Genomic DNA, 144,179 nt, shown 5'->3' on the forward strand with positions numbered 1-144,179 from the left:
TCTAGAAGGGAAGACGGTGCTTGCTGAAGTTTCTGAGCGACTTGGGTGCCTAGACACTTAGAAAACAATGTACACATCCTTTCCTCAAAGCGGGGTGAAATAAAACCGATGGATGCCGTCAGAGAGGCAAAGGAGAAAATGATTCCTTTTGCACTGGAGAGAGCAAGCCAGGTGTGAATAGCAGTGAACTACAACCAAAGAGCAAAGGAGTGACTTGGAATGTACTAGAAGGACACGTGAGGAAATCAGGGGATCGGCAAGAATCCCTAAACAAACGGAGATCAGAGGTTGTGGACTTAAAGGAAACAAGGATGGGAGGTTGAGGGGCCCATGGGGGCAGCCGCAGGACCAAGGAAAAGAGAAAACAGGGAAGCCACAGAGAAGGGTCCACATCAAAGTCTGGGAAAAGAGAGGCAAGCAGTTTACCAAGCAGCGTTTTTATTCAGGTTAGTTAGATGCTAAGCTGTCATTTGTCTTTGGAGGCTTTTCAAACAGAAGGTGAATTAGGTCCACCTGCGTACAAGGGAAGCTTTTCAAATGCACAGCTATGTTTCTGTTCAGATGAGTCAATATGGCGAGAAAGACCTTCTTTTTAATTTAGCCTCTGTATTATGAAAAACAATCAGTACAAACTTGCAAAATACATACTGCATAAAAATAAATAATTAAAAAATAAAGTGAAAACAAATTTAGGAAGACATCTGATATCAACCTGTGGCCTGCATACACACACAACACAAAAAACACACACACACAGACACTAACATATACACACAAATACACATACAAGGATACACAAACACACACAGCACACACATACACAAACACGCACTACGGGGAAAAAAAAACCTGTACATTTCAAACTTATTAAAATTGTGGGAAAATGCTATATATATTTTGCCACAACTTTTAAAGAGTTGAGCATTTTATTATTTTTTGTTTGAATATTAGCAGGACAGTAAAGAGAGCATTACAAAATGTTTATTTTTAAAGGAAAATCCTTTTACTGGAAGAATGAGGTGTCTAGAGTTTTATGCCCTTGGTCTTTTTACAGAGTAATTTATTTTGTCTGGAGACTTTCTGGCACCCCTTGGAATACGCACAGACACCTAGGCATCGCTGATGAAGGGCCCAGAGCCCAATAGAAGACCCAGGGGACTGAGAAAAACGTGTGTATATTTGAGAGTCAGAGCTGTGTGGAGAAGCGAGGCAGTTTAACTTGGGTCTGAGTTAGCAAGTCTGGGACCACTAACATTTTATGTTTACGGTGCATCTCCATGCTTTGTGTAGAAGAAGGAGGGTAGCTTTGGGGGCGGGGTGGGGGTGGGGAGTCAGGAGTTGGCTTGGCCACATAAGAACTGTCTGATTTCAGGAAAATGTCTTACCTTCTCTGAGCTGCTTGCCACCCTGTAATCCATGGATAGTATCTACCCACTTCTATCATGAATGCCTCCTTTTTATTACACACTTGTGATGGGCCGGGCACTCAGAACACACGTGATGCCTTAAGCATCACTGAGTCTCCACAAGTGTCCTGGGAGTTGGCCATGATCCCTGTCACACAAGGGAGGAAATCAAGGTCGATGCCATTGGTGTCTGCTCTGGTTTTCTTTCTGTTGTAATAATTTTTTTTAATTAATTACTTAAAAAAAAACTGACAAGACATGATTTCCCTCCTGCTGATCAGGCCCTGTGTCCAATTACATATTTAATGGTTACTACCGAGAGTGCCATGATTGTACCCGTAGGCATGGCTTCCATGCTACTTGTTATGGTTTACAGGCATCACAACTGGGTAGAACTACTAATAACTTCCATCCCTTGGGGTCTTTCATGGCATCCTCTGGGACTATGTCTTTAGGGAGAAGACATACTATCTTCAGCAGTAGGGACTTACCTTCAATTTTTGGGAGGTAACCAAGGGCAACAGCGATTTCCTATAATGTTTGGGGAGCCACATGAACTCCCCTGCCCAACAGCTGGAAAAGAAGTTTCTCATGCTTGGTACTGGGGGTTTTGTTAGATAGGCTATGACTCTTAGGGTGAGCGTTATTACCTCAAGTCGTGTAACTTCACATACACACACATTTGTATTTCCTTTTTTGCTGTAATGATGGGATTTATTTTATTTTTTTTTAAACAATCTTGTTTTATATACCAACCCCAGTTCCCTCTCCCTCCAGTCCTCTGACCCTGCCACCCTTCAGGGAGGGTGAGGCCTCCCGTGGGGGAATCATCAAAGTCTGTCACATCATTTGGGGCAGAGAAAAGGCCCTCCACCCTGTATCTATGCTGAGCAAGGCATCCCTCCATAGGGAGTAGGCTCCAAAAAGCCAGTTAATGCACCAGGGATAATTTTAGGTGAGTAATGTATCTTTTTATTTTTCATATATCTTTTTCAAGCATCTGCGTTTATTCCTCCTCCTTCTTTCCTCTTCTTTATGTCCTCAACTCTGCTTTCCCTATTATAGACCTCAACTTCCCCCTCATATCACCTGGGCTTTGATATAAGAAAATTTTGAATTAATGTTCCTATTTTTTCTACCTTTAGGTTTGTGACCTTAGGTATGTAAACGGAGCTGTAAGGTGTTGTTATAAAGAGTCAATGAAAAAAAAAATACTGACAAGAAGCCACTTATGAGAGAAGGGGTTGACGTTTAGCTACAGTCCACCATTGTGGGGAAGTCACGGTGCAGAGGCGCTGGAGGAGGCTGTTCGCGTCACCTCCAGTCAGGAGCAGAGAAAAACCAGGACTTGTTTATACACAATACACAACTAACTTTCTTCACTCTTTACAGTTCAGGAACCAGCCCAGGAGACAGTGCCTTTCACACTGAGGGTGGGTCTTCCCGCCACATTGATTCAGTTAAGACCATCCCTGGTAGACGCGCCCACAGGCCGATTGCTCCCTGGGATACTCTTGCCAGGGACAAAGCATCGCAGTTGCATAGCAACTTCCTCCTTGCTCACTTGAGAGGACACCGATTTGGCCACCTTTGGCTACCTGGCGTTATTCCGAGGCTGTCTCAAGGTGGCCACTGGGAGAGGCCAGCTTCTCGTCCTGGATTTTCTCCCTTGTGACCTGCCTGGCTGTTGGAGAATTAGGTGGACACAATGCAGGTGAACAGGGGGGTTATTTGCAAAGCAAGAGGTCGCAGCGCTGTCTCTGGATCTTTCCATGAGCAGTGTGGCAGACAGGTAGGTGAGTCTGACGTCCATCTGACGTGAAACTGAGGCCCAGGGTCTCATGCACTATGACTCTGTCCACTACAGACCCCGACAGAATGGGTCTCCTGTCCTCCAAGTGCACTCGCCAGCTTTCTCTGCCCTTTGGAGCATGACCCCATTCACACCCTCTTTCTCCCTGGCCTATGTTTGGGCTCAACCCATAGAAGACCTAGGCAGAAAAGGAGAGGAAGGGTACTCAGGCCCCATACGCCTCTTCAAATGGGATATAGTTTAGCAGTGGTAACCCTCCTCTACCCAAGCTAGTCTTACATCCAACTACTTCAACTGGAACAAGCTAACAAAAACCCACTGGACTTGCATAAGTTATAAGAAAGACAGGAAGAGATGCTCTCGGTTTAGTAAAACACTTTACAAGCATTTCTGCCCCAGGCCCTGGTTCAAGGCTCCAGCTTTCCCCCGGGAGTGCTGGAGGCTCACGCTGACCTTGCCCTACAGTAGCTACTTACAACTTCTGGTTGTTGTAGGGACCAGGATGCTTCTCGTCCCCTGCCCACATCTCAGTAAATCACCTCTTCCCTTCCCTACATCCTTCTCTTGAATGCTTGGAGGTACCATTTCCTTCCTGCTAAAACCCAGATCTGCCTGGAGGTCCTAGCAACTCAAAAGAGGACAGAAAGTCAAATATTTATGGAGCAGATGCCATTTTCAGGGCCATGTGCTAAGCCGTTTCCACTCCTACCCCACCCCACCCCACCCCCCACCCCCCACCCCTCACCCCTCACCCTCCACCACCACCGCCCCCACCACCCCCCCACCCGCACTGATGTGACACAGGCATTCTCACAAAAGAAAAACAGCTTGAGGCTGAGAAGTGAAATGCACACTCAGCCCCAGGTCACATGGATTTGATAGTCCCCCTCCCTCTCCCTCCCCACAAAGGCCACACTGTTTGTGGCCCCATTGGCCTTTAGCACAAATAACCACAGGGACCAGAGCCCTTCAACCTTGCCCTGGACGTATCAGAAAAAGAGACACCCCACACACACTTCCAGGGTGAGGGTGTAGCATCTCGTGGCTTTCTGTGAATGGAAACAGCCTTTCCCTTCTGGAGAAGAGGCGGGTCTCACATGAATGTGTGATGCACGGCCTCGAGCCAAGAATAAGAGCAGGAAATGGGAGCCAAAGTGAGACAAACAGAGGCCGTTCAGTTTTGCAAAGCGTCAGAGGGCAGCCTTTGGGGAGGCCCAGAGGCTGTAGCGAAAGGGGGAGGCAGCCTTGGCAGAGAGCAGACCGAGAGCTGGCAGAGCCATTAAAGGGTGGGGCATAAGGGTAGGAAACCACGGGATCATTCGAAACCCAAGAGCAGGCACTTGGTTAAAAGAAAAATAATAATAACAGTGCGTGTACACATAGACCGGTATTTCTGCTTACTCGCTGAAACTGTCTGACGCGACTTAGAATGAGAAACACATGGAGTCAGGGGCAGACCCACTGGGTTTAGCAGATTGAGACACGTCCCTGTGGACATTTGGAAGGAGGGTTACTTAGGAGACAGAGTTCAGAACTCTAAATGGAGACAAGAGGATGAATGAGCCCAGCAGGCTTTCCCCCAATATTGGACAATTACTAATAAAGGCAAAAGTTCTAGTTGGATCATGAGACCCACTGGGATAGTGCCAACCTACAACTCAAATGCTATAAATTCTTCACAATTCCCAGCCACTTAACACCCACATATTCCCACCACTTTGCACGTATGCTTTATTCTCCCAGCTACTCTGCAAGTTACTATCATTATCCCCATCAGACAGATTTGGAAATTGAGGCATATAGCGTTTACTGTAACTTACCCGTGGTCACATAAATCACTGAGGAGGAAAGTCAGCCCCAGGTTACCCTTTTCCCTTCCACGAGAAACCCCAAGGTGCAGGCTTCCAACGTGGTTCGATCTTTTTAAGTTGCAGGAAAGAAAGCAGGGCCTGGGACAGAAGAGGTGGCCTTGGGCTTTGACTGGGTCCAGTGGTGCCTGGGAGGGGAAACCTTGATGGCCTCTGAGTTTACCTCTCCTACTCCAGTTCCTACCAGCACCTCGAATCTTCTAAGCCGTGGAATCCCAGACAGAAGGGATTTTTCCCCAAGGCCAACAGCACATATGCTGACCATCCCTATATTCGTTTGTTCATTCAACATTTACCAAACCCTTATTTGCTCCCAAGGACTGAAGACTACAAAAATGTTTCCCAATCATCGCCAAAAGGTGCTTGGTTTGTTTCCCTTAGGTGTTTTTCATTTCAGTACATTTCCACTTAATTCCCTGCATCGGGCCCTCCCTCAGACATCCCCACAAAGCTTCAGCTCAGCTAATAATCACGCCCCCTGCTCTCTTTAAAGCGTTTATGGTGCTGTAACCGCCCAGCCCTTTTCCCAGTGTGACCCTGGCAGCTACGAAGGCCTCTCTTTAGCAAATATGAACAGAGAAGATTCTTTTTGGTCTGTTCTCTGAGCCTAAGAAGGAGTGCTTTGTAGAAAGCTCTAGAGGGAAAAGGACAAGGGAAACATGGACTTGACTGGTTTTCGAAGAAATCTAAACACCTGGGAGGAGCCAGTGACATGTGATTTTCAAATGCAGAAACATTTCAACCAGAAGGGTGGCTGAACATAGGAAACATCACTTCCCATGATCCTGCGTGTCTGCTGGGTGGTTCATGCCCCTCCAGCGGGGCCTAGGTTGCCCAGGATACCATATGTGCATGTCTAAGGACTAACCTGGGATACGTGGGGCATCGCTCCTCTGAGGGTCTAACCTGGGCTTCTCCACACCATGAGAGGGGTCTCACTAGCAAGAGAGGGCAAGCAGGAGCACAAACCCGCACACCTTTAGAGACTGCACAGCAGTGGCCCCTGCCCCTTTAGCAGGGTCAAATAACGCAGGCCGAGCTCCTCACCTTCATTGCCGGGTCTGCAAAACAACGCCCGCCCGGCTTGCTTGGCTCTCAGCTGTGTGGATGCGTGCCAACTAATACCTTCAAACTTCAGCCCTCTCCAGAAGCTCCTGTGTCCTCTCTCAGGGACACTTCCTCCTCCCGGGGACACCATGTAATGGTAATTGACTGTCTTGGTCTGTTCTGGCTCCTGTAATAAAGTGTTATAATAAAGTTCACAGTTCTGGGGAGAGTCTAGAAGTTCAAGGTCTGCTGAAGGCCCTCCCTCCTTCGGGTCAAAATAGCTTATTTTCTCTCTCTCTCTCTCTCTCTCTCTCTCTCTCTCTCTCTCTCTCTCTGTGTGTGTGTGTGTGTGTGTGTGTGTGTGTGTGTGTGTGTGTGTATGTGTGTGTGTGAGTGTTGTTGGCGTTGATCTTATTTGTTTGGGGGGAATTTTTAACATATAATTGTGTGTGTTGTACACATGTTCCAGTGTATGTGGGCACAGATGGGAGAGTGGATGTACACGCATATAAGTGGCAGCCAGCGGTTGATGTTCCAGACTCTTCCTCAGTTATTCTCTGCCTTGTACGTGGAAGCAGGACCTCTCACTTGAAAACAAAGCCCACCAGACTACCCAGCGTGTTCTGGAGAGGCCCCATATCCAGCCTCCAGGGATGAAAAGTAGACCACCACACCTACCTGGCAGGTAAGTTCTGGAGATCAAAATCCCAGTCCCCAGGTTTGCATGGCAAGTACCTACCCACTGAGCCATCTCTCCAGCCCCTGCTTGTTTGTTTTATTCTGAGGCAGGGTCTCCAAATGTTAGCCCTATTGACCCTCCTGCCTCCGTTCCTAAGTAGCTGTGATCACAGGTCTGAACTATCCCGCCTGACTCATCTTCTCTAGTTTAGCCCGCCCCCCCCCCAAAAAAATAGGAAAGAACAAATTTTGTTAGGTCTCCTCTATAACCTCATTCACAAGGACACACCCTCTGGGCATGCTGATCTTCTGAAGACCCCAGCTCCAAATGCCATCATACCTGAGGTTATGATTTTGACATATGAGTGAGGGTAGGCTACAATGGGCAAACATTTCAGCCAGTGGCCATGTCTGAGGAGCAGCAGATGGCGACCGAGGTTGAAGGTGTCAGCGCACCAAGAAGAAACTCTGATGGGTCAATCTTGGATAGGCAAGACCCCAAGACCACAGATCCTACAACGTCTTTTGCTTCTGCTGTGCCTTTATGTGTTGCTGTTGCTATCTTTCTCTGGTATGTGGCATGGTGTGGATGGGTGTGGGGAGACCCCCACTGCTTATAATGTAGTGTGTTTACCTCATGGAAACATCCCATTCCACATTTTTACCTGTGGATTATTATGAAGATGATTCCTTCCTTGGCTGAGGTGTCTGATTGATGATGATGATGATGATGATGATGATAGCTTAAATAGAGTTTGGTGATTACAAATACAAAACAAGGAAGTGTCACACATGGGTTTCTATTGAGGAGCCACATAGACTGGCTTAGGTTAACGATTAGGAAAGCAATTGAATCCCAGTAGCGCAGCTAGTTTAAATTCCTTTAATCTTAATGTTGGGAGATGTGTTCACAGGTTTTGGAGTGCGTTCATGGCTAAATCAAAGCTTTGAAAATAATGTAAGGTTAGACTAGATGTTTTTGTCAAATAGCTTTGAGGTGAAAAACCAAGAAGAAGCTTTAAAGTTTAGAAATTCACACAATTGAACGTGGAACTCTCCAAGGTCGGGGAACTACTTTTCTTGCTAGGATTGGTTGATGACCAAAGGTGATGATTAATTCCTTATACCCATTTCTGCCCTCAATCTCCTGGTATAAAAGAAACTACTGATGAGTGGGTATGTACCCTAAAGATTTAAAGTAGAGCTGACTGATTCCTTTTCATACATAAAAGTTAGGTTTGTGATTCCTTTACGATTCCTTGTAAGATTGCCTTTCAAGGTAAGTAATAAAGTAATTGGTCCTTTCTTTGTAACTGCAAAATGCAGCCTGCCAGGAAAGAACTAAAAATACCTTGCTTACCCACACAGTTAACCTGTAACAAGTTGCTTGCTTATGAATGTATGTAGGATACATTCTTGGGATAATTTGCTTTTCACATGTAATACATAAAATGTTTATTCGTGTAAGGGATGGAAAACACGCTGTTTCTTACCGTTTGCTTTGTATTCATTGTAATCATTCACTTGAAAAACAACATGTAACCACACTGTAATCCCTATATTGCCTGCAAAACTTTGTTGCAGTATATAAAGCTGTAGGGGGGAAAGAACACAGAGAACAGCAGAGAAGAACAGAGAATAAAGAAAAGAATCATCAGCTAGGGAAGTCTAGTAAGTGCTGATGCTGTGGATTCCCCTTTGAGCCCTGTGCTGCTTGGAGGCTGGGCCCCCCAAACAGTGATACAGTCCTTATCTGTAGATGAATATAAAGACCAGGTCCCTTACCAAACTCAGGGCGACTCCTCCCAGCTCCAGAGCCCCCCCCCCCAGAAATCCCCGAGGCTTTTATGAAAGCAGTCTGATTGCTCTCTGTTGTGTTGCAGTTCTGACACTGCCCTGCAGATGGCCATCTTGAGCACACCCGGAGGAACCCATTCACTCTAATTTCTCCCATGCCCCTTGGGTGGTGGACAGTGCACGAGTACTTTGAGAAAGTGAAGACTAAGATGGAACCTAGAGCTGCTGCCCAACAGTTAAATCAACGAGTAGACCACCACCCCCCCCCCCCGTCAGCACATGGAGTCAATGTAACCCCTGGCCCAAGATGGAGATGAGACAGGTTAAGCTTCTGCCAGCGGTAACTTGAGATATAGGCAAAAGGAAAGGCAGTAAGGGAGGCAACCTATCACAGCAACTGGAAAATACGAAGTGGGGAGTGGTCTCTCTAACGAGGGCAGCAGGACCGAATGCTAAACAGCTGTCCACCTGACCATCACCTCCTACAGTGAGCTCTGACACTTGGATGCTGCAGTGGAAGTGTGTGGCTATGGCTCCTCCCACCTCCCCCATAGACACCGGTGCTCATTTAGACTCAGGAGAGGGAGAACGCCATACATTTTGGAGATTGACACTGGGTCCAAATTGACATAAACACTGGAAGACCCCAAATCATTTCATGATTCCTCTCCCTCATGGAAGGTGTCAATCACAGTAGGTCTTCAGTGTCCCAAGAGCTACCCAGTAGGCATCTACTCTATCTCTGAATTACACACACACACACACACACTTTCCTCACAGCCAGCAGAGCTTCTGCGTCTCTGAATGGGCAAGTCTATGTGGAGAACAGGCGTACACAGAGAGCCATGTCCTCCACACTGCCTGGTTGATCGGCCCTGGAGAGTGTCCTCAATTGTAAGGTCAAGTTAAGGTATCCCAATTACAAGAGCAAGGGCTTTGGCCTGGCAAGACGGCTCAGCCTGGCAGCGTTGATGCTGATCTGACGTGAGTTCGATGCCCTGAACCCACATGCGTGAAAAGAGAGCACAAACTCCTGAAAGCTGTCCTCCGACCTCCACAAGTGTGCGCGCACGTGCACACACACAACACGTGAATAAAGTTTTAAATAGACTTTGAACAAAAAAATAAGGGTGCCCACCCCAATGATGCACCACAGATCTGTTGCCAGAGTAAGTCATCTCAAAATGGTACCCAAGGGTTCTGAATCTTTATAAGAAAAAAAAAAAACAAAAAACAAACTATTACAGCAAAGCAGTTGCTACAGTTTGGTTGGGCCACAAGAATATCTCAGAGCATTGCCTTGTGATCCATCACCTTCACTGCTCATGATGAGCAGGAAAGCCTCCAACCGGAGCTATTTCTAGTTGCCAGGGCACCCTGAGCCTGCTGAAGTCCACTTTAAGGGACAGTGTGACCTAAATGATTTAGGTCTCACACATCCATCCACACATTCTAAATCCTGACATTCTAAATCCTTTTGCAGCGCCACACAAAAAGAGTGAATTAAAACAACAGATGTACAGACACCGGGGACAGCAAGATGGCTCAGTGGGTAAAGGTGCTTGAGGTAAAATGCTTGAGCTCAGTCCCCAGGATCCACACGGTAGGAGAGAGTAGATTCCATCAAGTTGCCCTCTGACGTTAACACATGACCCATGGCGTGCGTGCCCCTTGCCCATACATTGTAAATGAAGTGTCATTTAAAACTTAAAACAACAGCCAGGGATGATTCCACACCTTTGATTCCAGCACTTGGGAGGTAGAGGTTTGCCGATCTCTGAGTTTGAGACCAATCTGAAGTGAGTTCTAGGACAGCCAAGGCTCTTACACAGACAAACTTCAGCTCATAAAACCAAAACTAAATAAATAAAAATGAAACAACAGACGTGTGTTATTTTACGGTCCAGAGGCTAAAAATCCCGAATCAAGTCATTACAGGGCTGCTCACTCTGAAAGAGGAAGGCTCCTCTTTGCTCCCTTTGGCCCCCACAATTCCAGGCTTCCCTTAGCCTGTGTGACCTCATTCCAGTCCCGGCCTGTAGCCCTGCACAGCATCTTTTGTGTATCTGTGTTCTTTTCCTGCAAGAATACAGGTCTTTGGATCAGATGCAGCTGCCCTTGTCAATCATAACCTCATTTCCCCTGGTTACATCTGCAAAGTCCTAGTTTCCAAATTAAGGCACACTGTGAGGTTCTGTGGACATGAGAATCAGAAGCTGGTCACCTCACTAAGAAAAAGGTGGCTCTTGCCCAACTATGTGGCCTGGAACTCACCATTTTCCTGTTTCCACCTCCGGGACGCTAGACTATAGACATGCACTCTTACAACAGGCTGCAGGCTGCAGGATGGGGACTATGGTATGCATTCCTTCAACAGGCTCCAGGGGACAGCTGTGGCCAAACTTCAGATGTTCAATTGCATCTTCCATGGCTCTCAAGAGCAAAGCAACAAGAACAACCCAAATCAAACCCAGGATGAGTCCGTCCAAGGCACTTCTGGAAGCTCCTGTTCACCGGTGTTGTAACACAGGACTGACTTCACGGCGACCTTGGTTCTGAACACACGAAGTCTTATCTTCCTCTCTCACTCCCCCCCCCCCACATGATGCTACCCACCATATCATTATACAGCCCTGGGGCCTTCCCCAGAGCTCATCAGTCTTCGGCCTTCCAAAGGTGAACTTGATAAACCAACCTCTTTCTGTAAAAAGTGCACAGCCTCAGGTATTTTGTTATAACGACAGAAAATGGACTAACACAGAAACACGCTCTCCTTCCGTAATTTAGACATTAGTGTCCAGTGAAAACAAAGACAGGAAAGCTAAATAAATTGCCCAGAGTTCAAAGCTAGTGACTAGGAAAGCCTGTTAAAGGGAAACGCCCATCAAAACAGAGAGAAAGCAAGCTGCTATTACATATTCTGTCCACCAGAGGGCAGAGGATGCACGCATTAGAAAAGCATGGTTGAAGCCCACTGATTGTTTTGTTCGTTTGTTGAAAGTTTTGCCTACCTTGTTAGTTCAAGCCTGTAATCACAACACTTGAGAGGTGGATGCAAAAATAAGGTTATCCTCCACTACACAGGTCAAGGCCAGTCTGGGCTGCATGAGATCTGGCTTTAAATAGAGAGAGAGAGAGAGAGAGAGAGGGAGGGAGGGAGGGAGGGAGGGAGGGAGGGAGGGAGAGAGAGAGAGAGAGAGAGAGAGAGAGAGAAGAGAGAGAGAGAGAGAGAGCTCAAAGTTTTATTATAGATTTTATGACAATTATTAAAGAAGTTGGTTCAGCCATTTCCTCTATTACTACATAGAGTAGACACTTGCTGGGCATATCCCATCTAACCACATCTGTACGAGTCTGAAGAGCTGTCCAGAGTTTGAGTGCAGCCAACAACATCCAATAGCAGCTTCCCTAGGTGAGACCTGCCTGGGCTGACCCCGCTGAGTGCAGAAATGCCATTCACTAAGGAACGAGAGACAAGAAACCAGCCTCCATCCTGCCTAATTCTTGGCAGGATAACTACATTGAGGTCCAGTACAAGACAGAGCTGGTATGGTCTGCAGCATCGGAGAGGGAAAGATAGGGAGGGCTCAGAAAACCCTCGGGATAAAAAAGTTGAGCTGAGCTTGCAGAGCCAGAGTGAGCACTCTCTGGGGATCACCATGCAGTTGGTGATGGTGTGCAGGGCTGGCAAGGACCGGTCCTGCCAGGAGATAACCATGCCACCCAGGTCCTAAGAGATGCAGAGGGGTTCAGCAGATGCTGGACAAAAAGCAGCCCATGTTCCAAGAAGTCCTGTAGTATAGGACCCTACAGTGTTGACTTCTCTGTGTCTTTTGTAAGAAGGGAAGGGAGGGAGACAGCCTGTCTCTGCACAATGTCACTACAAGCCTGAGAACAAGGATTTCAACTATAAGCCCATGGGAGACACTTGAGATTCCAACCTATAAACCCTGGGGGCCTGGCCTGGTCATTAGGAGTGGATCTTAGGGGTCATACAGCTTCTGGCTCAGCCCCCCCAACTGTCCCACTGCAACGTGAAGAGTCTTTGTTGCTGTTCTCTCCTCCTTCCCCAGTATGAAGTGAAATCCCCCCAAAACCATGAGCCAAGATTAATCTTTTCAACTCAGATGGCTAGTTTTTGCTTTATTTATTTTTATTTTATTTTATTTTTGCTTCATTTTTATTTTATACGCATTGGAGTTTTGCCATGGGTGTCGGATCCCCTATAACTGGAGTTACAGAGAGTTGTGAACCCATGTGGGGGCTGGGAATTGAACCTGGGACCTCTGGAAGAACAATCAGTGGCTCTTCACCACTGAGCCATCTCTCCAGCCCCTGGGGTGGTTAGCTTTTAACTGTCAACTCGACACAGCCTAGAATACCACCCATGGAAGTCTTAATTGAAGAACTGTCCAAATCAGGTTGGGGTGGCAGGCATGTCCACGGGGTGGGGGGGGTTGTCTTGTTAACTGGTGTGTGACACCCACCCCACTGTGGGAGCCCCACCCCTGCACGGGGCCCTCTGGACGGAGGAGAAAGCAATCAAGCATTCACTTATCCCTGTCTGTCCCTGTCGGTGGGTCGGCGACCAGGCTCCTGGCTCAGTTCTCTGCCACGATGGGGCCGTAACCCTGAAGGAAACGTGCAAGCCCCTCCCCCCCTCAGTTGCCTTCTCAGGGCATCCTATCACAGAAACAGGTTACACAGGAGCGCCTCCCTTCTGTCAGTCACAGTGACCCAAGACTAACCGATATGTAAGTGAGGAAGCTCTTGCCTGTGGACCCCCGATTCGTCACAGTGATGGGGGCAAGGCAGCAGGCAACCTCATGACTCAATAGTGGGGATACCATCACACTGGCAGCCACAAGGCAGGGCAGCCGCGGGATCTGAACGTGAATGAGCCCTGCCAGAAGGCTCGGTGGCCACTTACAGCCCTTTTATGACCATCTTTTGAGTAGCTTTGCTCATGTTTTCAGGTCCTTTACTTGAGGGTTCTTTGTAGAGCAGGCTAGCCCTGTGGTTATCACAAATGTTGCCAAGAGTTCTCAGATGTAGAGTAGCCCTGTGGTTATTGCAAGCATTGCCTTATTTCCCAGCCATTTCCTTTTCAAATGTTTCCGGGTTTCAAACATACATTTTCATTTTTCATATCCTCAAGCCTAGGTTTTACCTTACGGAGCGGCCTCAGGCTCCATTCATACAAAACTGTTTCCCAGTCTCAGGTCAGGGGACTATTTACTAGTATTTCCTCGGCTTTATGGTTTCATCATTTATATTATGTTCAAATTCATTCAAATCTACTTCTAGGGTTTTGGGGGAAACTTGACATTTCTGAACCCTGTTCCCTGCATCATTAAAAATCAAAATCAAAACCAGAGGGCAAAGACATGGCCCAGCAGTCAAAAATGCTTGCTCCTCTCCAAAGGACACACGTTTGGTTCCCAGCACCTAAGCTGGGCAGCTCACAACCATCCGTAACTCCAGTTCCAGAGGATTTGATACTGTCTTCTGGCCTCTGTAGGCACCCACACTACACACACATTCACACACACACACACACTACACACACTCACGTGCACACACACGCACTCACACACACACACAACTTTAACTTTGAATGGAAACTTCCCTTGCACAAACTTGATATGCATATGATCTCTTGGGCTTTCTCTTCCATTCCTCCAGTTCTGCAGGCCCCAATGGCGACTGTGGCCTGCTGAGGCTTTGACACCGTGGTATATTCTCCTCCTCCTTTACTTCCCCTTCCTCAGCTTCCATGTTCTGTGATTGATGTGTGCTAGGAAGGCAGTCATCTGTTGTTGAACACGCCCTCCCTCCATCACCTCCTCTGGATGATGTGGGAAATTAGAAGGATTAAACGTCTTTGCAACTGAGTGAGCACGTGAGTCTCCTTGCTTGAAAGGCGTAAGGAGTCCTTCTCCATCCAACAGCCTCCTGATCAGAAATGCTCTGCCACACATCTCCACTTTATTCTTACCAATAATCTTGAAAGCAAATGGAGCATATTGTTTGAAAAGGTGTAAACTCTTACATTTCGGGCTTTTTAAGGCTTTACCAGTGTATTGTCCCCCCTCTTTTGCTGTGATAAAATACTGGTGAAAAGTGAGCTGGGAAGGAAAGGGTTTACTCTATCATACATTTCCAAGTGATGGCCCACCATTTGGGGGATGCTGATGCAGAGACCATAGACAAGTGATGTTTTTTTGCTGGCCTGCTCTCTGGGCCTTGCTTAGCCTGCTTTCTTAGGTAACTCAGGACCTCCTGCCCAGGAATGGCCCTACCCAGAGTGGACTACCCTCCTATGCCAATCGTTAATAAAAAAAAAAACGGCCCACAGTCATGCCCACGGGCCAGTCTGATAGAAGCAATCCCTCAATCAGGGTTCCCTCTTCCCCAAGGAGTCTGGCTTGTGTCTAGTTGATCAAAACTAAGCATCCCAGACAGTCTCCTGATTCTCTTCTTTTTTAATCTCCACATCAATAGTTTATCTTCCAGATTCTTACTGTACTTTATAAAGAGACGTTAATCAATTTCCTGAAGACACAGGAGGTGGGTGGCTGTGCTATTAACATGTAAGATTTTGGAGGCTCTAAATTTAGCTGATCCTTGTGGAAGGAAAATGTTACAATTTGTCATAATATGGAAGATATTGTTCACTTGTACCAGAATTTGGTGAAGTTTTAACTTTTGAATGACATTTTTATTTTATTTTGTGGCATTGCCCACTATTGAGAGTCAACCTAAGTGAGGTGGGTTAGGGGAGTATAGAGAATGTCAGAATCTAGCATGAAAAAACTCGCAATGGTCAGAGCCACACAAAACTAGGTAAGCATCACACTATTAGGCCACAACCGGACGAGCAAGATAAATACCCATACATTCTTATTTATATGAATTAATAAGCATTCTAGAGAATTCCTGGTACCCATACATTCTTATTTATATGAATTAATAAACATGCTAGAGAATTCCTCGTAGTACCTATTGAAGGAATGAGGAGAAAATAATGGATCAATGGATCTTGAAACACCCAGTAATTATGCAACAGGCCCCAGGGATAGGTCTTGGGTGTGGCTCAGTGTACACACAAGACCCTGCGTTCAGTTCCCTGGACCCCCCAGGAGACAAGAGCCAATGATGGTACTCATCAGCTACAGAAACTTTAAGAAGAAATGGTCTCCTGCAGTTTCCAGGTGGCTCTCCAGAAATATTCAATTACCAGGATTTGTTTTTCCTATAGCAGAGTTTTCTCTATCCAAAGCAATAGAGTATACACTACACAATCCATCAAATTTTACCCATGGCTGATACGACCAGGTGAATTCATCTGCTTGCACAGAAAGCAGTACAAAAGTACAGCAGTCAGCTACCCCGAAGTCCCCCTTTCCTATCAGAGGCGGGGCAGAGTGTGGCTGGGCCCCCCACAGGAAGTGAGTCCACAATAGCCTGGCCGTGCCCTGCCAGTATGCTGTCATTCACTCCATCAATCATTCCTTCAGTATCAGTGACTTTTCCAGTGACTGCAAACAGGGAAGCTGAAGAGTGATAGGTGCTTGACAAACCAAACGCCACCAAGCTTTTAATAAATGCACTCTTGAACATCGTCTGGACTCATGAGCCACTTATAATAGTGGTTCACAACCTGCGGGTCACGACCTTCTGGGGTCAAGCGAACCTCTCACAAGGGTTAGCTAGAACTTTGGAAAATATTATTTACATTATGATTCATAATGCTAACAAAATCACAGTTATGAAGTTGCAGTGAAAGTAATTTTATGATTGCCGGTCACACCACGAGGGGCTGTATTAAGGGGTCGCAGCATCAGGAAGGTTGAGAACCCTTGGCGTAGAGGGATCAGAGGAAGGAAACCAGGGATTATGGTGGAGAGAGCTGACATCCCCTTTCAAGGTCAGTGCCACCGCAATGAGCTGGGATCTTGAGATCTTAGGATGTGATGAGAGGCCATTCCGCTCAGTGGGGGGGGTCTCCCTCAAGATCTATGACCCCCACTCCAATATAAGAGCACAAAAGGGTTCGCATTAAGGGTGTATTCCAAAATCCCTGTACCGTAGGTTTCAAGGGGGGGGGTCATGGTCATGAAAAACAAGGAAAAGCTAAAGGAAATGTCACCAGGAAGAGGAAACAGAGTAGATCAATTTAATTGGGATGCAGTGTGATATGTGATTAGAACAATAACAGGAAGGCATAGGGAAGCTATGGAACTCAGTTAGAATTGAGCTGTATCCCTAGCCCTTCCTTATATCCTTCTATTAGTCTAAGGCTATTTGTAAATTAAGTTTTCCAAAGTCAATGTATTTGTTGGTTTTTAATTAAAAAAAAAATTTGAGACAGGGCCTCATGTAGTTCATTTTGGTGTCAAACTCGTTGTGTAGGCAGCTGGCCTTGAAACTCAGACTCTCCTGTCTCAGGCTTCTCAAGGCTATTAGTATTAATTACATAAACACTGGTGTCCCCGAGTGCCATGGTGAGCTTGTCGACATTCAGAGGAGTATATGCCTCATAAGTTCTTAGTCATTTTTACTTTTTTTTTTTGTTTTGTTTTGCAATTTGATGGTTCTACAATTATCATATCAACCAAATATAGAAGACAGAGCCTTTCTCTTAGGGAAAATTTTCCACTTCTCATAGTTACCTATTTAACCAGTGCTATCTGTACACATCGATACACTGTATTTACATATGGTAATACCAAATGTGGCTTCTTTGAAAGCATTCTCTTGAAAACAATTAAGAAATCCAGGTAAGGGGGATAAAAATATTTAATTGTTGAAGTACATTGATAAACTGAGTTACTTACACTGCACTCATAGTAGGTACACATGTTGTTAGCAAAATAAGTAGGTACACAGGTTGTTAGCAAAATAAGAACTTTCCACATACCCCACTAAGCATCACCCGTGAGTCCTAAGAGGCAGTACGGAATGAACTTTACGAGATGCTCTGATCACACACAAGGAGAATGGACAACTGGGCAGCTGGAGAACATCTGTAGCCGTGTAAGCCTCTGACTAAAGAAAACAGGAATTAATCCCCACGTGTGGATAGCATGCAAATTTAACCAGTTCATTTCCAAATACTGCAATGCTCTCAACCGCGGGAATCCTCTTACATTTAAATAAAAATTTTAAGCCAAGTAGTAAGAAAGGGAGACAATTGTAAGACTCCATTTACCAACTTCACAGCTTAAAAAAACAAACAACAACAACACACACAAAGTAGAAACATCAAGGGACAAGGGGCAATAAATTACTTCAGGTAATTCCTTTCCATGGTCCTAATGTCACGTTATAAATACAGTAAGGATCGCGTTATATAAAAACTATCAAGAGTATCAGTGTGAAAAGACATGATCTCTGTGAACTGTGCTGAATGGCCAGGATGGAAACGGCGTATGAGGCCTGGAAGCCCAGGCTGGGTAGCAACGCCTTTATGGGGACACAGAGTGGCCCCCGGTGAGCAGAGTCTCACCCATTTCCTTCTGTGACACAACATTCAGTATGTACCCATGGCTTTAACTACACAGTTAGGATTTGGGAGCGCAGGGGACAACCTTTCAGAATGTGTTTGAAGATACAATGTCCCTGGAGCCAAATTCCTTCCAAATTCATGTGCAAGCTGTGATGGGGGGGGGGGAGAGAAAAAGGAGAAAGAAAGAATTAGCACACTCAAAAATCCCAGAAAAAAAAGTACATGTCTCAAGCCTGCCAATTGGTCACTGGATTTGCTTTTAAGTAGAGCTCCTGTTCAATAGCCAATCAACAGCTACTTAAGGTCTACGATTTATTTAAAGAGACAAAACTGGATGCTAAGAATCTTATAAAGATACAACTAATGATTAAAATACAGAATAAGCATAGTCAAACCAGGCTGAGTACTGTGCGTATCAGCACCACATTCATAGGACAGGTCACTCAGTTAACTCTCTTCCCAGCAGAAAGGCTCCAGCCACTCGAAGCCTGCGGGGCTCCCCAAGGGACACTGATGGAGCCGGTCCACACTGGCTCCTCAGAGCTGTCACACAAGCTCCTTTCGGGTGGAAGGTCCCTCCCAAAGAGCCACAGCTATGTGGCTGTGGTTCCCAATCTAGGATCAGCTGCATAAGAAACCACACATCCTTATCATCGAATAAGTAATATCAAGATGCCCAAGTCAGTCCTTGATTTGGGCCAAAAAAAAAAAAAAAAAAAAATAGCCAAATGAGCTCACGGAGTGAGTTCCATTCAAAGAGACAGTGGTGCCGGCCAAAAACAGTGTAGCTTGCCCTTTGTATCAAAAGCCACCCAGAGAACAATCCTCCCATCCATATTCTGCCCGGTGAGTGACCTGAAAAGTCACAGATGTAGCTGTGTCACAGGCAAGGGGAAGGACGGACACACGGCCACTTGGGAAAACGGACAGCCAAGCCCTTCAGTGGAGAAATCCTTTCAGGCAAAGGGAAAGGGAACCCAGGATCAAACTGACCACTTAGAGATGCCCTCAATGGATGGAGGAAACAGCAGAGGATCAAAGAGCTCTCTGGGGTCCCTGAGCGAGCATCCAGGGAGTATCTCAGCCAGGTCTAAAGCCCCATGGGCGGGCAGTCAGCGTTGACTGCTAAACTGTCACTGTGGGAATTTTTTACCCTCGCACAAAGGCAAACAACTAGCAAATCTCACTCCCCGGCGAGAAAGCTGAGGCCCAGCATAGCTCACCTGGGGTCTGTGCGCAGCAGAGGTGACCAGGTTCCTGGGATCGATCTACGGGACACCTCTTCTGCTCAGTTCCTAGGGTTCTGAAGCTCCCCTCCCCCTCTTCAGAAGTGGAATGACAGTGCAGTGCCGGCTGGCTGAACAGGCAGCAGATCCTGGCAACAACCCTCTGTCTAAGCAAAAGACCCATCCTATGGATTACAAGACTGAGGCCACAAGGAAAAGTAACCCGTTCAGGCAGCAGGTGAAAGAGGCTGACTTCCAGCGGAGAGTGGGCTCTCCTGGGAAACTGCACTCCTGAAGGTGAGGCTACAGAAGAGGCCGAGTATGTAACTGGAGGCTTCTCCTACCACCCAGTCCTGCAGCCACTTTTAGAGTAACCACTCAGAGGCTTAATGTTAATTATAAAGTGTTTGGCCTATTAGCTCAGGCTTATTATTAACTACCTTTTACAACTTAAATTAATCCATTTCCACTAGTCTGTGTATCACCACATGGCCATGGCTGAGTGGTGATGCTCTGGCATCTTATCCTCTGGCAGCTGCAAGGAGTCCGTCTCCCTGACTCTGTCTCCTCTCTCCCTGCATCTCTGCTTAGATTTCCCGCCTGGCTCTATTCTGCCTGGCTATTGGCCAAATCAGCTTCTTTATTAACCAATGGTAAAACATGTTCACAGCACACAGAGAGACATTCCACATCATGAGTGTGTTTGCCGAGAACAGAACGGTGCAGAGTGGAAAGCCCAACACAGAATGCACCATGGGAATGGGCGAATAGAAATTCTCCTGCCCACATACCTGCTTTTGTGCTGACCATGACAGCTGCCCATCTCAACTGGTGATGGACACATCTCCTCTTGGCCTCTACTGCTACACACTGAAACTGATTCCTAGCCAGAGTAGTTCTGACCCAGCTCTCCCAGCTGTCACTCAACTCCTAAACCCGCCCAAGTTCTGGTTTGACCATGCAGCTTGTCCTCACTAAACAATGGACACTGCCGTTGTGAAAGAATGGAGTGAACCCATGGCAGCTGAGAGGAGAGTGGACCTGAGCTTCAGTCCCCTCACAGTGAAGTCACGGGCGGCACCATGAGCTCTTAGACACACGCAGACACCGGCACCTCTCCATCATTGAGACCAAGCACACAACGCAATTCAGGAAAACACAGTACCTCTTGAGTATCCAGACATGGCGTTATCTTCCTCTAACCTTAGAGAGAAAATTGGTAACAGTGTTTAGATTTTGTCATTATAATTTCCCACAAAGCTACAAACAATAGCCACACACCCCCCCACACACACACACACACTCATCAAAGTCATGAAGCAGGGCTTGCAAGATGGCTCAGAGAGTAAAGGTGCCTGCTGTCTGACAGCCTGAGCTTCACCTCTAGAACCCACAGGCAGAGAGAGAGCTGACTCTTGTAAATTGTCCTTTGGATCTCCAAATGCAATCACATGCCAGCACACACATGCACATGCCAGCGCACACACACATGCACACACCAGTACACACACAGAGAGAGAGAGAGAGAGTAAATTTAAATGTGACTAATCATAAAACAAACAGCAACATAAAACAAATAATTACAGAATGTTTAAAAACAACGTGATCCAGCTCTGTGATCACCACACCTCATCACCTTCATGCTATGGAACTACAGCCCTGCTCACAAACACATCATCAACTTGTTTAAACTGGCTTTCTGTTTCACACTGATCAGCAGAGAAACTAACAAGAAATTAAGAGTATCCATGGAGTATATACATAAATAGAAGCCCAGTTTGTAACCTCTAAGCAAATGGGCTTTTATAGCAGTTGCTTTTAAGATGTGGGAGGCAATTTTGGGGAATAGTGACAATGAGTAAATGATTCACTTATGGCTCACTGTCACTGTGGGGCAGGTAGGTTAAGTTAGGTAGATGGGAAATAGAAATTGAATAGTTTTTTGAAACCAGGGAGATAGCTCAGTAGGTAAGTGCCTGCTAAAGAAGCATGGTGATAGGAGTTCAAGTCCCCAAACCCACATTCTACCAAGAACCTAACATGGTGCCACACACCTGTAGCCCAGTGCTGAAGAGGCAGAGAGAGGTGGGTCTCAGGGGCTTGCTGGCCGCCAGATCAAAAGACTTGACAAGTTCCAAGTCAGTGACGACCCTGGCCTCAAAACAGAGGACAGCTCCCAAGAAGACTGCCAGAGTTTCTCCTCTGACCTTCACATGCATGTGAACCTAAACACCCATGAATTCATGCACAAATACTCCTGCACACACACATACATACATAGACATACATATACACACAGACACACCCATGAATGCATGCACAAATACCCCTACACACACACCCATACATACATAGACACATCCATACACCATAAACACACACCCATACATACACACGCAAATACATACATAAACACATACCCATATATTTACAGACATCCATACATCATAAACACACACCCATATATACACACGCAAATACATACATAAACACATACCCATATATACACAGACACATCCATACATCATAAGCACACATCCATACATACACACGCAAACACACATAAGCACATGCCCATATACACACAGACATCCATACACCATAAACACACACCCATACATACACACGCAAATACATATGTAAACACATACCTATATACACAGACATCCATACATCATAACACATACCCATATATACACAGACACATCCATACATCATAAGCACACACCCATACATACACACAAACACATGCACTTGCTTTTGAGGAAATGCGCCCCACATGACCCTTGCTTACTTTTCCGCACTGTCTTTGCCTGGCTAGACACCATATTGGCAGCTTCAGAGGGCAGGCCAACATACACTCCTCCATAGTTTCTTTAAGAAAAGAAATTAGATCAATTTAAAGGATGCTAGAGGGGGTGGGCATCAAAAAATAAAGCATGAACCACTCCAAATAATATAATTATGAAGATAACTCATAACTTTTAAAAATTCTTGCTTTTCTGTGTTAAAAGGAGGCTTTGGGAAAAATAGCTCCAACATATCAGTAACATTTTTAAATATTTAAATATTTTCTCGTAATAAGTAGTATAGGGATGGGTGGAGTAATACGTGAGAGCTGTCAGTCATGATTTATGACATACTCAGAGATCCCTGTGGCATCAGGCAATGTGGATATTCAAAATCACTTCCTCACAGGGAAAAGGGCATGTTTAGAGCCCAGGAATGAACAGCAGAGCAGAGTGGACCTCAGGAAATGTGAGGGCAGGATGTGCAGAGGTGAGGAGGGGAAGTCAATCGGCTTGGGGACGGGAAAGGATATCACGGAGCCACAGTCCCAGGACAGAGCACAAGCTTGCTGGGTCACAGCCGAGAATCTGCCTTTTCAGATCACGTCCCCACAAATATCCCACCTCATGGAACCTCTGTCATCATACTGTGCTATCGCGGGTTACATCCATGTACTATGACCAAAATCACTCACGTGACACCAGCCGCGACAGCACACATACCTCCTCTTGTCATCGTCGGTTATCGAGTCTTCTGTCCTAAAAGTCCAGAAACACCTGGCGTGAGCCGTCGAGTTGCACACCAGACACTTTCATTTCCAATTACAGAGGGAACGATGCCCGTAGTTCACATTTACTATAGCACAGTACTCTGCCTGGCTCTGACCGCATACTAAAGAGTGGGCAGCTTTCTACATATCAAAATAGACAAATTCAGCACATGCTAAGAAGTTCAACTGCCAACCCAAAATAAAGGACAGGGGGCAGCTGAGACTGGAAAGGTTACATGTCAGAAAGCTGCCACCCACTCCCCAGGTGAGCCACAGGGACAAGTTGCCTGGACCTCACTATAAAGGAAGGGGGTCTAGCAGGTGACCCCTCAAGTCCCTTCCTGCCCTCACGGTGATGGAGCCCCTTGTACCATTTGAGAGGCTCATCTGTGGTAGTGGAAGAGTTCTCTAAAGGGAAAGAGGTAATGCCAACATGATTTCCCTTTGTTCAGGATGAGTCATTTATATACATTCTACTACAAAGAGGGAAACATTCTAAAGAAACGTTTTAGGGGTCTCTCTAAAATGAACAAAGTCAGTGCTGGACACACAGCTCAGTGGTTCAAGCTCTTGTGGGGCAACCAGTAGGACCCACACTTGACCTCAGATGCCAGACATGATGACACATGCTTGTAATCCCAGCAGATAGAGGGCAGAGGCAGGCCAGCCCCTGGGGGTGGGGGGGTGCTGGCCGACCAGTATCACCATATTGGTAAGCCAAAGACCAATGACAGACTGTGCCAGGAAAAAAAATAGACACCTGTAAAACAACACCAGAGTCTGACCTCTGGTCTGCACGTGGATGCATGCACACACGTGCACATGCACACAGCCTGATCACACAGTACAATAGATGACATCTCAGGGGATTTCACACCCGATCTCGGTATTACTTTTACTCAAAAACAAAACAAAACAAAACCATCTCCTATAAAACAACACCTGAAGTTGACTTGGCCATATGGATGTTTTTAACAGACTCCCTCCTTGTTCAAGAGGAGTGCACATTCCACCAAAATTTCTCTGCCCCTCCTTAAGTGGAAGCCATCCCTGAGGCCCTGGCTAGCACCCACGGGTTACTTTCCTTAGAGAAATACAATACTCAAATAACAACCTCGGGTCATCTGGAAGAGGCCTCCGCCAGAACACACAGCAGATCCCCCAACTTCCTCCCTCACTGAGCCTTCTGAGTCTAGAGGAGACCTCACCACAGTGACTCTGAGAGCGCTCCGACCACAGCTGTGCACGCAAGCACCTGCTCTCCTTTCAAGTGGATCTGACAGTTAGCTGATGAACGCTGCCCATGAGCACAGTGACACAGAGATCGAGTGTGAAATGCACCCTGAGATGTCAGTTACAGAACTGAGGCCAGTATTTACATTCCGCACAGCCATCAGTTTCCCTGGCCCTTGCTGGAGACAAATCCTTCCATAACCAAGGAGTATCAGAGTCATGCTGTATTACAAATGGTGTTGTGCATATTGCTGTGGCTTAATAGGGTAATATTTACTACCTTGACTAAAGTGGGTTCGTAAATGTAAGTGTAGCGCAGACAATGGGCAGATAGTGGTGAGAAGTTCAGTCGCTATGAGTAGCACCATTTGCTATGGTCCTGAGCGGCTCACACCGCTATGAAGCCATGGTTTATAGAGCTCTATGTAACCGGTAGTTTGGACATGCATTATGTCTCACAGATTCAGCCACAGAGCTTCTTTTCATATTCCATTTCCAGCTGTGTGTTCTAACTTCTTCTTTTTTTGCCTAACTCTGGCTCAAATCTTCACTTTCCCACATGAAAATAAACAGTCATTTTTCCACAAGATTTATTGTATGTATGTATATATGTATTGTGTACGTGTGTGGGCGTGTGCGTGGGCATGTGCACATGAGTATACATTACAAGACGGGAGCTGCCCACTGTGAGTGTGCTCTACAAGAGCAGCCCACATTCTTAACTGTTGGGCCATCTTTCCAGCCCATATTTTATTTCATCCCCTCCTCCCAGTTAATGCCCCATCTCCCCTCTACCTCTCCCCCCCCATCCACTCCTCCACTTTAGATACAGGCAGGCCTCCCATATATCAACCAGCCAAGGTGCATCACGTTGCAGTGGGTCTAGGCACCTCCTCTTCTATTAAGGCAATCCAGTAAGATCCAGCCCATAGTTTAAATCCATCTCTTATCAATTATCTAAACCCCAGTCTGTGTCCTCAGCATAAACAACCTTTACACACACAGCTAGCAGGAAATGATAACACAGTCATCACATTTATTGAGTAATTAGAGCTTCAGAAGCAAATTTTCTAAGAACACATTATGTATAATGAGTTATAATGTCTGGTGTCAGGCAGGGAAAGGGGACTCTGTATAAAGTGCCTGCTGTGTGACCGTGAGGGCTGGCGTTGGGATCATCAGCATTCACGTAAAAAGCCAGGCAGGCATGCCACAATCCCAGGACTTCTCAGAAACAGGCACACCCCAGGGCAGCCTGGCCAGCTGGACGAGGCAGAAGCAGTGAGCCCTGTCTCCATAAAACTAAGAGCTGTCAGGGATTGTACCTGACGTCATCTACATTCATAAATACACACACATACAGGTGAGCACACATACACCTGTACACACGCACATTCAGGTGAGCACACATACACTTACACACACACACACAGGTGTGCACATGTACACCTGTACACACACACAGGTGTGCACATGTACACCTGTACACACACACAGATGTGCACACATACACCTGTACACACACATACAGGTGAGCACACATACACCTGTACACACGCACATTCAGGTGAGCACACATACACTTACACACACACACACAGGTGTGCACATGTACACCTGTATACACACACACACACAGATGTGCACACATACACCCGTGCACACACACAGGTGTGTGCACATACACCTGTACACACACACAGGTATGAATACACACACCTGTATACATGCACACACACACACAGAGGTGTGCACACATACACCTGTACAAACACACAGGTGTGCACACATACACCTGTACACACATGCACACACACGCATGCACATGCACACACAATGCACACACACAGACATGCACACACACACACCAGCACACACACAGGTGTGCATACATATACCTGTACACACACATACAATGTCCAGTCTTCTAAACTTCAGCATGCTGTAAAGCCTGGTAAACATGCCCATATATGAAATTGCCACCTCATCCATTTTCCACAAACAATTACTCTTAATTCTGGGACTGGAGCCCTGGGCTTTAAAAATGGCCTCATCAGTCAACAGAACGTTTGTCTATCTAGAGTGCCTAGGCCCGGGGTTTGACCGCCAGAACCACATAAACTGGGTGTGCTAGCACACATCTGAATCCTGGCACTCAGGAGAAAGGAGGACCTGGAGTTTAAGGTCATCCTCGGCTATATGGAAAGTCCGAGATAGACACCTTGTCTCCAAATCTAAGACGAAACACGTCACTGTGAACCAGACCCTCATGGGTTTCAGGTAAGGATGAGATACATCAGCGTTTTACCCCACAAGAGACCTGAGAGTTTCCATCACAGAAATCCATGTGGAGAACCCTGGAGATGAAACAGGTTCAGGTGGACCCTATGCCCCACAGCCTTTCATTTGAGGAGAAAGAGAAAATCTCAACATGAGATCCGGTAAGAGATCGCTGTGCTGGCTTCTCAGAGGTGAAGCTGCCTCCACACCCAGCTCAGGAAAGCACTGGACATCAGCCTCCCCTTCACCAGGAGGCTGACTCTGCTTGGGTCTGAAGACTGAGAGCAAGGGTCACGCCTTTGCTATTGAGGTGACTCAAATCAGGAGTCTGGTCCATCGATGCAGGTTTTAGAAATAGAGAGAATTTCTGAAAATAAATGTATCTTGAGAGGAGACACCGGCCATTTGGAAGACCATGCTTCTAAATAATTCCTGAGCAGCGCTCATCAAGCAGCGCTCATCAAGGATTGCTCCAGAGCACAGCAGCTCTTACCACTGCTGGAGTCACTACTGCTTTCCCCTGACCTGGGGATAAAGCTCTACCCCATTCCCTGTCCGCTGCTGCTCAGGGACACCTGCAGGGCACCATCCCAGAGCTTTCGGAGCTGTCCCTTTGCTCTGCTCTGTGGCAACCATCAAGTGACAATGGAGAGACTCACGCCACCCTGCTTAAGAGTAGAAGCCCATAGGTCTTGGTTTTGAGAGACAAATTAATGAGGAAGAGCTTCTCTGGCAGGGCCTTAAGTGCCCACCAAGCATTAAATTCTAAGTGTACCGGGTCTTGATTCTCTGTTAACTCCAAGTCTAGCTGGGAGCGCCTCCTTCCTGTTTGTCTGTGTGTCCTTGGACTCCATTCCTACACGTGTTCTCTGGGCTTCCACTCGGGGTGACCTTGAAACTCGGTGAGTTCTCTGCCCCAAGGCAGACCCTGACTTGGCCTGTGGAGCCCACATCCCCGTTCTTATTTTGGGGTCTCAATTCATCCCTCCTCGATGGCCCTGACTTCATGGGTCAGAGAGCTGAGCGTGGGATCTTCAAATCTAAGAACTAGGAGGACATTGGAACGGGTGCTGTGGAGGCTAAGCAACCCCTGCAAGTGAGTTAAGCCCCCACCCCCGGAGAGGGACTCAGCGGTAGCAGAAAGGCTGGCGCTGAAGACCAGCCGCTGGCCGGCAAAATGGAGCAACACCTCATTAATTCACCTGCTCTAATTTCGGCCTGTCTAGCACTCTTGAGAGAGGAAAGAGGAAACTGGAGAGGCTACAGCAACTGTCTCTCATCTAATCAGAGCCTAACTGGCTTCAAGACACCCCGACATCATGGTACTACATCTTAAGCCGCCCGTGAGACAGTCTGAGAGATTAGTTTGTTTGTGCTGTTAGGTCTGGGGTTGGGGGAGTACTGCTGTTGTTTGGGTCTTTGGGCTTAGGGTTTGGGTTTGGGTTCTAAACTAAGCATCATGTCTCCACTGAGTATGCCCCACTCCCAACTGAACAGTTTTAATGAACATACACAACATGGCCACCTTGATTTTTTTGTTTGTTTGTTTGTTTTTGTTTTTCAAGACAGGGTTTCTCTGTGTAACAGCCTTAGCTGTCCTGGAACTAGCTCTGTAGACCAGGCCGGCCTCGAACTCACCGAGTATTGGTGTTAAAGGCGTGTGCCACCACCTGGCACCCACCTTGATTTCTATCTCCACAGCTAAGCACAGAGTGAAGGGTGAGATGAACAGGGTTTGACAGGATGACCTTTTCTACGCGGTGATATCAGTAACCACCCATTTAAGTACTTGTAAAAGCTGCTATTGCATTTTTATTTATTAGTGTGCATAGGTGCACACGCAAGCCGTGGTGTGCATGGGAGATCAGTTCTCTGCCTCTACTGGGTGGGTCCCAGGGATCAAGCTCAGGTCCTCAGCCATAATGAGCTTGGCCGGCTGAGCCATTTCGCCAGCCATATTTAAGTAATGTTAAAGGCCTAGGACGGTGGAGATTTGAATGGAGTTTGCCACATGTTGGCTGGTTAAAGATGCAAAATCAAGTAGCCGTTATCAGTCATGAACGTCTCGGTCAATGAAAGGAAAGGCCGGGTAGCAAGAAAATTTGAAAAGCCAGGGAATGGACTGCAGACGTGAGCTGCCTTTGGTGTAAACGTGGTCCACTCCACAGCTGTACCAGAACCCATCTGACCCAGAAGACTTTAGTTCTCCAAGGGCAGAAGCTCCGAAGGGCTGGACATCAGTCTTAAGGAGGCACTACTCCATTTTGTAGTGACTAAGAAAATGATGTGAGCGACACACTTGTCCTCCCCAGAGGGAGCATGACACATTTTCTTGTATCAAGATTATGTTTCTTTTTCTTTTTAATTTTTTTTAGCATTTCCACCCTTTGAAAACTATGTGGAATGTGGTTTAATATTTGAAAACATAAGAGTGGAATATTTCTAATCATTTTATGGCAAGCCTAAAATATTCTAAACCACAGAAACATTTCAAAGAATCAGCCATTAACCATTGGGAACCAAGTTTATAAAATACATTAAGCATTTCATTGAAATGAGGTCTCTCTCTCTCTGTTGGCAACAACTCAGCTTCTTTTACCAAAGAACAGGTTTTCAAGGAGAAAGATGTCAGGGTCAAAGCTACCCACTGGGTATAATAATTGCCAAGATTAAGATCACAGGCTCCCAGAACTCTGACCCAGAGCTCCCGTCACAATGTCAACGAGAATGTTTGCATACACAAGATATCACTCAAAGTGGAGCAGACCGATGTCACTCAAATCCCTCCTGCTTTTAACGTCGTGGAATTGTGGGTTCATCCTCTGTTGGTACTTCAGATATGATTCACTCCAAGGGTTACCAGGGCAACTCTCACATCTAAGATTACAGATGGGGTCTATTGATTCCATTTGCAGCAACTCCTTCCTGTGAACTTGCCAAAGCCAGCAAGGCGCTCAACCTCCCGCCTCAGAGCCAATCGTACATTGATTCAGAGGCTGCAGATAATTACACACCTTTCTGCTCCATCGCACCTTGCAGACTTTTCCTAGGTGAAGCAGATACTGAGCATCGCCTTGGCCATAAATAGGCTCTATTTTCTGGTAAGCTGGCTTCCAGAAGATGGACCGCCCCCAACTGGCCACAGCTTGTGTTTGCCCAGCGGAAGGTGGGCTTTCCTCCAGCCAGGTTTTCAATAATGTACTTTGTACACAACCATTTAAAAACAACCATCTGTACAGGACAAAACAAAATTATTATACCATGGTGTTCATTCTATCAGCAACTAGCTCTTTCACTAAAAGGAAACTTATCGGGATTAATCCATCAATTATAAATGACAAGCAGGCCTGGTGACCCAAGCAGGGTTTCCCAACTACTCAAAGGAGGGATGGAGGCTAGAAGGTCATAAGTTCAAGTCCAGCCTACGCTACTTAGTGAGACACTAACACAAAACTAAAAGAAAAGGGATCAGGGTTAGGATATGTAAAGCCCTAGGTTCAATCACCGGAACTGCCTATATATGGACACACATTTTTAAAAAATATATATGCACAACATTTTTTTCACCAGTAATATTTGGTAATCAAAATATCTTTATCATTGTATTTTCTCAGCTTTGCAGTTGAATGAACTACAGTTAATTATTTTTTTGTTTGTTTGTTTGTTTGGTTGGTTGGTTGGTTGGGTTTTTGAGACAGGGTTTCTCTGTGTTGCTCTGGAGCCTATCCTGACACTCACTCTGGCCTTGAACTCACGGAGATCCACCTGCCTCTAAGTGATATAATTAAAGGAGTGAGCCACCGACCCACCACCACCCAGCCTAAACTACAGTTAAATGACCAAAGCCTTCGATAGTAAAATCACAAAACCATGTCATGTTTCAAAACAAATGGCAAATCATTAGACACAGCGGCAGCTGTTCCAATGGATGGATTTTAGTTTTTTAGTTCCTCTTCGCCTCAGTTTCTCACTTCCTTCCACTTCCCAGGACAAATATTTACGTGGCAAAAACAGAATTTTTTTTTTTCTTTTTTACTTATTCATCAAGAAACCCGTTCTAAATATAAAGATCTTACGGAGCTGCTCTGAGAAGCAGAAAAATAACCCATCGCCTGCACCTCCCCCATCCATGTCTGTGGATGCTGAACTCACTGGTAGCCTGCTTTTCTTATTTCTCATGATAATCTTTTGAAATAGGTTTTTGTTTTGCTGCGGTGGGCGGGGGGGGGGGTTGGCGGCGTATTGCTTTGGTTTCCGGTTTTGAGACAGTCTCACATTGGTAGCCCAGGCTAGCCTCAAACCCTCTGCTTGTGGAGTTCTGGGATGACGGCCACACCCCGCTGGGACAGGCTTAGCAATTAACAGGATATTTGCTTCCGATTACATTTGTTATAATTATACTACAATTCCCCTAATCGGTTTAACTTTCTTTAGAATTGTTTTTAGTCCCTGCTCCTCAGGCTTGAACCTGGCATCGTCCCCCACCAAACTCCTGCTATTTCTTCTGTGTATTTTTAAAGTGTTTCTTCTTTCAGCTTGACCCCACTCAGCTGGAACCACTGTCCCCAGGGGCTGGATATAGTGATGGCCACGGCCAGCTTTTTCCGGTCCTTCTGACCTCTTTAGAGCATCCACCGTGTGCATCCGTGGCTCAGACACTGTGGCATTACCCTGTTCCATCTCTTCCATTCAGTCACTCAACGCATGGGCTAATGTCGGTGACCAATCACGCAGCCCCTCTCCTTCCCACGGCCCCCACTTGCTGGCAGCCCTCTGTGGTTCCAACTTCATGGCCCCCTGTGTCTCCTTCTTTCCCATGTCACACAACCCCAGGAGGCAGCACCCTAGACCACAGACACAATCGTTTAATTCCTCCAACTTAATACTTTCAGTGGCTCTTAAAACACTCATAAATGAAGCCTAACTACTGGCCTCTTACGGCCGTTCCCAAACCATCAGCCCTATCTTACACCTCTCCCGTCCAGACCAGAGGCTCCAAGACTAGAATGGCCAGACTCCGTGACTCTGCGCCCATTTTTTTTTTTTTTTTCACGTTCTTCCTCTTCTCTGCAGGAATCTGGGAAGGGTTCATGAAGAACCCTTATCACTGTATTTTGCTCACCAGTAGACAGTGCTCTACTGAAATACCTTGTGATGATGTCTTGCTTGTACAAAAAAAAGAAAAAGAAAAAGAAAAAAGCCTCTCTGAAGATCAGAGGATGGAGCTTGCCACCAGCTAATCACAGAGGTCAGGAGGTCTGAACAGACCGGAAGTGAGATGCCTGGGTAGAGAGAGGGTAGAAGCAGCAGGAAGAAGCAGAAATTAACACTCTTCCACCTGGAAGCTAATGAGGTAGAGGCGACTACGGCTTTCTCCCCTTTCTCTCTGATCTCTCAGCATCTTCCTCTATATCTGACTCCAGGTTTTTATTATTTAGACCAATTAAGGACTCCATTTGCCTTTTGTTATATGTTAGATTCTTGCACACAGCAAACAGCTGAGCAGGAAAACCAAAAGATGGTAAGAACCAGAGGCCACACTTCTAGAACATTTTCTACTGGATGCCTCTTTATGCCTAAGGAATTGTCATGTGACCCCCAACTACATTGGAATATAAAACATGTTTACAAAATTTACTGACAATAAATTTTAAAGAAATTCCTTTTTAAAGTCCATTTGCTTTTCCCATATATTAAAGAAACCAGCACACTCATGAAATGGGTGTTCATATTTATTTTTGTCTAAAGAATCAAATCTTGGGCCAACAAGATAGCTCACCGAGGAAAGTACTTGCAGACAACCGTGATGGCTGAGTTTCTCCCCCAGGGCTGATGATCAGTGAGAGAACCAGCTACTACATGTTGTCCTCTGATTGCCACATGTGCATCGTGATATTCGTGCATGTGCGCACGCGCGCACACACGCATAAATAACATAATCAACACTTTAAAAATTATTACATTTGGCTGGATATCTGACACTGCAGGACATCCAGCATCCAACAGTTTTCAGTTTATCATATTTTATCTTATAACAGTAAATGTCACTTAAATGGCCACTTCATTTATACCCAGTATACTAAGGCAGAAATGTATTTAGAGTCATTTCAGAAACCACTGGAAACTCAAGCACTACGCCAGGAATTTGAAGCACGTGAATATTGCTTTTGTGTGTGTGTGTGCCCCAAAAGTCTCACATGAAATGGCTATTTAATTCCCAGAAATCTTTAAAACCCCCCCACTCTAGTCTTCTCTGAAATTTTTCTTTGTAATTAAAAAATAAAGTCTGATTCTATTTTTACTATTGGATCACTGACAGTTTTCAAGTTTCACCCCTGCCCCTCCAGCCTGATACTGTACAAGCTGGTGTAAATGTCTGGAGATTTCCTCTGGGAACCATCAGGAGGCCAAACCCAGTCGCTGTGTAGGGTCTCCCACCCTAACCATCCCCAACCAATCAAAGGCATGAACCACTCTGTGTGCGACTCTGATCTCCCCCAGAAACCCTCACCACATAAAGACTAAACCTTTGCATCCTCTCTTGACATTGTGTGGCTCCACCATCTAACTAACTTGGGACAGGGTGATCCAAACCTCCAAGGTTTCGGTTTGAATATGAGGTGTCCTCCGCCCACCCCCGGGTTCATGTATTTACACACTTGGTCCCTAACTGATGATGCTGTTCGGGAAAGTGGTGAAATTTTCCAGAAGTGTAGCCTCACTGGAGAAAGTGCTGTCCTGGGGTGACGGGAGACGTCATTCTGTAAATACGTTTCTCTTATTGGTTAATGACTAAAGCCCTGTTGGCCAATAGGAGAGCAAGATAGGCGGGAGCAGGAAACAAGGAAGATTCAGGGATAGGTCGTAGGGGAGTCAGCAATTAAGACTAAGAGAGCAGAGGTCCGGGCCCTCTGGACCACGTGGAAATACTTAGATTAATAGAAATGGGTTAATATTTAAGACAGCACTAGCCGATAAGAAACTCTAGTAGCAGGCCAACAGCTTTATATCTAACGCAGCGTCTCTGTGTGTTATTTGGGGCTGGTGCAGCTGTGGGACCAGGCTGGCGGAAAAACCTGCTCGTAACACTGGGGGTGGGTCCCACTCTCTATTCCCTCTGCTTCCTGAGTTCTAATGCAAGGTGACCAGCCAGTGCCCTGTCCCTGCGGCCTGCCTTCCCTGCTGAGGCACACTGTCCCTCTGGAACGGAGTCCAGGTCACCCTTTCCCCTCGTATTGTTTGTCAGGATATTTTATCACAACAACAGAAATGAAAGTAGCCCCTGGGACAGTGAGCTCCTGCCTTGCTCTGTGGAGATTACAGCTATGATTTGGTAGAATGTACAGAAAGGGTACAGTGGAACGCTGGCCACATTCCCGAGCTTGAGAAACCTCACGCAGAGATGCCTGATTATTAAGCCCGCAGCCTGAAGATCCGTCCGTTCAGCACAGATTACACAGAAGGATGTACCGATCCAGTCTCCACCTTTATACCAAAGCACCTGAGATCAGGTAACCTTCAAAGAATAGAAGTATGTTTGGGTTGTGGCTCTGTGAAGTCCGAGAGCACAATGCTCGTCCTCTGCTGGGGGCACGGCGACACAAACAAAAACACACCTGGGTGGTTTCTCTTCCCCTTCTTAGAAACTCACTCACGCCAAGAAGGGGACTCCAACCCTCGTGACCCCATGAACCCTAATTACTTCCCAAAAGCTTCAAAGTCTTCACCGAGGAAAGTGAGGATTGCCTTTCTGACTCACGGGCTTCAGGAAGACCCCTCAAACTGCAGGAAATGGCTGTGCAATTCCCCTGGGTATCTGGGAATATCTAGCCATTTCCATTAAAGCAAGTGAGTATTGGCATAAGAAACTTTCCTCTAGCTTTGCTCCCTGGATAGCTCTGACACAGCAGAGTCCCAGGAGCAACACGCCAAGCTCTCACCAACCCTAGCACAGGCTAGGATGGAAGGACAAACATACTCTCTCTTATTAACATGCAAAAAGTCACAAATAGCAACATCCTTTAAATTACACTTAGCTATCAACCAAGTGGTTTCTAAGAGTGTACAGCGCAGAAAATGTCCTGGGTCCCTTCAGCCATACCTAGACCCCTAAAGGTCGGGTTAATGAAAAACAGGGACAGGAATTATAATACCAAATGTCAAGTACTTACGCATCTTTAACCGCTCCCGTTGGACCTAGTGGGGAGGAAGAAAAAGATTTGCATTAGTGTGGTAGTATCTCTACAAATTAAGCCCGATACCGAAATGGATTAAAGCATGAGTAATTATGTATATGCATACATGTGCATGCATTCGTGAGTGTGTGTGTGTGTGTGTGTGTGTGTGTGTGTGCGCGCGCGCACACGCGCGTGTGCTTGGAGACAAGTTCTCTCACCATACAGCTCTGGTCTGAAACTCTCTATATAGACAAGGTTGGCTTCCATTCAGATCACCCTGCCTCTGCCCCCACAAGTACTGGGAGGGGTCTGTAGCACCAGCACACCTAGCCCCAAAACACTTTTTAAATAATGTTTAAATATTTTCTCCATCTGCTTCACCCTGCAGGCTGGTGTTTACTTTGAACTATTGGAGTCATATACTACACACTAATCATGGAACAAAATGGAGGTGATAGATGCAATGACATAAGCCGAGTAGACACCAGCCTGGTCTGAAGACAGGTGGAAGGTGCTTCGACACTGCTTTCATGAGTTTAGCTCCTTTCACTTCCCACCCACACAGCCCAAGGCTCTTCTGGGCCCTGCACTCACCTTGGTCTGAAGACTCGGAGCTTGGTTCCTGCCCTTACTAGCTAAGACATCACGTTATCCTACAACACTTGAAACCTCTTGAATCGACAGTGCAGGGCAGGCTCAGCATAGACCCGGTGTCCATGTCCTGTCTCCAATGTCCGTCTAATAGTCACTAAATCATTATGGTCCAGTGCTGAGTGACTGGGGACACTGGACAGACAGCAGCTTAGAGGGACAGCAAAGGCAGTAGCATGTGTGGAGCAGGACCAAGTTTTGGGGGTTTTGTTTGGTTTTTCTTCCTGTTGTGTAATCAGTACCGGCTTCAATCAGCCACCAGGAATCTCCACCTGCTTCACCTTGATTGCACCAGGCCCTGGGTGCCATTAGAGCTGCTCCCCAGCGGCTCACTGGCCTGAACTCAGAGCAGGCTCAGTGGCAATGAGTGGTGTCCCCTTCCAAAAGGAGGCCTGTGTCCCTCTTCTTCTCTAAGATACACCTTACTGGAAGAGGCAGCTGGTGTTGAGTGACTGCGGCTGGGGTGAGAGGGAGGAAGGATCAGCCACACTACATCAAGTTCAGGCAGAATGTAAAGCACAGCTCATTTTCAGAAGGGGAAGGAATCACGCCTCTGAGAAGCCAAGTAGCAACCACACAGGGAGAATGTGGATCCACACAGGCATCTTTTCTTCTTAACATAACTGTATAGTGTTTGGAAACCTTTGATGAAATTAGCAGGGTACATGATATGTGACATTTAAACCCACTTTATCCTGGAAAAGTGTCAGATCATAAAATGATGAAAAACACAAGTGGCTACCCTGTAACGTTTTAGTCATGCTTTGCTTAATTGTAACAAACCAGATCAAGATTTCTAATCTAATTTATATAAAAAGTGCTGTGACAAAAATCATTCAGATGGTGGAGGGAGAAAAAGGCTGCTTTAAACTGTGTCTGCAAGTCATTTGACTTATAATTTACTCAACAAATATTTGGAGTGGTTCATCAACTTCTCCACCACCCCAGGTAACCCTCATCATCCCCCAGAATCTCCGTTAGAACAACTCCATTTTCCTCCAAACTGCCTCTTCCCTGTTTAAACACAGTATTTGTGAGGTGATATCACCGGCCTTGGAAGAAACAAGGGATGGCGGAGGGACTGAAGAGATGGCTTAGCACTTCAGAACACTTGTTACTCTTGTAGAGCACCTGGGTTCTACCACCTGCATCCACATGATGACCCGCCAAAATCCTCCCCTCCAGTTCCAGAGGATGTGATACCTTCTTCCTCACTGGGCATCAAGTAAGCATAGCAAACACACATTCGCACATACACCTGACTGGTGATTAAAGCTTGCTTTAAGTTTGGTTTTGAACTGTGGCAATGGTCTTGTTCTAGGCCGGTGGGATTAACATTTTTCTGGAGGCCTCCAGTGAGATTCAGACCACCCACCCAAATTCTAAAGCTGGGCCCTCACTCCAACACCCTGAGGCTGAGGGGCACTTCAGGATGCATGTGCTTTGGGACATCCCAAGGCTGTCTTCGGTGCTCAGACGATCAGAGTGCTGAGAAACGCAGCAAGCGCCTACAGAAGCCTCCCGTGAATCACAGGACCGTTCTGTTTTATGGATCCCTGTGGGGAACATGGAGGAGGTTTGACAGAACCCCAGTATTCTCTCACTCAGGGCAAACGGTTAGAGTTCGCCCACCTGGGTCTGATTGATTGGAAAATTTTGTTTCCCATGGAAAGTTTTGTGGTCTGTTTCTTGAGGAAGTTGTGTCTGTCTGTTTTCTTGGAAAGTTTGTGTTTTCTGGTGTGTCTGTAAGTTTTGTTGCAAACGTGGAGTTGTGACAGAGTGGGTTGGATATTTATGCTGTCATCACTACTGCCATGGACAGGGCTCAGAATTTATCTCTGAGCTCTCTGGTCACTAGATTCAGATGTCTTTTTGGTGTGGATAACATTAAAGTTGTTTTATGTTGTCTGACTTTAGTGGAAAGCTGACTCTAGGTTGGGTTATGGCTCCCTTTTCTCTAGACCCAAGCATATTTAAGTTTCCTCTATGCCTAGTGTCACTGACCCTCCTGACATGGTGTCAGGGAAAAGAAAATAAAGCAGAACAGCCAAAAATAAATAAATAAATAAAATTAGACTTGCTTTATATGAACATTCTGAACATTATTGGTTAAAAATCTGTAAAACCTATGAAGAAAGTTAACTTAAAACTAGTAACATGGGGCAGGGCAGTGGTGGTACACACCTTTGACCCCGGCACTTGGGAGGCAGAGGTAGGAGGATCTCTGTGAGTTCAACGCCAGCCTGGTCTACAGAGTGAGTTCCAGGACAGGCTCCAAAGCTACAGAGAAACCCTGTCTCAAAAAAGGAAAAAATAAACAAATAAAAAAACTAGTAACATTGGGAGTTGATAGTTAAAAAATCTATACATCTATGCATGGGTAATCTTAAAGGAACCATGTGGCATGATTCCATTTTGGGATATAAGCAAGATATGGATTGCCACCATCTTTAGACAGCCATATGGCTGGCAGCCATCTTTGCTAGAATTGGAGAAGATGGGTGTCATGTGACTTCACCACCATCTTGATTAAAGGTGACCACATGGTGTGAGCTACCAAAGAGGCAATAACAGGTCTCCAAGACATGGATTAGGGTGGATTTTTTTTATGATAATTTCTGTCCTGTCCTAAAAGCAAGGTTTATGAAAGATAGGATTTAAAAACTAAGTTTGTTTAATAAGGTATTAAAGCTGCACCTCCACATGCAAGAACGTGCCTTGTGTTGGCAGCCCAACTCTGTAAGGTAAGAATCACCCAGGTAATTTTTATTAAAGTCATGAAGGGGTCTGGGCAACAGCTGAGGCTTGTTGTGGCGGGGCTGCAGCCCCTAAAGAGAGCCCAGTTGCAATGGTGGACCCTAGCAGTTTGCTAGTGACCAGAACCACCAGCCACAATGAAACAGAGCAGGCTGAGGCCCAAAGGCAGGCTGTGCCTATGCTTCCAAGGTTGGAGCCTAAGAGGTAACCCAAGCCCTTCGAGAAAACCGAAAGGTACAAATGAATCCCATATGCGGACCTTTGAATTGTTTGCACGGTTGGAGCCTGGCTTTTGCCAGACAGATTGTGATTATACCCTGTTTTCTACCTCTTGAAGTATAAAAGGGTACTTTATCCTTGATATTGCAAAAGCATGTGATTGGGAGATTTTAAGCTTTTCAAGAGGAAATTTTGGTGTTTTAGAGAAAATTTAAATTAAAAAAAGTGGATTTTTTTTAAGGAACAGCTTTAAAATATTTGAATTTATAAGGCTATGGGGCATTTTAAGTTTATGAAATGTTTTATAACATTAATATTTACTTTTTAAAAAGTTAAAAATTAGGGCCATAGCTACGAGCACCAAATACTAACCAGCAGAAACTGAGGCTGGCAATGGGCTTGCTGTACCTTCTCACACTCTGGGGTGGAAAGACCTTTCTACAGGGGTAGCCTAGGACCACCCACCTGCCGAGAGTCACAACAGTGGCAAAACAGGAATGATTTGTGGTTGGGGGTCACCACGACATGGGGAACTGTGTGGAGGGGTCAAAGCATGGGGAAAGTTGAGAACCACTGGCTCAGAGACTGTCTCTCTTTACCTAAGTAAGATTATTACTTAATGAATGTCTAGGGGCTGGAGAGATGGCTCAGTGGTTAAGAGCTCCGACTGTTCTTCAGAGGACCTGAGTTCAAGTCCCAGCACCCGCATGGCAGCTCACAACTGTGTATAACTATATTTCTAAGGAACCCGACACTCTTCAAAACAACAACACACAATAAGTAAATTTAAAAAAAAAAGGAATGTCTAGTCTCCTTACCTTTGCTAACTTTATTAAGCTTAAGATATTTTTGATAAACTGAGTCATATAAGAATCTGTTCTTCTGTAATGGTGTACTATCAGAGGATCAGGAAAATTCCCAGTCACTCTGTAGACTGTGTTTGTGAGTTAGAAGTGTTATTTTGATACTAAGATGAACTTAAATTCAGAAATTGTTATTTTTCAAGGCTCAACAATTGACAGATATAAAACTATAAAGTCCTAATCTTATAAAAAGCTTACGTAAACTGTTACAGATAATTAAGATCAAATTCTTCAGTGTGTTCAGAATTATACTTGTATTCATGCTAAGCACTAATGTAATTAACTAAGGAAAAAGCTTAAGCTTCCTGTATGTGTTTTCAAGGTTAAGCCTAGCGTAAGCGAGGTTTGTTTAACTCAGTATTAAGTTTATATACTTCATAGATAATGGTCCTCAAACTTTTCAGAGATATGCCGAACATTTAAAATGTTTAATGGAAAAGATTGCAGCTCCTAGCGGTGACCCCAAGGTCTCCAAAGATGGTGATTCAGCATATGAGGACTCTGCCTAGACTGTGGTAATGCTGACCACAGGGTAAGGCTACCCCAATGTCAAACCTGCTGCCAGAACCCAGCCCAAACTGTGGACAAGCAGGACGAAGGAGAGTTGATGGCCCCACTTTGCCTAAACAAATTAAGGTTAGTCCCTCCCATGTTCTTTCTCCAGAGGAAAGCATCTCGTCTTCTGGGCCTGGCAGATGAAGGCAGATGCTGTCCAGGTGCCTCTGCCCCCAATACCATGGAGTCCACAGGAGCCTGGGATGACTGTCTGGGTAATGGGCTAGACTCTGCTATTTTAATTGAACACATAAGCCATTTGGGTTATACTTCCTGCTATAATTTATCCTTTGCAGATCTCTCATGGCAATGACAACTAGGCTAACTATAGCTTTGTTAGCTTGGTAGCAGCAGGCAACTAGGTTCTCTCCCAAGGGGGCAGCCACCTTGTTAGCTCACTTCACGTGTAAAAATTATGTCTTGCATTTTCAAGAGCTACTAAGCCTCCTGTTGAAAAAAGGCGGATAGGTATAGCTTGTTAACAGGTTTCATATTAAAAGGTAATCAGATCACTAAAGGAGCATGCTTTGGCAATGACTGTTCTCAGTAATAACTGTTTGTGTGTCTAGTAAATGACCAAATGGAAAGAAAAGGGGTTAAAGTCTATGCAAGCTTTGAAGGCCTAAGAAAATATTTTAAAATCTGTAAGTGTCTGGGGGGGTTATGAAAGATTAACTTCTGAAGGTCTCAGAAAATTATTTAAGATATATAAATGCAAGTTGTAAAGGCAGAAGTGATTGGAGATATGTGAAGATAGAAATGTTTCATATTTCTTTCCCTTTCTATGCTATTGTTACACTAAGATTTCAAAAATTCAGAGTTTTAACATCGACCAATGGAGTTCTGATAAGCTGGTAAAGTCTGACTACTTACTGTTTAGTCACAAGCTCAAGATTTTAAACTCTTTGGTTGTCTTCTAAGTATAGACTTAAGGTGCCTCTCATTGGACTAAAGACATTTCTGTCCAATCCATACCTGGCTCTCCAGACAGAAGAAATATGTTCATGCCTTTTAACCCAAATCTATAGCTTTTGCTAGATCTCAAAGCTGTGAGACTACTCCACCTGTTTTATAAACACCTGTCACTTGCTTTTTCTACAATGTGGGTTTTTAGCACAAATTGGTAATGCTAATATACCTAAAACTTTTGTGTCTTTTTTATAAACTAAAAACTCATGTAAGCTTCAGAGAATCTAGTAGTGATAAGACTTGGACCCGCCCCCTAAATTCCCCCACCTGTCTATTCCTGAGGATAGGGTTTTTTTCTCCTGGTCCTTGGACTCCTCCCTTCCCCCAAGGACAAGGACAGTGGACCTGAAAGTTCCAAATGTAAGATTTCCCTTCACATTCTTAAATTTTAATTCCTGTCCCTAGTCTATATCTGTCGAAGCAGATTTCCACTTGACTGACAGACACCATCCAGGAATCAGCTGCTGATTAACAACCTGCTCCAAACGACTGTGAGCTCTAGAGTTGCTAAAAACTGATGTGGACCAGTCCAGTCAATGTGATCGCTCTCCATCTATAAAGCAAACCAGCTGCTCCTGGGCAGCAAACCAGATGCTTCTGATGAATGCCCACTGCCTGAATTCCCTCCTTCCTGGGCCTTGACAACAACATCCTAATTTCAGCAGGAAGTAGTTACAGAAGGAAGTATATCACCCCTTGTTCCCCAACAGGCTGGAATGATTGATCAAAAGGAAACTCCCTGACAAAATAGTTATCTATAGTGTCTATTGGCATACCGGAAAAGGTACGTGTTAAAATCAGATAGACCCAGATCTATCAACAGGCAGATTCGTTAGCTGTTACAGTTCTACAATATGATAGGTCATTCAACCTGATCTATGTAAAATAAAGAGGTTACTGAATAGCTTTAAGAGAAAATTGTTCCTATATAAACCACTCAGGAATCATTAGAAATAATTTAGCTGTACAAAAATAAAATAAAAAGCCATTGCAAAAAAGGGGACCTGAGATGAAGTAAATAACTGGTCCATATTCGCATTCCCAGGTCCTTTCGGGTAGTAACTCTGGAGTCAGCCAGCTCAGGGCCTTTGGCCCTACTGCTTCTGCTAATTGCTGTTGCCTCTTGCATCGCTGATGTCTTAACTAAGTGATAATTCCTGCCTGGGTACCATTAAGCTGACGATTATTAGATCCCAATGGAAGCAGGTACCCTTCACAGAGTCAAGGATTTGACTCAGAATATAAGTCAAGGAAGGAAATGGGAGAGAGCCAAAGTTATACTTTAAGTTTTAATTACTATGCTTAAGAGACCCAGGAAACAAAAATGCCTCTGATCTGCAAGTCCATCCATTGCCCAAGGACAGATAGTTCCTGAAATGCTTTTTTTATGGGAGAAACAGGCTACGTGTTTTCACTCCCCCAAACCAGTTTGCTTGGCCCACCTTTACCACAAGAGCTTGATCACGTGTGGGTGAGGGTTTACAGGCAGTAAATATATCAGGGTGTACTCTTGTCCCTGATTGGATGTAGGCAGGACATACATAGGCAGGAAATATGTCAGGATGTGTGCTTGCCCGTGCGTGAACTTGAGGGGAAACCATGACTCAGGGCCATTTCCTGGGAACCCAGGTGTAGACGTGGCCAGAGCCCATCTGCTTGGCCAGTATTTAACTAAAGCTTGCTTCAAATTTGGCTTTAAATGGAGGTAGTGATCTTATTCTTAACTGGTGGGATTAACACCAGTATCACCGAATTAATTAGCTCATTAATTACTTCACTTTCTTAGACAGTAACTCGTGGGAAAAGTCATATTTGGAGGGACTACATTAACTGCGACATGCCTCACATTCCAGGAACACAAACAAAATGCTATTCCTAGAGAACCACAGGTCAGCCAGATCTAAGACATCACGTTAGCCTGGTGGCTGGAAGAAACACGCGTATCATCTTAGTTCCAACAGACAGATGCCCCTCTGAGGTTCCTCCATACAGAGTGACTGTGAAGAAGAATGAGTCAGGCTACCCAGAATGTTCTTAGTATTGTTCAAATTCACACACTTGTTAATATGAGAGGTTCCTCACACTAACCAAGAGAATACTCATCTTCCCTCCACTCCACTATGAAGCACTGGGCAGCAAAACCAGACCACATGCATGCCAGGCAGAAACACTGCCACTGAGCCACACCCAGCCCAAGAGGTCTACCACAGAGCCACACCCAGCCCAAGAGGTCTACCACAGAGCCACACCCAGCCCAGGAGGTCTACCACGGAGCCACACCCCAGCCCCTTATCTGTTCTAAGAGAATAGCATACATTTATTTTCACATTAGAAAGACTCTAGTACAGCCTCACAAACCTCAGAACTAAATACCTTTGGTACTTCTGGGAAATGATAAAGACATTCAGAACGTCTAACTCTGTTTTCTACAAGAAAAACCCTGCTGAGAACCGTGTAATCTACAGAAAAATAAACCTTCTCTATAATATCAACTTTTTTTTTCCACTCTGGTCCCTCTGACCAGCAATGGTTCTAAATCTAGATCACATTTTCAATTTGGCCAAAGGAAATAAAACAACAGCTCTTGTTAGTTCAAAACAATGACTTTTGGTTTGTTCCTTTTTTTTTTTTTTTAAGAAGCTGACAAAAAACAACACAGATTCATAAGCTATATTTCTTCCAATGATGAAGAGAACATTTCAGGTCAATGTGTCCTAGAAATAGACAATTATGTCAATGAGTATAGATGCTCTCACAGAAAAACTCCTTGTCTGTAAACTATACTTCTTAAACACTTTAAATTGGTAGGAAGAAAGGAAGGAAGGAAGGAAGGAAGGAAGGAAGGAAGGAAGGAAGGAAGGAAGGAGGGAGGTAAAGGCAGGGCTGGGGGGATAGTTTAATGGATAAGAACACTTGCTGCAGACCCATGTGGACCTGAGTTCAAATCCCCAGCACTGGGAAGTAGAGACAGGTGGATCCTGGGAGCTTGATGAACAGCTAGTCTAACCCAGATGGCAAGCTTCACATTCTGTGAGAGACCCACTCAGATAAAGTAGAGATCGAGAGCAGGATATTTGCTGTCTTCCTCAAGCGGCTGGGCATCACACACACACACACACACACACACACACACACACACACACACACACACACACACACACACACACAGGCAGCCAGAAAAGTTAAAAACAGTGACGTTTATCTGCTGTAACAGAACTGTCCATGGCCATCTTCAGAAAGCCCCTCACGGTGGGACTGACTAACTCTGACATGGCCACAGTGTCAGCTCTGAGGAGAGAAAATAGATGGCATGGTAACCAAGTCCCTCTTCATTCCTGCCATGTCTGATATGTTTATATCCAAGAGCATGCAGCCCTCCCAACCCTCTACCTTGGACTCAGTGTGTAGCAACTCCCTGTTGCCCAAACAACTTTGCTCCATTGCTCATCTCCCTTCTCCCCTGCTCGTCTCCCTCCTCCTCCATCCACACCTGCATCCCTCCACCCCCTGGCCTTGGCCCAGGCACTCTCGGCCCTTCAAAGGCTCCATCAGCATCTCTGAGTCGTGACAAGTGCGTTCGGCACAGTCAGTGGGGGAGGCAGGGTTTTCAACAGTGTATGAACGTTAGCAAAGGTCTGGCTATTACTTCCCAGTATTAGAGGTGAGCTAATTATAGCACAGACAGCTCAAACAGGTTGGCCAAGGTCATCAGCCGAAAGCAGCAAAAGCAGGGCTCCTTTGGGCTCTAAAATCCACACTGGAACTGCTGAGGAGGCCTCAGTGCTTCTTCATCCCCACACCATCCCAACCAAAGACAAGGGAACCATGGAAGCCAGCTTCTCAGTGCCCAAACATGGCCCAATACCTCTTCTGTCTCCAGGACACAGCAGGACACTACAGATGCCCTCTAGCAAAAGTTGGGACTCAGCAGTAAACTCCTGCCTAGCATTCAGGAAACCCTAGGTTTGACTTATGGACCCCTACACCCTTAGAAAGGCAAGAGACAAAGGCTTCCCTTCCTTCCTTCCTTCCGTAGTCTATTTGTTCACTTTTACACCTTTTTCACCCACCAGGCCCCCACCCCTGGCAAGCAGGCCTTCCTGACAGCTCATGGTTTCAGCTCATTTTCCCAATTACTTCATCAGTCACAGTGCACTCACACAATTTAGAACTTCATTTTCCATCTTCTTTGTTTCCCAAACATATGCATTCATTCAAATAAATAGTTTTAGGAAGCTAAAAATTTCCATTAAAAGTGTTGAGGTTGAGGAGTTTGGACAGATTGGCTGCCCACGGGTAAGGAGATCCATGTAAAAGCCAGGCACAAAAACACATCCCTGTAATCCCAGTATTTGTGGGGAAGCAGAGGCAGGTTCTTGGAAGCCAGCCTACTTCAAACCTGAGCCCCAGGTTCAGAAGAGACTGTCTTAAAAAGTAAAGTGTAAGCAGGGTAACACCTTTTATCCCAGTTCTAGGGAGGCAGAGGCAGGTGGCTCTCTGTGAGTTTGAGGCCAGCCTCGTCTACAAAGCAAGTTCTAGGACATCCAGGGCTATACAGAGAAGTCCTGTCGTAGGGAGGAGAGGGTGGAGTAAGGTGTAAATCAATAGAGGAAGATTCCTAACATCTGATCACCATACATGTACACACACACACACACACACACACACACACACACACACACCTGATTGACTGATTGAAATACAATTATTTAAGTTTAGTGATTGCTCTAGAAGCCAAGGACACTGCTATGAATAAAATATAAGGGGCTCTCAGGAGGATGTCCCATGTGGGAGGAAAAAACATGAGACAAGAAATAACAACAGCAGCTCTCCAGCAAAATGTGCTTCAGAGAGAAAACAGCAGCTGTTTACCAGGCAGAAAGACAGGCCGATGGCCTTGCTAGCATTGGAGGCAGGAGGAGAAAGTAAGGTAAGATACAAAGGATCACTTTGATGACATCATCAAAGTCTTCTATCATCTCCCACCAGGCATGGGCTAAAGCTAAACATCAGCACCTTTGCTTCAACACTATCAAAGCATCCGCTGTCGCCAATCAGGACTGGACCTTTGTGATTACATTAAGAGAAGACAATTACTTAGCTAATTGAGGACAATGAGACAGCTAATCTAAATAATTGGACCCCAAAGCATAATATTAACCCCAGGTACACTGATAAAACAAGGTAATTGCTAAGCTCCTCCCCTCCTGATTACTTTTATGTAAAAATCAGAAACATTGTGACAATAAACCACCCACAAAATTACAGCCAGATGGTTTCTCATTGCCGATTTCTGGTAAAAAAAAAAAAATTACAACCAATTGGCTCAAACATAATATGCCAAATGCTTCTAAAATAACTACCCAGTAGTTAAACTATTAGTCTGCACTGAACTGGGACATTGCAGATATCTGGGAATGCTGGGACTTTTTTTCATGTGCAGGTGTGTGTACATGAATATGTACATGTGTTTGCATGTTTGTATGTGTATGGGGACACATGCATGTGGAAGCCTATGGTTGATAGTGTTTTCCTCAACCTCTCTCCACCTTATTCAGTGAGGCTAGCCAGCCTGCCTGTAACCCCAGCTCTGGGAGACGCAGTTTTCCTGTAACCCTAGATTGGGGGCCAGCTTGCCTGTAACCCCAGTACTATGAGAGGTTGTATATAGAGACAGAAGGCTTACTGGGGTTTCCAGGCCAAAATAGTGAGGCCCAGATCCAATGAGAAACTTTGACTTAAACAATGAAGTGGAGAATGACAGGAAAGACCGGAGAAGGGCTGGCTGGAGTCACAGGTGTCTGGGCTGCCACACCCGCCCAGCACTTATGTGGGCTCCAGTTCTCATGCCCCATGGCAAATGCTCTAACCCCCGGGCTATCTCCCCAGGTTCCCACTGCAACTTTTAAGGGAACTTACATGAAAAGGGATTTTCTGGTTCACATTCCAAAGACTCGATAGTGTACACCTCCATGACTTGTTTATGTGGGTGAACGCCCTCCTGAGCACAGGCAGACATGTGCATGTAGAGAGAGGTCAGATGCCAACCTCAGGTGGTTTTCCTCTAGACTCCTCCATCTTTATTCACGGAATCTCTCACTGGCCACAGAGATCCTGCTGTTCCTCTTCCCCCCAGCGCGGGAATTATACACACCAGCGCTCTTTAGCTTTCTTTACATGGGTTCTGGGGATCAAACTCAGGTTCTGGGGATTGCGTTTTACCAGTTGAACCAAATCCCCAGACCTCTGTGTGAAATTTTTTCTTTTTATTTCATTTGGAGACAAGATCTCAATCCTGGGCTAGCCTAGAACTTACTATGTAGCCCAGGCTAGCCTCAAAATCACCGAGATCCATTTGCCTCAGCCTCTGAGCTTGGTCCTCTCCATGATTTTTTTTTAAAAAAAGAGACTGAGTAACCCCTGAACTTCAGTCTTTGCCCCTGAGGGAAGAACTGGAGAAGGAGTCCCAGCGGCCTGGGCAGGGGCATCCCCAAGCTCCCCATTGGAATAAATATCCAAATCTTCCATCCAGACCACTTCATGTAGTGGTTTTTCTAGAGAAATGTGCTAAAACATCACAAAATGGAAAACACAAGCAGCCGCCTTCTATAGCTCTGATTTGGGGAAAAATCAAATTCCTTCGGGGAGAAAGTGCTCCTACCAAAACATTAAAATGAGCTGTGCCTGAGAGTGATGGAAAAATTCTGGAACTCAGCAAGTGGAGACTAAGGCAGAAGGATCAAGGGTTCCAAAATGAAATAGACAGAGATGGACTGGAGATGGCGCGGTGGTACAGGGCTGGCCCAACATGTGCAAATGGACAAGGTCCCGAGTTGGATAAACAGCACTAAAATCAAAAACATGGAAAGAAGAAAAAAAGGCAAAAAAAAAAAAAAAAAAAAAAAAAACCTTAAAATGGAAAGCTCTTCCAGACTCAAGAGTCTCTCATCTGCATCCACAGTCCAGCTCCTCCTCCAGGAAGTCCTCTCTGGCCAGTCATGTCACCTGGATGCTCTCGGTGCATCCTACCGTAACCACACAGCAAACGCCCCAGGTCTCCGTGTCTAGCCCCTGGACAGCTGGAAAGGCCAGCCCCATTCTCCAGTCCTGTCTTGTGGCTGCCCCACCCGGGCCCTGAAGTCTGTGGGTAAGCTCAAGGTCAGGGGCACATGGGAACTGAACAGCCGAGAGGCAGCAATGTTCTCCCTTCTCCACAACACCGCATCCTCAGCCGCTCCACTAATGTGGCATACAGGACCACGTGTGCTCCAGCCCACAGCTGCACAGCAAGCTGTCAAGTCAGCCAGGTTCACTAGGCCTCAGCCAAGAAAGGCAATGGTCCAGAAAGGTGGGGGAAAAAAAGAGAAATAATTATCTGGATTTGCCCGACTATGTAGGAAATAAAATGGGCTTTTTTTTTTTTTTTTTTTTTTTTTTTTTTTGAGGCTAGCCCAGTCTACATAGCAAGTTCCAAGCTCCAAGTAAGCCACAAATACATGGTCAGACTGTCTCAAAAAATAAAAATTAAAATAAGAGTTTATAATGGTGACTTCAAGCCTGTTGAGACAAAGCAGACTTGTCATTTTCTTGTAGAAAACTATTACAGAAGCCATCTTCTTTTCAACATGCTAATAACTTTTTACTGGCAATATGGTAATGTCATTTCACATAGTGTTCCCCTTCACTATCTGATTTGGAGTTTCACACTGGCCCTAGGAAACAGGGTACATCCAATTATCCCCCACCATGTAAAACACCCCCCCCTACAAGATAAAGGAACCAGAGCTCAGAAAAAAAAAAATGAAATGCCCACAGCAATAGAGCAGAAATACAGCCAGGAACAGCATCAAAGCCAAGAGTGAGCCTCAGCTCCCAGTTCAAGGTCCCCAGGGAGCCTTCCCCTCTCTTCACCTGTTTAATTGCTTAACTTGTTTCGGTGTGACTACTGGAAAGTATGGAATATTGAAAGCAGAATGTCTGGGACATCTTAGAAGCCGTGCTCTAGAGTTCCAGGACAGCATCGGGTTTGCAGCCTGGTCATTAGCGGCTGTGACGGAAGTCACAGCCCACAGCTGGGACAGATCTATCTTCCGGTTAGGGTGTCCCTTTCCTGCCCCTCTAGTCCTCATCATTCCCTTTCAGAAACTAAAATTCCTACCAGCTGACAGACAGAAAATAGCAATGACCAAATCCCGAAGTCAGCCAGCCGAACACACAGGAGAACAACTTCTCAAAGCCAAGGGCTGAGCCTAGTCAGAGATGATGCGGGCTCGCCACTCCGGGTGCCTTTTCCTCCTGGTGCACAGCATACACGGCCGACCCTGCTCTCTCTGAATGTAACTTTCGTCAAAGAGCCAGCCAGGGAACACCATGCTCTTCCATGCTCCTCCTTCACAAACAAAAGTGATCGTTGAGGATGTACCCTCTCAGGTACATCCTTGAGAGATCTATTCCAGAAAAGAGATAAAAAGCCAATCGAATATTTGTAAAGAGAATCATCCCCTGCCCCCAAGAAATAGGAATCTCCCCCCCCCCTTAAGATGCAGTTATGGCTGGCCTAGAACTCCCCATACAGACCAGGCAGGTCATGAATGGGGAGTAAACCTCTTGCCTGTCTCCTGAGTGTAGGATTGCAAGCACAGATTACCAACACTGACATAAGAAACATGATTCATGGTTGGCATGGTTGCTTGTCCGTTTGTTTTAAGATAGTTTGAACTCACTATGAAGAGAGGAACCTTTGACCCTCCCTCCTGATTCACAGATCCACACCCACACCCAGTTTATTGGGCACTGGAGATGCCCAGGGCTACCAGTGTGCAAGGCAGGCACTCTATCGACTGAGCTACATCTCCAGCCCAAAACACAATTTCTAGACTGCTTGGCCAAGCTACCACTGAGAAGCAACTTGCACATTAACATTTCAGAACTAGGCAATCGTTGTTCCAATCTTTACTTAACAATGGTACTTCTCCCTCTACACCCAAAATTTGATAAGGCATCTGTTAACAAAAATGTAAACAGCACAGAGCAGTTGGGAGCATTTGTTGCTCTTGCAGAGGACCCAAGTTTGGTTCCCAGCACCCACAGAGTGGTTCACAATAGCTTGTAACTAAGGTTCCAGGAATATGGTGCCCTCTTGTGGTATTCTTGGGCACCTACAGGCTCATAGCTCACAGACACATGAATAAAAATAAAAGTAAATTCTTTTAAAAAATGTAAATGCACTAAACAAGCTCCACTTTTATGGGAATCTGATATAGATCCTTCTTCCATTGTTTTGTCTTATTTTAACATTCTCAACCTTTTTTTTTTTTTTTCTCAGCCTAGCGCATGTGCAATAGGTTTACATGAGACCACAGAACCTGGGACTTGGACACAAATTGTTGAGGCTTTGACACTTTCCTGACTTCCACCTTGCAAGGAAACATGCACTGTGTGCTTGAATCCCGGTCTTGTCTTCATTTGCATAGGATACTAACTAAGCTGAGTCACTGCTATATATGAATCCTAAAAGATTTGCTGTCTGCATAGCACAAAGACCGACCTTAATTCAAGGCAGTAAAGGTCACATGGGACAGATAAACATTCCCTGGGCCTAGACTTCCAGGTGTTTTAGGTGTAACTCTTGAAACAGTATTATTCCACAAGTATGACACTAACAGCCAAAAAAAGGACCAAATTTGGCCAATGCTCTGAACAGATCTCCACGGTGGTTCCCATCCTACAAACGTTAAAAGTTTAGCCTTTTGTACCTCTCTATGAGACAACTGCAAGTTAAAGGCCAGCCCAGGAAGCAGAGCCAGTTCAGGGCAAGCTGTGACAACTTAGTGAGACACTGTCTCAAAATAAAAAGCAGTACAGGGAATACAGTCCTGCCCAGCATGTGCAATATCAGACCCTGGTTTCAAACCTGAGTACTTCAATCAATCAAAAAGCAATAAACTACTAAGCCTCAAGGTCTTGGCTAAGGGAATTGACAGCCCGGAGGTTTCCAAAGTCGTTAATTAGCAGCAGGGTATCTGCATCAGCTGGGCAAACACTGCGGGATTAGAGAACCGTCTGCACTGGCTGGTTAGGGTGGACTGTGGCATGACTAAACTCAGCTAGAGAAGCTAGGGAATCCTGTCCAAAAGGACGCTAAAATACGTCAGCAGAGAACAACCCCAAACAAATCCAACATTGGCTAGTTTAATCAGAAGACCTGAATCTTACAGTAAGTCACTTGATACAAAGCCTGGCTTAGCCGGGGAAATCCAGAAGCCCTGCCATGCCAACCTATGAAATGAAGCAGTGCATAGACAAGTTTGTATATATTTTTAAGAAAAGAATATATCGAGAGAGAGAGGCCAATACCGAATGAAGCTCTAGCACGCGAATCTGAGCATCTAGCTACCGCAGCCCAGCCTGGTGGTTCTTAAGTAAGCAGACCCTCGCTGATGCATTTCTGGAGCCCTGCGGGCAGCAGCTCTCACCCAGGGGCACTCGGCCTCAGCCCCAGCCCCAGCAAAGTCCTGACTTGGTCAGCTGCACTTCTCCAGGTGCAGGGTCTGGGAGCCAAAGGGTCCCAGCCAAAGGGGGCGAGGCCTGGAGGGGCGCGGATGAAAGGGGAGGTGAGGGAACCGAGACCTGTCCGGGAAATTCTGGTGCCCAGAAGGGTGCAGAGTCCGGCTGCAGGACCCAGCTGAATTCGGGCGTGACCGCCCCCGCACGGGACACCGGCGCTCTCTCTCTCTCTCTCTCTCTCTCTCTCTCTCTCTCTCTCTCTCTCTCTCTCTCTCTCTCTCTCTCTCTCTCTCTTCTCTACCCCCCCTCTCTCCCTCCCTCGGTCTTTCCAGAAGCAAGGGAAACGCTTCCGTCTCGAAAATGGAGATGGGTGGTGGGAACTGCGCGCCCCCCGCTGCAGCCGCCTCTCCCGCGGGAGCCACGTCCCGCAGCCCGGCTTACCTCGGCCCGCACCCCCGCTGGTGGCAGTGGAGTTCCCGCAACCCATCACGCCGCCCGCCCGCCCGCCCGCGGGGAAGCCGCGCTCTGGACCTCACCACCGCCGCCGCAGGTCCTGGAGGCGGAGACCCAGACGGAGGCGTCGCCAGGGACCAGGGACAGCCCTAGCCCCGCCCCGAGCGGGGACCCCCACGGACCCACCCGTCACCGCAGCAACCGAGGTGTCCACCAATCCGCAGCCTCCGGCGCGCTCGTCAGCCGGGCATTGGTGGTGGTTCAGAGGGGGCGGGAGTTTAAAGTGGGGTTTGGGGTACCAGGCCGAGGCCGAGGGCGTGGTCCGCAGCAAGATGACCAAGCTTGAGATGCTCACCAGCCTCTTTGCCTTCCCCTCTCTTTACACTCGTCCCCCTCTCTGTCCCCAGGATGTGAGGAGGAGAGGAAGAGACAAGGAACATCTGTCTAGTAAGGCTAAGGTTGACAGACTAAAAGATGTTCAGATCTGAAGACCAAAGCCTCTCTTGCTTTAGGAGGCGGTGGAGACAGCTCTGTCCCCATAACCTTATCACCTAGAAAACCCAGTCATCCCCCAACCCCAGGTTGGTCAGACTTGTGCCCTCCTCCAAACCAGTGTCTTCAGATCTGCAGCTAGAGTCTCACCGGCTTTCAGATTTAAGACAGAGCTACACATGTCCGTTCAACCTAACCGTTTGGCACGTGTGACTGCTCTGCCCGCTCACAGCTGTGTGGCTTCAGGAGCAAGATGGGGACACAGAATCACGGATGTGTGTAAACTACTGGCCTGTGCTCAGTCAACACCAGCTGCTATTATGGATCTTGGACTATTGAGCGGGAATGCAAATTCCTCCGTGTCTTACTGCCTTGGTTCACAGTGCAGAATTAATAAACTCATTGAGAAGTGAGCTCGAGCCAGGCAATGGCTCCATTTTAAACTTGCTTGGTATTTTTGGAGGTTGTGCCAAGCTCTTTGCTCAGTTCTGGGGTTACAAACATGAGGGGGACATTGTTCTCAGAAGGACGATTATAAACAAATTAGCCACAGGGATACCAACAGAGGGTCACAGGGAGGAAAGGCTTAAAAACTAAAGATGCCTGGGGATGCATATAGAGCCAAAGAAAGCTCAGGCAGACTTCTAAACACGGCCCTGGACTCAGGAACCCTATTATTCAGGATGTGAGAGATACTGCATCCTCCATTTGAAACTTAGGTGTCTGTGACCTTGCAATGAGATACTGTTTATTCTTGAACAAATTAGAGACACTTTTCAGTGGGCTTCTAGAAGAGCTATGTCTTACATTCTTTTCTGGTCATTGTGACAGAGTACTTGACAAGAAGCAACTTCAGAAGCGGAGGTTTTATTCTGGCTGAAGGTTAGAAAGGAATATGGTCCATTTTGTAGGGAAAGGGATGGGAGTTACAGGCCTTACAAGCAACAGCCTTTCTCAGCCAATTGGGCTTGACCCAGGGTCCTAAGGCACCGGACACTTACCATCACGATTAAAGATGCAGACTCTTATAAGAGTGAGAAGGTAAGCATCATTAAGAGATTTATGGAACAGTAACAAATTAAGGGAAAATGAGGCCGTCTCCCAAGATATATTTAGTAAAAAGGGAAAGTAAAAGTCTCAGTATTACAGATGGCCTGTGAGTGTCCGAAATGCTGTTCATTATTCTAAGGTCCCTTTGCCATCACAGCTACCGAGAAGCAGCAGCAGAGCTTGGCTGTGTTTTGTCCACCAGATGGTCTTGTAGAAGCTATCAGGCCAGTTTACCAGTGCTGGTCTCGTCTCTCATGGCTTGTCTGCCTTCCGTCTTATCAAGTCCTCTGGTCTGCCCTGTGCCTAGCTACAAGTGTCTTTGCCTCACCCTCGATGCATCCGGACTTTCTGTTCTAAACCTAGGATTCTATTTGAACTCTGACATCCATTCCCACTGCAACGTGTGTGAGTAACTTGGAGTTTGCAGCACAAACCCTTTTCTCTTCCGCCTACGGTGAACTCAACTCCTGCCTCAGGCGGCTGGTCTCACCGGGTCAGCAGAGAGCAGACAGGAAAAGAGGGTGGGCTGTAGGACACCTCAGGGCCACACCCAGCAAACCACTTCCTCCAGGAAGTTCCCACCTCATAAACATCCCGCAGCCTTCCAAACTAACACCCCCACTCGGGGAGCGATCCACCATGTACTGGTGTGCACCTTGGCCTCCTGTCTTGTTCAGTGACCACCCTAAACAAATCGTGCATTAGAGGGTGGTACACTCCCAGAGAGCCCAAAGAGTTGCTGCTCCTGAGGTCTGTTGTACCTGCCCTATATGATGGCACAGAGGAACAATACCACCCCAGGCTGCTCTAACCTGGAAGTAATCTGGTCCAAGGACTACCGATGGGACACTGCATGAACAGTGGTTAGAGAATGAGAGACGCCACACTTATATCATCTTAAGACAATATATGATTAAATTATCCTGACTTGGGCCTGGAGAGATGGTTCGGTAATTGAGAGCACTTGGTGTTCTTGCAGAGGACCCAGATTCACTTCCCAGCACACACATGGTCGCTCCCAACTATCCAACTCCAGTTCCAGGGGATCCGATGTCCTTTTGTGACCACTATGGGTGCCAGGCATGTACACGGTGCACATACATACATTCAGGCAAAGCGTTCATGTAAAGTAAAAATAAATACATGCTTTAAAATCTTTCAATGTTCTGTTTTATTATTGGTTACTGTTAAATTCTTACTGTGCTTAATTGTAAACACTTGTGTGCCTGTGTGTGTGTGTGTGTGTGTGTGTGTGTGTGTGTGTGCGATACATGAAAAGCATAGCCAAAAGAACTGTGCTTCCAGACATCTACAGGGAGTCTTTGTTGAGATAAACACAGATATGAGGACCACTGTCGTTAATTTTGAGGGGAGTTGTTTGAGACAGGGCCTCATGTAACCCAGGCTGCCCTCCAGTTCACTGTGTAGCCCAAGGATGACCTTGAACTTCTTCTGGTCTTCTCTAAGCTCTCAAGGGTTTGGATTGTAGGTTTCCTTCACCACGTCCAGCTCTTGCCGCCATCACAAACCCAATGCCATCTGTCCTTAACCAAATACTGCTCTCTCCGGGTTCAAAATCCCACACGGAGGCCCAACGGGACCCCTTCTGAGGTCAGGAAATGCTGGAGAACCAGGGGTGACTTAAACAGGACAATCTCCCCCAAACCCTTAAAAACATGTTCATTTGCTGAGCAGTGAGAAAGGAAGTTGCCCACATGGTGCATAATGTTGACTTAAGAATAATGACTCTGATAACTGTCATCTGAACACAAGAGGACTTTTGATCCCTCATTCAGACCAAGAACTCGAACCCAGAACCTCCTGCGACTGGTCCATCAGACCATATGAGTGCGTAGAGTGAGAAAGGAGAGTAAATGGTAGCACAGCCCCAGAAACAGAAGAAGTCCTTCCCTCAGCATTTCCTCCACGGTAGAGTGGCTCCCGGATGTAAATCTGATTAAATCGCCACTTCCTGTTCTCCTTCTCTCTCTCCAGCTCCCATCGCTCTTACGAGCAAAATGAAAGTGCCCAAGTGGGCGATAAGGCCCTTATCCATCTCTCCTCCTTCCATCTTCCCCGTCTTTCAGCTCCTTGTGCCTCCTGCCTGGAGAGCCTGTCCCTCTCCCCTGTGCATAACTCATTTCTGCTCGCACTTGAAGCTTCAGATAAACTTTGTCTCACCTTCCCAGTGACAGCCTTGAACCTGAGGGGGTACAGGTTCCTGTCAGTACGGGACTCTGTCTCTCCCAGTGGACAGAGGCCAGGCAGGCTCACCTCACTGCGGTCTCAATAGCACTTTGCTGAAGCAGGAGCTCAACAGCAACAGAGAGCCTCTGTCTGTCTGGCTCCAAGGCCAGCTTCTAGAGGAGATGAACCAGAAAAGAAATAATGCCAATGGTGACCCTAACCACCTTATTGGGATGAGTGCATGGAAGGTATCTGGCCACACATAGGGCTGAGATTGGAAACACAGGGTCAGAAGGCCCTCAGATAGTGATGGAGACATTTAAGGAGACACCTGAGGATTCCAGGAGTTACATCAGTGGTTCTCAGAGTTCCTTGGCTCTGTTTTAACAAAATGCACCCACCCAGCGACACACACCAGCAGAATCCAGGATGCAATTTTTGGACCCTGAGGAATGGAAAGGAGAGGAATCTGAAATGAGACCTAGAATTCTGACATGAGGTGCCTGGTGGGATTCCATTTCAATCCCACATGTCTAGACCGGTGTCTCCTTTGTCCACATAGTTTGCCATTTCAGAAAGCGAGAGAGAAGAGCAGAGACCCAAACAAGGCATGAGACCCCCTCACAAGGTGCCTATTCCCTCATATCTCCAGTCCCCACAAAGCACAAATATACCAGTGTGAAGCATATGCCTCAGTAACATTCAGCAAATCCTCAATGTTGTGCTACCAAAGCCACAATCTAATTCTAGAGCATGTCTACCCTCCCCACCAAAGGAAGCCTGACACCCACCAAGCAACCATGCCCCATCCCTCACCCTGCACGCACGAATCTGCCTTTCTATCTTGATGGATCTGCTTGTTCTGGGTGTTTCATACAAGAACTGATACTGGTTACATTTTACACTTGGGTCATGTAGAATGTTTACCCTATCAAAGCTTTATATTGTCAGTGACTCTTAGGGCAAACTCGGATCTGAAGTGAAAGGCTGTTTAGAGCCTCTGGGATTCTCTAACAGGAGAATAAAGGAGAGAAAGGAGGAATGATTTCTAGCAAGCAGTAGACAAACCCATTGCCTGGCACCTGCTCAGCACCACAGTGAAGGCTGAACACACTTGTAAAATATGATGTCATGTCCTTTTCTTGGAAGTAAATTACTTGGGAAATATCCTCATTCAGTTATGAGGAATTGGGAGCATTTTTGCTTGAGCATTGGATGCTCACAATATAATAGACATCCATTAGCCCATGTAAGTGGATAAACATGCCTGGTGACTGGAGGGACATCAAGCTATGACTCAAACCATGGACAGGAACAAACCTGCCTGAGATGTTTTTGTCTGTCTACGTTTTTTAAGTTTTAACTTCAATTATTGCATTAAAAATTGTGCATGCATGTGGCTAGTGTGTTATATTTCAAGACATATGTGCATCATATAAGGTTTAAGATACAGTAAATGTACTACTGGTCTCCCTACTTACAGAATGGAACACATTTTAAATCTTCTATTCCAGTCAGGCAGTGGTGGCTCACACCTTTAATCTCAGTACTCAGGAGGCAGAGGCAGGCAGAGTTACACAGAGAAACCCAGTCCTGAAAAAAAAAATCTCTTTTACTCTAATTTCCATTTATATATTTTGACGTGTTATTGCTGAAGATTTGAAATATGGTTGGATAATTTTTGATGATAAAAAGTACAAAACTAAACTAGTGATATATATATATATATATGTATATATATATATATATATATATATACACAAATTTAGTATCCGGCTACAACTATTTACTGAATGTAGCCTTTTCATTTGAATCTCATTTTAATATCTAATATTTAAATAGTAAAACACTATGAAATCTTAAAGGGAGCCAGAGCATTAGCCAGAATGAACATACACTGGTCTTCATCACAGTGGCTTGCCGTTTTATAAGTTCAGTTTTCAAAAACTGGATCCTAACAGCTGCATATTTGTGCCTGTAAGCAGGAAAAGAAAAGAAGCTTGGTACTGAAATCCTGGGATGCATGTCTGCCCTGGAAAGCCCTCCTCGCTCAAAGTGCTCCCTCCCCCTGCACCCTTATTTCATAGGCTCCTCTAAATGAGACCAAAGGAGCCCTCTCATGATTGCCTGACAAATGGTTTGCAGATGCAGTCAATGCACCCTGCTGCATGTGCATAGACTGAGACTCATCAGCGAAGTTTGGGGAGATTCATGGAAATCAGCCAGACTTTATGCTAGCATCTCGGAGATTCGCCTCACACAGCCAGAATTTCAATTGTGTCTGTGTTGCTAATTGGCCTATGAAATGGCTCTGTTGCCATGACTAAGTAAACAGCATTCAGGGACAGTCATGATTAAATTGCTCGGAAGAGGGGAAGGAAAGGTGGAAAGCAGCTGCTGAATCATTAACAGAAGACATTTGCAGCTGAGTCTGGGGCCTGGACTTAGAGGGATTTCCGAAGGAAGTGATTTCCCAATTCAGGCAGGCCCTGTGAGCACAGGATATGGGGCAGGGTGTAGAGGCATAATGAGGACATCCTTTCCTAATCTGAAATGCTACAACAGATGTCAGAAAGCATAAAAGGACTTTAATGCTAAAACTACTGCAGTATTCCTGAGCTTGATGACCTTAAAAAATGATTCCACACATCTCAGGCTGCAAACCCCTAGATCAAAGCTTCCTTCTCCTGAGTCCCCATGCTTTTGAATGTGTGCACATGTGTATGCGAGTATGTGTGCATGTGTTCATGTGTATGTGTGTGCATGTGTGTGCATGTGTGTGTGTGTGTGTGTGTGTGTGTGTATGCATGTGTGTAGACACGTCTCAGGCTGCAAACCCCTAGATCAAAGCTTCCTTCTCCTGAGTCCCCATGCTTTTGAATGTGTGCACATGTGTATGCGAGTATGTGTGCATGTGTTCATGTGTATGTGTGTGCATGTGTGTGCATGTGTGTGTGTGTGTGTGTGTGTATGCATGTGTGTAGACACGTCTCAGGCTGCAAACCCCTAGATCAAACTTCCTTCTTCTGAGTCCCCATGCCTCTGTATGTGTACGTGTGTGTTCGTGTGTGTCTGTGCATGTGTCCATTGTGTCCACGTGTATGTGTGTGTGTGCACATGTGCGTGTGTGTGTAGACACATCTCTGGTCACAAACCCCTAGATCAAAGCTTCCTTCTACTGAGTCCCCAAGCATCTGTGTGTGTGCCTGTGTGTTCATACGTGTGTGTATGTGAGTGTGCATGAGTGTGCCCATGCAAACATAGACATGCAGCCACACTTGCTCATGCGTGTGAAGGTCAAAGTCAGCATCACTTCACCCTAACTTTTTTGAGACTGTCTCTCACTGAACTCTCACTGGAACTCATACTTTAGCTAAAAGGCCTAGCTCCTGAACCTTGGGATCTGCCTGTCTCCACCACCAGCCACAGCACTGCTCAGCCTGATTTTCACATGAACCCAGCAAGGACTGTACCCACTAAACCATCTCCTCATCCCCACGGCTCCCCCACTTCCTTACAGACTCAGTTTCCCTTCTCCAGCCCCCTCACTCAAGCTCTCAGGCAGCAGTTAGAACCAGCTGCTCCTATCCCGACTATGAGTCAGATTTCTCCCTGTGGAGCTGTATTTCAGCTGACATCCCGGTTCTGAACATTCTCAGCAATAACCCTGGCGATTGCTCACATTATGTTTACACCAGAACAGGGCAGGAAATTGCAGGCTGAGAACTTGGGAGCCATGGGGACAATAGTTGCCCCCCGTGGCAGAGCCATCTGCATTCCCTGTACTCTTCTGCCTGTGGCAGGGACAGAACTCATGCAACCAAGACCTCAACTCAAGAGCCAGCCAAATTCTGACCTCACCTTCTACTAGCAATTTATTTGATCATTCTGTGACTCAGTTTCCCTATTTGTCAAAAGAGTAAATAAAAGCCCGTATCAAGTTGTTCTGAGCATTGGATAGGTTAGTAGAGGTCAGCCATTAGCATGCCCACCACATAGTGGATTTGATTTCAGGAGAAAAGTATCGTAGGGATACCGTGGCCATTACTAGCAATCATTTGGGTGGGGATTGAGTGGAACCATAAAGCATCCCACAAAGGGTAAGCATTGGTAGTTGTCATACAGGTGTGACTTCAGAAAATTTAAAGTCGAGGATGACGATTCTGGTTCATTTGAGAAGAAATGATGTTACTGGGCCATTGTAGGATGCTGGAGTCTGTGCTAGGCAATGGCCATGTCAGGAGGCCAGCTCTCGAGCTACTGAGGAAGCAGATATAGGATCAAGTGCGCTCTGAAATGTATGTACACAGAGTTCATAGATACCCACAGGGGTGCTGGTGATAAGGGCTTGGGGTAAATCAGGTAAGACTCTCTCCAGGAGGCCACACCAACTGAAGGTGTTAGCCACATGGAGGAGACAGGGATGGTACCCCGGAGAGGAGGCAGCCACACCTGCCTGATGCTCTGTGTGCCTTAAGTATATCTGATCAGATCATGGTAATCAGATTCTCCCCACCCCCGACCATACTTACCCCACACACACACTTCACTCCCCCACCCCGGCCTCCACTACCAAGATCAAGGCTCATCGCCTGGCAGGCACTGCCTCTTCAAAGTTTCCCTGCCTCCCTTTCACCCTCCTCCAGCCTTTCACAGGCTTCTGTAGAGAGCCAGCCCTTCTAACAGACCACATCTGCCATGTGGTGAGTGATGAAATGTCTCCATAGGCTCACGACCTGGAAATACAGTCTCCAGTAGGGTCACACTGGTTTTGGAGGCCATGGAAACTTCTGGAGGTGGGATCTTCACTGAAGGAAATGAGTCACTGGGTAAAATCCTTGGCGTTATCTCCTCCCCAACTGACGGGGCATGTCCTTCTGTATATATGTTCCTCTTACTGGTTGATGAGTAAAACACTGTTCGGTCAATGAGGCAAGAAGATAGGCAGATCTAGGAGACAAGGAGAATTCTGGGAAAGGTAGGCAGAGTGAGCCCACCACACAGATGCCATGCTGCCCAAGGAGTATCATGCTGGATTATGGGTAAGCCACAGCCTTGTGACAATACATAGATTAATAGAAACGGGTTAATAATTAAGAAGCCCAAGCCATCGGCCAACAGCTTTATAACTAATATAACAGCTATCTGTGTGTTTATCTGGGGCTCAAGACCGCAGGACCCCCCCCCCGGTCAGAAACTCATGCTTACCCCCTACCCTGACCCCCCCCCCTTTTCTTTCCTTTCCTTCTCCACCTCCTCCAGCTCCTTCACGTTTCTCCCACCACCGGTCCCAGGAACATGGAGCCAAGTGGCCACAGACTGAGCCCTTTGAACTGTGAGCACATATATTCCTTCTTTAGCTTATTTATGTCAAGCATTCCATCACAGCAATAAAAAGCTAGCACAAATCATCAAGCATCCCCTCACTGGCAAGCATTCTGTCTGGCCGGGACGACAGAATCCCTCTTCCCTCCATAGCTTAGGTGTGCTACTTGCCACACCGTAGCATCATAGTGTATTTATTTCTTTTCTATGTCCAGCTCTAGTGAAAAATATAAATCCTGAAACATCAAGGTTTCATTTGATTTTGCATTCCCAGAACCCTAAGCACATGGGAAAGGCTCCATCAACTTGAGCTATTATTTCTTAGCTGAACAAATCTCCCTGAGTCCCCGAGTCAGTCCAGAGAGAATATGTTTGAATACAGAGTCAATAAACTTGATCAAAAAATTGTTCAAAGCATTCTTGTCCAGGGAAAAGGCGATTTTGTTCAGCAGCACCAACTTCCTCTCTCCTTAGCATCCCAAGCATTTGCTTCTTGGAACAAAGTGTACCTTCAGGGTCACACGTGCCTGTCAAATGTACAACCCTGGTTGTACATCTGGACATCTCTTGCCATCCTGTGAGCACTTACGGGCGGGCAGTCGGAGGGGCTAGCCTGGGTTTCTTTGCACAATAAATTGGAATAATTCTGCCTATGAGCAAAGAATGAAAATTTTAGGCTCTGTAGTTTACCAGATAGGCATACAAGGTCAATTCTGGCTCTGCCAGGAGGAGGGCGTTTGCCTCAGCCCCTCCCCTTACGTACACATCCATACACGGTGGGCGAATGGCATCGCTGTAGTGAACCACTAGCAGACAGCCCATAGCAGCAAAAGCGGGCTAAGTTCAGGCAAGAGTTTCCTCCTACACAGCTCTAGAGACTCCATTTATAATGTGTGCCAGCATGACATGAGGAACTTCATTGGGAAGGCTGGGGAGGCTGAGGGCCCTGTTTTGGGCACTTTGTTTTGCCTATAAAGAAGTCTCACTTTTATCACTTTTTATCCCACAGGGAGCATCAGTTTTCGTTCACTTTACGAATGTGAATACGGTGAAACAAATCTCCACTTTATCCCTATATATCCTGCTCTCTGTAACCTTTATTTCCCCAATTTATGAGTCTTCTCTATTCCTCCATGTTCTGGTTCCAGCTAGTTCCGTGATCTGGATACAGTTTGTGAGTATTTGCTCGGCATCTTCTGGTACCACTGGGGTGGGGTACTTAGACCTCTTCTGTTAAGATTCCTCTACATTCTTGCTATTTTCCATGGAAAGTGGCCTGGCACTCTGCACAGGTCTCATATGCACACACAACCTCGGGGTGAGCAATTTTCCTTGCCATTCATTTCTGCCATGATATGTTGCCGTGATGTACTACCTAGCCGCAGGCCCAAAACTCATAGGAATGACTGAGCATGGGCTCAAACCCTGAAACTCTGAGCCACATTAACGCCGCTCTCCCAAAAGATGACTAGTGTCAAGTATCTTCTCACAGGAATGAGGGCCGACTGATCACAAGTGACGACAGAGAGAGAAGTCTTTAAAAAAAATTCCTGAGCTCAAATTGCCACTATTTGAATTAAGAACGTACATTTCTTTTTGTTTATTTGTTTTACTTTTGTGTGTGAGACAGGGCCTCACTATATAGCCCTCACTATAGGCAGGAGTTTTTTGTCTAGACCACGATCAGCTCAGCCGATAGCTTCGGCTTATCTCCAGCCAGCTCTTACAACTTAAACTAACCGAGTTCTATTAATCTATGTGCTGTTCCCAGGCTCGTTTACCTCATCTATGAATTTCCAATGTTGATTCTTCCTCATCTGCCTCGAGACTCCTCCGACTCTGGAAGGAGTGTGGGGAATATATAGTAAAGTTACTCCAAGAAGCAGAAAGAGAAGGATTTTGCCTTCTGCACAATGTAAATTATTTTACTAAACAGCGTGCTCCACTCTCATAACTGAAATTAATTCCACAGGGAAAAGGTACTGAATGCTTCCCAGGGGATTCTGATGATCACCCAGGTCCAAGGACCACTGCACCAGGCAAATGAGATAATAAACTCCATTAGTTTAACTTTTCAGTTAAAAGAACTATGCTTTCTCTCCAGAAGCAATCTCTTCCAATTACCCTGTAGCCACCAGCAAGTAACCAGAGGTGACGAGGGGTAGAAAAAACAACTAATTGAAAGTTGGAAACAGTTATGTAAACAGGGTCAGGGGGGAGGGGGAGACTAAGGATGCCTAAAACCATCTACAGGGACAGCAGACTAGAACATTATATTCTTACTCACCACCTACACTTTCCAGGACACATGATAGTTTGTCTCACTTTGTTGGGTAAAAAGATCCATAAAGCAAACTAAAGTTTATACTCCAACTTCTTCTGAATGGGCTAGATTTTAATGGCCAAGTGACATATATTTAACTTCTCATTGAGACATGCATTTGTTATCACTTCAATATCTATGTTAATGAAATGCACTGGGTCAGCCCCAAATAGAACGTGTTTAATATTCCACAGGCTGGAAGTGTAGTTCGGTTGGCAGAGTGCTTGCACAAAGGTCTGGGCTACATCTTCAGCTCTGGGTGAGACTGTGCCTGCTAGTGCACACCTGAGCTCTCAGCACTGAGGAGGCTGAGGCAGGAAGATGGTGGTTCGCTTCCTTGCTTCTTTTGTTCACTAGGCAGGAGAGAGCTTAAAGGAAAGGAATGATCAGGGTCCAGAGGAGACAGCTCTCTAGGGAGATGTTAACTCTTACAAGTCCACGTTGTTCCAGGGAGAAAAGGGAATATAAAGGGTGGATAGTTGCAGGGGCATCGTCTAATTTGCATCTAATTGCAAGCTCCTATCATAAGGTTCCTAGTGTGTGCAGCAAAAGCTTCTAGCAGGGATCTATGTGAAGGTACAAGCCAAAGGTAAGTCAGGCATGTGATTTAAAGACAGCTTTCAGATGAGCTCAGTCCTCCAGGCCCAGGGGCATTCTCCAGACAAGGGCAGGTAAGGGCAGGAAGCTCTCTACTGGAGGGGAGGAGTCAAGTGTTGCTGCCCCACTGAGATCCACTGCCAGGCCATGGAGAGACTGTGCGACCTCTGCCAGTCAGCAGAAATCTTCCAACAGAGGATCAAAAGTTCAAGGTTATCATCAGGGGCACAGGGAACTCGAGACCCTGGATCCCCCGCCCGCAAAAGCTGATGACGACGATTCTCCAACCTTAAACTGTCTTTGAGATAAAACTTTTATGTCTCCTTCTTCTTCCATCCCCCTTAATGCTGACCCTCAACACAGCACTGTTTTAGAGAGACAGGCAACTTCACCAGAAGGTAGAGGAACACAGCCTGGAAACTTCTTCCTTGGCTGGAGAGATGCTAGGCTCACAACCAAAGCTACAAGAAACTTCTTCCAGTGGGTATTTAAAGGCTGCAAACGACTCTCAACTCCAGGTCTCACCATAATAACATGAAATGCCAACTCCACATGTGAATTATGATGATTATACCTTGGATTTCCAGTGATTTGTGGAATCTGGCAAAATTTCAAAACAGTAAATATCTCTTGATATGAGATACACATTATTTGCTATAAATAAGTTATGGTACGATCCACAATAAGTTGAAAGGATTTGCAGCCTTAAAACAGTTAAGTCTTCTGGTAGTTATTAATGCAGTAATTGTTTTTATTATTAAGCAAATGCCTTTTATATATATATATAGTGTCTTTTTGCTTCAGAATACTGAAGGGCATTCAAAGGGGAATTGCCCTAGGACTGTGGCAACAGACATTCACAAACTATGAGCTGTTATGCAGCCAATCAAGCGGCAAAAAAGAAAGAAAAAACTACCTCCAAATCATCATTCAGAGAAAATGGGAATGATATTTCTAAATATTTTTCTTGTAACTAAATTAATAAATAAACAAATAAATAGGAGGTCTGTTACAGCAAATGGAGCTTTTGGGAAGAATTTTTTCTAACTAGAGCAAATAGTAAGTCTATTTTGGAACAGTGAAAGCTATTTATAAAAAGAGGGGGGATAAAAGAATATTTGTGTGAGAAAGTAAGTGTTTCCACAGCCAGCCCTTGGTTTCAAATTTCTCATTGTTTTTCCCAAATGACCCATTATATCTTAAGTAAATACAAAGTTAGTTCCCAGATCATTCCTTGAGCCAGGAATTCCATCTGCAATGCAGGTGATTTCCCTGTTATCGTTTGAGAAGAGGGAACCTCAACTGAAAGAAATAGCCCCACCAAATTGGCCAGAGGACAAGCCTGTGTGGCTTTTTCCTAAGCCCGGGCCACTGTGGGTGGTGCCATCTCCAGGCACGTGATCCTGGATGTTGTAAGAAAGCAGGCTGAGTAAGCCATTGGAGTGAACCAGTACGCACTGTTTCTCCATGGTGTTTATTTGCATCAGTCTCTGCTTCTGGGTTCTTCTTTCCAGGGTCCTGCCGTGAGTCCCTGCCTTGACTTCCTTTAAGGATGGTCATGGAGTTTTACCAAAGCAACAGAAACACTAATAAGACACCTACCATACTGTGACCACAATACGCACAAAAAGTGGCCTTCAGCAAAACAACTAGAGGACAACCATTGGGTACTGTCCAACTTGTTTTCTTGAGACAGACTCTCTCCTTGTCTTGTCTTGGAACCTGCCAAGCAGGTTGGGCCGGCTGGCCTGTGAGCCCAAGATGTTCCTGACCACTTCCCCAGTGCCAGACAATATGTTGGCACCATGTGGCTTCTTTAGGTGGGTTCTGGAGAGTGAACTCGATCCTTACAGTTACCAGACAAGCCGTTTACCATCTGAACCCTCTCCCAAGTCCCCGGGTGTACACTTGAAAACCTGTTAGTTTTTATTTAAATGTGTGTCACTCACGGGCCACACTTTTCCTGTCATAAATCAGGGATCATCAATTTTAGGGTCAAAATAGACAGCAGCTACTCAGTCATGAATACTAATAGTAAACACTCTTGAAAGCAGATTTGTTTAAGGTGCCCCCTGGAATTGCCAGAGAATTTGTGACATCACATATTCTGCACCTTACTCTGCTCTGCCCTTTGGCTGCTACAAACAAACATGTATGTGGGGAGCATGTATTTTTATTTTCTACTCAATATCCATACTCTAAGAACTAACCCCACACCCACTCCTGCACACTTTATTGGTGATTTCTGATTACGGTATTAGAGTAGGCACACGACCATTCAGAACATCCCAGGTTAGCCACTGTGGTGGTTTGAATGTAATTGGCCCACATAAACTTATAAGGAGTGAGTGGCACTATTAGGAGGTGTGGCCTTGTTGTAGGATGTGTCACTGTGGGGGCGGGCTTTCAGGTCTCCTATGCTCAAGCTATGCCTAGTTCAGTCCACTTCCTGTTGCCTGCGAGTCAAGATGTACTAACTCTGGCTCCTTCTCCAGCACCATGTCTGCCTGCATGCTGCCATATTCCATCATGATGATAATGGACTAAACCTCCAAAACCATAAATCACCCCAGGTGAGTGTTTTCCTTTATAAAAGTCGCTGTGGTCCTGGTGTATCTTAATAGCAATACAAACCCTAACTGAGACAGTCATTTGTGGTGGCATACATGTGTAAGCTCAGAACCCTGAGGCAGGAGGACTGCTATAAATTCAAGGCTGGCCTGAGATCCAGTGTCAACCTTGACTAAAAAGTGAAACCCAATCACAAACAGATAGTTCTGAACTGGTGGATGACTCCATGGGTAAGGACTCTTGCTGCCGAGCCAGAGCACCTGAGGACCCCTGGAGTCCATGTGCTGGAAGCAAGCAATAGACTTCCAAAGACTATTCTTTAACATCTACACAAACATACCACACACACACACGCACGCACGAACGCACGAGAATTTTAAAAAGAAAACAAAAAGCAAGCAAATAAAAATCTGTCCTCTTGATCATTTAGTCTCTTTATTATTATGAAATCACTACTGCATTTCTTTATGGCTGATTATACTCTTTACTCAGAGCTCTAATAGGTTATTTATAACAATAAATGTATCCAGAGCAGTGAATACCAGCGTTTGTATGAATTAACAACTTCAGAGCTTTGGTTGGAGGGCAGTACAAGGAATAAGTGTCAGGAATTTTTTTCTCCCATAGCCCCCAGGAATTGCCATTGACGTCCATGTCTATACTGAGAAATGCAGGCTTACATTTTTCAGATGCTCAAGAATCCTAATGCCATCCATGGGTACTAATTTCAGCTCTCCGCTGCATATCAATAGCAAATCACATTCTTCCTCTTCAAATAGCTTTAAATAACTTTACTGGGGCTGGAGAGAAGGCTCAGAGGTTAAGTATGCTCTACTCTTCCAAAGGACCTGCGTTCAGTTCCCAGCAGTTCCAAGCACCCAGGCCACTCACCTGTAACTACAGCTCCAGGAGATCCAAAACCCTCTCTGGCCTCCAAGGGCAATAATACTCATATGGGGACATAGTCACACAAACACATAAAATCCCATACCTTAAAAAAATTATAAAACGTGTTTAGCAAACAATCTATCATCTTAACCATTCTTTGTGTTTGTTTTTTTCATTTTTGTATTATTTTTTCTTATTTTACATATCAATCCCAGCTCCCTCTCCCTCCCATCCACACATATCTTAACCATTCTTAGTATAAACATTAAACAACATCCTCCAAAACTTGACAAACTGTACTCATTTAAAAGAAGAAAGAAAAAATGGTCCTATGTGGCCAGGGCTGTGTTGACATCTGTGGCTTGTGTTGCCACCAAAGGTCTGGGCTGCCACCTGTGGCCATGTTGATGTCCAAGGTGTAGCACCCCCTGCTACCAGGCTGGCCTCAAACTCACTAAGATCTGCCTGCCTCCGCCTCCCAAGTGCTAGGATTAAAAGCGTGGACCACCACCACCTGGCTTTTCTGTTACATTTTGAGCCTCATATAATCTCCTTTGTTTCAAAGTACACTATTACTTCTTGCATAAAGTTCAGGCAACCTGGAAATGCATACGATGGAACACTCAATTCTTCCCCCTATAAGTTCGCTGACAAGGCAGGATGCCACTAGTCAAGGGATGCAAAACTGTAATCAGGATACATTATATGGAAAAATAATCTATTTTAAGTGAAAGGGAGAAATAAAAATCAAATAAACAATCTACTGAATATGTTAAAAGAGGCATTTCCCGTCAAATTCCTGCCAGCTTCACATGGATTCCTTCTCCTATTCCCGAGCCTTGATGTCTACGGCCATCTTTTCTAAGATGCCTCTCGCCCATCACTAACATGTGACTAACACTGTGCAAGCCAAAACGACATTTCAGAACAGCAGGCTGGGGTGTAGCTGAGCAGGGGACAGGCTGGGGTATAGCTCAGCAACAGATTGCTTGCCTGGTATGATTATGCCCTGGATTTGATCCTTAGCAATGCAACAACAAAAATCTCCATAATTTTGAGCCCATGTAATTAGAGATACATACATATAGAGGAACACCTAGCTTAGGGCCCCCCACATAAGTCCATGTTTTTCCAGGCTGCCAAGGCCTAACAGTCCCCAGGAAGAACTAAGTGACCTCTCTCAAGTGTGGCAGCCCACAAGCACGTGAACTTTTGGGTTGGTGCCAACCAGGGCTATGAGTTCACTCCCTCTAAACTTAACCGTGTCTCCTTATTGCCTACCACCAAGTGCTCTATATGTCCCGTATCTACCGTCCCTGCTCCTACCTAAGTAGTGGCTACAATCCAACGCACAATAGAGTTTAAGAAGAAAACCGAACGTTTCAAATGAACAAATAAATACTCAACAGTGACGTGGAACAGCAAAGCTGTGGAGAATGGACCTATTCTGGGAACAAGCAACAGTTGGTGGTCAGAAACAATTTTAAGTTTCTAAGACTCGCGAGAGTAAGTTAAGCACTTATAATAATAATAATTGTGTTTTTATAAGCATTGGCACACCAAAGTAGACATATTAATAGAATATAATAGGAAGTCTACAAATTGACCCAAAATTATGTGACAATGTAATACTCTCCAAAGGTGGCATTTCAAATCATCTGTATGATGGAAAGATGGCTCAGCGGTTAAAAGTACTAACTGCTCTTACAGAGGACCAGGGTTCAGTTCCCAACGCCTACGTCAGGTGGATGGTAACCACCCGTAACACCAGTTCCAGGAGATCTGAGACCTGCACTGCCACGCACAGTGCACTGACTTGGGCTCAGGTGTGCTTGCATTAAATAGAAAACTTATATCTTCAAATCAACAGGAAAAGGAGAGATTACCTCAGCGTGTGCTCAGTGCATGGGCGGAGGACAGCTGGGTAAGCATGTGTAAACGTGAAGTTGAAGGTCTCTGGTGGCACTGGACTGAAATTTGGAGGAGAGTTTTTGTAGGCATTGAACACACAAGTTTTGCTAAACAAGAAACAATCCCCAGAAGCTGAGGAAAATGTTAAATTTCATTTTTTTTTCATAAGACAAGCAACAATTTTGTGGGATGTGGTATTACTTGAAGAGGAAAATGAAGAAGGCAGAAAAAAAAATGGCTGGAAGGAAGGCTGCGTTTGTGTTGGCACGGTTTGACCAATGTCTCCGCCCTTTGTCTTGACCATATGCCACGCTAAAGTGAGATGAAAGGGTGCTGTCTACAACACGTCGGTGTGCTAATTTTGGAGCTTTTTGTAATTCTTAAACTATTTCAAGATGCAAAATTTTTAAAGGGATTTATATGGGCATGCAAATATATACATTTGTGTGTATCTGCACATGACAGTATAAAATATCAGGAGGGAGACATTGTTTGGTCCTTGATAAATTTACAACTCTTGTTTTCAAAAGACAGCTCTTCAAAGAAGGCTCTCAGCAGCAAAGCTACACAATGCAAACAGAGGAAGAGAAACAAATCCGAGAGGAACATTAGGTTTCCAGCCCTGGTTTCTCAGAATGTGATTGACAGCCTCGAGAACCCGGTCCCCTTCAGGCTGCAGAAGGAACATGCCTGCCTTCCCCAGAGTTCTCTTTGTTCCTTCTCTGAGAACGGCATTTTAAAAAAAATAAATAAATTTATAACATGGAGTACACAAGGCTCAGTGTGAAGGAAGCAGAATTATCAAGCCAGCTTTCTCCCTTTCCAAGGTTATTGACATTTTTTTCCCCTCTTGCCTTGGTCACATCACTGTAGGAAAGGCACTGTGGTTCTTTTATTTGGAAAGTGAGTCTTCTGTGTGTTTTGTGAACACAGGAGATCATATCTAACTTCTTTACTATATGGCTTAATTTGTTTCAAAACACAAATCCTTCTTTTTTTAGAAACAGGAAACGTTTGTGACATCAACAGAATAATCCCTTGAATAGGAGGTGGGGTGGGCAGTCTTTATATGAAGTCTTTTTCAAGTAAAATATTATCAGAGACACTAATTCCCCCCGATAAACTTTTTAAAAAATCAGCTTCACTTTTCCTTGATTAACAGATTACATAGAGTCGGTATTCCTCCCCAGCACTGTCTACAAACTGAGGTTGTCTTGTGGACAACTGAGCTCAGAAAATGAATGTAAACTTCCGGCCGGGAGGAGCATTTCACTTTGAAATTAAAAAACGCAAGAGCCTGCAGAGGGCATTTAGAAGCTCATGTTGCCTTTTCACTATTTACAGTTTTAAATATACACCCCAGTTAATACTCATGAGTAAATTATTGGGCTCCTTAAGGCTTTTTAATGAGATTAAATCTTCGCCAGCTGGACACCATGAGCCTCAGACAGTCTGAAAGCAACTTAAAGGGAAAAGGGTTTCTTTTGGCTCACAGTTTGAGATGATTGTTCTGTCACAGCCAGGAAGATGAGGTGACAGGCAGGGTACATATTTCGGAGAAGCAGGAAGCTAAGTGACCACACCTTATCCACACGTAGGAAACAGAGTGTGAGCAAGGTGCATCTCCAATGATCGCTTCCTCCAACGAGTCTCCACCACCTGCCCAAATGACACCCCAGCTAGGAACCAAGTGTTCAAGCCGATGGGAGATTTCACATTCAAACCAAAGCAATCCGGACGACCTGGTGCTGAAGGATCGGCCATCAATCTCTTCTCCCTCGCCTGGCACCTGAACCAGCAGGCTAGTGTTGTGATAGACAATCTCATCTGTAAGTGTGGGACTCATCTTGGGTGTCTCTCTTCTCTTCACTCTCTGCAGCCAGTGAAGGAGACCCTCTCGTGAACAACAGGGGTACCCCCCCCCCAGATTAGGCGCAAAACCTTGTTTCCTCAGAGAGATAGATCCTTTATTAAAAGTGGGGAAGAAAGTTAAAGTGGCTGCTTTCTGACTCAGGCGGAAACAGCAGGGGTAATTTTTAAGAAGAGAAAAGGGGGAGGTCTTGTTAGGATGGGCTAGTGTGTGGTGGTATATTTTGATTGGGCACATTAATTAGGAGATCTAATGGCTTTTAGCAAGGCAGAAGGAATGGGGTGGGGGGCAAGGCCCGCCAGAGCGCCGTCCACCATGCTCCAGCCAGCTAGAGTCCCTTCAAGCACGAAGCCCTTCTCCATGAGGTCGCTCTGCAGAGCATCCGCCTTGGATCCTCTTTGCCCTGCATCTTCTTTACTCAGCTCCTCCTGCCTCTACCTCCCCATCTTCAGTTACCCCGCCTGTCTCCATCACTGAGGCCATCATCTAGACCACGCCAGCGCGTCGTGGCTCTGGCAGGCTTTGTCCTTCTCCCATTCCCGCAGCCTTGCTAAAAAAAAAAACCGTTAAGTTACATTGCTAAAGCCAGGCACCAAGGTCTATTCCCCTTTGTGGCCCCTTCCTCCTCCTGAGGCTGACTAGCCATGTCCAGCCATCAGAAGCCCCCTCAGGCTCACCTAATTAAAGCGCCCAATTAAAATTAAACACCTCATCCTAACACGGGGCTCCCATTTTACCTTTATAAACCACCTTATGTGCCATGTCTGTCTCCTTCTATCCAGAGACAGTCCTTTGTCCCCCCCCTCTGGGACAAATATCCTAACCCCTTTCCCTTGTCCCCTTCCCCTTCTCTCCTATCTCCTTTACCACAGCAACTGCTCTAACACTGACCCGCCCTTCTGCAAGGCCATTTGCTGCTCTTTTCTGCCCTAGGCAGAAAGCAGCCACTGTAACTTTTAATAAAGGGTAGCTCTGTGAAAACAGGTGTTTTGGTGTAGTTTGAACCTAACTGGATGGGTCACTGCTGCGGTGGGGGGGGGGGAGGTCTGCAGCATCACTGACATCTGGATTCTTTATATGTAGACAATGCCAGTGATACCCCCCCCCACTTACACAGTGTCTCAGAACAAGGCAGTCGGGGACCCTATTTCATTCCCCGAGTTTGCCAGTCCTTTCTGAGCCTTTGTTTTTGTTTTGCTTTGTGACTGGCCTTTTGTTTTTGTTTTTAATTTCCTTTCTGTTGCTAAGGTAAAACACTCCAACCAAGAACAACTTAGGGGAGGAGTGGCTTTATTTCCGCTTACAACTCCCGGGTCACAATCTATGACTGAGGGAAATCAGGGCGGGAACCATGGAGGGACTCTGCTTGCTGAATTCTCTCTTGCTCAAATCAGTTCATGCTCAGCTAGCTTCCTTATGCAGCCTGGGACCCCTGCCTAGAGATGGCGCCTTCCACAGCAGGCAGGGCACGCTACATCAGTTAACGGTGAGAGCAGCCCCTCACAGACATGTCCACAAACCAGCCTGAAAAACACAAACTACTCAGTTGGGACTCCTTTCTTTTTTTCCAGGTTATTCTGGGATGTGTCAGTTTGACAGTCAGTGCCAACTAAGACAAGCCTCGTGGAGCCCATGCCTTGAATTCACGATGTAGCCAAGGATATCTTAGACATCTGGTCCTCCTGCCTCTCTACCTGCCAAGTGTTAGGGTTACAGAACAGATGCAGGCTACATCCCCGTCTTTCTAAGAGCTCCCTGGGGGTGGGGGGCTCTATTTTCTAGGTGACCCCAGCTTGTATCTCTAGAACTCTCTCTACATTTTATCTAATGCCTTGACTTCACAGACTACCTCAGCTGGGCGTGGTGGCTCATACCTGTGGTGCTGCGTGGTGGCTCATACCTGTGGTGCTTGAGAAGCTGGAATTGCTACCAGGTACAGATCAGTGAGTGCTATGATTCCTGTTCAGTCTGTGGAAGCACAGTGGCCTCCAGGTGACTGGAACAGAGACAAAGCCATGTACTTCTTGGCCTCTTGCTCCCCGTCCGCAGCCCCAGACTGAATCCTCACTCAACCTCCATTTCTGCACCCCCCCCCCCAAAACTGCACCTCCACACTCTGAGATGCCCGTCGTTGACTTTCCCCTCGGTCATGCACACTGTCTCTTCCCAGCAGGTGTGGGAAAGCCATTGTCATGTGCCAAACCATCTCTCCAGAGCTTTTGCCTTTTCTCTCTGCTGCATCCCTTTCTGCAGCATTAACTGTCCAAAACGGCTTCTCCTTCCCTGGTCTTTTGCATTTGTTACCTGGTCTTCGCCACTTTACACTGGTGTTTGTCTGTCTCCTCTGTGTTTATCATTGTAATTTGAAAGGAAAGAGGAACAGGTTCCAGAAAGGTTCTAACATGGGAGTAGACCCTCAGTAAAGCTTTATCAGGAGGACGGGGCTCTTAGAGGGGAGAGTAAACCTTCAGATCCAAAGAGGAGTCATGTTAAGAGAGACAGCCAACGTGTCTAGCATGTGTGCGCCCTGAAGACAGAACCAGATCCTTCAGATCATCACATCAGCTGAGTATGTGTCATGGTCATAGACAAACACAACGGGCCCTTCAGGTACACAGAGCAAAAGGAGTCTAAGTGTTCTAGGTTTTCAGGGGGCAAGCAAGCTTCCTAGCATGGCATCTAGTCTGAGCTGGGCCCCGTGCCAAGGAGTGCAGAGGCAGTGCCAAGTGGGGCCAGAGACTTGCTCTGTAACCACCAGGGGGAGGGCCTGCAGACCCTCCATAGTGCAGCCCGGCTTTCTTAGCCTCTGTGTTCAAGAGAAAGCTGCAGGGGGTGTGGCCTAAATCTAGGGGAAGAAGCTGTCACCTGCCATTCATTGCCGGGTTCCCTAGGAAGGAGAGCTTCACCCTGATCCCACTTCTGCTCTAAACAGAAAGCAGAGCTAAAGAAACCAGTTTCTGTGCGCGCACTCCCTGAAACTCTCCGCTTCCTGGTCTCACCTCGCTTTATCGTCCAGACCCTAGGTACGTCAGAGGAGATGGCGTCCAGCTATAAATAGCAAACTTTACCCAGGCTTGAATGGCGAGTTGTTTATTTTTCTGACTGGATAAGAGGTCCAAAGTCCAGAGCGGGTGCAGATGCCGAGAAATGCGATTTAAAAATTATCTAGATCTTCCTGCCTCCCTCCTCCCTGCTCCTGGCATCGTGACTGTGGCCTGTCCAAGACCCACAAGGTGGCATGTTAGTATCCAGGTGGGCAGGACAAGGAGGGCTTCTGGCTCCCGGGTGCCTGTCTTATATCCCGGATGAGTTCTGCCTGTCTAACCGCCGTACACCTCTCTCAAGTCTGTTGTTAACTTCCCTTGCCAAAAGGAATAAGATTTTTTATGAACACCTTGACCCATCATGACTCACAGCTGCAATGTAGGGCCACTTGGGGGGACGGGATATCACACTAATAAAATCGATCCCATTCTGTGGGCAGGAAGAAGATCCCAGGAAAACAGTGGGGTCTGTGGAAGGGCACGGGTCCAGCCAAGAGTTCAACCCAGCCAGTGTACTGCCCTCCACCTCTCTTAGAAGACGAACCACATGTCTAGGGCCAAATAAATAAATAAATAAATAAATAAATAAATAAAGTTCATGGTTGAGTCAGCCAGGTATCCTTAGGGCAGGGTTGGGAATGGAGGGAGATGGAGACTTCGTATCCCCCGGAGACTTGCCTGAGCTAGGTCCTGTCCTGAGGAAGTCTATCATGATCCCCAAGAAGTCATGTGGGTCCCTGCCAACCCCTATTGGAACCATGTATTTTCAGCCACTGCTAAGCTTTGCTGAAGGGGACCGAGGAAGGGGCTAACAAACACTCAAACACTGTGACAAGGAGTAGGTAAGCTGTCCTATAATTCACACTTTCGTCTTCTTGTTGACTTTGAAAGATGCTTTTTATTGAAACTTTGACTACAACAATATTTCTTTAAAGGAATTATGAATTACTATGTAATTAAATTGGAAAGAATTTTGTGTCTCCAGGGGCTTCAAACTTAGAAAGACACTCAACCACTTGAAATCCTTCCTTGAAACAAGACATACAATGAAAAACATAAAACTGTGTTTCTGTATTTAAAGATTGGTAAGTTCAGGTTTAGTCCACCCAACTCAAGTCAGCAAATAGTGACATATAAGATTCTTTACCAGATACAAAATGAGCAATTCTACTAAAAAAAAGAAAAGAAAAAGAATCCATAAAATTTGCTGTCAAAATAGCAGCAACTTGCTTAAGTGATATAAGAGGCCCGATAGACTCATCTATTCTCAAGGGTCCATGTTGGTGGCATGTAGCAGGCTGACTCACTCATCAGCTTAGCCCCTGTACAGTGTAAGATATGAGTGCAGCAGGCCTCAGGTGATGACGATCTGCCTCGGAAGATGGGCAGGACTATTTCAGTTCCAGGAGAATCATCCTTAGCCATGTAAAGATGCTTCAGCCTATGAACAGAGATGAACCAATGGATCAGCCCCAGAGAGATGAAGCCAGAAGACTTCAGCCCCCACAGCCATGCTTCAGCTCTGCCAGTCAGAGTGGGGTAAGCCTGGAAGTCAATGCATGCAAGGGAATCACTCCAAACCAGTGGATTCCCAGTGAGACAGCAGGAATCTTAGCTCACACGCAGCCATTGCTCCCAGATCAGTGGTCACTGCGTCTACGTTTGTCTCATTCGCTTATTCCCTGTGTGCTCGTTGACAGTATATTGGAAGCAACTATTCTATTAATGTGCCCAGGCATTTGGCAGTCAAATGAAATACATTTCAGAAAGACCAAAGTCATGTGTTTTACCCTTAGCCTGATGATGCTGTGGAATGGTTTTATGAAAAACATAAAAACCTTGGTGATATTTTTAATCTCTTCTGGGATCGCCGAGTGCTGGCTAAAAGGGAGTCTCAAGGTACCACAGAATACTTTCCTCTTTGTCTAGAGTTCCCTGTACAGCAAGTGCTAGGCCATTACCGGGTTCATAATCGTTTGGTCCTTGTTAGTTCAACATGTCCCAGATTTAAAATGATACAATGTTGCAGCCTTATCATTGTGATCACCCATTCCTGGTACATCTAAGTACAAGAAAAACTACATAGGGCTGGAGGAACATCTTGGTCCCTGGAAGCAATGAGTGAGGTAATGGCCTTGCATTAGGAGGGAGAATTTGAAACAGCTGCTCGCGGGCTCTGCCCCTCCCCACTTGAGTTTCCTCTCGTGTTACTCCACAGAAGATGGGCAAGTCTTCCTTTCAGGCTAAAATTCCAATTCGTATAATTTATATATAAATGATTTGTATGTTATATGTATTGATTCCATCCATATGTATGTCCCCATACATATACACGCATAGACAAATATACAACACACATATATGTACATATGTATCATTCTCTTATTCACTACATATGACTGTCAGGTTTTTCCTAGTTCAGAAATATATTCTATCCAAGCCTACAGGAAGACATACATGAGCAAAGTACCAACACTTCAACCATGGAATATCTTTTCAAGTAAAATCTTGGCTGGCAGGCTGGAGAAGTGGCTCAGCTTCTATTGCTCTTGCAAAGGACCAGAGTTCAGTTCCCAGCACCCACAAGGTGCAAGCAAGCACCTGTAACTATGGCCCCAGGGGATCCTGATCTACACACACACACACTTTTTCTTTTTTAAAGAAGCAGACTGGAGGGGCTGGAGAGATGGCTCAGTGGTTAAGAGCACTGGCTGTTTTTCCAAAGGTCCTGAGTTCAGTTCCCAGCAATCACATGATGGCTCACAACCATCTGTAATGAGATCTGGTGCCCTCTTCTGGCCTGCAGGCACACATGCAGGCAGGTAGAACCCTGTATACACAGTGAATAAATAAATCTTTAAAAAGAAGAAGCAGAAGCAGCAGCAGGCTGGAGAGATGGCTCAGTGGTTAAGAGCCCTTGTTCTTCTTGATGAGGCTCAGGTTCAGTTCTCTGCACCCACAAGGTGCAAAATCATCTATAACTCCAGTTCTAGGGGATCGAATGTCCTCTTGTGGCCTGTGTGGATACTGCAATACATGTACATACACATACATTTAAGCAAAACATTCAGATATATAAAATAAAGAGTTTTTTTTTTATAAAAGAATAAAATTTCAGCTGGAATCCCAGGATACAACACTGTAGCTACATAGATTGTTAGTGATGCAGGGACCCATAGAGAACAGACATGGTCCAACTAGCACAGCTCTTTCATATGGCAAATCTCCTGGTTTATAGCATATGCTCATATGCTTGGCAAAACACAGAATAGGGTTTTGACAAGCCCAGAGAGTTCTGAAAACTCTGTGTCAAATCTTGTCATAGACTAGGTGATTCCACCAAAATGACAATCTGCACACCCTGACAAAATTTTTAATTCTCTAAAACCATCATCAGATTCATTACTTTGAATGAAAAACCAAAAACAGTAAGTCTGGCATTCTCTTTCTTTAACGATTCGACAGCTTATAAAACAGAAGGCACTTGAAACCAGTGCAGTAACTGAACTAGGGTAACGTTTCAGACCCTCAAAGAGCTCGGGGCGGTAAATGAGCAGCTGCGGTGCTTAAGATTGGGAAGTTTTAAGCAATACATCAATCGTTGTCATCAATACCATCGTCACCAACACTGTTGACACCAATACCATAATCACCAACACCTTCAACAACAATGTCATCATCACCAACACCATTGCCATCATCACCAATACCATCGTCACCAACACTGTTGACACTAATGCCATCATCACCAATGCCATCATCACCAACACCATCACCATCAATGTCATCCTCACCAACACTATCACTACATCATTGCCATCAATGCCATCATCAAACTGTTTTGTGCTCAACCATTGTGGACACTATGCTATTATTGTGCCATGTGTATTGTCTTGTCTCATCCTCACCATGGCCCTCTGAGGGAGAAACTGGGAACATCCCTAAAAGAGTGCCTTCTTTCAGACCACACGGCTAGTGAGTGGAAGAGGACTGTGAGCACTCACTGAAATATGAGTGTTCCCTGCACCCAGTGCAGATCCCCTGTACAGTCCATCGTGGTGGTAGGGCGTGGAGCAGGAGCTTCAGGCAGCTGGTCACATTATATCCATAATCAGGAAGAGCTCTCTTCTGCCTTTCTATTCAGTCCAAGACTCAAGCCCCAGCCCAACTTCCAGTGCCCTGCTCAAAGCCTCCTGAGGACTGGGGACTGCATGCAGAGGGCCTGTCCCCTCGAACTTGGCTTCCCAGAGTCTGCCAGCATCCTAGTTCCACCTCCAACCACGGTAGGAGATAAGCTTGGGCCTGTTTTCAGCCTGCCTTCCAGGGCCCTGCTCGGAGCCTCCTGAGGCCTGGGAACTATACCCTGGCTAACATGTCCCAGCGGACCAGCCCATCCAGAGTCTGCCAGTACCCTAGTTCTACATCCACCCACTAGACAAGGAGAGCCATCGGAGTATTGGACCTGCTTGCACCCACCAGAAGAGAACCTTGGTCCTCTACTCACTAAGACAGGGAGAGACCCCACTGGTATTCACTGGAAGAAGGGACAGGTAGACGACAGTATAAGAACACAGTCAACAATAAAAAGATCAATGTGATGCCCCTAGAGTCTATGGACTCCACACCAGAAAGACTTGAAGATCCCAACACAGATGAAGCAGAAAAGAACGACCCTAAAAACAACTTCATGAAGATGATAGAGACCCTAAAAGAGGAAATGAAAAAATCCTTTAGAGAAATGGAAGGACAAACAAACCAAAAAAAATGCAAGAAATCAACAAATCTCTTAAGGAAAGCCAAGAAAAAACAATCAAACAGATGAAGGAAACAATTCAAACTGAAATAGAGACAATAAAGAAAACACAAACTGAGGGAAGGCTGGAAATAGAAAAGCTGGGTAAACGATCAGGAACTACAGATGCAAGCATAACCAACAGAATACAAGAGATGGAAGACAGAATCTCAGGCATTGAACATACACTAGGAGAAATAGACTCATCAACCAAAGAAAATCTTAAGTCCAACAAATCCCTAACGCAAAATATCCAGGAAATATGGGACACCATGAGAAGGCCAAACGTAAGAATAATAGGAATAGAAGAAAGTGAAGAAACCCATCTCAAAGGTGCAGAAAATATATTCAACAAATTCATAGAAGCAAACTTTCCCAACCTAAAGAAAGACATGCCAATGGAAGTACAAGAAGCTTACAGACATCAAATAGAGTGGACCACACACACACACACACACACACGAGTCCCCTCGCCACATAATAATCAAAACACCACTCATACAGCATAAAGAAAGAATATTAAGAGCAGTAAAGGAAAAAGGCCAAGTAACATTTAAAGGCAAATCTATTAGAATTACACCTGACTTTTCCATGGAAACTCTGAAGGCCAGAAGGTCCTGGATAGATATTCTACCAACACTAAGAGACCACGGATGCCAGCCCAGAGTACTATACTCAGCAAAGCTTTCAATTACTATAGATGGAGAAACCTGTTAAGAGTAAAGTTTTTCCCGCCAGTCTTGTCCCACAGCCATGCCAGCCCCAAATAACACAGAGACTCTGTATTTTATATAATGCTGTGGGGCAGGTACTAATTTCTTATTGGCTAGCTGTGTCTTAACTATTAACCCATTTCTATTAATCTAAGTATTTCCACGTGGTCTCATCTTACCTGAGAGAGGGGCCAGCGTTCTTCTCTCTCCGTCCTCCATCTTGGATCTCCTCCCAACTACTTCCTCTTTCCTCCTTGTCTCCTAGTCCCGCCTATCTTGGTTTCCTATTGGCCAGCAGTGCTTTATTCATTAACCAATATGAGAAACATATTTACAGAATGACATCTCCCATCATCTCCTCTTTTCTGTCTAAATAAAAAGAACGGTTTAACCTTAGCATAGCAAAATATATAACACAACAGTTAGCAAATAGAATCACAGTTAACAGTATTTAGTTCATTAACATTTAGCAAGATTTAAAGAAACTATTCTATCATCTATCCTATCTTTGTGAGTCTAAAGTCCTATATGTAACTTATCTTTAATCTTAAATAAGGAAAATTATAACCATAACTATCTGTCTTCAACTCCATCAAAGACCACAGAAGGATAATATATAGAAATGACAGAGACAACTCACTGCCTGGTCAGTCACCCGAAGTTCTTCTGTAATCTTCCATCTTCAGCCTATAGGCCATAGTGTATCTGGCAGACTCTTCAGCAAAGCAAAAAACTTTAAACTGTCTGCCTGTGTTGGCAGTTTGTCAGTCACTTTTCTCTGTGTCCTGCAGACTGTCTGGCAGACTCTTCCATGAAGCAGGAACCCTGTAGCAATGTCCATCTTGTATCAGCAGTCACTTTCCTGTGGGTCCTGCATGTCCAGTTTATACAGCATAAAGTCAAACAGTCCAGACAAGAGCAGTATCTTGTCCAAATGGCTAGTCTTGCCATATTGAAAGCAAACTCCATAACGTGTTTCTTTAATGTCCATCTTCCTTTCTGACACAGGTGGTGTTGCCAGGAGAAATTGTGCCTCACAGTTGTTCTTTCCTCAGCAGTCAAACAATTTAAAGGTAACAGAACAGCATATAGTATCCAAAGTTTCTCTGTGCTTTCCATCTTTACGTGGCTTTTTTATTACTCTATTTATTCTACTTCTATTTCTTCATTTTTTGAGACAGGGTTTCTCTGCATAACTTTTGTCTGTCATGGAATTAACTCTGTATACCAGGTTTACTTTAAAATCACAGAGATCTGCTTGCCTCTGTCTCCCGAGTGCTGGAATTAAAGTCATGTGCCGCCACACCCAGCTACTCTCTATTTTTTAAACCACTTTATCCTGCTTCTTTTTCTCTCCCAAGCCTACATATATTTTAAAACACACTGTAAACCTTTAGAAGTTTTTCTTAATGTGAATCTGTCTTTACTGTAAATCTTTATCTTTTTCTGGCCACGAGTCTTTTATCTGGTAAACAACATTGCTAAAATGAAAGCCACAGCTGTTTCAGCCATGATCTATCCAAGATGGCGTCGGGTACTTTTACCGCTAGAACTGAGAGCTATGCTCACTGCCTTGGTCTATGCTGCCATCCAGCAGCATGCTGCCGGCTTGGAAATGTGGTCACTGCTATTGCCAGCTCCCGTACACACCAATAAATTGTTAGCAGTGCTTCTTAAAAGCCATGCGGTTTTTTGCCGCTTATGCTGAGTCAGGAAACTTCCCTTAAAGGAGCTGCACAAGTCTCTACTTGTCTCTAGCAAAGCAGAGTCCAACTGAGAAAAATGCTGCTATCAAGAAGTCTTGCTTGTCTCTGTTCTTTTGTTTCTAAAAACCATTTTTTAAGCTTTTGTTAAATTTTAAGTGGAAGTTCTTCAGTCCGCATTGGACGCCATTATGTTATGAGTTGGTTTTTTTCCCTGCTAGCCTGGGCCCACCACCACGCCAGCCCCAAATTACACACAGAGATGCTGTATTAGATATAATTCTGTTGGCCAGGTACTAATTTCTTATTGGCTAGCTCTGTCTTAATTATTAACCCATTTCTATTATTCTAAGTATTTCCACGTGGTCTTTTCTTACTGGAGAGAGAGGCTGGCATTCTGCTCTCTCCGACTTCCATCTTGGATCTCCTCCCTACTACTTCCTCTCTCCTCGTCTCCTAGTCCCGCCTATCTTGCTTTCCTATTGGCCAACAGTGCTTTATTCATTAACCAATAAGAGAAACATATTTACAGAATGACATCTCCCATCAGAAATCAAGATATTTCATGACAAAACTGGATTTAAACAATACTTATCAACTAATCCAGCCCTACAGAAAGTTCTGGAAAGAAAACTCCAACCCTGACTCAGTCTGCCCTTACTTCAAACCAAGAAGCAAGAGCTTGGTCCTCAACAAGATGATTCAAGGGAAGAAAGCACTTGCCATGCCAGCCAGACCACAGGAGTCTAATTCCTGGAACCTGGAGTGGATGGAGAATTGACTCTTAAAAGTTGTCCTCTGACCTACACACACACACACACACACACAGAGTCACACTTGGCACACAATCACTCACTCATACACAGACACACTCACACACAGTCACACACACTCACACACACACACACACACACACACACTGGCACATAATCCCACACTCATACACAGACGCACATACAATCACACACTCCACAATCACATACTCATACACACAGACACAATCACACACAATCACATATTCATACACACACACTCACACACAATTACACACACACACAGTCACCCAGTCACACACTCATACACACAGACACACTCACACACATATACACTCAAATCATCTTTTTAAAAACTTGGTTTTTACTAAAAACTACCCAGTTGAATGTGCAGTCCAGTCTCAAAAACAGTCTCTAGGAAATGAGCTGAAAACTCAGTGATTGTCCATTTTATCAAATATTTCCCTTCTTTTAGTTTGTGCTGTTGCCAAATGGGTTTTCAGTAATGTCATCTGGAAGAGTGATCGGCTTTAAAATCCAATCACGACATTCTAGAACCACCAAGGCACATCTATTTTCAGCCCAATTTTAATATAAAATAAAACGTCTTTAGACATAACAGGCCTTTACTCAGCTTGTCAAAAATTCCCTCTAGTAAAAAAAAAAATAAATAAACAAAAACCTGTAAATGTTCACTGTCTTCTGCACAAAGGGTAATTTTTTAAAAAAATTTCATTTTCCTTTGGAAAATAGGCATACGGGTAAGTCAACAGCTTAGATGTGGTTGCTTTAAGAATTTTTGCAAAACAATGAAGATTTTTCTCTTTTGACATTTTTGTTTGTTTGTTTCATAAAAGAGCTGTTCTCTGTGGGAGGATTTCATTGTTTTTTGGACCAACTGGACTCAGGGCCACAAACTGAGAATAAGCAAGAAGGACCCGTCAGGTATCTTAAGGTAAATGGCTCCCTTGAGAGCCTGTCACACTGTTTCTTCTCTGCTGCTGGGGAAGAGGGTCGCCCTTGCAACACACACACACACACACACACACACACACACACACACACACACACACACGCACCCTTGGCTTGCCAGGTGTTGTGATGGATGCTTAATCTTACCATGCAGTGAGCTGAGGGAGGTGGATTGCAGCTCCAGGACAGATTGACACCCTAAAAGTCCGTCTTAGCAACTAGAGAGAAGGCTCCATTCATAGAGTACCTTTCCACCCAGACACAGAGGCCTGAGTTTGATCCCAGAACCCATGGGGGTATGATGACCTATACCTATAATCCCAGCACGGAGGAGTGGGGACAGGTAGGTCCTTGGGTTTTGCTAGCCAGCCAGCATAGCCTAATCCAGGCCAGTGAAAGACCCTGCCTTAAAAACAGGGTGGACAGCTCCCAGGGTTGATCTCTGCCAGCACACATATATGTCCACTCACACACAGACACACTCATAGATACCTCATACACACACAAAAATAAGGAAGAGAGGACACAGAAGGAGAGAAGGAAGGATAAAAGAAAGGAAGAAGGGAGGGGCTTAACTTGAATTGATCTTGCTTATAGGATTAAGCCCAAGCCGAGGCTTGAGCCAGATCAAGCTACCAGACACTGTCCTGGTAATAACAACCATCTATTATTCCATACTCAATTATGGAATGATGGCCAGACCCACAGATGGTCATTCCTTTCCCAGGGTGAGTGGCAAGTTGAAGCATTCATACATTTAGTTGAGAGAGCAGTGTGCATGTATGTGTGTGTCATGGTGTTGACAAATAGGGAGATATTTTCAAGGACAATCATTTGCAGGATAAAGCTGCTGCCCTGTGAGCCTGCCTCTAACACTGCATTTGTCTCAGATAAGGCTCAGAAGACTAACTTAGATCCCACAAACAATGGCAGATGACACAGGATAGACTCTGTTCATTGCAGTGGTGAATCCTCCTCCAAATACTTTCACCCATCGTTGTTTAACATAAAGATGTCTGAAGAAGCATGACCACTAGCCAAACACGCTCAAGAATGCAGGTTCTGATGAGTGGATATTATTTGCATTCACTGTCTGCCTCACACAGAGGAATCCTGAAGCCCTGAAAATCCCTCTGGGTTCTGTCTGTTCACCACCATGATCTCCAGATCTGCCAGCCATTCATCTTTCTAATCTCCAGACAGTTTGTGTCACAAACCTGCAATCATACCTCATAGAGTCTGTATTTTCCCACCCAGGAATAGTCATTGTTTTTCTTTTCCTGGCTTGGTAGCTCATTTCCTATGAGCACTGAATAATATCCCATGACCTAGACATGATAATTCTCCCCTTTTATTGAAAACAGATGCTTTTCTCATACGATACATCCTGATTACATTTCCCCCTCCCTACAAGCTCTTCCTCACCGCTCCCTTTCTGTCTCTCATTAGAAAAGAACAGGCTGCTAAGAGATAACGACCAAACATGACGAAATAAAATATAAGCTACCACAAAAACCATCAAGGCTAAACAAGGAAGCCCAACATAGGAAAAAAACCCTAGACACAAGAATCAGGGACCCATTCATTCCCACACTTGGTAGTTCCATAAAAATGCTAAGCTAGTAGCTATAATCTATATGCAGAATAGCTATAATATAATATATAACATATAATATATACCTGGCAAAAACCCACATCCGCCCTGTGCTTGCTGCTTCAGTCTCTGTGAGCCCACATGCATCTTGTTTAGTTAATTCAGAGGGCCTTGATCTCCCTGTATCCTCCAGCCCCTCTGGCTCTTCCACTCTCTCTGCCTCCTCCTCTTGAGGATTCCCTGGGCCCTAGGGGTGGAATTAGATGGAGATGTCCCATTTAGAGCATGTCTAAATGCGTGGAATTGCTGTGTCTTCCAATTTTCAGAGAAACCACCATCTGATTTCCTAAGTGGCTATACAAGTTTGTACTCCCAACAGCAATGGAGGAGTGTTCCCCTTACTCCACATCCATTCCAGCATAAGTTGTCATTGGAGTTTTTGATCTTGGCCATTCTGACAGGTGTAAGATGGTGTCTCAGAGTTGTTTTGGCTTGCATTTTCCTGATAACTACGGATATTGAACATTTAGGTGTCTTTCGGCCATTTGAGATTCCTCTGTTGAGAGGTCTCTGTTTAGATCTGTACCCCATTTTTTATTGGATTATTTGGTCTTCTGATGTGTAGTTTCTTGAGGTATGTATGTGTATATATATATATACATATATACATATACATATATATATATGTATATATGTAAAACCAGCCCTCTGTCAGATGTGGGGTTGGTGAAGATCTTTTCCCAGTCTGTGGGCTGCCATTTTGTCTTGACGACTGTGTCCTTTGCTTTACAGAAGCTTCTCAGTTTCAGGAAGTTCCATGTATTAATTGTTGCTCTCAGTGTCTATGGACTGGTAGTATATTTAGGAAGTGGCATCCTGTGCCAATACATTCAAAGCTTTCTATTCTATGAGGTTCAGTTGAGGTCTTTGATCCGTTTGGACTTGAGTATTGTGCATGGCAATAGATATGGTTCTATTTGCAGTCTTATACATGTAGACATCCATTTATTGCCAGCACCATTTGTTAAAGATGTTTTCTTTGTCAAAAAGCAGGTGTTCATAGGTGTGTGGATTGATAGCGGGGTCTTTGATTCGATTCCATTGGTCCACCTGTCTGCTTTTATGCTAATACCAAGCTGTTCTCATTACTATAGGTCTATAGTAGAGCTTGAGGTCAGGTATGGTGATGCTTCCAGAAGTCCCTTTATTGTACAGGATTGTTTTGGCTACCCTGGGTTTTTTGGTTTTTCCATATGAATTTATGAAGTTGATTATGGTCCTTTTGAGGTCTGTAAAGAATTTTGCTGAGATTTTGATGGGGATTGCATTTGGTAGATTGCTTTTGGTAAGATTGCCATTTTTACTATGTCAATCCTTATCCATGTGCATGGCAGATCTTTCCATTTTCTGATGTCTTCTTCAATTTCTTTTTTCAAAGACTTAAAGTTCTTGTCACACAGGCCTTTCATCTTGTTAAATTTCTATGTATCTTGTTGATTTTCTCAAAGAACCGATGTTGTAGAATATTAGTTTAAGATGTGTTGTATTTGTTTATGCTATGGAATATTTATTAATGATGCAAAGATTGTTGCATTTGTTTAACTCTGTGAATCTGAGTTACTTTGTCTGCCCTAAACACCTGATTGGTCTAATAAAGAGACGAATGGCCAATAGCTAGGCAGGAGAGAGAGAGGTGGGGCTGGCATGCAGAGAGGATAAATAGAAGATACCTAGAAAAGGGAGAGGAGTGAGAAAAGTGGAGGAGAGCGGGAAACCAGGGGCCAGCCACCAGCTAGCCATAAAGTAACGAGGGATAGATAGATGACAGATGATAGATAGATAGATGATAGATAGACGGATAGATAGATAGATGGATAGATGATAGATAGATGGATGATAGATAGATAGATGATAGATAGATAAATGATAGATAGATAGATAGATAGATAGATGATAGATAGATAGATGGATAGATAGATAGATGGATGATAGATAGATAGATAGATAGATAGATAGATAGATAAATAGATGATAGATAGGCAAAAAGACCAGAGACAAAATGTAAAGAGAACAGGATAATTTAAGTTAGAAAAGCTACCTAGAAACAAGACAAGCTAAGGCCAAGCATTCATATGTAAGAACAACTCTTCATGTATTTATTTGGGACTTGTATGGCAAGCGCCCAAAGAGTAAAAAGAAAAAAAAAAAAAAAACAACTACAAACCAACTCATTTACTGAAATTTCATTGATTCTTTGTATTGCTCTCTTTGTTTTTATGTTATTGATTTCAGCCCTAAGTTTGATTATTTCCTGACATATAACCCTCTTTTTCTTCTGGAGCATTTGGGTGTGCTCTTCAGAATGAGATCTTTCCAGTTTTATTCTAGGCACTCAGTGCTGTTAATCTGACCTGGCATCTGTGGTCTCTTAGGGAAGCAGCACTTTGGGCTTTTAGAGTCTCCATGGAAGAGTCGGATATAATTCTAATAGGTCTGCCTTTATACGCTACTTCGTCTTTTCCCCTCGTGTCTTCTTAAGTATCCTTTCTTTCTTCTGTACATTTAGTGTTTTGATGATTATGTGTCAAGGGGACTTTGTTTTTGGTCCAATCTATTTGGTGTTCTGGAAGCTTCTTTTTACTTTTATAGTCATGTCCTTCTTTAGGTTAGGAAATTTTTCTTGTATGACTTTGTTTAAAGTATTTTCTGAGACTTTGAGCTGGGAGTCTCCTTCCTCTACTCCTATTTTTCTCAGGTTTGGTCTTTTCATAGTGTTCCAGATTTCCTAGATGTTTTATTGTGTTGGAATATTGAAAGCCTGCTGCGGTGGATAGCTGGGCTCTAGTAGGGGACACGTTGCCCTGGCTGTTACTGGTTGTGTCCTTATACTGGCATCTAGGCATCTGGGATTGGGATGATTACAGGTCAAGGTGTTGATTTCTGGATTTGTCTTTATTTGGTGGGTGTTTTGTTCCCTGGATTTTTCTCTCTGGATTTTCAGAGAATGTGTTCCCTGTTTGTTGGCTAGTTGGAAATTTTCCTTGGACCTCATACTTGGAGCCATTGGGGGCTCCAAGTAAAATGTGTTTCTAAGTATTGAGAGCTGACACTTAGGAATGGGGATGGGCTAGGGGCCTAAAGGGGTTCACAGGAGGGCAGAGAACACAGTGTTCAACCAGGGTCTACTTATTCGTCTCCTTGAAATTGGGATACAGTGAAGAGAAGTCAACCCAGAGAGTCTACGGCAGCACTGAGTGTGATCAAATGCTCTGTGGTGGCCTGAGTAGGAATGCCCCATGGGCCCATGGATTAGAAAGCTTGGTCATTAGGAAGTGGCACTACTTGCCAGAGATTAGGAGGTGTGTCCTTGTTAGGGTGCGAGTGGGCTTGATGGGGGTGGGCTCTGGGGTTTCAAATGCTCAAGTCGGGCCCAGTGTCTGTCTGTCATCTGTCTGCTTGCTGCCTGTGGGTCCCGATGTAGATCCCTCAGCTACCTCTCCAGCACACCGCCAAGCTCCCTGCTATGACAATGGTGTCCGTACTAAACCTCTCAACTGTAAGCCAACCCCAGTGAAATGTTTTCCTTTATAAGAATTTCTGTGGTTATGGTGTCTCTTCGCAGCAAGAGAACATTGACTAAGACATGTATGTGCTAGTGATTTACACGTTTGTTTTGGAAAGTATGAAAAGATTTGAGGTTATTCTCATTATCACTCAGCTTTAACTTGTCTTCTAAAATGCTTTAGACAGCAAGAGGAAAAGGACTAGTTTCAAAGATACACCACGAGACCTACGGATTTGCCCAGCATGTAGGAGTTCCTGGGGGAGCCTCAGACCCCAGAGGATGATCCTCATTGTGTGTGTGTGTGTGTGTGTGTGTGTGTGTGTGTGTGTGTGTGTCTTATTTTGAGACCAATCTCTCATGGCCTGGACCTTTACCATGCAGGCCAGACAAGTTTCCAGGGATTCACCTGTCTCTGCCATTCATCTCTTCATTGCTTGGATTACAGGCATTGCCATCATGCCTGGCTTTTGACATGAGCTCTGGGATCCAAAGTGCTTTTACTGGATGAGTCATTCCTCTATCCCCATGTTGCAGAATTACTAGGCAGTGTTTTATATTTTTGGAAGAGTAACCATGAGACAGAGGTATGACAGTAGACACAGAGATAGGGTTTGAAGTTTAACCAAACAACTGCCAAGGGCAACAATGTGTGTATTGCCCTAAGAGTTCTGTATGAACGAGGCCAGGAAGATGACTCACTTAGTCCCTGCCACAGAAGCTTGGGTTTCAACACCCAACACCCATATAAATGCCAGGTGTGGGAACCAAATGGCATCATATCCTAAGAGTTCATTAGTCATCCAGCCTAGCCAAATCAGTAAGTGTCAGCTTCAGTGAGAGCCTGTCTCAGAGAATAAGGTAGAGAGAAAAGGGGATACCCAGCACTCACCTCACATGCACATGCATGTACACACATACACATCCATACTGACATCATACACACATACACATGTACATGTCCATACTAACTTGTACATATAACACACACACACATGCACACATCCATACTGACATGTACGTATCACACACACATGCACTAACATGTACATATCACACACACGCATGCACTAACATGTACATATCATACACACACACAAGCACACATCTTTACTAACATGTACATATCTCACTCACACACACACACATACATGCACACATCCACACTAATATGTACACATCACCTTGATGCCCTTCAGGGCCTCAGTGTAACTGTCATTCCCCAAATACCTCTTACATTGCTAGTGTGGAATTAGCAAGGAGAAGAAGACAGGCTTGCAGACTGCTCTTTTTATTTAGTTTTATTTATTTACTTAATTACAGCAGATAAGGTTTGAATATTACTGAAGTTTCTCAGTACTTGGTCCCCAGCCAGGGGCATTTTTCCAGTGACTTGGTGGAAGTTTTAGTGCCAGGGCCTGGCTGGAGGAAGGAAGCCACTGGGAACATGCTGTGGAAGGTTGTACTTATTCAGTCAGGGTTACTTCCCTTCTCTACTGTTACTATGAGGTGGCGTTTATGCTCTGACTTCCACTGCCTGGATACTGAGCCTCACCGAGGCCCAGAACCCATAGATCTGAACACTGCACACAGAGGCCTCCGAGACTATGAGCGCAATACATTTTCTCCTCATAGGTTGTTCTGATCAACATCCGTTACCTTGATTCAAAGCCATCTAATACAGAGAGAAGAGGAGGTGTTTCTTATGAGTGCCACCCCGCCCTGTCCATCCTGGAGAACAGGCCAGAACCAGGTGGAGGAGAGCACTGTCACTCTTGGGGGAAACATCTTCGGCATTTAAAATCAATGATGAACATGCATGTAAACAAGCAAGCTGATATGTGCCAGGGAGTGTTGAGGGGACATGGGCTAGGAGACAGAAGACAAGAACAGCCTCCACCAGGTGGTCTGGACCAGCAGCCCCAGGCAGAAGGAACAGGAGCTGGATGATAGTATAAACCGGAGAGAGGTGAGTGAGGCATGGGCTGGGTCAGGGGCAGCTCTCCCAAGCGGGTACGGGGCTCTGGGGTTATGATAAGGAGGACTGGGAGTGAGACATTGTCAAGCGCTATCGCCTTGCCTGCAAGAACGACGCTCAACAACAGGATTCTTCTGCAGCTATGTTTATTGTGCGGCTCATTACAGCAAGTTGAGGGAAGACCCCCAGGAGGAAAAAGGGCTCTGCTTATATATTCTCAGAGGAGTCGTGTCCGTTACTGACAGATGCAGCCCACAACGCTCTTAACGGTCACCCCATGATGTGGATCGCACATGCGCATTCTTGCTGGCTTATGGACAGGAAACCGGTGCCATCTTCAGGAATGGCACCGGTGGCTCTCTATAAGACATAGTCTACATTTTTAAGTTCTCACCCCCCCCCCGACTCTGCTGCTCATGGCAGGAGTTGCCCACTGTTCTCTAGAACACTTCCCCAGCATTAGTGTAGACCCAGAAAGTCTGCAGTGAAGACGTGCCATCAGATCCATTCCCAATTGCTTCCTGGGATTCCAAGATAAGGGGATGTTTTGCCTGACCCAAAGAGACTGTGAATGCACACAGCATTGTCAGCCAGCCCCACCCCAGTTCCTGTGTAACGAGTATGGTTTTTCCGCCTGCCGCCGCTGGTCTTGTCCTGCTGCTGCGCCAGCCCCAAATAATACACAGAGACTCTGTATTTGATATTATACTGTTGGCCAGGTACTAGTTTCTTATTGGCTAGCTTTGTCTTAAGTATTAACCCATTTCTGCTGATCTATGTATTTTCACATGGCCTTCTCTTACCGGGGAGGCGGCTGGCGTCCAGATCTCTCCAGACTCTCCATCTTGACTCCTCCTTACTACTTCCTATTTCCTCCTTGTCTCCTAGTCCCTCCTACCTCCTTTCCTATTGGCCAACAATGCTTTATTATTAACCAGTATGAGAAACATATATACATAATGGCATCTCCCATCAGTTCCTGTGTCCACCAGTGTGTGTGAGGCCCCTTGGTGCCAGCGGCTTCACAGAACCCTGGGAACGCCACAAAACCTGCACGGGACACCCTCTGCAAAATAAACAGCCCTGTGTGGAGAAGCTGATCTGTTGTGTCACATGCTTACAACCATCACAAAGATTCTGTTAAATGTTCAACAAATGTTTGTTAAACGAATGAAGAATGAATCACCCAGCTCCCAATTCCTCTCAAGGTTCCTAGTTAGGGAATAAGGCCTAGGAGGGTTATATGCTTTGTCCGAATGTCTCACATTTAAAATGCGCACTGCTCAGAGCTTCCACCCTTCTATAACCAAGATTTTAAATTCAGAGCATGCAATGTTACAGAACATATTAAGGAGCTATTTCTAATGAGCACAGATGTCTGTTTTGGGAATAGAATGTGATAATTGTCATAGTTAACACCTCCCCGTGCAGCCACCAGACAATTATGTCATTCTGTCACAGCCTTCTGCGGTGGGTACGGGCAGGCCCTGAGGCACAGAGTGATTAACTTATCCCAAGTCTCTCCTTCCTTCGACTTTGGTAAACCGGGTTATCCTGCTCTTTGGGAAGCAGCATCTCCACATGCCTTTGGATGGGTTTTGACAGCATCTTCTGGTGACAGCGTCTGTCACCAAGGTTTGTGACTTTGCCATCTGCGCCTCATGTTGCTATCCGTTCAGGTGTTTCAGGCTGCACCTGGACATAGATATTTAAAATGCATGTATGACAGTACCAAACAGAAAGCAAGGTGTCACCTGAAACTTCCCAGGCTGCGGTGGAGAAAATAACCGCTTGTCCGTATGCAAAAGAGGTTCTGTCACTGAGGGAACAGCCTGAGTTGCTTCGACAGTAATAGCTGTGATTACAGAAAGACACTTTGCTTTCCCTCCGCACATCCCCATTTGCAATGATAAATTGCTTTTATTGCCATCTTCTCCCGGAGCTCCGTTACCCTCTCAAAGAGATTAGTGTTCATCAGTTTAGCACAAATGTGTATCATGAGTGTTCTCGCTAATTCCGTAGCCCTGTACTTTTAACTTACCTCTCCCAGTATGCTAGAGCTGCTTTTAAAATAGGTTTGCATTTATTTAGCGTGTGTGTGAGTGTGTACATTTTCCAGGGCATGTGTGTAAAGGTCAGAGGACAACATGAAGGAGAAAGCTCTCTCTGTATACCTTGAGCTGAATACCTTGAGATTGAACTCAGGTCATCAAGCTTGGCAGCAAATGCTTTTACCCACTGAGCTATCTCACCGAACCTAAATTTGTTCTTTGGTACGAAAAAGTATCCAGTATTTCAGAGAAAAACCTGGACTATGGCAGCAAGTCTAGTTGCTTTTCAGTTAATTTAAGGACAGAGGGACAATTTAAGCCAGAGGGACAATTCAGTGGCTAAAAGTGCTTGCTGTTCTTCCAGCATTTGGTTTCCAGCATTCATGTGGGGCAGTTCTAAATTACCTCCTATAACTCCAGCTCCAGGGGTTCTAGTGCCCTCTTCTGGCCTCTTTGTACACACACACACACACACACACACACACACACACACACGCACGCACGCACACACAGACACGCACGCACGCACACAGGCACAATTTTAAAATAAATTAAATTAAAGGACTAACCATGGTGTTGCATTCTATCCCCTTTGGGTTTGCTTGCTTTAAGGGTTCTTATATTTTATTTTATGTGTATGGGTGTTTTGCCTACATGTATGTCTCTGTGCCATGTGAGTGCCTCAGAGGACAGAAGATGCCCCGGAACTGAAGTTACAGATGATTATGAGTGGTCATGTGGGTGCTGGAGATTAAACCCAGGTCCTCTGGAAGAGCAGCCCCTGCTCTTATCTGCTGAGCCATCTCTCCATCCCCCTCTTTATTCTTTGAGTGCATAGAAGTCAGAGTCAGCAAAAGACCTTCCCATGCAAGCCTCTCTAATCACTCCCTTGAGTTCATTTAGGTAAGCCGAGACTATTGCACACTGCTGGGAATTCGCCCAGCAGTTGGCATTGGGCTTGCATCCCTGAGAAATTCCTCTTTATCTCCAGGGTCCTATAAACCAAAGTTGCTCCCCATGCTGCCCGCCCCCTCCTCCTCCGACTATCTCGGTGATGGCCTAGAAAGCCTGGCTATTTCTTCCTGTACACCCAGTGACTTCTCATAAGTACACTAGCACAGCACAGCCACGGTTTCCATTTAGAGAGGTGTGTTTCACTTAGCTTGTGGTCTGCACTAGCTGATTTCCTCACGGCATGTGACCTATGAAAAGGAGCTTTCTTTTGGCTCAGTCATGGTGGTCCTGGAGGCACCTGGCCACATTGTGTCCACATTGCGGAAGCAGAGAGAGACCAAAGCTAGTGCTCTGCTTGCTTTCTCCCTTTTCTTAAGTTTGGGCTCTCAGGCTGCAGGACGAAGCCATCCATAGTTAGGGGGATCTTCCTGCTTCAGCCATCCTAATCATGCCACGCCCTTGTGATTCAGATTTCCCCAGAGTCAAGATTTGTCACACAAACTTGGAGCCAAGCTTGCTACTGGTCCTGTTATTATTGATTCATAACAACACAGGACCCAGGGAGGTTTCAGGGACCTCATTTCTGTTTCCTAACTGTCATAATGTTCAAATCCGTTGTTCTTCTTGTCTGTTGTGACAGTGCTCTCGTTTGGGGGCTGGGAACATCATAGTGCAGAATAAAGATCGAATTCCTCGGCTCCTCTGTTGTTAATCGTGGTCACATGTGTCACTTCTGGCCAATGGAGTAGATTGTATCACATGACAGCTTCAGAAACCATCCTTAAAGAGGTTCTGGGTCCACTTTTTCTCTCTTCTTTACCCCTGCCCACTGGGACTATTTGGAATGCAGAGTCAATATGTGGAGCTCATCAGCCCCTTTGGGCCACGGAGTAACAGACCCTCCTCAAAAAAAATCTTCAAATGGCAAACCAGTGATTTTGCGATACCTTGGAAGTATTGATCCTTTTATTTCCTTTAAACGTGCTACACCAGACCATACCCCAGTGGAGAGCAAGGACATTTGGGCAGCACAAATTGGTCTTGATTGACAGGGTGGGAGAATGAGGTTAGGTGGGAAGAGAATGGATGGAGTCTGGAGGCAGCAGCTAAAGCAGAGGCCATGGAGGAGCATCATGGCTTGCTCCATTTGCTTTCTTATACAACCCAGGACCACCTGCCCAGGCATGGCATGGTCCACAGTGGGCTGGGCCCTCCCACATCATCAGTAACCAAGAAAATGCCCCATAGACTTGCCTACAGGCCAAACTGATGGACACACTTTCACAATGGAGGTTCTCCCGGGACAAAAAAAACTAAGCAAAACACAGATTTTAACTAAGCCAATTTACAACAAAACAAACAAGTGGGATTAAAGAATTCAGAGAGAGAGAGAGAGAGATTTGATGATGATGATGGTGATGATGATGATGATGATGTGGCTCAGATGGTCAAGGCTGTGAAGCCTGCTGCACTGGCTTTCATTCCCAGGAACCACAGGGTGAAAGGCTTGATTTTTTTCTCTGCCCACCACTCACATTCTCGCACTGATACACAGGCACACCGCCATCCCCGCCCCCCCCCCAGTAAATAAATGTAATAAAAGTCAAAGAGAGAAAAAGAATTCTTGAGCAAAGAAGCCGCAAGTCTTATCATTTTAGATAACAACCCCGGGGAAGGCAAAGCGAGCTGAAGGGGACAGAGGAGGTAACGGGCGTGGGGGGGGGGGGCGCTATCGTGGTGGACGGTACAGACACAGGGCGGTGTAAGGACAGAGGAACAGAGAGATGTGTAGGAGACGGTGCACAGGGCTCTAGAGCATGTGAAAAAAACGAGCAAGAGGGACAAAGAGAGCCTGGCTTTAGCTGCTCCCAGGGACATGCCGGAATGGGGAGGGGGGGGGGAGATCTTGGTGGAAGAGAGGAGGGCTGGGCGGAGACACATGGCACATCACATCTGAGCTGCGGTGTTCCTCTCCGACTCTCTCTCTCTCTCTCCCCCTCCTTCCCTCCCTGTCCCTCCCTCTCTCGTACCAGTTTCACTTCTGGGCTTGTGGCTCCGACCCAGGTGGGGCTGCTGTGGTACCTGGCAGTGTGCACGAGCTCATAATCAAGGCTGCAGCTGATGCGATGCTCCGCTAGAGGGCAGCTGTGTGAGTTCCGGGGCTTGAGGGAGGGCTCATCGCTTGAGCGTCAGAGTAGCTGGTACCACAGTTACACCCCACCCAGCCCAGTTTGGATTTCTCGGCCTTCCTTTCTTTCCTAGGAAAGGGAGCCTGGGAGCTCTCTGCTAAAGAGGTTCTAGCCACCCCGAGATGCAGGCCTAAGGGGAGGGTTTGAACTTGAGGCGAGAGGAGCCCTGGGGACTCCGAGTTTCCCATTCTTGCTTTTATTTTGTGCCCTTCCTCCACAGTCAAAGAAATCCAACCTCCCTCTCCCAGACCTTTTCTCCATGGAGTTGGGTGTCTGTCACTTGCAACTTGAACAGGCCTGGTTAACACAGGCATGTGTCAGCCACCTATAGACACAGTATATGACAGGCATTGTCTGTGTCGTGTGGTTCCGAACATGCCGGGACTAGCCATCTGCAGCTCCGGGCCCAACACTCAAGTCCGTAACCACCCACTTTCTTGCTATCCAGGTCATCAGCATTAACTCTGTTCTGAAACCAACATGCTCACACCACTGAGGTTCTGGCTTGATGACCAGTCATTCTCCGGGCGTGGCCCTGACTTGCCGCTCTGGAGCGTTTACCAGGCCCCAGCTGGTTGCACTTTGAAAGTCACTGGAAGCAGAGGGTCTGGTTACTAATTTTGCAGGAGTTCAGAGTCAGTGATCTTATGACTGGAACACCGTTTCTCTAAACCTCTTCTTGCTTTAGGAGTTCAGGGCCTCAGACCTCCAGAGCAGCACGTCTGACCTGCCCTCAGGCAGGCTGCTTCCTTGTTTTGCCATCTGATCAGTACCATTAATCTTCTTTTCCCCTCTGCCCTGCTTCAGACTATAAAAAACGGAAAATATCTTGCATTGGAATCCTTCAAGATCTTCAACTCTGGCATTTGTGACATAGCTTTGTCCCATGACCCTGTGATGGTAAAGGGGGAATCTTTGGATCCCTTAAAGGTCCATCCATCTCTATTGACGCTCCTGACTCATAATCTGTTTTATCTGCTAACTACCCTTTGCCAATTTTAAATCCAGTCACATATTTGGAAGTAGTTGTTTATGTGCTGATAGTAAGTCCACCAAGATCACCTTTTGAGCCATGACTCCTTGCACAGGGATAATCCCGTGTGGCCCTTCCCTGTGGTTCATAAGCCATCCATTGCTGTGGAGAGACACCGTGACCATGGCAACTCTAATAAACGAAAGCACTTAATTAGGGCTGGCTTACAGTTCCGAGGTTCAGTCCATTATCATCATGGCAGCAAGCATGGCGGTAAACAGGCAGACATGGTGCTGGAGAGGTAGCTGAGAGCTCTACATCCAGATCAGCAGGCAAAAGAGCGGGACACACCGCCCCCAGTGACACACCTCCTCCAACAAGGCCACACCTCCTAGTAGTGCCACCCTCTGTGGGGCTGTTTTCATTCAAGCCACCACCGCAGTCTCCAAGTGCCTGTTGCAGCCTCACCAGCACGGAAATGAACCGTGTTGCCACAGCAGCACACAGGTCCTCCTCTTCTGCCACAGGCTTCTAAGTCTCCTCCTGTACGTGGTAACAAAACTAGAAGAGCAAGATCCTAAGCTCCCCTACCAACATGGCCACCTGGACCAGGAGGAGCAGGAAGAGCAGGAAGAGGAGGAGGAGCTTATCTGTGAGGACCCCTATCATCATAGCCTCTGCCAGGGAGAGGCATGCGGTGCCTACCTGCACCTGTCCAAGTGGCGTTCTATCAAAAGCCTCCCTACATGGAACACCCCACAGGACATCCCAGCAACCATCAAACATTATTGCAAAACCTCCACATAATCACAGGGCTCATCAGAAAGGTTGGGATTACAAGGTTGTGTCCACTCTTCGATGTGAGATTCAGACATAAGATCAAAGTCAATCTGCACGCTCAGGAGCCTATCAGGCATTCCTCTGGTAGCAACAACTCAGTGGGCTGAGTATAGCATTCTGGGAGCAACATGACTATTCTCTGAGTGTCCTTTCAAAGTTCTTTGATTTTGGCATCGTGGATGCCAGTGACTCCTCTGCCAGCCTGATGAGCCAACAGCCCCAGCCCACAGTCACTGTCACCGCCTTACTGATGTGGACAGTCTAAGATTTCCACAGCATCCAGTCCCGTGGGCAGGTGACAGTTTACCTACTGACCCTCCTCAGTGCGATGGTTTCCCTCGGAATCCCCCCGACCCCCGGTTGCAGCATCAGCACCAGATGCCCTGTTTGCTCTCCTATCGCGGTAAATAAGGATCAGGATAAACAAATAGGCCGAATAGATGTTTATTCAGGGAGAAATAACTTACAACCTAGACAGATGAACACCAGGAAATTCAACCCGATCCTCTCCTGTCCGAGTCACGCCAGAAAGAGAGCACCTTTCCTGGCCCCCTCCGACCTCCTTCCACAGGTCACTTCCGCCCATGGCTGCACCCCCAACGGGTGTGGTCAGTGCCACAGAACTATCTCCCTACACTCTCCAGCCACTGGAAGGCTGGCTCTGTAGACTGGGCAGAGAGCTTGACTCTGCCTCTGTTCCTGGTTCCACCCACCTGTTTCTGGTTCTTGTAAATGCTTCTTCCTCTTCTGGATCCTCTGCGGGGCATTGGCTTCCATGTTGGGGAATGTTTCCTCTAGTTACTGGTTTCCATTTTCTGGAACTGAATGGACACACACAAGGTAACAATGTGGTACAGTGGACAGGACGATGGTGTTGGCCTGACCCAAATAAGACTCCAAAGAGAAACTGATCTGACCACAGCTGGGACCGTTTCTCTCCCATTGTTATTCCTTCTGTTTCTTTCCAACAATAGAACACTTGATTCTTTCACGTTAACTTACGATTTTATCGAGTCGTAATTAGCCGTTTAACTGTTTAATATTTTAAGTTAGCATATGAAGTAATGGGCTTCATTATGGCATTTTCATACACATGTGTCATTAAAGTGTATTCTGGTGCATCTCTCCCTCACTGCCCTTCGTTCCCATTAAGATCTGTTCCTCCCCCTCATAGTCCCCTTTCTAGTTTTATTATACACACACACACACACACACACACACACTCACGCGCACACACTTACAAATTTAAATCTAGGTTCAGCATATCAGAGAAAATACACAGTGTTTGTCTTTCTGAGTCTAGTTTATTTTGCCTAGCACCCTGCTATCCATCTCCATCTACTTTCCTATAAACTCCATGCCTTCATTTCTCTCTATGAAAATTCCACACCATATTTTCTTTATCCATTCTTCTGTTCATGGACATCTAGGCTGGTTTTGTTTCCTGTTTGCTGTGTAGAGTACAGCAGTAATCACGGTTGTGCAAGTATCTCTAGGGTAGTAGTTACTGGCAGGCACCAGGTGTATCTTCAGGAGCGCTGTAGGCTGGGTAGTCTATTTGTGCCTTAAGGAACCTTGAATGTTGATTTCTACAATGGCTGCATGCTTTCGCACGACCCCCAGCAGTGAGTAAGAGCTCCTCCTTCCAAGTCCTCACCGCTGTTAGCTGTCTTTTCCTTTCTGTCTGTCTGTCTGTCTTCCTTCCTTCCTTCCTTTCTTTCTGGCACTTTTAATTTGCCTTTCTTTGATGGCTAAGGATACTTCTCCCCCACCCCTCACCCCTCACCCCAGGCTTATAGATTTGAATGCTTATGGTCACCAGAGAGCCACATTATTTGAGAGGATTAGGAAGTGTGTCCTTGTAGGAGGAAGTGTGTCACTGGGGGGGGGGGGAGGGGCGGGCTTTGAGGTTTCAGAAAGCCCATTCCAAGCCCAGAGTCTGTCTGTTCCTGCTGCCTGCATATACAGATGTAAAACTCGAAGCTACTTTTCCAGTACTGTCTGCCCGAATGCAACCATGCTTCCTGTATTGATGAGAATGAACTAACCCCTAGAACTGTAAGGCAGCCCCAATTAAATGCTTTCTTTTAAAAGAGTTGCCGTGGCCGTGGTGTTTCTTTACAGCAATGGAACACTAACTAAGACACACACTTAATTGCCCTCTGTGTTTCTTCTTTTGAGAACTGCCTGTTTGACTGATTGGATTAATTTGGTCAATTTTTGGTGTTTGACTTTTGAAGGTCTTTAAATTGTAGATATTGACCTCCCATTTGATACGTCCTGTTCTGTGCCCTCTCTCTTCAGACTGGTGATAGTTTCTTTAGCCGTATAGAAGTTTTATAATTGATCCCTTTTGTCAACCCTTGAGATTATTTCCTGAGCTATGAGACTTTTTCAGAATGTTTTTTGTCTCTGCCCATATTGTCAAGTGTTTTCCTCAGAGTTTTTGGGTCTAATGCTAAGGTCTTAGATCCCTTTTGAGTGAGGTTTTATGCAGCGTGAGGGATATGTACCTAGATTCATCTTTCTGCATTCACCTGTCTCATTTTCCCAGCACTAATTCGTGAAAAGGCTCTCCCCCCCCCCCAATCTTGCATTAAAATGTGGTGGCTAGGTTAACTTACAGATCCTCTATTCTATCCCATTGTTCCATATGACTATTGTCTGCCAGCACTATGCTGTCATCATGGCTCTGCAGTATAACTTGACATTGAAAATGAAAATTCAGCATTTTAAAGCATATGGCATTGGGGTTTTAGTGGCTTCTCAAAGCCATACAACCATCACCAATGTTTAATCCCAGATTTCTTTCCCTCTTCCCTCCAGCTACCGGCATCAAGAATTCTCTCCCTCCATCTCTTGCTTTCTCTCTCTCTCTAGAGAGAGATTGAACCTAGGATCTTACATGTGTTGGCGACCCCCCACACACACACACCCACTATTGAGCTAAACCTGCAGTCTCTTTCAGCTTTTTGTGACAGGGTCTCATCAGCTGGGCTGGCCTTGAACTCACTCTGCAACTCAGGCAGCCTTAAACTTGCCACTCTCCTGCATTGGTCAGTCACCTGGGCAGTTTCTATTTTCTGTGTCTGAGTATTTGCCTTCTCTGGGCATTTCATACAGTTGGCTTCGTCTAATATATTGACCTTTGTGCTTTATTGTCAAGGTTCATGCCAAGGTGTAGGAAATGAACGCTTTGTTCCTGCTTCTGTCTTTTGAATAGTGTTCTGTTGTCTAGGCATGACATGACGTCACTTCTTGTTATCTATTGGCTGTCACCAAGAGCGCCGCTATAGACAATCATGCTCAAGGTTTGTAGTTCTTAACCACTGAGCCATCTCTCCAGTCCTGGAACACTAATTCTTATATCTCACATGCCTGTGTCCCCAAATGACCATTCCCCACCCTCTGCACGCCCCTAGCCCCTCCCACACACTTCCCCAGAACCGCTTCCAGCTCATGGCCTTGATTCTCATCTTACCGGGAAAAGAAAACTACCAGCAAAAGAATTTCATTCTTATTTAATCTACGGAATGACTGACTGTCACATGCATCCCCTGGCACATTCTGTCCAAGGCCATCCCCCTGTTGTGATTGGGTCTCTTTTGTCTATTCACCAGCTTTGACCTCCCAATTGCTGCTTCCTCCTCCAGCGTCGCCAGCCCCTCCACACCGTAGCTCATTCCCTGAGCAAGCAAACCCTGAGGAATGCAGCCCCTCTCCTGCCTTTCCACTTCAAGTTAATTGGAGTTAGGTTCCTGTCATTTGTAGCCACAAAAGTCCCAGTTAATACAAGACACCTAGACAGAAAGCCGTGGAAACAGCCTGCGGTCAGTATTATCACTCCTGTCACACAGAGCAGCAACGTGAGGCTCACGAGGGTTAAATAACTTGCTCAGAGTCTGCAAAGTCTCCTGGCTCAAAGGAACAAAACCACCTTCCTCTTTGCATTTTTACATGTGCAGTCATATCCCCTGGAACCATTCTCTTTGCTGGAAAATCTCTGCAATCATCCATCTTCCCTCCTTGTCCTGCTTTTAGGGTATAACTCTTCTTCCCAGGTTTACTGCTGACCCTCATAACGACAAGTCCGCAGGCCACAGGACAGCCACACCTATGGACAAGTCCGCAGGCCACTGGACAGCCACACCTATGGACAAGTCCGCAGGCCACTGGACAGCCACGCCCAGGGGTCATCCAGCCCGGCCGACACGGTGGATCAGTTTTAGGGAGTCTGTAGGAGGGGGTTGCCTTTATGTTTCCTAATTCTAAGGCCTGTAGAAGGGGTATATTCGCTTCTCCATATTCTTTCTACCTCAATAGGTCTGGGTTTTGCTTGGAGTTCAATCCTCCAACCTCTCCTCTTCTTGTCTGCATTTGACCCCTAAGAAATGTCAATTGCTGTCCTGTTTTAAACTCCCAGTTCCTCTGCCAGACTGCAGAGGAGTGTATTGAAGTCTCCAGACAGTGCCCCACACACACACACACTGGTCATCTGAAATGCTTCTCAGGTGCACTGGCCCACGCAGAGCATCGACGTCACCGTCAACCTGCTCTTCTTCCTCATCATTATTACCAGGGTCACACACACACAGCACTAGGCCCAGCTTCTGCCAGCGTCCTCAGGGCTACAGATTTCAGTGACTTGTCCCCTATGCCCTCCATTACCTCTACACCTGACCCAGACCTCACCTCTTACTTGGATGATTCCCATAGCTTCTTTAGAACCCCAAAACACTTAACATATAAATCATAAATATATTTATTAAGTTTTTTTTTAATAATGTAAGTCAAGCCTTATCACTCGGGTTTTCATATTGCTCCTATCACACACAGGACAACATCCAAAGTCCTCACTGTCTAGGCTCAGGTCCTCTGTGGCCACCTCGTCTCCTCCCATCCTCCACTCCCCTCTACTCTCCAGGCCCACTAGCTTTTCCTCATGCCGCTAGGCATACCCCAGGGCCTTTGCATGTGCCCTTTCCTTAGGCTTGGTTTTTTCCTTTATTTAATTCTCAACCCCAGTGCAGCCACCTCAATAAACCCTTGTTCTTTCCTTCACATCCCATGGGCCTCTACATTCTTCACTAAGTGTTATATCGTGGTTTGATAAGGATCAGGAAAAACAGATGAGCTGAATAGATGTTTATTCAGAAAGAAATAACTTACAACATAGACAGATGGACACCAGCAGGTTCCTGGTCCCAAGGATGCCTCTGTCCCAGTGATGCAAGCAAGAGAGCTTTCTGAGCCCCTTCCCCTGACCTGGTTCCCCCAGGTCACACACACACACACACACACACACACACACACACACACGTCCCCACCCCTAATGGGCGTGGTCAGTCCCACAGGTGCGGACAAAGTGAATAACTCACTTCGGTGTTATCATCGGCTTATCAATTCATATTTATTATCAGTTTCCCCTTTTCAAATATAAGCTCCATGTGTAGAAGACTCCAGTGTGCTTCCCCTTACGCTTGCTCGTAGAGAGTCAGGACAGTGAGTAATGGGAGGAACAGCAGTGTGGCCCCGAGGGAAGAGAGCCTGATGGAAACACATGGAAGACTGAAGTGCTAGCTATGTAACATACATGGGGTTTTCAGTAAGCAGTTATCAAGCAAGTGCCCAGGTATTAGATGACGTCTTATTCTTCATACGGGAGGAGGGAGGAAGGGGGGGAGAGTTTGCAGGCCAGACTCAAACTTGCCAGAAGAGGCGCCTGAGAAGCACACTGCAAACACATAAAATTCCTCATACATAATCAAGACAACAAAGTAAGGGAGAGTTTGAATGCTCAGTAGTGAGTATTACGTGGAAGAATGATCGTATGAAATAATTAATGAAGTGAATTTAAACAATCTACAGACACTCCTATAATTTGTTTTGTAACTTGTTATTTTGAATCTGAGACACATTTTCCCTTAGAAACAATTGTCGTAAATGGCAGTTAGTGCCAAGAATTCCCACTAAGGCCATTTAGCCCACAATGTAGCAAGGGGATGCAATTGCGTAAGAGTGCGGTTTAAATCATCTTGAATATTGGTGTTCAGAAAAGTAACTTAATTAGAAGATGATATAAGAAAATTATGATTTGCATTCCCCATGAGATGCCCGAGCTCTTTGAAGGGTTTTGTGGGGTATTATCTCCCTTAATGTCTCTTTTCTAACGAAGGGTATACATTTTCCTCTGGTGTAAGCATATCCTGTTCTAGTCTTCACAATCAGGGAAAGCGGAGAACAGGAGTCTGGCCTTGAAGAAGGCACTTTTGGTCAGGACAGAGTTTGGAAGATTGTAAGAGGGAAATTTAATTAAACAATATTTGGAAGGAAAATAAAGGAAGGGGAAGAAACACGGCGTGGGTATGATTTCTTCGACACGGAACATGATGGGAGGTGGGGGGGGGGTGTTCTAGACAGAAGGCATAAATATCTCAGGCCAGAACCAAGGGATTAATGACCTTGGAGTTTGCTTTAGCAGTGCTTGTAACACAGATTTTCCTACTGAATCTGGCGGTATCTTTGTTACCATTACTACTGTGTTTGTATAATACCACAAACGCAACTTAAAGGAGAATGTGTTTATTTTGGTTCACAGTTTTCATGGCAGGGAATTTCTGGAGGCAGGAGCTTACAGGAGCTGGCCATGTAGTTCAGGACTCAAGACCAGGGAATGGTGCCATCCACTTTCAAGGTACACCTTCCCACCTCAAGTAATTTGAGATAATCCCTCACAGACAGTCAGGACTAACCTAATCTAAATAACCCCTCACCAACCCCTGATCCTACCGATTTCACAATCAACATTAACCGTTCAGGTAGTTACCTTAAGATGTGGCATTTGTGCAGTATTAAACTCTTTTGTTGATTTTGGTGACATCTCATTGGATAAATATTATTGATTTTGTGTGTCAATCAGTTGAAACTCTTGTCTTTAATATGCCAAATTTCTCTTTTGATCTTCTACAGGACTTTCTCTTCTTCCCCCGGCCTGCACTGTCTGGCCCTAACTAAATCATTTCATCGCTGGTGTTCTTTTTTCTCACGTTTAAATGACATCACAAACTAAATTATCTATCCCTTCCAATCCTGAAAATTTCATTATAAAACCCTCCAAAATGACAAACCATAACGAACCAGGAGGATGAAACTTAATTACATGGCACAAGTCAGACAGCAGTGATCTAAACATCACAAATGAGTCATACACACACACACACACACACACACACACACACGCACGCACACATACACACACACACACACTCTAAGCTGTTTAGGTGCTGAGATTTATTTAGTAAAATTGGTGTGAGAAGTGTAGGGCTGTCCTGGTATTTAAAAAAGAGGTCAGAGGTTGGCAAGATGGCTCAGTGGTTAATAGCACTAACCCTCAAACCCTAGTTTAATTTCCAGAACCCACATGGTTGGAAGGAGAAAACTCTCTCAAATTGTTTTCTAACTCCCACACACTAAATACAGTATTTTAAAATTTTCAATAAATTAATTAGTTTTAGTTTTCCAAGACAGGGTTTCTCTGTATTGCTTTGGAGCCTGTCCTGGAACTCGCTCTGTAGACCCTACTGGCTTCGAACTCACAGAGATCCACTTTCCTCTGCCTCCCGGGTGCTGGGACTAAAGGCATGCACCACCAATACCCAACTAAATACAGTATTTTTGTCTTTATTTTATTTTAAATTGGTGTGTGTGTGTGTGTGTGTGCGTGTGTGTGCGTGCGTGTGCGTGTGTGTGTGTGTGTGGCGTGCTCCTGCAGGGAATATGTGCGCAAGGGAGCAGTACCCAAGGAGACCAATGAGAGATGGAGTTACAGCCCCTTGTGAGCAGCGTGCTGGTGCTGAGAATCGAACACAGGTCCATAACTGAGTCACCTCTCCAGCTCTACCCAACTCCTACCTCTACCCCGAAAATCAAAAAAATAAAATAAGGCTAGGGATGTGGCTACTTTGGTAGAGGGCTTGCCTGGCATGAACGCAGCCCTGGGTTGGATGCCAAGCACTGCACAGAAATTGCATGCCTATTCCTTCACTCTCAGGAGCGGGTAGCAGTAGGACCAAAAATCCAGAATCATCCTCAGCTACACAAAGTTAGAAGACAGCCTGGGATGCAGAAGAGCCTGGGTCAAAAAGGGAGGGGGGGACAAAAGAGGCCAGAAAACAGCCGCAGAATCTGTTCATTCTTATCTCCCCCCACACAGAAAAAGCACTCTGTGCAACTGCGAGAAGATAAAAGCTTATCTTCCAACCCGCAGGCGCAGGGGAGGGCGGCCTTGAGCCGGAACTTCCCAGCCCCGCCCCGTTAGCCCGGGGCGCCGGGTCAGGCGGAAGCGTAGTCGCCACACTTCCGGTGTCCCGTCCTCCGCCCGCCCGCCACACTTCCTGTTGATCCTGGGGGCGGGGCCGAGGGGCGGGGCCGAGGGCGGGGCCGAGGGCGGGGCTCTGGCTCTGGCTCGGGGCAGGCGCAGGCGCGGGGCTCAGCCGCCAGTCCCCGAGCACCGAGCGTCCCCGCATCCAGCGCCGAGCCAGCGTCCCTGCCTCGCGTCCCGCGCTCCCTCGCCGCCGCGCCGCGCCATGCCCGCCGTCGACAAGCTCCTGCTGGAGGAGGCGCTGCAGGACAGCCCGCAGGTACCGCTGGGGAGGCCGGGGTAATCGCTGTCCGCCTCCCGGGGAGGTTGGGACAAGAAGTTTTTAAGCAGTCTGGTGCAGAAGTCATCAGCACCGTCCACACAGGCACTGCTGGTACTACCGATGCCACGAGAACTAATGATTGCAGGGACCAGAATGGGCAAACCTGGATCCATCGCCCAGCCGACCCAAGCAAGCCTCCCTTTGGTACTTTTCCCACCGGAGAAGAGAAAACTTTGTGCCCCTTTGTGCCAGGGGGTGGAGCTGGGGAGGGGGATTCATTAGCATCACGGAGATGTGAATCTGGTCCTTTAAGCTCGAGAGTGAAAACTGGCAGGCCGATAGAGCAACGCTGGTTCAGAACTCGGCACTCTTTATCCAGGGATCTACAGTTTTCTACCCTAGCTTTTTTGGTACAGCATCCCTAGCTTATTTAAATGCATACCTTTATCCCGCGGTGTCCCTGACCCCGAAAAGTTAGAAGGAATTAAGCTGTTCTTTCGCAGCCTCCCCTCCCCTTTTTCCCTCCTAAGTGAAGTGTGTCGCCACATAGAACTTCGCCGACATTTCTGCACCTCTCCCTTGCAGAATAAATGAAAGGGCTGTGTGTACCTGTGTCCTGTGCACATTTCTATTATTTTCCCATTACTTGTTTTTTTGATACAAGGTCTTTCTAAGTAACTATCCATAGTTGGCCTGAAACTTGCTGTGTAGACCAGGCTAGCCTTGAACTTCCTTCTTGAATGCTGAGCTTACAGGCATGTGATGTCATGCCCAACCTAATTTTTTTTTTTACTGATTCAGTTTTTTTTTTTTTTTTTTTTTTTTTTATAGATTGGCATCTATTGTGCTAACTTTTGAAAGCCTCTTTGTACAGCGCTGGAAGTTGGGTTTGGTGGAAGGCATTTCAGCCATCCTCACTTGCTGTTGGGAACTGAACATAAGCAGATGGAAGTCATAGTCATCATGGTTATGAATAGGGATTTCCATTTGCTTTGTGTTTGGGGACACTGAAGGTCAAAGATAGATTGCTTTCCTAGCCAGCCACGATGCTGGCTGAGCCAGGCGACCCTCACAGATATAACATGGTGGAGAGTTTAGGGTCTCACATAAATGAGTGTGCACTGTTTCTGAGTGGTATTAAGGATGTGCTCAGCATTGGGAGAAACATAGAGACACTGGCAATGAGTCTGGAGACCTGGGTTGTGGTTCTGGCTCTAGTGATTAGTTCAATTTTCTCGTCTGCGGAAACTCTACAGCAACAAGGGGCATGGGGCACATTGTCTTCACGGTGGTGTAACAGCTTAAAATGATATCCCGTCTATGTGATTTACAACTTTGAGGTGTGTGTGGGGGGGGGAATGTTTAGAGGGATTGGCATTCTTTTTAATTTTTGAAACCCTTTTTTCTTTAGTAAAGGCTTATTAGATAGTTGGCTTCTCTGCCAAGTTACAAAACCCTTATTTAATTCCATGACTTTTTTTTTTTTTTGCCTTTTAGGAAGTATTCTAAAACATTTTTATTCCTTAATAATTTCATATACTCACACATCCTCTCCCCCTCCCCTTTCTCCACCCCCCCAGCATGTCCCCCACCCATTTTCCTGTCCTTTTTTCCTTAATAACACATACAATCTAATTAGTGCTCTCCTCATATGTATGGGTGTGGGCCATCCAGTGGAACCAGGTCCACCTCCCAGCAGCCACACCCCCAAAGAAAACTGACTCTCCCTCCCAGAAGCCAGTAGCTTCTCGGCTGAGGCGGGCCTCTGGGTACCTCCATTTGATGCTGGAATGTTGGCTGGCGTTATCTTGTTTCAGTGACCACATTGCTGTGCTTTCATGAGTGGAAGGGCCAAGTTGTGTCCCGAAGAAGCATTTCACCACACCTCATTCTTTCCACCCCCCTCTTCTGCGGCATGTCCTGATCCTTGATACAGATGTGCGTGTCTGTGGGTATTCACACGTGGAGGTCAGAGTACACCTTCCTTCCATGGTGTGCACTCCAGGTTGTTAGACTTAGTGACAAGTGCCTTTTCACCTTGAACTACCTGTAGGAACTTTGTGATTGCTGTTGAGTCTGTTTCTCCTGCCAGGGCTTCTCAGGATGGCTGCTGTGTGGGATAGAAGCTAGCTTTAGGAGTCTTTTGTAGTCCTCAGAGCTTGGCTGTTACCGCGCAGAGTTGCAGCTTTACTCCCAGGAGACCCAGAGGCATAGAACTGGATACAACTGAAACCATGTCTTTCATTTTATGTGAAAGACTTAAAGAAGAAGCAAATGCCTAGAACTCAGGATCGTCCAACCTCTTTGCTTCTGTGGGCAACGTTATCATCTCTGAAATTTACACTAGTGAACCGTGTAGTCAAGTTGCAAAAATCTGACTGTTTTTAAGAAGGCTTGTGATTTTGCACTGACGTGCGTTCATGTCTCTCTTGGGTTAGGGAGAGACATGGTCTCTCTTGGTCTGGATCGTACATGGTATGTGCCAAGTGCTACTCTAAATGCATTTTATTCCTGAACTCTCTCTTTCCAACAATCTTTTGAGACAGGTCATTTAGTAAGATGGAGGAGGGGCAGAGAGGTCATGTGTGTACCCTAAAGAAATGCAGGAATAAAGGGTTTTGCTTTTATGGTGCAGGGCAGTGAAGCCAAGCCTTACAGTGCTAGCTAGACAAGGGCCCTGCCACTGAGCTACCTCCTCAGCCTTGGCGGACTGTTGAAGTTAGCCCTGTTTCCTAGCAGCTGCCTTTCCTATGGTGCAAAATATTGGTTCACAGGGAGAAAAAGAAAGATACTACACCCCCAGGAGCTGTTTGTTTCTTCTTGTCGGAGGAGGAAGAGTTATGAAGATTGCTTGAGTAACCTGGCTACACAGGACTTACTAAATGAACACAAAGGCTTCTGTGTTTGAACTTGATTGCCCCAAGAAGTGCTGAATAGAAGTTGACCAGCCTGAGACACAACTATTCGTTTCCTCCTCTTCAGCAAGCAGGATTGCACCTTGCATTGCAAAACTACTATTAGTGTATGTGTTCTTTCTGCTGATCTCTGGTGTGTTAGTATTTAGAGGGTGAAGAGATGTGTCCCCATCACTTGTTTGTGAGCCTCTGCCCTGCTAACTGGGCTCTGTTAGCAACTGGAAACATGACCATCAACTAGATAGGCATACCTGTCCTTGACTGGCTCACGGTCTGTTCCTGGGGCAGATAAGCGGCTGTTCCAGGACAGTGTGAGTCCTACTGTAATAGATAGGGACCGAGGCACAGGCCAGAGCCCCAGCGGCACATCCTGCATACTTTGGGGGGGGCTCTCCTCCTGTGTGCTGTAGGATTATCCTGCATCCTTTAGAGGGGTGGGCTCCCGTCCTGTGTGCTGTAGGATTATCCTGCATCCTTTAGAGGGGTGGGCTCTCGTCCTGTGTGCTGTAGGATTACCCTGTGTCCTTTAGAGGGATGGGCTCTCCTCCTGTATGCTGTTGGATTTCCCTTCATCCTTTAGAGGGGTGAGCTATGCTGTAGGATTATCCTGCATCCTTTAGAGGGGTGGGCTCTCGTCCTGTGTGCTGTAGGATTTCCCAGTAAGGTGGGGATGAAGCTCTGCTTTGTTCTTTGGTGTTGTCTTTTGTGCTTTGTTTCTTTGGCAGTTGGCATAACGAAAACAGAGAAATGAAAGACTTGATTCTGAGATCATGCCGTGGCCTAGCTGGGAACAGTCCTCCCTGGCAATCAGGCCTTCCTTTATCTCGGGGAGATGCTTCCAGACACACCCAGTTTTGTGTGGCTTCATTGTGGACGGAGTTTGTCCCAGAGCTCTACACATTTTTCCATTCAGTAGACTTGGTTCTGTTAAGATGCCCCCGCCCCCCACTACACCAAACAAGGGGGATAAAATCTTTTTTTATTTTAAAGAAACAAAATCTAAATGCTATTGAAATTGAACACTTGACACAATTGTGTGCTATTGAGAATGTCTGGGCCGTTTGATTAGGTAACACCCGGATGTTTACTCTAAGGTAAAGTGATGCCACAGAGCTGTGGCCAGGCCCACAGAGTGCTGGGTCTTGTTTGGCTGGCTGCAGGTACTCCCTAGAATGTGGGTGAATAAAAAAGCATGGCTTTAAACCCTGATCCCAGGGGCTTTGACTCAGCCTCTGAGCTTTCGCATAAAATGAAAATGAAGGTAGCTCCCCAGTTGGGCTTTTCTGAAGAGTGGGTAGCATGTGTCAAGTGCGCATGTGCCCATGTACCACAGTGACTGCTGTTGTGTGCACACACAGTTCACATCGTGCTGGACCTTCCTGGGGGACTCTGAGCATGTGGCATGCCTTTCCTGACCCATTCATTCTGTGTGAGGGCGTTCGCTCTCCACCCACCCACACACTGAGCACCGTGGGTGCTGGCGATGGTGTGTAGCAAAGCAGTCCCTTGGTAGCTGGGCGTTCTTTACCAGCCGTGGTCACTATCTAGTGCGAGTGCCCAAATGGTTAAAACAAGGCAAGATAACATGGTGCAGTTCTCTGACAGTTACCATAGGTGAGAGCTAGAAGCTAGGCAATGGTGCACACCTTTAATCCCAGCACCCGGAAGGCAGAGGCAGGTGGATCTCTGAGTTTGAGGACAGCCTGCTCTACAGAGTGAGTTCCAGGACAACCAAGGCTACACAGGGAAACCTGATCTCGAAACACCAAACAAAGAAAGAGGGATGATCAAAGAGAATCCAGCTCCAGGTCGCCCGTGTCTCGGGCTGGCCCGAGAGAGCGCGCCCACTAATGAGACTGTTGATGCTGCTGACAGCTGGTGCTTGCGATGGACCCGATTTACATCTCTGCTGGTCCTCCTCCCAACTCTGGGAGGTCATCCTAGTTACCCTTAATTGTCAGTGTGTCACAGCTAGAGTCAGCTAATTGTCTTCTTCAGGTTGGTCTTGGGAGACTTGTCTTGACTATGAATTGATGTAGGCGGGTGCGGCGCATTCTGAGGGCGGGACACCCTGGGCTGTATTAGCAAACTATATAGCATGAGCCACCCGTAAGCAGTAAGTGCTCCTCCATGGTTTCTGCTGGAGCGCCCGCCCTGGCTCCCCTCAGTGTGGACTGTAGCTTATACGCAGCAGAAAGGAAGCTAGGACAGAGGCTGAACATACTTCTTAGCTGCCCTGAGTCCCATAAAGTGAGCTCAATGTAACCACGGTATCTGATTATGATGTTGTCACCTTAGATTAAGTGTCAGGTGTTCCGTGCCGATCAGTGTCTGATGTAAGGAGTTTCACTCCAGTTCTTCCTGCCGTCTTTGTGGAAGCTTCTCTTTTTAACCATCCCTCGTCTTTATTTTGTTCCTCAGAGTATTAAGAGAGAAAATTAGGATTCAGCTAAAGGAACAAGTAATCGCTTTTAAAAATTAAAATCTCCGCCGTCCAGGTGAATCACTTCTTGTGTCCCCAGGCATGCCATTCCTAATAAGGAAGGTCTCCGCATCTTTGTAGGCTTTGCTGGGACCCTACAGCAGTGGGTACTGTTGGATGGAACGCTCAGATAAGCAAGCTGCCGTGGTGTTGAGGTGAAACCACCTTTTACAGCACCGAGACCAGCTATGAGCACCAGAGAGCGTTGCCTCCATAATAACCGTCACCCCTCACACCACAGCTCCTTTGAGGCAACCCAGCGGGCTCAGCCCTCACTCATCTTCCAGTCGCTTTCCTCACAGTAGCCCTCGGTCCTCGGATGGTGTTCCAGCACGCGCTGGCTAAGAGCAGGGGGACGAACGCGTGCTCAACACAGGTCACCGTTTTAACATCATACTTCCAAGAGAGGCCATAAAGAATTTATAATTGTCTTTTTTTTACCTACTAATTGTCATCCATTAGTGGACTATGACATCTGGTGGGTCATAGCAGTGATGTTTATTTACCAACAGAATAAAAAAAAAAATCTATGTGTACATTCTATTACCGGTGTGTCATTAGCTGCAGCCTTTGTTTACACCCTGGAATCGGTGCATTTCCTGCTCCGGGTTTGAACTTTAGGACGTTCGGGGAACTCTGGCATGAAAGGTCCGTGCTGTGTGAGCATCTGTCCTCAGAGAGAGCTGTCTTCCATTTCTGGTTCATCGCCTGTGTTTCTTTCGGTAACGGAGCACCCAGGCGCCTGCTTTCGGCTCTGGAGACCCAGGGCAAAGGAAGATAAGCGTACTGCTGCGAAGCTCCCAGTTTGTGGAGCAAAGTCAAGGGTAGGCCTGGCGGGAGAAGTGGAGATCCCAATTCCAGATCCCACCCTAGTCCCTAGTGGCCTAGCAGCGGTGAGGTCCCAGAGGTGGCAGATCATAGTGGTCACAAAGACCGATTCTAACCTTATTTTAGCTTTAGGTCAGTTAGGAAAGGAAGGAATTGAAATCCATTGCAAGAAAATGTCAGCGTAACTGGTCTGCAAAGCTCTGTGTATGACCTCCTTAACAGCTTCCTGTGTCCCCTTTGTCCTGCCGGTTACGGAGCCTTGTTGTGAATTCACATATGTGAATAGATCTCTGTTATGTGATGCCTTGACCCTTGTTCACACACCACCCAGTACATGTGAAAACGGCAGGAGCCACTGAGTTCTTCTGAGAGAAGGGGCCAGTGTAATGGCTGCTGTTGTATGCCAAGAGCTTCTACTGGTGGGCCGGGACATTTGAGATTCCGCCCGTGAGTTTAAAGGTTCTACCCTCTCCCGCACCCCTACCCCACCCCCAGATTTGACCGTGTGGTGTCTTAAGAGGAATCGACGGCGGTCTGCGGGACACCCTGACTGACTGCAGACGCCCAAGTAGCTTGTGGAGGCTGAGCGACTAAGGCGGCCAGCCCCTGTGAGCAGTGCTGTGGGTCGTGTTCCCTGCGTGCACTGGAAGGAGAGGCTGTCCTTTCTGACCCTGGTCACTGAGTGGACTTGTGCAGAGGTGGACACTGAGGCCAGCACATGTAACTGTCCTCCATGGTTCCTCTCCCGTAGCGCTGGGAGTGAGGCTCCCCGCCTCAGGTGCTGGAAGGTTGTGTACCCTGGACCACAAGCCCAGGCCTGTAGCAGTGGGCTTTCTTCTCTGGTCCTGCCGGGGTGCCATCTGCCTGTTCCTGCACCGTAGTGGTCAGGTCACCAGACATTTCCCTTCCGGGTCCAGGTGGCTCCCTGCTGAATGCCTATCCCTCATAGCTGTCACTGAGACTGACACTTTCTTCTCTGTCTGCAGACTCGCTCCTTGCTGAGTGTATTTGAAGAAGATGCGGGCACGCTCACAGACTACACCAACCAGCTGCTGCAGGCCATGCAGCGTGTCTATGGAGCACAGGTATGACACCCGCCCCTTCTCTCGAAGGACGAAGAGTCGAGTCTGGAAAATCTCACTTAAAAATTTGAAATATGTCCAGAGGCTGAGAACATAGTTTAGTGAAGGCCTGAATAATCGGTGGGCACCAATAGGCAGACCCCTAGGGCACATTGGCTGGCCAGCCGAGCCTCAAGGGTGGGCCCCAAGTGAGAGACTGTCTCAGGAAGGTAGATGGAGTCTAAGAGAGGACACGTACATGTTCACAGGCATGTATATAAACCCTCATCATGGACATGCACACATGCCAGAGTTGTTTTTCTTACTTGTCTTCACCTCAGAAAACCAAGGATAGATAGTCTGTTTCCCTTGTTGGAGACAGAGCTGGGACCTTGTAGTGAGATAGTCCTTCTGTAGCACTGACCACACCCATTGGGGGGTGGAGCCATGGGCAGAAGTGACCTGTGGAAGGAGGTCGGAGGGGGCCAAGTAAGGCGCTCTCGCCATTTGTAACGAGTATGGTTTTTCCACCCACTGCCCGGTCTTGTTCTGCCACCCAGCCAGCCCCAAATAATACACTGAGACTCTGTATTTGATATTATACTGTTGGCCAGTTACTACTTTCTTATCGGCTAGCTCTGTCTTAAGTATTAACCCATTTGTGTTAATCTATGTATTTCCACGTGGTCTTCTTACCCGGAGCCGGCTGCTGCATACTGCTCTCTTTGGGCTCTCCATCTTGACTCTTCCTTACTACTTCCTATTTTCTCCTTGTCTCCTAGTCCCTCCTATCTTCCTTTCCTATTGGCCAACAGTGCTTTATTATTAACCAGTATGAGAAACACATACAGAATGACATCTCCCATCAGGACCTCCCTGTAATGGCACCAGGAGAAAACCCATATATATATATATATATATATATATATATCTTGGATTTCTTTTAATTCAGCCCCAGAGGAAACGTTGGAGTCTCGTCTCCCCATTGCAAATGAGTGAGTAGGCTCAGGTCTCAACACCTTTGTTTTTCCCATTATTGGCCAGTCGTGGATGTTGGTGTGGGAGGGTAGAAATGGTTTTTCAAGGGCTTTTCTCTGAAGATGGGATGCCTCTTAGTTTGAGGAACAAATATCTTGGCTTGCAAACCCATGCAAAATAAACTGCTGAGTAGCAAAAGCAAAGCTCTTTATAAACAAGAACTGCCACGCATGTCACTTTCTAAGGAAGATGTGAGTCCCTTACATACAGAATTTACACATCAAAATATCAGTGACAGTAGTTTCCATCGATCCTCGCTGACTTAACTCTCGTTGTGCTCAAGTCCTCATTGATGATATGAACGATACAAATACTGCGGGCAGCAGTGTATAGCTCGTAATGTAAGAATTGCAGAGCGAGGCCCGCAAGATGGTTCAAAGGGTGGAGGTGCCCGCCACCAAGCAAGACAGCCCAGGTTCCATCCCCAGAACTGACATGATAGAAGGAGAACAAGACGTCTACAGGTTGTTCTCTGGCCCCACACACATGTACCGTGGCATGCACATCCACGCATAAATATACATACACACACCCAAAGCAATAAAGCATAATCCAAAAACATAATTACATATAGTCACTATTCACCATGAGAAAAAGCTCTAGTCTTTGCCTTTAGAGAGCGCACATTGGGTCAGGAGACGCAATTACTGTTGACTTCGTGAAGGCCTGGGAGGAGGCATTGTGCTGGTTTGTTAAGTTGGCTTTCTGTGAGCATGACGAAGCACCCAAGAAAATGGGCTTACAAGGTGAGCTGCCATACTTGGCTCAACCTTGCAGTTTCAGGACGAGACCACTCGGTCTTGCTGCTTTGGGCCTGTGCTGAGTAAGGACATCGTGGTGATGTAGGAGAGCCTGGTGGAGAAAGTCACGTACCTGATGGTGGCCAGAGTAGATGGGAAGAACACTGTCCCATTAAGGGCACACTCCAAGGACCTAACTTCTTCCACTAGGCCCCACTTGTGGAAGGTGCTGCCACCTCCCTGTTACGCCATGAGCTGGTAACTAACCTCCGTGGTCCTTTGAGGCACAGCTACTAACAAGTAGGCCTCCAAAAGGAGGGTGAGTGCAGTAGTTGTCATTTGTCTGTTTGATGATGGCACACCGCACTCCGTACTGGTGTCACACTGTTACCTATGAATGTGTACGACTCCCCTGTGTCCGTTATAAAGGAGCCATAGTGGAGAGAGAGGGGGAAGGGAGGAGAGAGCTGTTGTCCAGCCCTTTGACTTTGTCCACAGCTGGGACGACGCAGGAAGAGGCAGAGAGACACATGGGGTTTTTCTTTCTTTCTGGTTTTTTTTTTTTTTTTTTTTTTTTAGATCAGGTACCTCTGTGTAGCCCTGGCTGTCCTTGAACTCACTCTGTAGACCAGGCTGTCCTCGAACTTGCAGAGATCCAGCCACCTCCGGAGTACTGGGATTAGAGGCGTATGCCACCGGCCTCTTTTTGATTATCTGAGGCAGAGTCTTCTGTGGCCTGGGCTGTCCTGGAATTCAGTGTAGCTGAAGATAACCTTATCCCACAGTCCTCTGCCTCTGCCTTCCAGGCTCTAAGTTACAGACACACGGCACCACAGCCAGCTCACAGGTCTGTCTTGAAGTACTAGTTCTCAGGGGCCGTGGAGCCCTGAAGTAAGGGAAGAATCTTATTGAAAGTTCAGAGCCAGTGTTCAGGGCTAGAGATAGAGACTTACAAACTGTGGTATCAGTCAGAACTAACTTAGCAAATAATGTGTTTGGGGAACTGGAGAGATGTCTCAGTAGTTAAGAGCATCAACTGCTCTTCCAGAGGACCCAGATTCAAGTCCCAGCACTCACATGGTGGCGCAAAACTGTCTGTAACTCCAAATCTAGGAGATCCAACAACCCCACACAGACATAGATGCAGGCACAACACCATTGCACATAAAATAAAAACTTTCTTTTTTTAAGTGTGTTTGGTAGTGGCACACACCTTTATATGGGCCTCAGAGTCTGAGGCCAGCCAGGGCTACGTAGTGAGGCACTGCACTGTCTCAAAAATAAATAAAATGTTTGTTGTGGTGCTAGGAATTGAACCTGGGCCCCGAGGGCCCCGAGGCGTGCTAGTCAGGTGTTCTGCTACTGAGCCTGTTCCAGGCTGCAGAGCTGGTTCAGTGTTCAGGAGAGCAGTGCAGTGTTTGCCATTGCCCCTGCTCATTTGACGAGCCCTTCAGAGCTTGGGAATATGAGGGCTTTCCTACGTTTTTACTTGATTACTTATATTGAATGTTTTTGTATTTTTCTCCGACTATTCCAAATTTAGTATAATAGGAAAAAAAATGGCCGTACTTATCTGTGGTTTCTTGCTTACTAGTTGGTAACTTTGAGTACTGCCATTAAATGGCCCTGTCACTTGTTTAAGGCTTTCAAGCTCCAAGGCGTAAATGGCTCTACACATGTCTTCCTCTAGGAGTCTCTGCCCTGCCTCTCCACGCTGTTACAACCGTTTGCTGGAGAGTCCAAACACTTCCTTACGCATTTTTTTTTTTCTCCTGAGCCAGAAAACTACACTGTGCCAAAATTAAGTAGGTCTTGCATACCGAGAGGCTGGAACCTGCTTTTAACTCACAGCACATGACCGTCATGTGGGCTGTCCACCGGCCAGTCCCCTCCTCCCTCTGGCTTCTGCTGCAGAGCTGCGGAAACACTCTCTGCAGGCAGCTGGCCACCAGCGGCATCCAGATTGGCCGAGGCGGGGCCATGGCTTTTCAGGTTTGTTGGAAGGCCTGAGATGTGTTTTGCTAGCCTTGATATGGGTATATTTTAAGCTAGTAATACTTTTCTACATTTTCACTCTGGCCACCCCCCTGCTTCTGGTTTTCTTGGTTTTATTTCATGCTATTCCTTACATATTTTACACTTAAAATATTGAATTATATTAGAGTTTGATATTTTTGGCAAGACATAGTTTTTCACTATTAAGTTGTGTGTGGTTCCCTCCCGCCAACTCCCCACCCCACCCCGCAGGGTTTCTCTGTGTAGTCCTGGCTGTCCTAGAAGTTTCTCTGCAGACGAGGCAGGCCTCAGACTCACTGAGATCCACCTGCCTCTGCCTCCCGAGTGCTGGGATTAAAGGTGTGCACCACCACCTGGCTGTCGCTGTTATGTTTTAAAAGTGATTTCATGTGGCTGGTGAGACACAGGTATCGTTTTCAGCCTGCTTGGTACACTTCAGATTCTGCCCCAGTGAGCATCCCCTGCCTGGACTTAGTTTAGAAGGAGGAAGAGCAAGAAAGGGTAGAGAAGATGAAATTAAAATTGATGTCTCAGAATAGAAAGCTAGAAGTTTTGACTGGGAATTGGGACAAGAGCTGATCCCTGGGTAGAAATACTTCTGAATATTATGTGAACACGGACTCATTTAGAGAAAGGCCGGGATCTTTAGATGACATTAAGTATGACCTCAGGAATGAAAGAAAGACTATATATCTAACATAGAGAAATGGCTATCATATATTGGATTTATAAACAATGTCCTCTTTCTAACATCATAAAATATAAATTATGTGCTAGACATTGATAAATGTACAGTTTATACCCTAGTCCTACAATTAGATATGGCTTCTAGCTGGCAGAAGCAGAGGCATTTGACAAAATATTGAAGGTGCAAATGAGAATTTGTAGAGTTTTCTATTCAGGTCCTAATAGCTTGATAATTACATCATTAGGTGTTTTGTTTTTGTTTTGTTTTTAATTTTATTTTAAATCATCTCTTGTTTACCCAGTAGAACAGAATGCCTTCTTTGAAGGTTAGGATACAAATTATCTAATTTAGTTACACACTGTGTATAAATACAATCACATGTATGTACATGTGGTACTTAGTAATGCTAAACTACTGTTGCTGTATTCACACAAAGGACAATAAAGTGACAATCACATTTTTTAAAAAAGAAAAGTAGAGAGTTCTGAGAGCAGAACCCCTCACTTGGCTGTTTTGGGGTGATGTTGAGATTTCTTCTGGACTAACCTGTAGAATGAGCATGCTTGGGACTGTGTGGCCTGATTTCTTCTCTTTGCTGGCAGAAGAGCCATTGCCCATGCTAAGCGAGCCTCCATCATGGCTCCGAGGAAGGTGAGCGCCCTTCATTACAAACAGAGGAAAAGAAGGTTGTTTAGGACTCTCTGCTGCTTTTCAGAATACTGGACCAGTAAGTTCAAATGCCTGAGGTGCCCGAACAGGAACATAGAGATACATATGCAGTTACTTACATTACCACAGATTTTGCATTCAATAAATTTGATATGATACCTGCTCTAAATCCAAGTATCTGACAATTGTTTGTTTCCTAAATAGGTTTAGAGTTGTTTTATTTTTTTTTCTTTCACATTGGACTCGCTCAGGCTTAGAGGAGAGTTGTTTAGATCATCTTCTGTGCTGTCAGATGGGGGCTCCGAGTGTGGCCAGGAGGGCTGTCTGTTGCTGGCAGGGTTAATGAAACTGGTGGTTCTTAGTACCCACCTTTTTCCTCTAGCAGAAGATGAGCCTCTCTGGTTGGTGCCTTTGGCCTAGGGCAGTGTTTTACTAAATTAGATGACGGTTTTAAAAAAATGTTTGTGTGTGTGTGTGTGTGTGTGTGTGTGTGTGTGTACACATACGTGTGGGTGTCGCTGGAAACCAGAAGAGGGTGTTGAATCCCCTGGAGCTGGAGTTATAAGAGGTTGAGAGCCACGTGGCGAGGGTATTGGGAATCAAACTCTAGTTCTCTGCAGGAGCAGCTCATGCTCTTAACTCCTAACCTGCCTATCTGTCCAGCCCCTGGTGAATTTCTCTTCCCAGTGACAACCCTGTTAAAGAAAGCTTGTGTCTTCCCCCAGGAGAGCAGGGAAATCCAGTTACATCTCCCCAGCTGTTCACTTTTGTTTGGGGCTTTTGCTGTGCATTGAGACGGGGTCTTACCACGAAGCTCTGGCCAGCCAGGAGCAAAGTTGTTCTCCCCCACACCAAGCTCTGAAGCACCCCAAGCAGATCTGAAAACTCGAGACCCTAAAAGCCTGTTTCGGCTGTGGGGAAACAGTATAATCTACTCAAGCTCAAGCAAAGATGAGAAGGAAGGGGAGGGAAGTTATTTAAACACTGGGAAGTTATTGGTCAGGAGAGATGGCTTAGCAGGGAAAGGTGCCTGCCACCAAGCCTGAGGACCTGAATTCAGTCCCCGGACGCAGGCAGTGAGAGGAGAGAGCTGATCTCAAAAGTTGTCCTTTGTCTGACTTGTGTATGCCCGCGCGCGCGTGCGCGCACACACACGCACATGCACACGTGCACACACACACACACACACACACACACAGAGGGAGAGAGAGAGAGAGAGAGAGAGAGAGAGAGAGAGAGAGGAACCAGTTACGGTACTGCTGAGAGGCAATGAGAATAGTAGGTATCCACGGTGTGACCTTGTGGCAGCAGAGGGAGGAGCCTGTAGGAGGCAGACAGGGTTCTCGTACTGTTAGACACACACAAGTGTCACAGACCTCCTGTGCGTGGTCCCATGCTTCCCCAGGCAGTCTGTCAGCCACCTTCTCTTGCACGTCCATCTGGGGCTCCTACCGTGAGTCTTGAGTTCTAGGGTAAGTGCCGCTCTCAGAGTCTTGACTTAAGGCCACCTCTGTGCCACTGGGAGCAGACCTCTAAACACATGGCTGTCCGTGCCGACCCCGCATGCTTTCCCTCCACCTCAGCCTCAGCCTCACCATGGTTTCGGGTGGCGCTGTGGGCAGTAAGCCGCTCTGGCACCGTCAGGTAGGCATTCCTTGCCAGAAGCTCAGATGTCGGTAGCCTTGCTAGCCCTTGGCTCTGCCTTGGCAACAGGACAAGAGGTTCTTTGGCGTGGGAGGAGCTGTCTGCAAACCCTTTGTCAGCTTGTTTTTTTGTTTTTTGGGTTTTTTTTTTTCTTATGCTGGGTATCAAACTCAAGTCCTCCTGCATGCTAAACATGCACTCTGCCACTGAGCCACACCCCTAGCCCCAGTGTGTTTTAAGGATGGCTATGAAGGAGACAGTGGCCCAAGAGCTGTTGCAGGACAATGGATGTCAAATGTCAAGTGTGGAGCTCAGAGGTAGAGTCTTGCCTAACACTTGAGGCCTTGGGCTCCAGAACACCACAGAAACATGCACACACGCACACGCACACACCATGATGCTACTCTCAGAACTCCATTAGAACCTAAATGCGGGGCCACCGCTCTTGCTGTCCAGGTCCCAGGAGAGTGTAGCTTTGTGTCCCTAACAAGAGGACCTGCCACTTGCATATTGGCTGAATACTGGCTCCAGCCCCTGTTTTTACAGGTGTCCTTGGCTCCCAGGGTGTAGGTTCATTAGCCGATGCTGGCACAGTGCTTCAGTCGGGATTATGGATGGGTGAGGTGCCTTCCTGAGTTGCTCCCCAGTTGCCCGCATGGGAGGAGCAGTAACTCTACTGCCCGATGCACCCAACAGATGGAAAGTAGTGGCTCCTTGTCCGCAGTCACTGTGGCGGGTGGCTGCTGTGCTCTGGGTGCTGTGTCCCCCCCTCCCTAAGGTCCTGTGGAGCTGCATCCTTAGCATATGAGTGCTGTCCGCTCAGCATGTTTAAAACTGCATTGCAGGGTTACTGAGATTAACGAGATAACACACACAGTACAGTTTCTGGTATGCTCTAAGTGCCCTTGTTAGTGTCTGCTGCTGTTTAATGATTCTTGAGAGTGCGAATCTCAACCCGCAGGACAGCCTCAGGCAGATGCCAACCTCAGACAGTCCCATCTTACTCAAAGCCAGGAACGTTTTGTGTAACCCATGGATGAGACTGTGTCTTCAGAGCTTCAGTGGCGTAGATGGTGGGTCAGCCACGTCTTCCTCTGGCCTTTTGTGACGTAGCCCTATACGTCAGGGATTTTTGCTCAAGGTTGAATGCAGGAATTGTTTTGGACGTGGAATGGAGATGAGTCTTTTGACCTTTTCATGCAGGGATTCATCAAGCGTGTTGGGTGTCTGCTGTGTACCAAGAACTGTTGCCCGCCCCTGCCTAAACACACAGGAGTCGCGTGTGTTTGTCCATCCGCTTGCTTGGCCCTGTGACTGCCACCTGTGGTCAGTCCCAAAGCAGTAGCACACAGAGGGCAGGGTAAGGCTGCTGAAGCCAGGGCCTTGCGTGTGCCTGTATTCCAGGAAAGAGGGAGAGGTCCATGTTCGAGCCTTGCCTGCTCCACAGGGCAGATGGAGGTAGCTCGGGAACAGTGTAGCCTGTTCTGTTGAGAAGGTCCCAGAAAATGGGGTTGTCTCTGATGGGTCAGGCAGAGGATACCCATGTAAAAGCTTAGATAAATAGATAAATAAATAAAGGTCCCCTTGAGTGTAGGACTTGTCCTTGAGAGAACAGCAGGCCCAGAGAAGGAATGAGTCGAGGCCAAGGCCGTGAGAGTCACCTTGGGATGCACTGCTCTGGCACCATCTTAGCAATAACCGAAGAGCAGCTTGACCATAGCGCGCCTCACACCCTAGGTCTGCTGCGCTGGCAGTGGGAGGGCATGGCAGGTCAGCTGCTAGCGCCCCAGGGTAGAGGATGACAGGGCGGGGACTGAGCCAGCATAAGAGCCCTGCAGGGCAATCGAGCTCCCGAAGTGGAGCTTTCTCCTGCTCTTCTGGGACCTGGGCATGCCATGTTTCTGTCACATCATCGGGACCAGGTCCCAGGGCCAGGCTCTCAGTCTGCATGTGGCTGCCTGCCTGTCAGCCCTCCCTCCAGCTGTCATCCATAGGCATAGAGAGCCGCTCCCCACTGCCGAGTCTCTCCATGCTGAGTCTCTCTCCCATGCTGGGTCTCTCTCTCTCTGTGGTGGGTCTCCTCACCGCCCGGGTCTCCCGCTGCCGGGGTCTCTTCTGGAAAGCTGCTGCTCCTGGCCGGCTCCCTGGCTCTCCGGCGAGGTCCTGGCCCCTCCTGGTGCACCCAGGGTCTCTCCTGTGGCTTTCATCATGCACATGATGATCCTCTCGTGCATCCATGAGGACTGGGACGGAGTCTGCTCACTCCCTTGTTTACTGACTGAATAACCAGAAGGAGCAGTGTGTTAAGGGCCTCATTCGTTCTAAAGCAAGCTTTAGAACCTTAGTGTTGCCCTCTAAATATGCCTAGACCAGGTTTGTGGTGGTCCAAACCTATAATCCCAGTAGGCTGAGGAAGCGGCTGGTGAGTTCCAGGGCAGCCTGGCTACATAGTGAGACCTTGTCTAGAAAGAAGTCAATCACTTCCCCGGCACACACATTCCTTGTCAAGGCTGCTCCGAGGTGGTGTGTTTCAGTGATGACACACACCTGTAAACTGATGTGCTTTGCTTCTCTCTCCCCTACAGAATGAAATGTGCCTGGCCACTCAGCAACTTTCGAAGCAGCTACTGGCATATGAAAAACAGGTAACTGGCTGGTGCTGTGTAGTGCTCAGGCTCCCAGGCGGCCCTTTAAAGGCACCCTCGGAAGGGTCCCTGTGACCTCTGTGCAGCCATGCAGCCTTCCTCCTCTCTCTCTTTTATCTTTTCTCACTGATAAAATGTAAGTGGGACCATCCCAAAGCCTCTGTGAGGTCCCTTGAGCTAATCAGCTACCCGTGAGTGTTCCCAGTGTCCAGAAAGGCCAGGCTACTCAGTGCCAGCCATCAGGGCAGAGCCCTAGATCCATCCTGCTCAGACAGAAAGGTGTGGCCAGGGAGGCCATGGGTACACCTCTCAGACGGGTGAGGGACCCTCTGATGGGTGTGCCCTGGACAAGAAGGGGAGTGGGTGAGTTTCTAGAGTATCCCTGCATTCGTTTAACATCTGGCTTTTACCTTCTGTCTGTCCTAGAATTTTGCTCTGGGCAAAGGTGACGAAGAAGTAATTTCTACACTGCATTATTTTTCCAAAGTGTTGGATGAGGTAAGGCATGGGATATTTTTGCTTCATGAACTCTCTTTCCTCCCTCTTTGCCCCCCTCCAACCCCCCCCCCCCCGCATTTTAGAATACCTCCTCAGATTTCTGAGGTTCCACAATGGGGGTGGTATTGGCATGGCACTTGCCTTTTGGAGGAGAACAGACCACAAGGACCTCTGAGCATTCAGCATCCTGGTTCCCTGGCTGCCCCGATATGTTTCCACGGCTACATAGCTTCAAATAACAGGGATTCATTCTCTTGGTGTTCTGGAAGACAGAAGACTAGCTCTAGTTATCTGTAAGACCACACTGCTGTGGGGCCTAGGTGGAATTCTAGCCTCCTCTTGGTAGCTTCTGGGGGCCCTGGCTTATGGCAGCATCCCTCAGGTCTGACTGTGCCTTCATGTGGCTTTCCTGCCGCCTATGTGTTCTTTGGTCTGTATCTTTTCTCACAAAGACAACTGTCACTGAGCTCGGGCCACCTGGAAAATCCAGGTACTTGGATTTTAAGATCCCTGGTTACACTCACAGAGATCATGTTTCCACATGTTCCCACCCTGTGTTCTAGGTGGATGCGGCCTCTGATTTCATATGCTTTTTCTTAGCAACCACTGTTATAGGAAATTACATAAATTCTAGTTCTAAGAACGGTAGGTAGGCTGGGGATGTAGCTCATGGTATGATACCTGCCTACTGTTTTCCAAAGCCCTCCGAGATCCAGTACTGCTGGTACCAAGAGATCGTCTGTGACCCTGGGATGTATAAGCCCCAACTGTCAGAGTCTGCAGAGTGGTTGTCACTGGAAACAGGACAGAGTAAGCAGGATGCACGTGCCGTGGCCAGGCACGGAGCCGCTGTGGTTCTGGATCCTGACGTCCATTGAGAACTGGGCCAGGCTTGTGGTGCTTCTGATACAGGGGTTTGGTCATCTGGTGGCTGATAGGAGAGTTGTCCTCTGACACCACAGGTCTTGTACACACTAGAGTGGTTCACACTCAGGGACTCACTGTGGTCACCAGTTATATGAGGAGCTGTTATGAAGGACACAGTGACCAGCCAGGTGCAGTGACTCGTCGGCAGGGTGTGGCACAGAGCTTTCTCCCTCTCTGGGTACACCACTTTACTGGGCTCAGCAGTTAAACCAACCTGGAAACTTCATCGCAGACATCCACAGTGATTACAGACCTATCAGATTGACAGTCAGGGTTAGTAATCACACTTTGGGGTCTCTTTAAAATATGTCAGCAGACCAATGACATGCCTCAGTGGGTGAGGGCATTTGCTGCCAAGTGTAGTGATTAGCTCAGTCCCTGGGCCCACCCACGTGATAGAAGGAGAAACTGGACTCTTCAGATTGTCCTCGGACTCCATTGCCTGCTGTTACACACACACACACACACACACACAGAGAGAGAGAGAGAGAGAGAGAGAATTCACAGGTCTGCTGTGGCATGTTCACACACAAGTGAATAAGTATAAAATTCAATATATACTGAAATGGATGCAGAATCTATTAAAAATGTAATTATTGAGCAGCAAAGTGGTTTTCGAAAGGCATGAAGAATTTTTTTTATTTACTCAATTCACAGTTACTCTTTTCGACTAATAACGCGGGGAGGCTGTAGGATATTTCCGCCGAAATCCCGTATGTCTGCGAGTAGAAGGGGGTCAGTAAGGAGGTGAGGCAGGCTGTCAGCTGCTGTAGCATGCTCTTCTGGGGAGCTCTGTGGGACTGAACCCCGGGGGTGTCGAGGGTCAGAGTTTACACAGCTTCCTGATGTTGAGACTGAGCCCTGCCAAATGGGCTTAGTCTAGAGAAGGGAATAGCTTTTGAGATAGTTTCCCCCGTCTGTACCAGAACCAGGTGAATTTTAAAGGTGGCCCAGCTGACCCTGGAAAAGCACAACTGAGCAGACAGGAGAGATGTGTGTGATAGAATGTTCTGGAATGAGCTCTTTCTTGTGAGTCGTTCAGAAATGTCCTCTTGAGTTCCGTCCTTCCCTCACAGTGGGCATGTCCATTTCCTGTCAGAGTCTGCGAGCACAGGACGGGAACCAGGCCATGTCCTTTTTTTCCCCTGTCCTCAGCAAAACTACTGGGGTCAGAAATCATTGACCTGTGCGTCTCTCATGCCCCATCATGAATTCCCATCCCTTGGAAGAAACCGATCAGGCAGGAGCTGTGTCACCCTGACACAAGAGGCCATTTCCCTGCTTGCTTAATGTCTGTCGAGCCCGGAGCCGTGGGCATAGGAGGAGTGCTTGCTGATGCCCAATTGGCTGTTGATGAAAAACATTAAATTTCCTTACTGCAGTCATTCTAGGAAAAAACCTCAACCCTCTACCCCCAGGGGCATTTCTTGTGCTCTTACTAGAAGAAAGTCCCCACACTCCTGCTGGGCTAAGATAAGCAGACACTAATTGTGTTCCCTTAGCTGGCAGAGAGCTGACCTTAGACCTTTCAACCACGGCCCCTGAGGGCCAAGCCTGGAGGAGACGAGCTCGTTTGTGGGAGACACAGATGACCGCTGCCACTGTTGAAGGCGGCCTTGCCAGTTACTGACCACAAAAATGACCTTGAGTTGCTTGCCCCTGGTCACCCACACTAGGGACAGTCTCTTCCACTGGCCATCACTGGTGCCTCATGGGTAGGATGTGTGGTCTGGGCAGCACCGTGATTGGTTTTACCGGTAGCTGTGATTACTTCCCAGCTGTGCTGTTCACTCGTGATCTGGATTTAGAGTTATTTGCCTGGGGGGTAAAATGGGGACTGTAAATGGCCCCCGATACGCAGGGTGGGTGAGAACCCGTGGTGTACAGGTGACACACACATACACTGGTGGCAGGCAGCATCCTCTGGCCCCCCGGGATCTACTGCTGTGTGTGGTCATGAGCCAGCACAGGTCAGTTCCCAGCAGGCTGGTTTTTCTGGGGCAGCTCCAGTCCTTGTGAGTGACAGGCCTGGCGGAGAGGGGGGGAGGTGGCAAGCCACAGAGTCCTGCCAGCAATCTGCATTGGTGCCAGCCAATGCCCTGCGTGTCTCTAGGAGGGTGTGGCCCAGTCTCAAACACAGAGCTAGGGTTTGCCCAGAAGGCAGAGAGGTCTGTGAGCCGGACACGCCTTTAGCAAGCTTCACTGTGCCACAGTCAGAGCCCTCCGGGCCTCCCTCCTCCCTCCATCCATGGTTGACGGGACCTGGTGAGACCATGCCAGTAGTAAAGTGTGTCATTTTCTCAACCAAGTCCTTTTGCTTTCAGCTCAATGGTCTCCACGCAGAGCTGGCCAAGCAGCTGGCAGACACTATGGTCCTACCTGTTATACAGTTCCGAGAAAAGGATCTCACAGGTAAAGAAGCAGGCTCAGTGCAGTACCTTCTGCATTCAGTTAACAGTAATTCTTACCGCGCCCCTTCCTTTCAATGCATGGCCGTTGAGAATCGGTGGGGGATGTTTTTGTTGTTGTCATTTTGGGGGTTTTTTTGGGGGGGGGTTGGTTTTTTGAGGCAGGGTTTCTCTGCGTAGCCTTGGCTATGCTAGAACTTTCTGTAGACCAGACTGGCCTCAGACTCACAGAGATCCACCCGCCTCTGCCTCCCACGTGCTGGGATTAAAGGTGTGCACCACCACCTATCAAGAATGCTTTTTAAAAGCAGTTTCAGTCAACAAACCTTTCTTGGGTTCTGCACATTCCTGTTTCATCCAAGGGAGGCCACAGGCAAATTAGACAGACGTGGATGCAGCTCATTGTGGGGCTGTGGAAGGGGTGGCTGAGGCCTGGAGAAAGCACTCCACAGGCCTGGTGTAGGTGGTCTGAGCTGGAGTTGGAGGAAACTATAAGCATTTGCTGAGGAGACAGTGTACCAGGGCATGCACTGTGGGCAGAGGGAACCATGAATGCTAGGAGAGTACCAGGCCTTCTCTGTTGAGGGTGCTTCTCAGTCTCAAGGGTGCTGATGTGGGCAGCCAGGGGCTCTCAGGGCACAGCTGTGAGGACACTCCCTTGAAGCTCATGGAGAGGGAGCAGATCCGACTGGGACCCACACAGGTAGCCTTTTAGTGAATTTCAGTCCCTAACCTGAAAGAGAACCTTCCAATAATTTTAGAAGTATCTGAAATCAGAAGTAGTCCAATGATTATTGAAAAGGATTATCTATAAATAGAAAGCTGAACCAAAATGTCCTAATGCTGGTGTTCTTAATTTCATTTATTACTTTAAGAGCAAAGAATTATATACAGTTATTAGAGCCATGAGATTAATATGGTCCCTGTGCAAAGACGTGAAAATCTGTGAAATGTTCCATATTAGAAAAAGAAAACACAGTTTAGTTGAGAAGACTGACTAAACACACACACTCACACCACACACTCACACCACACACACACTCACACCACACACACACTCACACCACACACTCACACCACACACACCACACACTCACACCACACACTCACACCACACACACCACACACTCACACCACACACTCACACCACACACACCACACACTCACACCACACACTCACACCACACCACACACATACACACTCACACCACACACTCACACCACACACACACCACACACACACACTCACACCACACACTCACACCACACACACACTCACACCACACACACACACCACACACTCACACCACACCACACACTCACACCACACACACACCACACACTCACACCACACACTCACACCACACACTCACACCACACACACACCACACACTCACACCACACACACACTACACTCACACACACCACACACACCACACTCACACCACACTCACACCACACACACACACATACACCATACCACACACACACCACACTCACACATACACACACTCACACCACACTCACACCACACTCACACACCACACACACACACACACACACACACTTAATTTAAAAAAATAACCTTAACTCAAACAAACAAACATATAACCTTGAGGCTGGAGAGATGGTTTTGGTTAAGAGCACTGGCTGCTTCTGCAAAGGATCCAGGTTTGGTTCTCAGCACCCACATGGTGGCTCTCACAACTGTCTGTAACTCCAGCTCCAGGAGATGTAACGCCATCTGCTGGCCTCCATGGATCTCCAGGCATGTACGTGGTACACATACATACATGCTACTTTGGCAGCCCTAACGTTCCATAATTTAAAAGTACAAAGTTATAAACTGGCTTGATGGTGCACCCTGTGATCCCAGTGCTTAAGAGAGACACTCAGGAGGGTCAGGGGTCGTCATTTTCCCACAGACCAAGTATGAGGCCGACCCAGGCTGCGTGAGACCTTGCCTCAAAAATCTAAAAGGAAAACGAAGGAAATGTAGCTGCTAGGCTGCGGGTCTGTCTCCTGGTGTGTCTGCTGTGGGGACAGGACAGGTCACAACCTTAGCCTGAGCATGCCCACAGCCCTCGGCCTCTGTGGGCTACCGCCTGAGTTTACATTTGCCTAGAATGGCCATTCTTTTGAAAGGAGACTAAAAGTGTTCAGTTAGTAAAAAACAAGTTTTTATCTAAGAAAACCCAATCAAATCATCATTTTCTCATTACACAAAGACATAACTTGAAGTATTTGGCCCAAGCCAAATGTGAACCTGGCCCTGTCTGCTTAGGCAGTGTCTTAGCATACATTTTACTGCCTTTCAAATTTTAAGTTAATTTTTATTATGCATTTATGGATGTTGGTATATACATGTGTGCCTGGTGTCTACAGAGGTCAGGAAAAGGTACCTGATGCCGCGGAACAGGAGTCACAGATGCTTGTGTCCCGCCATGTGGGTGCTGGGAACCAAACCTTGGGGCCTCTGCCACAGCAGCCCGTGCTCTTAGCTGTGGAGCAGTCTCTCCAGGCCCCTAAGTATGTAGCACAAGCTGGCTTTGAACCGGGTCCCCCTGCCTTCATCTCCTCATTACATCACACCAGCGCCCACCACAACAGCCTGTGCCGCCTCTTACTAAGTTGTCCCCCAGCGAAAGTCACCTGAGGAGAGCATGCGATCCTAACAAGTTGTTAAATGACAACTCTGCTGCAATAGAAAGTAAGAAGCAGAGCAGGGAATGCACGAGGGGACGGGGCAAAGGCAGTACACCACCCCGCAAAGGAGACCAGCAGGCGCTCTGCCCACAGCTGAGAAGTAGCACACAGCTGCGGTCTTTTGTTGTTTGACAAAGTGACAGACTGTGTTGGGAAGGCAGAAGTTGTCTCTCCTTCAGGGTCTGTCTCAGTGTTCCTCAGTGTTTGCCCTCGGGCCATCATTCTCTTGGTGGCCTGTTTTGTCCTTTTGGTTTGGGGATTGTTAAACCATCTTGGTGAGTGACTGGTGCACTGCCATGGTATGGGGTCCTGGTTACTGGTGCTGGCTTGTGGCTGTGCAGTTTAACAGTGTGTGCCATTTCTCGTTAGCGTAAGCACTGTGGCCACTAGTGACTAATAAGTCATATTCCCACAGCGGCACCACTGTTGTGAGTGGGAGTGCTCTCAGACACGAGGGCCTGTGGGAGCTGAGGACTGAGGGGCTGTGGGCAGAGCGTGCGTCCTGATCCTCTCGGGAAGGCAGAGCTCTGGCTTCGCACGATCCCATGTTTTTGCTCTAACATGTTATCTTTCCCTTATTCAGAAGTCAGCACTTTGAAGGATCTCTTTGGTCTCGCCAGCAATGGTAGGCATCTTTCCAGTTGGGGTGCATAGGCTTGGGGTATGCTGGGTTCAGTGGGGGCCTTTTGACCCTCCTGGGTGCTCAGATAGCTTTTGTTTTTAGAGCATGACCTTTCAATGGCAAAGTACAGCCGGCTCCCTAAGAAGAAGGAGAACGAGAGGGTGAGTGTCCCTTCGGAGGCCTTTCACGACTTCGGCAGCCTGGTAGCGTTGATGCTGTATGACAGAGCTCTTCCTGTCCTTTCCTGTGTCTGGGCCTCTTCACAACCTTAAGCACAACATGGAGCCACTGTGAATGCTAGTCACGTGCCGGTTGGCTTCCGTGTGGGGCTGTGGGGGTTGTCCGCCTCCTGCTCTGCTGCCACAGGCAATGCGTACAGTTCTTACTTCTGCTGCATGATTTCCTTAAGCTAAATTATTTCCTGGGTCTACAGACTTGCATGAACCAAAACGTGTGTACCATTCTCCCAAAGGGCAGCATTGGGTACGCCACTAGAAAGGTACTGGCTTTGCCTCATGTAGTGTGGGGAACGAAGTGCTGTCACTTTGGCATTTTCATTGGAATTTCTTGTGAGGCTAAGGTGGACCCTTCTCTCCACGCCTTTATGCCTGTCATGAAAATGTTTGCGACGGCCAACCAGACGTGTCTGAAGCTCTGTGCTCTTGCAGAATTCTTAGACCCCCATGGGCAACTTGAGGTTCCCCTTTTCCCCTTCGCCAGGTGAAGACGGAAGTCAGGAAGGAGGTGGCATCCGCCCGCCGGAAGCAGCACCTGTCCTCCCTTCAGTATTACTGTGCCCTCAACGCGCTACAGTACCGCAAGCGGATGGCCATGATGGAACCCTTGATAGGGTTTGCCCACGGACAGGTAGGGGAGCCTTTCCCCGTGGGAGGAACTGAAGCACTGCCCGGGAGGGTGGAAGCAATTTCACAGAAGCAGATGCACAACGTCCTGGCAAAGTTCCTGGGGCTCCGCCCTTATGAGAGCATCCGGCTGGGCTTGGCCCGTGAGGCCGTATGTTCAGGATGCTATGGCCCGAGTCTTCCTCAGGGAAGAGCCTGCCTGCCTGACTCTCACCCGAGAAAGCCAGTGCTGGCCCTGCTTGCCTCGATGCAGCTTTGTGCCCAGGCCACTGGCTGGTTTTAGAGCCCCGTGTGTGCACACTGCTTCTACGGCCTGTGCCTCAGGCTCACTCCCACTCTGCTGGGTGGCTGAGTGGGAGACAGGGTGTGCATGCTCCATTCCTTCTCTACACTGCCAGGCTCACTCTGGCTGGGTCATTCTCAAATGGCATGCCCCTGAAGTTACTGCCCGTGCGGCCCCTCCTGGGGTGTGGGGAAATTGTGCCAGTGCTTTCTGAAGTGTTCTGTGCAGGGTGTATACCTTCCTCTCTCTTCGTGAGTGATCTGCTGAGTCCTAAGAGATGCTCCAGTTTAAGGGTGGCCGTCCAGCTGCTGTGGTACAGATGAGTGGCAGGGGCCGACATGAGCTCTGCCTGCTTTCTCCTCAGTGACCGTCAACCCTTATGTTGGACAAGGGAAAGGTACCCAGAATCTTAGGTCATTTATAATCTGTGATCTGACAATGATATGGAAACAAAATGTTTCTAAGACCAGTTACCAATTTAAAACATACATGAGCGGCTCTGACTTTTGCATGCATTTTAAAAGTACATATATTTCAAAAGCAGTACATCATCAACTTCACTCAGGATGGGGGGGGGGGAGGTCTGGGCATCTTTAAGCAGTCAACCACAACTGTGTTCCTAATACAGTTGCTGCGTGTTGATGGGTGTTTACTGAAGTCAGCTCATGCCTGCAGTCTGGCCTCTTTGTCACCTGTTAATCCAAAAATAAACCCTGCTGGGGGCTTGAGCCCTCAGCACAGCCACCAGGCTTCCTCAGAATGGGTGCTGCGCTGGCTCTGGCCCCTCCTTTCTCTTGGAGCTAGGTGCTGCACTTTGGCCCTGATGGGTGGCCGAGTTGTTAGAAGCATGGTCTTTGCTCTCTGTACCTATTTCCTGGCCAGGAGCCCTTGCTTTGGGGCGGTAATCCCTGCTCACTTGTAGGCCCAGGAGCTTGGACAGGGAGGGTGTGTGTACCGCCTCAGACAAAAAGCTCCAGTCTGGACAGTCTGTGGAGCTTGGGTGGCCAGTGGACCTCACAGGACCCGAAGGGTGTGGCCAGGAGGTTCTCCATGCTCTTCACAGGCAAGGACTTTCCTATTTGCCTAGCCAGGCTTCTTAAATGATTGTGAATTGGCCCCAGGAGAAAAGAGGAGGTGTAGATGCTTCACACACAGAGCCCCTGGGCCTCGGAGGGCAGAGCCGGGCCATCGGTTGCTGGGTGGCAGGAGCATAGGGTTAGAGGACAGGGAAGGAACATCGGATTTTCTGGTGAACACTCATTGAAGACACAGGGCTGATCACCCCTTCTCCACAGACCATGTTTTTAATTAATATTTTTTAATAATTTTTAAATTTAAATTTGAAATAAGCTTATTTACATGTCAATCCCAGTTCCCTCACCCTCCCCTCCTCCCCTGTTCCCCCACCAACCCCCATCCCATCCCCTTTCTGCTCCCCAGGGAGGGTGAGGCCTTCCATGGGGGATCTTCAAAGTCTGTCATAACATTTGGAGCAGGGCCTAGGCCCTCCCCATGTGTCTAGGCTGAGAGAGTATCCCTCTATGTGGAATGGGCTCCCAGAGTCCATTCCTATACTAGGGATAAATACCAATCCACTGCCAGAGGCCCCATAGACTGCCCAGTCTTCCTAACTGACACCCACATTCAGGAGGTCTGGGTCAATCCTATACTTGTTTCCCAGCTATCAGTCTGGGGTCCATGAGCTTCCCCTTGTTCAGGTCAGCTGTCTTGTGGTTTCTCCAGCCTGGTCTTGACCCCTTTGCTCATCACTCCTCCCTGTCTGCAACTGGATCCCAGGAGTTGGGCTCAGCTGTGAGCGTCTCCACAGAACTTTTAAATCCTCACAGAACTGAGTTCTCTCCACTGGGTGCTCCTAGTGACAGGGGCTGTCCGGTGACTCAGAAGCATGTGCTGGTGCCTCAGCCCTTTCCTATCAGTGTTTATGGGGCCCAGCCTGTGTTAGCTCATGGTGTGGCCCACTGCACCCAGCTGTTTGCAGGCTCATTTGGTGGAGACCACTCAGACTTCAACACCCGCTGCCAGGGAGGTGTTGCCTCTGCTGTGGCTTTGCTGGTCTTCAGAAAACAGACTTCAGCACTGTTATTTAAATAGGTCTTCCAAAAATCAAGTGCATGCGTGCGTGTGTGTGCATGCGTGTGTGTTTGTGTGTGTGTGTACACGTGTGTGTGCTCGTGTGCACGTGTGTGTGCACGTGCATACTCATGTGGGCATGCCCATGCATGGCCTGCACACGGAAAGTAACAGGACAACTTCAGGGTCCTGTTTTCCCCCTCCGTCCGTCATGCGGCTCCTGCAGGTGAAGCTCGGGCCATGAGGCTCGTGGCGAGTGCTCTGGGCCATCGCAGCAGTCCTCAGCAGACTCTCATGTGCTATTAGCAGAGTGCTTTAGCTCCCCCTGTTCATCTTGTGCAGCTCAGAGTAACTGGAGAGCAAGCCAAAGAGTTAAATCAGGGCTGCAAAGCAGGAAGAGAAGCCCAGACAGACGCTGAGCCAGAAGGATGCAGAAGGCTGACTTAAAAGGTGAAAACTGGCTGATGAGTATTGCTTGGCTGTTTGACATTTCATGGATTGAAATGGATTTAGAGTGCTCATCTGAGTCAAAGGTCATCGAGCCAGAACCTCCCTGTGTGTGTTGCCCCTGGGGATAATCCTGCCTGGAGGCAGTACTTCCCTCTGATATCCAAGGACAGTCATTGCTGCACATGTTGTCTCGGTGTCATTGAAGTACAGGGAAGGACATTAACCCTCTGCTAACACCCACTGGCCTCTTCAGGAAGAGACTTTAGTTTTTGTGCCCACTGCCCAGGCCACGCTCTGCTTCCAGATGAGCCAAAATGGCACATGAAGAGAAATGGCCCACGCTACGTGCGGTCTGCCTTTACGACCTTGTTCACAGCTGTTCAGTCCCTGTCACCAGGCTCACGAAGAGCGGCATTCATACCTGAGGTGCAGATTTTGGAAAGGCCACCAGACAAACAGGCCGCGGTTTCCAGCTGGGCAACTGCGGACATCTGGAATGTCCAGCAGTGTCTTCTCTTTCCCTGTCTGGCCCTTCACGGGTGTTGGGCTCCTTCTGGGCTTCCTGGAGTTGCAGGAAGCATGAAGCCCTTCCTTCAGCACCAAACGCAGCAGCTGCAGTCTCACCGGACCTGACTGTTGCCGATCTCACAGGTGCCACTTCTGGTGGTCAGAGAAAGCGTCCAGCACGGAACACGGCCTGTCCTGAGCAGCTGCTTGATGCCCGATCCCCTCTAATGTGGTTGAAGAGGCTTTTGGGGGCCTTTAGCCCCAGTTTTCCCTTTCGTCATAGCCCTGGTCCACAGTTGGACTGTGTGAGGTCCAGTGAGTGTGCATTGGGGTGGCCATCTCATGCTGTACTCCATCAAATGTCCCTTTGTGCCCTGCTGGTCCTGAGCATCTGTCACGTGGTTCATCTCCACTTAGTGCTAGAGGTAACAACTGGTTTAGAACTAGTAGAAGAGAAAGTTGCTGGTGAGTTTCAGAGATTATCCATCGTGATTATTGAGCCTGTTTGCACACACCAGGGTATTGTACCCCTTTCTTTATTCCTCAGCAAGGTTGCCAAGATCCTCCTTCCCACTGATAAAGTCACCGGACTTGGACATTCTTAAACAATGTGATGGAGATGGTGGAGGGTGCTGCCACACTGGCAGCCAGAAACGGCTGGCAGCCATATTGGTTGTCCCCACATGATCTGGTAATTAGGAAATTTGTCTATTAGCTTCCTAGTTAATGTTCCAAATTCTGCCGTTTTATCTTTCAGATTAACTTTTTCAAGAGAGGAGCAGAGATGTTCTCCAAAAGTATGGACGGTTTCTTATCATCCGTTACAGACATGATTCAGAGGTAATGCTGTGCTCTGAGGCTAGGCTATGGGTTCTTCTTGTCTTCCCACTGAATTAACCTTGCTGGAACGTGGGGAAGACTTCTGCCTTCAGAGAGTCACCTTGTGACCTTGAGATAGTCTTTACCTAGCAGGTGCGGTGCTGTGCTCCCAACATGAAAACTCAGGTTCTTCTCATGCCTTTACAGTGTCAGATGCTTTGTTGATGTTTAAGGGTCACGTGCTGGGAGCCTGTGAGAGAAATGTAGATTAGCTTTCCTTCTAAACTAATGGGATCAGCAACCAGAATTGCTCCAACTTTTCGGGAAAATCCAGGGTTGTGCTAGTTCACACTAGACAAGCAAGGTGCTAAGCCTTTGTGTTTACTTCAGCCAGCTATAGTTCAGCCACCTGTGAAAAACCTGTGTCTCTCCTCAGATGGTCTTCCTGTCCTTGGTGTTGGGAGGGTTGCCCCAGCTCCTGCCTCATCCTTTTTCCGCAGCCTCTACGATAAGAGCATCACTATTCTTGGCAGGAAGCTAATTTTCTTAGTGCTTGAATTTCATGCCAGTGAGGAAAAGCTACCATTGTTCTCCAGGCATGAGTATCCCCTGCTGCCACCTAGTATGCAGACACAGCCCACCCTGTGAGGCCTCAGGGATTGCCTGGTGCTGCCACTCAATCTTTGTATTCCTGTAAGGTGGGCACAGGAGCCCTAAGCGCTCACATGTTTTCAAAACCCGGCTGATGTCCAGTCAGGGCAGCATGGTTTCCAACCACCCTGAAGAGCTAGGGTGTTTTAGTCCCTAACCCCTGGTGATGCAGGGTGTGGTTCTCTAACCCCTGGTGATGCAGGGTGTGGTCCCTAACTAACCCCATGGTGATGCAGGGTGTGGTCCCTAACTAACCCCATGGTGATGCAGGGTGTGGTCCCTAACTAACCCCTGGTGATGCAGGGTGTGGTCCCTAACTAACCCCTGGTGATGCAGGGTGTGGTCCCTAACTAACCTCTGGTGATGCAGGGTGTGGTCCCTAACTAACCCCTGGTGATGCAGGGTGTGGTCCCTAACTAACCCCTGGTGATGCAGGGTGTGGTCCCTAACTAACCCCTGGTGATGCAGGGTGTGGTCCCTAACTAACCCCTGGTGATGCAGGGTGTGGTCCCTAACTCCACGTGTTGGTGTTGCAGAGCCTGTGTGTCGGCTCTGGAGAGGAATGGCTGAAAGCATTGTTACTATTGCTTCGGGGTCTTGCAGCTTCCAATTAGGATTCTCAGCAGTAGACAGCAAAGCAGCTGTAAAACCTCCCTGAATTGCTTGCCAGATTTCACACTCTGAGGGACAGTGTCTTTCAGGGAGCTCCTCTTACCTGTAACCCGATTTTTCTTTGGGTTACCAGCTCACAAATCATGACACAGGGACTTAAGTATGAAAGCTGTGTGTCATAGCTTAGGCTTGTTTTTAGCTCGCTCTTATAACTTATCCCATTTCTATTAATCTGCGTGCTGCCCTAAGGCCCGTTTACCTCCCTGTATAGTGTTCATACCACCCCCCCCCCCCCCCCCCGCCGCTTCCTCCATGTCTCCTTCTTTGTCCTCCCCAGCACCCTGTGCCTGGAAACCCCGCCTAGCAATTGGCCATTCAGCTTGGTTTAATAAGAGTGACGCTCCACAGTGTACAAAAAGATTACTCCACCACACTTAACCACAGAAACTGGAGAACCTCAGTGGGGTTTGTCCACTGCCTGGGTGTGGTGCGCGCCTTTAATCCCAGCACACGGGAAGCAGAGCCAGGCAGCTCTCTGGGTCGAGGCCAGCCTGGTCTACATAGTGAGAGAAGTGCCTGATGCAGGCGTCACCTGAGAGCTGATGGCTCAGGGAAGCGGAGAGCAGACCCTGGCGCTGACCCTGAGACAGTGACCAGTGTGACTTTGCTACCTAGGTCTTTGTGCCCGCCATGTTCTGTCTTGTGTGTAACCTCGTATGAAGTGGACTCTTTATTTCTGGTTGGTGTTCTCAGATGTGTGGGCCATCTGGGAATTTCTGCCCTAGACTTGTCAGCCTCCATCTGTCAGCAGTAGGTGAAGAGTCTGGTGAGAGGTGAAAGTTCCAAGTTTGCCCACATAGGCACAGGGCACGGGAAGCGAGTGTTGTCACCTCAGAACCTGCTCACTGGCCCCTGTCCTCCGTGGGCTGTTTGTGACGGTCACAGGACAAGCCTTGGCTTACTGTTGTACCTTGGTACTTCCCGGTCATTTCTGTCTCTTAGTCTTCTCAGACCCTGAGCTAGGCATTATTGTTCCGTTCCAATAGGAATGCCTGCGTGTTACCCTGGGGATGGGTCCCCTGAGGATGGGTCCCCAGAGTGGCCTCTGTGACCTGCGTGCAGTAGCAGGTGTGCATGTGGCACCCTGAGCCAGTTCTGTTCTAGAACACTAGCCGTACCTCACTTCTGCTAGGGTGGCTTTCTGGACATACGTGGAGGGTGGAGAGCTGTGTCACGTGGGAAGCTGGAGGCTCCATCTGTGATGCAGGAAGTTATCGCCGTAAATAAGGATCAGGATAAACAAATAGGCCAAATAGATGTTTATTCAGGGAGAAATAACTTACAACCTAGACAGATGAACACCAGGAAATTCAACCCGATCCTCTCCTGTCCGAGTCACGCCAGAAAGAGAGCCTCTCCTGGCTCCCCTCTGACCTCCTTCCTCAGGTCACTCCGCCCATGGCTCCACCCCCCAATGGGCGTGGTCAGTGCCACAGAACTATCTCACTACAGGAAGTGTCAGTGGGTGGGGCAGGCCCTGCCACCTCGTGGCTTAGGAGTGGTCAGCTGGCCTGTGCCGAGTGGCTGACCTGAAACCTTTTGCCTTAAGCATTCAGGTGGAACTGGAAGCTGAGGCAGACAAGATGCGGGTGTCCCAGCAAGAGCTGCTGTCAGTCGATGAATCCATCTATACTCCGGACATTGACGTGGCCACACCACAGATCAACAGGAACCTCATCCAGAAGGCTGGCTACCTCAACCTCAGAAAGTGAGAATGCCATGTAGTCCTTTGCTGGGAGGTGGCCCCAGAAGCTGTTTCTCATGCGGCCAGTAAGGCTCGTGCGGAATAGTGTCACAAGCCTGACGTGGGAAGCTGCTGAGGCTCAATTGTGATAGGCAGATTCTAGTTAGGGTTGGTGGGCCTGCCAGGCAACAGTAGGCATATGTGCCTGCATAGCTGGCATTGGTGTTACCATTCCTCACAGGAACAGGGCTGTCTTCCCAGTGACACAAGCGTAACTCCGTTTCTGCCACTATTCACAGAGTTCCAAGGTTTCCTTTTAATGCAAAGACATTCTAAAATGTGCCAGTTCCTAAGAACAGGCGGCATGGTATGGAGGGGCCGTTCCATGTCCTAATGCTAATTGACCTTCACACACAATCCCGCAGCAAGACAGGACTGGTCACCACCACCTGGGAGAGGCTGTACTTCTTCACCCAAGGCGGGAACCTCATGTGCCAGCCCAGGGGAGCCGTGGCTGGAGGCTTGATTCAGGACCTGGACAACTGCTCTGTGATGGCGGTGGATTGTGAAGACCGACGATACTGCTTCCAGATCTCCACACCCAGTGGCAAACCGTATGCCTCGTGTCTTATTTGGGAGGGCAGTGTAGGGACTGCCCCTGCTGACAGCCGCTAGCTCTGGTCCCTATGTGCCAGCCATCCACGGGGGAGGCCACATCGCCTCCTTCCCAAGGGTGGTTCTCTGCGAACACATACAGTGACCACTGGGACCCAGCTCACCTGACTCAGGGGCCCCCGTGAGGGTCCTGCTGTGTCTGGGGGGGGGGGGGAGAGATGATGTGTATAAGACAGATGTAGCAGATGCTGCCCAGCAGAGACCTGAGAAAGCTGGAACTCTTGTTTCAGGGCAAGGCTAAGGGGAGCAGGCAGGAAACTGTCCAACGAAGTGTGGGCAGTGCATTGTCTACAGCGTGTGGGCAGTGCATCTCTACGGAGCGTAGAGTGTGGGCAGTGCATCCTCTACAGTGTGAGCAGTGCATTGCCTACAGAGTGTGGGCAGTACATCTCCACAGAGTATACAGAGTGAGCAGTGCATCTCCACAGAGCGTAGAGTGTGGGCAGTGCATCCTCTACAGTGTGGGCAGATATCTACAGAGTGTGAGCAGTGCATTGCCTACAGAAGTCATTTACCCACACTATCCCCACACCTTGGGACCTTATTGCCCAAAGGTCATAGTAGGTCCCATCCCAATGGTTACCCTCTTGTATAGAACAGCGGTTTCAGTCTGTTTAGAGTTCTCAATCCTAAGAAATACTTCAGGCTTCTCCTGCCTGGAGAGTGGTGGTGGGAATGGGGGGAGCCTGTGGTCCATCCCTTCCCCAACTTAGTAAAGCAGTTACACAGTTCTTCCTCTGATAATGGTCAGCGGCTCAGGACTAAGGTGCCAGATTCTAGAGGTCCCATGTAGTTCCTGAACACCGCTGGGCCTGCATCTTCCCAGACACAGGGATGACATCTGTGTCCCCTCTGCCACAGAGAGCTCCTAAAAGAGCTAAGGCCGTCATAAAGGTGGAATGCCTTCAGTGTATGAACACTGAATGCTTAGGTACACGCTAGGTCCTTCCTCAAACAAAGCTGGAGAAGGGGCGGGTAATATCCCGAGCATCAAGACAGTTCTCCCTGTAGTCATAGACTAGATGACCCACGTCCAGCCTTGTCATATGGAGAACGAGGCTGGGACTGTGGCCTGTGGAAGGGCCCGGCCTGCAGTCCCGTTTCCCTTCTGTCCCATGCCAGGGTGTCCTGGGTCCAACCTGGGAAGCACTGATGCATCTTGTTTGTTCCAGGGGAATCATTCTCCAAGCAGAGAGCAGAAAGGAATACGAAGAGGTAAAGTTCTGTCTGTGTCACCTCTGTCCTCCTGTGTCGAGGAGCTGGGATTCAGTATTCTTTCTAATGTCCTCCACAGTGGATATGTGCCATAAACAACATCTCCAGGCAGATCTACCTGACGGACAACCCAGAGGTAATTAGTACCTGCCTGCACTTCACCTGCAAGGTGGGCATCCCTTCCTGGACTGAGCGTGTGTCCTGTGGCTTACGTGTAGGCAGTGGCCATCAAGCTGAACCAGACGGCTCTTCAGGCAGTGACTCCAATTACCAGCTTTGGAAAGAAACAAGAAAGCTCTTGCTCCAGGTAACTAAAGGACAAGGAAAAATTACCTTCTGCGGAGCCAAACTGTGTTAGGCATTTGAAATGAGTTGTTCTTAACCCTCACAATCCCCAAGGATTGTGCAACAGACGCACTAGTTGGGGCCAGAAATAGTAATATGCCCGCATCCACAGCACAGATGAGCGGTGGAGCCAGTATTTAATCTGATTTCAGTGTCCCCGTTCAGGACACTGGTACAACAGACGTTACCTCCTGTTAGATCTCAGCACTGTCACCCTAGTCACCTGTGTGCCCATTCCTGGCTGAGCCTTTTCTGCTTGTCTGTCCTTAAGTTTTCACTTACGTTACTACGTTGTCATAATTATTTCAGTAAGTCTACCAGTCCTTTACTGAGCATTGAGCTGCTTGATGTTTTGTTGGGATGTGGGGTGGGATAGTCTCGTCATACCACCTGGGCTGGCCTCATTGTCCCAGCAGCCCTCCTCGCCTCGACCCCCCCACCCCCCAAGTGCTGGAATCATAGGCATCGTGTGTCTCATCTGAATATGCTTACAGCTTTTCCCTTGAATACTGCTTACAGATGTATACTAGGACGCCTACGCTTTGTCTCAATGGGAGTTTTCAAGGAGTCGACTAGGTAGTAGAAGGCCGTCTTATTTGTTGTGTTAATGGCATCAAGGAACATATTAAAATCAAAACTACTTTTGTGATCTAAAAGGAAGTGCTTAGGGAACTTTTTGTGTAGCTTCCTGGGGTTCATGCATTTGGCATTATGCATGAGAAGGAATGGTTTGTAAGGACAACAGATAGAGTCAAGTCATTGTAAAGGCCTGGGTAATCCCTGCTCAGAAATTACAGGCAGGGCTGTAATTGGTTCTGACTGAGGTGACAGTCAGGACCAAGTTAACAGAAATTATTCTGCATCATCCGTAGGATGAACTGGCTAGGAGAGATGGGTCAGTGGGGAAACAGGACTGTCTCCAAACTGTGCAGTTGTTTCTAGCCATGTTTCACCGGATAGAAGTCTGTCAGAGAACCATTGCAGTTTCCATTCAGTATTCAGTTATTGACATGTTTGAGAACCCAGAAAATGTTTATGTAAAATTAACAAGTGAAAAGATCACTGAGGACTTATGGTCCAGGCGCTGTAAGGAATATGCCCTTCAAAGGAGTCTACACTATACCTTACGGGTTTTTAAAGGGTAAAATTAAATGACAGCATTTTAACCTCAAGATAAAGAAACAGGGCAGCGTGGGACAGACAGGCTGTCTACCCTGCGGTGTGGGACAGACAGACAGGCTATCTACCAGCAAGGAGTGTGCTGCTTTTATCGGTGCTGTCTCTGTAGATGCCACAGTGCAGTGTTTAGGAGATACACGGGCACCAAACATTGTGACCTATTGAGAAGTTGTCACGTCATCCACAGAAGGTGCGGCTGGCTTAGTTAGTGGAATTTGAGATGGTGGTGGGAGAGTTGGAATTGCATTATTCAGAAACAAGAACACATAGTATGCTTGCTGTCTCAAGTGGGGGGTGTATTGGGTGAGTGAAAAGGGGTCTGGGTCAGGACCAGGTTACAGTGAAAATGTCAGGTGCAGCTGTTTGCTCTCTCAGCTAATGTGTTTTTAGTGCCTCTGTATCAGTGTGTAAATGTGAGCTGCCTATGGCCCGACTCCCAAACCCCGGGTCTCAAGTCTGTGAGTTCTAATACTGCCGGGATGTTCGGCAACAGAGGGGCTGGGGGTGGTAAAGAGGTGACGGACGGTGTTGGCCAAGGGTGTGAAGCTGAGGCAGGCTTGCTTACTTGTAGAATGGACCGAGACTGGTTGAGGGCTCCCTTGTATTTCAGTATGTAAAAGTCACAACGTTAAACTAAATTTGTTCAATTTTTTTTCTTACATTTTAGTCAGAGCATGAAGAATTCAGACATAGAAAATGACAAGATTGTTCCCAAAGCAACAGGCAGCGTCCCTGAAACGGAGGATCTGATTGCACATGGGACTCCCATCCAGTTCGATATTGTCCTTCCTGCAACAGAGTTCCGTGACCAGAACAGGGGCGGCAGGTATGGCCCAAGGGAGCCAGCTGTTTGGGAGAGCGAAAGCCGGTCTGTCTGTCTTTACTCACCACTAAAGACTGCTACTGTGTTAGCCTCTGACTAAGCATCAAGTGCAGAGCTCTTGGCAGCCCCCCCCACCCCCCCACCCCCACTGCTGACCTCTGGCTGTTCTCCTAGGCGTACCAACCCTTTTGGTGAGACAGAGGATGAGTCATTCCCCGAAGCAGAAGGTAAGTGCACAGTTTGTGTTCTTATTCGTTGACCCCTGGGGGTGAGAGGTCACCTGCTAGAGCTAATGTAGCATAGGAATTCAGATTTGACCCTCCAGCTTGTCCCTGAACAACCTGGACAAAGAGGAAGGGACACACGGCCGCCTTAGCTTTTGCCACACACGTCCCTTTTAAGTTCCTAAATATAAAGCAGATTTTCAAAGAGGAAACAATGATCATAATTAAAATGGAACCTTAGGAGCCGAGATGGTAGCAAACATCTATAATCCCATCTTTAGGGAAGCTGAGACAGAGGGATTACTGAGTGCAAGGCCTAATTCAGTTCAGCAGATTTTGAAATCTCAGACTGTCACTAGTATGGAACTCTTTCCAATGACTCCCCTCATGTTTAATAATACTTAAGAATTTGCAGGAGACAAGAGATAGCTGGAAAGATGGCTCACGGATCACTTGCTGCTCTTACACAGGGCCTAGGGTTGGGTTCAATTCCCATCACCCACGTGGCAGTTCATAACCATTTGTAACCCCAGCTCCAGAAGATACAACGCCCTCTTCTGGACTTACGTGCACCAGGCATGCACAGGCACACATACATATACACATAAAATTTTATTTTAAATTTGCATAAACAGAGCTGGAGAGAGAACTCAGCAGTTAAGAGCATTTAGTGTTCCTGCAGAAGACCCCAACTTGGGTTTGGTTCTCAGGACCTATATAGCCTGCTTATAACTGCCTGTCAACTCCAGCTGAGGGATCTGATACCATCTCTGGCTTCCACAGGCATATACATGCAAGCAAAACTTTTTATATAAATGCAAAATAAAAATAAACCTTAAAAAAAGAATTTGGGTAAACGGTTTTGTTGTTATAAACAACCTGTGCTTTAAAATTAGATAGCATGTACCCAGCTGACTTTGCAGAGTCCTCGCAGCATTTCAGACTCTGGGAAGATGGGGCATCCCAGAACTGCAAAGGGTGAGACAGTAGTCACTGAGTTAAAGACCACCTAGTCCACATAGCATGACCCTGCCCAAATAAAAAACTAACTCCAGACACAGACGCAAGAGCACACACCTTTAATCCCAGCACTAGGGGGGCAGAGGCAGAGGCAGAGGCAGAGGCAGAGGCAGAGGCAGAGGCAGAGGCAGAGGCAGAGGCAGAGGCAGAGGCAGAGGCAGGCTCATCTTGTTGAGTTCAAGGCAAGCCTGGTGTACAGAGCTAGTTCCCAGACAGCCAGACTACACAGAGAAACCCTGACGCAGACAAAGTGAGTAAGACTCAGGTCTTCACGTGCTCTCAGGCTCCCGGCATTGGTCGTGCGTAAGCGTGTTACCGTGACCCTGAGTGGAGCGTGCTGTCTTGCAGATTCTCTCTTGCAGCAGATGTTCGTCGTCCGGTTTTTGGGATCAATGGCAGTTAGGACAGACCACACCCCCGAAGTGATTTATGAAGTCATGAGACAAGTGCTGGCTGCCCGAGCTATTCACAACGTCTTCCGCATGACGGAGTCCCACCTGATGGTCACCAGTCAGACCCTGAGGTACCTTCCCTCACTTCAGACCGGCCAGCCGGCCTGTGGAAGGAGTGCTTACCCACGTGGGGCGGTAGTGCCAATGTTTCTACTTACACCCTTTCTGCACTTTGGCATTCAGATAAAAAATGCGTTCTTACCAAGGACTGGTTGGGTGTAACAGTGCGTATGTGGCAGTCTAGCATTTGGGAGATTAGAGCAGGGTTGGAGCCAGCAAGAACCCTGCCTTAAGATTCCTGTTATCAGCGGGTGTGGCGGCGCACACTTTAATCCCAGCACTCCGGGAGGCAAAGGCAGGTAGATCTCTGAGTTCGAGGCCAGCCTGGTTTACAGAGTGAGTCCCAGGACAGCCAGAATTGTTATACAGAGAAACCATGTCTTGAAAAAAAAAAAAAGAACAAACAAGAAGTAAAAGATTCCTGTTATTAGTGACTACAGACCCAGTAGCCCTTATCTGTTTCTGACTTTTCTTTTTTCAAATTTTTACATCAATATGAGATAACTTGGGAATGAGACCCAAACTTACACATAAAATTTGTACTTTACACACATAGCCTACAAATAATGTTAACTATACACAATGTGTCTATTTTGCACAAGAGACAAGGTTCCATGGTGTGGGCTTTCACTGCGGTGTCACATCCACACGTTTCCAATTTGAGAGTTTTCAGATGAGTGCTGTCCAACCTGGACTGTCCCTAATGATGCTATTGCT

At 46.8% G+C, this 144,179-nt stretch overlaps 2 protein-coding genes across 3 annotated transcripts in view; one reads left to right on the plus strand and one right to left on the minus strand.

Moving 5' to 3' along the window:
• Positions 1-17,393: 17,393 nt before the first annotated feature.
• CUNH12orf75 (chromosome unknown C12orf75 homolog) lies at positions 17,394-51,618 on the minus strand. Its single transcript, XM_051206221.1, has 6 exons — positions 51,557-51,618; positions 34,590-34,614; positions 22,859-22,894; positions 22,141-22,220; positions 20,512-20,544; positions 17,394-18,267 (listed from the first exon to the last, which is right to left on the minus strand). Exons 1-6 carry the CDS (start codon positions 51,600-51,602, stop codon positions 18,257-18,259), a joined length of 231 nt encoding a protein of 76 aa, XP_051062178.1. The 5' UTR covers positions 51,603-51,618; the 3' UTR covers positions 17,394-18,256.
• A 53,852-nt stretch (positions 51,619-105,470) lies between these two features.
• The window catches only part of Appl2 (adaptor protein, phosphotyrosine interacting with PH domain and leucine zipper 2), a 42,505-nt gene continuing 3,796 nt past the window's right edge, over positions 105,471-144,179 (plus strand). For both annotated transcript variants that reach the window (XM_051206202.1, XM_051206203.1), the window contains exons 1-17: positions 105,471-105,559; positions 112,774-112,872; positions 122,229-122,288; positions 122,715-122,786; positions 126,038-126,125; positions 129,411-129,452; positions 129,552-129,610; positions 130,170-130,316; positions 134,401-134,483; positions 137,335-137,493; positions 137,895-138,083; positions 139,317-139,359; positions 139,439-139,495; positions 139,578-139,666; positions 141,551-141,709; positions 141,881-141,933; positions 143,299-143,473. In XM_051206202.1, coding sequence (XP_051062159.1) covers positions 105,506-105,559; positions 112,774-112,872; positions 122,229-122,288; positions 122,715-122,786; positions 126,038-126,125; positions 129,411-129,452; positions 129,552-129,610; positions 130,170-130,316; positions 134,401-134,483; positions 137,335-137,493; positions 137,895-138,083; positions 139,317-139,359; positions 139,439-139,495; positions 139,578-139,666; positions 141,551-141,709; positions 141,881-141,933; positions 143,299-143,473 — 1,628 coding nt within the window. In that variant the 5' untranslated portion in view covers positions 105,471-105,505. The remainder of the gene's footprint in view (positions 105,560-112,773; positions 112,873-122,228; positions 122,289-122,714; positions 122,787-126,037; positions 126,126-129,410; positions 129,453-129,551; positions 129,611-130,169; positions 130,317-134,400; positions 134,484-137,334; positions 137,494-137,894; positions 138,084-139,316; positions 139,360-139,438; positions 139,496-139,577; positions 139,667-141,550; positions 141,710-141,880; positions 141,934-143,298; positions 143,474-144,179) is intronic.

Source organism: Phodopus roborovskii, unplaced genomic scaffold (genome assembly GCF_943737965.1).
Source record: "Phodopus roborovskii unplaced genomic scaffold, PHOROB, whole genome shotgun sequence".
Taxonomy (NCBI): domain Eukaryota; kingdom Metazoa; phylum Chordata; class Mammalia; order Rodentia; family Cricetidae; genus Phodopus; species Phodopus roborovskii.

Coding starts and splice junctions, on each gene's coding strand:
- CUNH12orf75 (XM_051206221.1), bottom strand. CDS start 51,602: ATGGGTTGCGGGAACTCCACTGCCACCAGCGGGGGTGCGGGCCGAG. Junction 22,895..34,589: donor ACGGGAGCGGTTAAAGATGC/GTAAGTACTTGA, acceptor CTGGACTTTTAG/GACAGAAGACTCGATAACCG. Junction 20,545..22,140: donor GGCAAAGACAGTGCGGAAAA/GTAAGCAAGGGT, acceptor CTCTAAGGTTAG/AGGAAGATAACGCCATGTCT.